General features: G+C 41.3%; 2 protein-coding genes across 3 annotated transcripts; one reads left to right on the forward strand and one right to left on the reverse strand.

Annotated features, from left to right (window-relative positions):
- Window positions 1-9,791: 9,791 nt before the first annotated feature.
- On the forward strand, window positions 9,792-86,370 carry IGFBP7 (insulin like growth factor binding protein 7; the record flags this gene model as incomplete). The annotated part of the gene is made up of 5 exons (XM_084233005.1): window positions 9,792-10,427; window positions 75,178-75,287; window positions 82,821-82,937; window positions 85,050-85,176; window positions 86,351-86,370. The coding sequence occupies exons 1-5, from the start codon at window positions 9,953-9,955 to the stop codon at window positions 86,368-86,370; spliced, it is 849 nt and encodes a 282-aa protein (XP_084089131.1). The 5' UTR covers window positions 9,792-9,952.
- Window positions 86,371-86,603: 233 nt separating this feature from the next.
- On the reverse strand, window positions 86,604-121,430 carry POLR2B (RNA polymerase II subunit B; the record flags this gene model as incomplete). 2 transcript variants are annotated; one of them, XM_084233298.1, is made up of 25 exons in its annotated part: window positions 86,604-86,782; window positions 87,833-88,028; window positions 90,804-90,964; window positions 91,485-91,598; window positions 92,903-93,010; window positions 93,232-93,321; window positions 93,402-93,652; window positions 94,970-95,064; window positions 96,622-96,718; window positions 99,506-99,674; window positions 100,006-100,204; window positions 101,674-101,828; window positions 103,478-103,589; window positions 103,692-103,831; window positions 104,083-104,226; window positions 106,256-106,442; window positions 107,116-107,235; window positions 107,383-107,579; window positions 109,793-109,957; window positions 111,560-111,718; window positions 112,045-112,264; window positions 112,386-112,498; window positions 114,630-114,780; window positions 117,494-117,566; window positions 121,412-121,430. In XM_084233298.1, 25 exons carry the CDS (start codon window positions 121,428-121,430, stop codon window positions 86,693-86,695), a joined length of 3,525 nt encoding a protein of 1,174 aa, XP_084089424.1. In that variant the 3' UTR covers window positions 86,604-86,692. The 2 variants fall into 2 exon arrangements, with proteins under 2 accessions (XP_084089424.1, XP_084089425.1); XM_084233299.1 differs by lacking the exons at window positions 114,630-114,780; window positions 121,412-121,430 and having other exon boundaries at window positions 117,494-117,511.
- Window positions 121,431-121,812: the final 382 nt, after the last annotated feature.

Below are 121,812 nucleotides of genomic sequence, written 5' to 3' on the forward strand. Positions count from 1 at the left end.
CATTCCTGACATACCTTGTGATGCATAACCTTCCCAGTGTGATCCAGCTTTGTGCTCTTGTTTGATTTGAAGGGCTAAAGGGTTGGGCTCCTGTTCCTAACTGGCCGGGCCATTTTGACCTAGTTTAGGTGACAAAATGGCGACCGAGTAGGCTGCCTAGGAGTAGCAGACCCACATCCCATTCCCCAAATCAACTTTCCTGCAATAAGAAAAATTGCTGCATAACCTCCCATATTTCTGAAGACCTTGACTTTCAAACCAATCACCTTGGCATTCATGGGCTTCTAAAACCCAAGGTTAAGTAGGAGAACAAACATTTCACTTTGGGGAAAACCTAAATATGTCACTTCTCTATAAGGCATAGGAATATACTCAAATGACCTGAGAGAATTCCATTCAACAAGAATCGAAAAGAAAAGGATCTAAAATTTTTCCATTATTCCCTCTGCTCTGGCACATCATTTCTCTTTAAAAGCAAGCATTTTTATTAAGCGGTAATAACTATGAGAAGACCTTAATGAGGGGGGTGTCTTGGCATTAAGGGGTTTGGAGTTGAGGCTTGACAGCCATAGAGTGTGACAATGCTGGAATTAGCTTGCTTTTCAACTTAGAGGCTGACACACCAGCCAGGTAGCTCCACTGAAAGAGTGGATGAACAAAACTGCATGGTATTGGAACAAGAACAGACATACAGACCAATGGAATCGAATAGAAAATCCAGAAATAAACCCACAGATTTATGGTCAACTCATCTTTGACAAAGGAGCAAAAACTATGCATTGGAGCAAAGAAAGTTTGTTCAATAAATGGTGCTGGGAAAACTGGGTCGCTACATGCAAAAGAATGAAGCTTGACCACTACCTCACACCATACACAAAAATCAACTCAAAATGGATTAAAGAACTAGACATAAGACCTGAAACCATAAAATACATAGAAGGAAATATAGGCGAAACACTACGGGATTTGCACATCAAAGACATCTTTACAGACACATCACCCAAAGCAGTGATAGTGAAGGCAAAGATAAACAGCTGGGACTACATCAAATTAAAGAGCTTCTGCACAGCAAAAGAGACAATAACAAAAACAAAGAGAAACCCCACCGACTGGGAGAACATTTTTGCACCCAACACTAATGATAAAGGACTGATCACAAAAATCTGCAAAGAGCTGATGAGACTCAGCAACAACAAAGAAAATTATCCAGTCAAAAAATGGGCAGAAGAGCTAAAAAGAAACTTCTCTGAAGAGGAAATGCAAATGGCCAACAGACATATGAAAAAATGTTCAACATCACTTGTAATCAGGGAAATGCAAATCAAAACTACCATGAGATACCATCTCACACCAGTGAGAATGGCACATATTAAAAAAACTAGCAACAACAAATGTTGGCGAAGGTGTGGAGAAAAAGGAACTCTTCTGCACTGTTGGTGGGAGTGCAAACTGGTCCAACCACTATGGAGAGCTGTGTGGAGATTTCTGGACCTACTAAACATGGAGCTTCCATATGATCCAGCAATTCCACTCCTAGGTATTTACCCAAAGGACACAGAAACATCAATTCCAAAGAACACCTGCACCCCTATGTTTATAGCAGCACTGTTTACAATAGCTAAGCTTTGGAAACAGCCCAAATGCCCAAAAATAGATGACTGGATCAAGAAGATGTGGTACATATACACCATGGAATATTACTCAGCATTCAAAAAAGATAAACACATGCAATTTGCAGCAACATGGATGGCGCTGGAAGGGATCATGCTCAGCGAAATAAGCCAGAAAGAAAAAGAAAAATACCGGATGGTCTCACTCATAGCAGGAATCTAGAAAACTTAAATAAGGGACCAGGAAAATGAATATAAGAAAGTGAAAATCAAAATCAACAAAAAACTATGAACCAGAGACACTTTTTGGGGGGTGGGGGGCGGGAGGGGAGGGATTGGGGTCAGAATGGGGCGTTTGCAATTGTATGGGGGAATATAAAAATAAAATTTATTATTTAAAAAAAAAAAAGAAAGAGTGGATGAAGCAACAGTCATGTCATTGTGTTATCAGCTTTATAAAAAGTGAATCTTGGGCATCAGTAAAGAATGTTTTTATTCTAATCCCTTAACAAGCTTTAAAAAAAAACAACACAGCATCACTAAAGGAAAACGAATTACTCAACATCTTAACGTCCTTGGTGATCATCTGTTCAGAAGGAATCAATGCCCTCAGGATAAACATGCTACAAGCTTTCAGGCACAGAACCCTTCCTAGGCACAAAGTTTTATTCACAGTTTGTCACTGAACCACTATTTCCCCAAAAATGGTTTAATCACCCTGGTTTGATGTTTTCCCAGGTCACTTACAACGATGAGGAGATATATTTTGTTTTTTATTTTGTCATTTTGTCAAGGTGAATTATGGAATCGGGCAACTGGGAGATTAATATGGGGCACCGCATCATTTACCACCAAATGATCATATCATTTCCCCCATAACAAAAAAGGAGCCTAATTATGGAATAACCCTAAGAGATTTCTGGCTATTGTTGTCTCAAAAAGCAAATGCTCTCTGATTTATTTTATAGGGGAATGTAAATGTAAAAGTACATGTTAATTCAAAGTTAAAGTGTATAATAATGAATTTTAAGTTAGGAAATGAAAATCCTAGAGGTTTAACAGCCTCGTGTGATATGTATGGCACAGTGAGAACTAACGTTTAAGTCTAAATCTCTTTTGCATATATATTTGGAAATTGGTTATTATTCAGTGACCTTCTAAAATCTTAAAAGATTGTCAAATAACAAAGCAGAGTACAAGAGAGACCTTCCTCCTTGATGATCTAACTCTGTGTCCCTGACAATCAGGGCTGGTAGCATGGTCCAGCATGGCCAGTTTTAAATGACCTCTAAAAAGTCCTTCAAGTTCTATATCTCTAATATTGAATTTTATAGGCTATTATGCTCTTTCAATTATAACATTAGCTATTTCCCTGCATACCAGAGCTCTTTTAAGAGATCAGATACAGTGAATGCTGATAAGAAATCAGTTTCTGTCCTTTTATGAAACAATTGAGGGATTTCACATAGAGAGAGAACAAACATCAAGGGCTTACTCTAAGTCACAGGCCCTGCAAAGTCTCCACAACAATGTGATGTGATCACTAGGGAACCTGCTTTTCCCTTTCTAGAACCACTCAGAAAAGACAGACCTGATTTTGTAAAGAATCAGCACTTCCAAAATCGAGTTCACCCTCTTCTCCCAACATAAACCTACTTTAGTAACAGTTTTTACTCAGCTGCCCACGTAAGAAATTTCAAGGTTTCTCTTGAATTCCTCTCACTGTCAGTTACTTTTCAAGGTTTTTATAGCCTACCTCTTAAAAATCTCTCACCCATCCCTTCTTTTCTATTTAAAGTGATCACATGTCCCTGTTGTCTGGGGCAACCTTGATTTATTCTTGTTGTCCCAGTGTAATTATGAAAAGTGCTTCCTTTTGCTCACAAAAGTGTCTTGGATGGATGGATGGATGGATGGACGGATGGACGAATGGAAAGACATCAAATGATAGATCCATTCCCTTCATTTCCTTTGCCACAGCTTATATCAAGTCCTCATTGACCTGCCTGGACGGTAGTAGTAGTTGGCAGCAGAGGCTAGCAGCTATGCAACTAATCTTCCCTTCTGTCCATTTACTTTTTAAAAAATTTTTGTGGAGTGGGGAGGGAGAGGGATCAAAACAGGGGAGGGAAGAGCACAAAGGACTATGGTCATGGTGCACGGGTGAATGGTGGTGGGAATTCTATGGGGACTACACCTGAGAGGAGAAAGCATACATTGTACAAAAATGAACAATGATATAAAATATATAACAATAAATAAATTATATAAAAATTTTAAAAAATTAATGGAGTGACTATTCCACACCAAATTCAATGTTGGCACCAGATTAGGCTTCTCTGTAAAACTGTGTGGTTTGAACACTGCACAAAGGCACCCAGCCCAGGAAGCAAGTGAGGCTAAATAAAATTCAGCCCTCTCTTCACCTTGGGCTTCCTCCTCCCAGGAAGAAGGGGTGCCTTTTCTTGACACAAAGGGCCTGTCTGCCAAGACCTAAACCCTCTGTGCTGTATCTGCCCATTGGGGATACTTTAAACTAATCCCCATAAAGGCACTGCCTAGGCTAAGGGTAAGCCCAGCATTCTTGCTTCAAGTCCATCCCTATTCAAAGTCATTCGCTGCTTCTGTATTCCCTTCCAACTTTGCAAACCTGATTTTGGCCCTCTCCCTGCATCTGTCAACAGCTCCCTGCCACCCAAAAGATCCCATCCAAATCCTGGGCATGGTGTGCAAAGCCCTTGGTCATTGGCATCTGTCCTCTCTTCAGATCCATTTCTCCCCTTACACACCTTGCTCCCACTATGCTGTGTTTTTTTTTGGGGGGGCGGGAGGATTTAGGTTGCTAGGCCATATCAAAATGACTTTTGCTGGCTTTCATTTCTTTTCATGTGCTATTTATCTAGACTACAGCAGTTAGCCACACCCCACCCATTACCTGATAATGCACTGACTGATGATGATGAAGGAGAAGGGAAAGGAGAGAAACATGACAAGATGAAAAAGATGATAATTACCACAACAGACTATCAAACAGAACTTTTCCCTTGCCTGGAAACGGCACTAGGATGCACAACCCAAAACTACAAGTGCTATGTATCCCTATTCTAGCAAAAATTCACCAAAAGGCAGTTCTCCTGCCCACCTCTGACCGCATAGGTGGTTCGCTTTCTTTTCCTAATAAACCTGTCCTTTTAAAATGTGAGGAAAAAAAAAAAAGTCACCAGGAACTAGTGCAGAATGGCTCCCACCACAAACCACCCTGTGGGCCACTAATCCCCATCTATATAAATAGGCTGGGGCTTAGTGGAGGAAGTAGGGGTTTTCTCCTTTCTTCCTTGCTTGTCTCTCTCCCTCACACCCAAAAAAGCAAGAGAAGGAGGAGAAGGCAACAGATTCATGATGTCTGCTATAAAGGGAGATGAACATTCCATTCCCAGATTAGACACCTGGGGGAAGGCAGGGCAGGGGACCATGGATGAAGGCCTCCTGCATGGCACCACAGATGCCACTGAAATTTGATGACCTGAGAAGAAACGCCTCACTAAAAGGGTACTGGCCAGGTACAGGGACCCATCAGCAAAGGGTTTGAGATGAGCCATGGTTGGCTGGGATGAATGTTAAGCTGAAGGAGGAAAGAAGAGAAGAAGCTGGAGGTCAAATTCCCACTGTGTCGTTGCCTTCAGCCTAAAACCACCAGGAACACACATGTAGTCAAATAAGTGTGGTTTATTACTCATCAGAGCAAGAGAGAATGGACTCCATATGGAACTGTGGGGTGGGGCATCTCAGTAAGAGAGTATCCGAAAAAAATTATTATGAGAGTTGAGCTTCTATTGAGTAATTTGGAGACAAAGTCTAAGGAAGCAGAGGCTCGCTATGGATTGCAACAATTAAATGACTGATTATCTCAAAAAATCTTATCTATAGGGAAGGCAGACCAGGCAGGATAAAGCTATAATTGACAAAGTAGCAGTCTTATCTAGGAAGGAAGGTGGTACTTGGTATTTTGTGGGTGAAACCTTGTTTCAAGTGGAGAAATAATCATTCCCTTTACACCTTCCAGGGAAAACAATCCTGCCTGTACCCGAACTTCTCACCTCTGTCTGGATCTGTAACAAAATTTATTTCTGTTGGTTAAGCCACCCAGTCAGTGGTATTTTGCTATGGCTACCCTAGCAAACTAATACAGACAAGAGACTGAATTAATAACAAAACACTTCCCATGAAGAAAAAACCAGACCCAGATAGATTCACTGGTAAAGTCTATCAGACACTTTTAAAAGAATTAAAGCCAATTCTTCAGAAACTCCATGAGGCTGCTGTTACCCTGATGCCAAAACCAAATTAAGACATCACAAGAAAGGAAAACTACAAATATTTCCTATAAATATAGATGCAAAAATCCTCTGCAAAACATTAGCAAATCAAATCCAGAAACATCCATCATGCCCAAGGCTTATAAACCATGACATAGTGATATTTATCCCACAAATACAAGTTTGGTTTAACATTCTAAAATCAATTAATCTAATAACCATATCAACAGAATAAAGTACTTTTTTTTTTTTTTTTTACAAAATAGTGTTCTTGTTTTCATGGTGCTAATATGCCTCTAAGTGTACTATTAATGATTATCTCAATAAATGCAAAGAAGGCATTTGACAACATACGAAACCTCTTCATGATTAAAAATCACTCAACTAACTGGGAATAGAAAGGACTTTCCTGAGCCTCCTAAGACCATGTATAAAAAATCCAGCTAATGGCAAACTTACCAGAAAAAAACTGGAAGCTTTTCCGTTAAGATCAGGAACAAGATAAAGATGTTCACTGTCACTTCTAGTCTTATTACACTGGAGGTCCTGACTTGGGAGATATGCAAGAAAAACAAAGGACATCCTAGTTACACCAGAAGTCAAATTCTCTCTATTTGCAGATGACATAATCCTGCCTCCACATTTAGACCCCATCTCACTAGAACTGAAGCTGAATAGGTGACACTATCTTCTTTCTTTTTTTTTTTTAAGATTTATTTGTTTATGCATACAAGAGCTAGGGTGCAGGCCAGAGATGCACAGGGTGAGAGGATCCACCAGAAACAGAGCGGGGAACAGAACAGGCAGACTGACAATATACACTGCTAAGGGGAGCAGCAGGTGAGCCAGGAGAGGTCTGCTTCACCATGTGGGTTTCTCTCTGGTCAGCCGGGGTTCAAACTCATGCTGCAGAGGCTGCAGACTGCCTCATAGTGTGGTGCCCAACCCCCTATGCCACCAGGGAGGCCCGAACTATCTTCTTTCTTAGGATGGAGTTGTCTTGTGGGTCTGCTACTCCTAGGCAGCCTATTTGGCCGCCATTTTGTCACCTAAACAAGTTCAAAATGGCCTGGCCAGTTAGGAACAGGAGCCCAACCCTTCAGCCCTTCAAATCAAACAAGAGCACAAAGCTGGATCACACTGGAAAGGTTATGCATCATGAGGTATGGCCGGAACGCCTGGGGGGCTGAGGACTGATGCATACCATGTACCTCACGAGATATGTCTGGAACACCTGGGGGGCTGAGGACCGATGCATAACACTACTCCCGACTTATACATCACGAGGTATGACTGGGAACGCCCAGGGTGCCGAGGACCGATGTATGACAAGGGACCCCAGAAGCTGATCAGGGGACCACCTTGTTGATAAGATTAGAACCATGGCTGGGGATTAGGGTGTGTCATCAAGTAGATAAGAAGTGGCTGGAGGGCAGACTCACAATCCCTAATCTTCTATACCCTTCCCCTTTCTTTAATCTCCTTCCCCTTACAACCAATGCTGTATGTCAATAAAAGGGCCAGGATCTTGCTCTTCAGCAGCATCCTGCATTATGTAGCCTGCTCCATGACTCCCGTTTCTTTATCAGTGTGGTGTTGCCTGATGCAACAGTCTGTTTATCCTAAGACTCCTTTTTCTTGCCTTTTCTCCTTCCTCTGAATAACCACATCTTTTCTTATTTTCAAGTCCTCCTGATTGCCTGAGAACTCTGTTAGCAATTCTACCTGCTGGGTAGTGATGGCCTCCTAAAGAGACACTCAGTCCCACATGCTTGTGTTCTTACTGCTGACTCTAATGCAGGGTTTTAAGAACTGTGGGGTGCAGTTCTTAGTGGGGTAGTGGGTGTTAGTCCCACCCACCTATCTTCACCCTCAACACACACACACACACACACATTTCAAAACCTGAGGACTGCCTCCTGCTGCAGAGCCCACCCTGCCAGTTGACCTAATAAGTGCCCTTAGTGTCTCTCTTCTGAGTCACTTCCTATCACCCTCCAGCCTTCACAGGTAAACTACTTGCACTGGAATCCATGTCTGAGGGTCAGTTCTGGGGACCTTCTTTCAAAAATCTAATATTTAAGGGAAACTAATATTATGATAGATAGTCCTAATAGATTGTAAAATCAATTTAGTGAATCTAAAAATCAATAAAATTGAAATAAAACTTATTCATTTTTAAAATAATTGTCATGTCAACATATGACTTTTTAAAAAAAAAATAAGGGCTACTTTTCTAGAATATCCTAAGGAGAGGCCGAAAAACAGGACAGGACCATGTTTTCTGGGTGGTTGGGTGTGAGGGGAGTGGGGGCGGGGGGTGATTAGATTTTTATTCCCTCAATTTTGTGATTTTTTTAATTCTTTTTAAGATTTATTTATTCATACAAGAACTGAGGTAAGGCCAGAGGCATGGGGGGTGAGAGGATTCACCAGAGACAGAGTGGGTGACAGAACAAGCAGACTGACTGAAGTACACTGCTGAGGGGAGCAGCAGGCGAGTCAGGAGAGGTCTGCTGCACCATGTGGGTTGCTTCCTCCTCAGGGATCAAACTCTTGCTGCAGTGGCTGCCGATAGCTTCATAGGTTGCGTCTTAACCCTTTGTGCCACCAGGGAGGCCTGTGGTTAATTTTTTAAAACGTTTACAATCTCACTTCTGATGAGAATGACATCTATAGCATTAGGAATTGCACTTTGAGTTTGCGATGATAAATCCTGAATGTATTACAAGCAAAAAACTAAAATGGGGCACACAGAAAGAGGCACAAGGCAATGGTGTATGTTCAACAGAACATGGAAAGAACTTAAATGTCTGGATAGGAAAGGTTTCAACAGTCAATATTCTTGGAAAACGAGGCTTTGGGATTGCTTGCAGGACACTTGACAGATTGAGGAGGAAATGTCAATCATTTATATCACAAACCTCATGGAAATAGCTGGTGACAGTTGGGGGTGCTCAAGGTGACTCAGTGGCACCCCCACCTGTGTGCTGTTGGGGGAAGAGGGTTGATGGAGGTGCGCCACAATGTAGAATGAACGTGAAACATTCACAGCCCTCACCTGGATTGCACGCTAACTTTAAACTAGCCTTGACATAAGCAAGCACAGGGGGGCAGGTAGTGACAAGGTTCCAAAAAAAGGGCTGGTTGGTTGGTAACGATTTGTCCTTTCGGCCTGGCACTCAAGGGCTACCTCCCCAGGCCTGTGAACAACGGGGCACAAAATCCCCTTGTGAGGTTTTAAAAACATACTGTTCTTGGGGCCTCCCTGGTGGCGCAAGGGGTTAAGCACCTCACTATAAAGCAATCCTCAGCCTCTGCAGCACAAGTTTGATGCCTGGCCGGCCAGGAAGCAACCCACAGGGCTCAGCAGACCTCTCCTGTGTCGCCTGCTGCTCCCCTCAGCAGAGTATTTCAGTCAGTCGGCCTGTTCTGCTCCCCACTCTGTCTCTGGTGAATCCTCTCACCCCCTGCATCTCTGGCCTGTGCCCAGCTCTTGTATGCACAAACAAATAAATCCTTAAAAAAAAAAGTACTGTTCTTGAAAAGAACTTTCCAGACTTCAAAGTAATCAGCATTCGGGGCTCCCGGGCCCGTGGAGAATATAACAAACACTGGGACTCAACGTCGTTGAGTATCGCCGTCTGCACGAGAAATAGTATCGCCGTCTGCAGGGGGTGAGCGAGCGAGCCGACCCCACTGCGGGCGATCTCCGCGGACTTGGGGTGCAGCCGGCGCGGGGAAGCCCTGAGTGTGAGCCCCGGGGTGCGCTCTGCGCCAAGGCCGAGCCCAGCCGTCCGGAGACCGAGCGGCCGCGGGCCCGCGAGGCCGCCCCACCCCGCGCTGCCAGCAGGAGCGCCCTCGGGCCCCCGCGAAGCCGTCCCGGGAGGGGCGGCGCCGGCGAGGCGGCCGCGCTCTCGCCGCCCCGGGGTGTGGTTGCCGGGCCGGGTGGGGCGGGGAGCCGGGTTTAAGGCGCACGCCGGCGGGGCCCGGCGCACTCGCGCGCCGCAGCCACCGCTCCCCGCCATGGAGCGCTCCCCGCTGCGCGCCCTGCTCCTCGGCGCCGCCGGCCTGCTGCTCCTGCTGCTGCCCCTCTCCTCTTCCTTCTCTTCCGACGCCTGCGGCCGCTGCGAGCCGGCCGCCTGCCCGCCCCTGCCCCCGCTGGGCTGCCCGCTGGGCGAGACCCGCGACGCGTGCGGCTGCTGCCCGGTGTGCGCCCGCGGCGAGGGCGAGCCGTGCGGGGGCGGCGGCGCCGGCAGAGGGCACTGCGCGCCGGGCATGGAGTGCGTGAAGAGCCGCAAGAGGCGGAAGGGTAAAGCCGGGGCAGCAGCCGGCGGCCCGGGCGTGAGCGGCGTGTGCGTGTGCAAGAGCCGCTACCCGGTGTGCGGCAGCGACGGGACCACCTACCCCAGCGGGTGCCAGCTGCGCGCCGCCAGCCTGCGGGCCGAGAGCCGCGGCGAGAAGGCCATCACCCAGGTCAGCAAGGGCACCTGCGAGCAAGGTGGGCATGAGCGCGTCCCTGCCGACCCCGCCCAGCGCGGCGCGCGGAGCGCGTAGCGAGGACCCGGCGCGGTCGGACCCGACGGGGCGCCCGCGGCTCGCGCGCCCGGGGCTGGCCCCCCGGACTCCCTCGTGGACTGGCCAAGAAACCCGCGGGAGGGGAGAATTTGGCGGCCGCCGGGACACGGAGAGGGATGGGTGATGCCTCCCTTCTGTCTTTTTGGGGGAGGGTGGTTTTATTTTTAATTTGGCGCAGTGGCCAAAGAGTGACAGGGGAGTGTGTATGTAGAGTATGTTTTCCCGCTCAATCTCCTGACTCCCCAAAACAACCCCACTTGGTGCTAACAGCTGGCAAGCTGCCCTCACTTTTGGAAGCCCGAAGATGTCATTTTCTCGTCATTCTTTCTTCTCTGGGGATAGGATTAGGGGTGGAGGCTAGAGAGTTGGGTAAAAGAGCTGAGCTGTAAAGTACAAAGTAAGGACTTTGGGAAAGAAGTTATTTGTTGCACGTCTAATTGGCTAGATTGAAATAATTTTTAAATGGATTTCATGGTTTCTTAATAGTAAGGAAAATGACTCACTGGAAATTGGAGATTCTCAGACAATCCAACTAGCTAATTTTTTTGTGGACAAAAATAAAATGCAAACACTTTGAAGAGTGTTTTTATGATGTAGTTTATATTGTGAACCAATTTGTTTTTCTTTCTTTTTTTTTTTTTTTTGTTTTTTGTGTAATTTGTCCCCAGGATGTACTGTTCAGCAGGATGCCTTTGAGATTATGTTTGCTCCTTTATTTTATTCCAAACTTGTCCAAGCTTGCCATAAATGAAAGGGAAAATAGAGTCTGGACTTGCAAAAAAAAAAAAAAAGAAAACAGACTTTTTTAACTCTAATGACTGAAGTAACATTTTCCATAGGTAGTAGTTTCAAAGGAAAGTTAGATTCCAACCTTGGCAGTTCCTGTCCTGGTCCCAGCCAATGAAGGAAGGAGAGAGAGTCAATTCTCCTGAAATGATAGAAGCAGTTGCCACTTTAATGTTCTCTGAACTTTCCAAATAATTCTTTCCTTAGAGTTTTTCCCAGAACTACATATACTAATATGTCAATAATTTTCAGAGTTCACTATCAAAAGACCTTACTGTTAACTGTTTATATTATCATCACCTTAAACTTAGAACATCACAGCTCAGAAAAATCCACATACTTTTCCAACACAAACAGTCATTTGTTTCTTTGGATCTAATTTCTCATTTTGTCAAGAAAAGAAAAATGTGCATAGTTTAAGAATTCATTCCAAATATTGAGATTTTTCTTATAAACATTCCAAGGGGAATTTTTCCCCACAGTCTTTCCAAATCACTGGTATTTCTTTGCCTTATCAGAGCAGAAGCTTGGCTTGGTGATTATTGAGGGGTTGTTGTCATTTTTTAGCCTGTAGCTAGTTTTCCTCCTTTTCTCTCTTGCTGCTTATATCTCTAAACACACATCCCATGCAGTTATAAAATGTTGAGATTGAGTGTCATAAAGAATTATGTTGCGTTGGGCAACACCACACTGACAAACAGGAGTGGTGGAGCAGGCTACATATGCAGGATGCTGCTGAAGAGCAAGATCCTGGCCCTTTTATTGACACATGTAATTGGTTTTAAGGAGATTAGGGAGATTAAGGAAAGGGGAAGGGTGTAGAAGATTAGGGATTGTGAGTCTGCCCTCCAGGCACTTCTAATCTACTTGATGCTACACCCTAATCCCCAGCCATGGTTCTAATCTTATCAACAGGCTCTCCACTGATCAGCTTCTGGGGTCCCTTGTCATACATCGGTCCTCGGCCCCCCAGGCATTCCCGGTCACACTTCGTGATGTATAAGTCGGGAGTATATGTTATGCATTGGTCCTTAGCCCCCTGGGCATTCCGGACATACCTCCTGATGCACATGTTATGCATCGGTCCTCAGCCCTCCGGGCATTCTGGACATAACTTGTGATGCATAACCTTCCCAGTGTGATCCAGCTTTGTGCTCTTGTTTGATCTGAAGGGCTTAAGGGTTTGGGCTCCTGTTCCTAACTGGCCGGGCCACTTTGACCTTGTTTAGGTTACAAAATGGCAGCCGAATAGGCTGCCTAGGAGTAGCAGACCCACAGAATTAGTCATAACCTCATTTTTCTGTACACCCAGGAACTCAACCTTTCTCTAGACTCCAAACTCCTGCGGTTATGGACCTACCTTTCTAATCTTTGGGGAATGTTAGGAGGAATAGCATCTGAAACTAGAAAGCTTAACATTAATTAGCCTTTTCTCCCAACCTAAATTTAGAGATACTGAGAGAGAGCAGAAAAGAAGGTGAGGTCCACCAGAATACTTTTCCACAGCAGGCTGAAATCAGATCTCCTAGTAGGTTCTCCTGACTCCTGGATGTCTTGATAATCACAGAAGAAACCCCACAGGCTGCCATTGACTTGTGTGCTGTTTAGTAATAAGACTGCAAGGAATAAAAAATTCATTTTCTAACTTCCTCCAGCCATCTCTCTCCTCTCAGAAAAAAAAGCTTGAGTTATGCTTTTATGCTTGCTGGGGCATTTTGGGGGGGGGGGTGCTATTGGAATCATCCTTGGTCTTACTTAACAAACATTTATTGAGCATCTAGCATTTGTGAACATTGTACCAAGTGCTTCCCAGCCAGGGATACCCAAATAGATCTATTCTTGCTGATTAGAAATGTCCTTATAAGTTGCAAACTCATCTCCTAGAACACCTTCCCTGTGCCCTAGAGATACTCCCAATCTTCCCTTTTAGTGAGGCCATTACTTTCCCATCTTCTGGGGAGAGAGCTTGATTTTCTTGTTTTTTGTACCTCTGATAGGAGACAAATTCATCTTGCAATTTTGTCTGAAAGGTAATGAGCTTATATCTGTGATGATGAATTTAGTATCATTAGATCTTACTGAAGCCTCTGAAGACAAGAGTAACTGGAAGGGGAGGATTTGATAATTCCATTTAATAAAAAGTTAATATAGAGAAGCTAAGATGTATAATAAAGTCTCACATTTGGAAAAGAACATAGTATTCCTTTATTCCAGTTCTTGGCTGTACCTTGTGTTATGAGCCTCCAAACCTGAGCTCCTTGGCAATCCCATGTCCACCACCTTGTCTTTTCCAGTACCATCTGTGGAACCAAGCATAAGTATTCTTAGCCATTGCTTTGTGTAACTGCCATGTTAGAATTTTAGGTTTTGCTGGGAAAAGACTGCATTCCAGAGATAGTTTGGACCCTCACTCCACCCTTACTCTCCGGTCACCAGTGAGGGTGAACTTGCTGTAATTGGAGCTGCAGGTTGGAGCTGCATCTCGGCCTGGCCAGTCAGCTTAGAATGATAGCCGGGCAAAGTTGGAGAACGCATCCTTGTAGCCAATGAGTAACTGCCAGCATAATTTAACCTTATTAAAAGACCCCTGCTTCCTTTGTTTGGGGCTCTCGGTATCTGCCACTGCGTTGGTAGGTGCCGTGAACCCGGACTCGAGTCTGAAATAAATTCCCTTTTGTGTTTGCATCAGCTGTCTTTGGATTCTTGGAGGCTATGCTCGCCGAGTCTGCTGACCTTGGGCACAACACCATCCTTTCTCCCTCAGAATTATTTTTTACTAGTGAGACCCAGAATTCCTTCTTCACTCTTAAGAGTTTCCCTTCTCGGGGAAAAAGATAAATACCGGATGATCTAATTTACATGTGGAATATAGGGAAACCAAACAAAAGGTCAAGAAAAAGTCAAAACTAGCAAGCTGACCATCGAGCTGAGGCATACAGCAAAAGAAGGGGGAGGGGGGAGAGCAAAACAAGGAGGGAAGAACACAGGGAAATGTGGTGATGGTTCATGGGTGATATGGTGGCAGGAGAACTATGGGGCAACAACAATGTAAGAAAAAAATTTAATTATTTAATAAAAAAGAAAAAAAAAAGAAAAAGTTTCCCTTCTTAGTACCCTTAGGGACAAATTCAAACTACCTAGAAAGACTTACACAAGACAACTAACTCATCACAGTAGCCATCCTGTTAGTTTTGTCTCTTCTTTCCATCCCACTTTGCAGTCCAGCCACGATAATTGCTCTTTGCTAGTGTTTGCAGTCACAACCTCACCCTCACTCAGCTTCTCACCTTTGAACTCAGCATTCAAAGATCAGCTGTGTCACTTTCTCTGTGGAATTCCTCGGCTCTCTGAGCCTCCCCACTCCATCCCCCAAAATGATGTCCTTCTTTGTCTGTGTCTGCTTTCAGCCACTTTATTATCAAATACGTGTTGCACTTTAATTGTGTATATGTAGGTAAGACACATTCTAGCAGAATGGTTAAGAAGCTGAGCTCTCAAACCAGACTCACCTGTAATGTAAGGATTGTAACCATACCTGTTTCATAAAGTTATCATGAAGATTCAGTTTTGCGAAGATTATCATAGAAAGCACTCAGTAATTATTCATTGTCCTCATTCAACTTGGAAGTAAAGTCCATGATGGAAGGGAAATGTTGCTCCCTAATCTCTCCCTGAGAGCCTAGATCAGTACTTGGAACTAGTAGATGCTTTAAATATGTGTTGCCTGAACAAATGAATGAATTTGCCAAGTACTCTTCTATTCCCAGGACAAATAGCCTTGAATAAGATAGACAAGGTCCCTCTCTCAAGGAATTTACTGTAAGCTTTAGATTTGACTTTAGTAGTATGTGCTGTAAAGAATGTAAACAAGGAGGGATAGATGAGTAGTAGTAAGAGGAGTGGGCCTAGCCATGCAAAAGACCCCTGTGAGGATTTCAGCAAAGACAGTAGAACTCTGAGTGAGAACAAGCTTTTGCTAGTTGGTATAGCGTCACCCCACTGTCTCCGAAGGACTCTTGGGATGTCCACCTTCCCCACTGGCTGGGACCATCCTGCAAGATGGACTCCATCATGTAATTCTTTGTAAACACAGTGGCTAGCTAATAGTTGGGCTCTTCATAATTATCTGTTGATTAAACAAAGGAATTCTCTTAACAAATTCTACTGCCTGCCTTCCCATTTGGAAATGCAGGCAGTGGACTCTCTGCCTCTCTTTTCCCCTTTCTTCTTGCATCTTCTGCCTTTCTGAAGTCCAAGCCAAGGAATCCACCTGACTCCTCATTCCATCAGATCTCTGATACTCTGAGCTCTAACATTAAGTGGTCACTTTTCCCTCTATCTCCCAGCATTTCCACATCCCCTTGCTGGTTAGAAACTGATTCAGAGCAACAGAAATGACCTAAATGGAAAAATCTCCAGTAATGATTTTAATTTTCAGAAGTTCATTTTCTCTGATGGATTTAAAAAATTTGAGATCATTTTAGGCTCCTTTTCATGTTGATAACATATCTTTAAAACACCCATGTTCTATTACTGTCCTTCAGTGAATTTATGAACTTATGTTATTATGATTTATAAAAAGAAAATATATATTCTATCTTCCTGTTTCTGACACATAACTTATTTTTTTTCACATAACTTATTTTAATTGCTTGGAATTTCCTAAGTGTTGAGAATTATCAAGATGTTTTTGATTCTGTTAATGGGGTCACAATTGGAAAGTTCTTACATCTTAGCCCACTAAATATGGCGGTTGCTTTGCCAGCAGAGTCAACCACAGAATTAATGGGTTGGAACTTTCAGACTGAATCCCTGACTTTAGGGGAGGGGTTCGGGCTGGGGATTGAGTTCAGAAACTGATGATTTTATCAGTTCTGCCTGTGTAACAAAGCCTCTATAAAAAGAAGGGTTTGAGGGACTTCTAAGTTGGTGAAGAATGGAGATTGGCACACTCAGAAACCCATGGAAGCTTCCTGCCAGTTTCCCACCTTGATCGGAGTATTTCTTCCATCTGAGGTTTCCTGAGTTATATTCTGTTAGAGTAAACTGGCAATCTAGTAAGTCACATATTTCTCTGAGTTCTGTAATCTGCTCTAGCAAATTATTTAAACCCAAGGAGGGTGTCATTGGAACTTCCAACCTACCACCAGTCGGTCAGAAGCAGAGGTGACAACCTGGCGGAAGGGGGTGGGGGAACCTGAACCTTTAACCTGTGAGTTCCAGTGCAGTCTCCAAGGAAATAGTGTCATGATTAAGTTCACACCCACTTGGTATCAGAGAACTGATTGATGGTGGGGGGGGATAAAAAAACCACTGTGATTGGTGTCAGAATCATAGAACTTCATTAAAAGTTGATGAAATTGCTAATGGTCTGGTTTATCTTGTTGGAATGCAAATCAGTACAATACTTGATCAATCTAGCAGAGTCATACCACAAAAATGGTGAAGGAGCCCAAAGGATGGGTATCTTAAGCCCAGATTTGTGGAGAAAAGGCCAGGAGTGACTTTTTAGAAATGTGCGTAAACCTAACAATCAAGAGCCAAAATGAGAGACAATCAGGTGTTTATTTAGGATCATAGAATTGCAATTCCAGATGCACAGATTTAGGTAGAATCTAAAATGTGCCCTAAAATGTGATAAAAAGTCAAGGGGTTTCATGGGGGACAAAACAGAAAAATGAGGTAAGTGGCTAAAGAAAAGAGTTAATTAGTACCAACAAGCTTAAACTATTCTTGGCTGTATATATTTGGTTACTGATTCTGTTCTTTGGCCCAAAGTCCATAATCATTGTCCTCATAATCCACATGACTTCTCAAACAATTGTTTGCTTGATGAGTTCTTGAAACAATTGCTTTGTAGCCCAGTCCATAGGTCTCTGGCCCAGTTCAAACACCAGAGATGAGACAATTTCTCTGTCATGGCTGCCTGAATCCATTTTAAAAACATATTTACAGATGTCACCTTTTCACAGGTGATAGACTGAGACAAGGATGAGAAGGAATTGGAGGGAAGGAGCAAGAATGGAGGTTGGAATGGCGTTAAAAAGGAAATGAGAAGGAATTACACAATGTTCCTTGGGGTTCCAGGCAGAGAGGGAGAACAGAGAAACAGCTGGACACTTAGCAAAGCCCAGTAATGAAGGGCCCCATGGCCCATTACAGAGCTTAGACACTAGCACAAGAACAGTGGGTGCCACTGAGTAATCTAATGAATTTGTGCTTTTGCTACATCTCTGTTGACTCCCCTTAGGGGAATGAATTGAAACAGAGCAAGACTTCTGGCAGAGTCTCCCATTAGGAAGCTATTACAACAATCCATGTAAGACACGCCGAGACTCCTCCTTGGCAAGCCTTTACTTTTTCTCTCAGATCTTAGAAGCATTGTCAAAGCTGGGCCCCTAAGCTGTCCTGACAAACTGTTACTTAGGAGTGAAAAGCCCCTACTATGCTTTCTCTTACTAAATGACGTCTCAGACACAAAGGGACCTTCATCATGTGCTCATTGGCCAGCCCTGCTCCCACATTACAACCACTTGCTCGTTTCTGGAAGCTGTTTCCCGTTACAGTTCCCATCCCTCCTTCCACTTTCAGATCAGAAACAGAAAAAGTCACAACCCAAAGAGTCTACCCCAGCCAAATAGGAATGCTTTAAATTTTTTTCTGATCTCAGTTGCCCTTCTAGAGTACAGAAACTTCTAGAAAGTTGAGTGAATTGCTGGTTCTTTCTTATCACTTTAGCCAGTTTCCGACACTTCTTTTAGGCAATATTTGAAAACCTAAAGAAGCTTTAGAAAAGAAAATAGGCAACCTTGAAGAAGGGACTTAGAGGACTTAAAATTCCTTTACAGGAGAATAAGCCAAAGAACAAGTTAATGTTTCTTCATAGTTTAGGAATTAGTCATTCAATGGAAGGTGCCTGGCCTCCTGTTCTACGGCTTTTCAGAAGACAGAATTTAAAGATGCCGGCAATTAAATAACCACAAGGAATATTTAGATGACACACAAGGTAAGAACTTGCCAATAAAAACAATTCAATACAGTAACATGCCCATGTGGGCGTCTTGAAGATTCTCTTTTGGATAGCTGAAAGATGACCTGTGAGGAGGGGAAAGGATGTTATAACTTTTAAGAGTTTTGCATTTTCCACCTATGAGATGAAATGATTTAGCTGAGGAGACTTTGTGGTCATCCTTAAGTGATTCCCATTCTGTCCCTAAGAGAGTGCCCTCGGGATTTACTGTACACTTGCCTTCTAGAAGAAACTGCCTTATAAGGCTCTCTTTGGGGTAGTTCAGTGACAAATACCCTTGACTTGAGTCCAAGGTCAACTGGCCTTCCCGAATTCTAAATTCCTCCCACAGTGAATAAGATTATAGTGCTTCCTTTACCTTAAGCTCCCCAGCAAATGATCTCACATCATCTGTGTTTTTAACTGTTAAGACAAATAACATCTTGTTTTTAGCAACTGTTAAAAAAGGGAACCCTGAATTATTGTCAAAAGAACTTTCAAGCCAGAAAATAATGTAAGTATAAACTTCATTGTGATTAAAGAGCTTTGAGTTAGAAGGAGACTTAGGAATGTATAAATTAATGGATCCGCTTATTTTAGGCACTTTTAAAGATTTACAGTGATTCCTTTACTCTTTATGATAAGGGTAGGTGGGACTAAAATGCCCCAAAAAACTTTTCCCAATCTATTCTATATGGAATTCCGAGGGGAGTCAGCACCCCCAGCACCCACACGCCTCCAAGAGAAAGTGAGGATAAGAAGAAAACCAGTGTTGATAATGTAAAGAAAAAAAACATTCATTTTTTACTTATAATTGATGTATTACATTGTTGAATTCTACTTTATCCTGAATTAGATTAATCACAAAATAATCTGGCTCCTTTGAAAAAGCTAATTTTATTGAATTGATTTTAACACTACAGAGAAAAACAGAATGAGGTTAATGAGAAACAGCTGGAGCTAACAATGAACCAATGAACACCCCCCCCTTCCCCCACACCCCCCTCAGTGTCTCTACCAAGCAGTGGGTCACCAGAGAAAGAAGCCATCCAGCTGACAAAAAAGGAAGGTCTCAGAAGAAAGCCAGGGTTGCTGAAGAAGTTTTGTGCCTGAAAAGAAAGAATGGTTCAGACCAGGTGAAACAGACCTAGTGACCCAGTGTTGACAAAGCCCCATTCATTGGTGTGAAGTTACAAACTTACATAAGAGTGGTAACAGGGCCAAAATGCAGCCCTACGAGTGCCAAGTGGAGGTTACCACTATGAAAAGGGAGCACCCGCAAAATTTCAGAATAACCTATAACAGATGAAGGCACCATTCACTCCACCCGCTTCACAAACTATTGCAAAGAACAAGTTATAAAAGCAACACGAAAGCACTGTATAAACTGTGCTGTACCAAGTAACTATAAAGAATTATTACTGACAAGACTGTAAACTTTTCCAGACAAGAATCCTACATGGGGCCTTGCAGCTCTCACTATGTTTGGGCAGTGTCCTACAGTACTTGACAGTTTACTGAGAACTTCTGTGGATGTTTCCTCATTTGCTACTCAGGAAATCTTGGAAGATAATGGAGATTATTATCCAAATTTCCAAATAAGGAAACTGAAGGGCAGCTCTCACACAGCCAGAAACTGACAGTTCTAGCATGTAATCCGGGTATTCTGCACAGCCTTGCTCTTCAAAAGGCGGTATATATACCAGCAGCAGCGGCTCGCTACAGTCGCTCTTCTGCAATCTAAAATTACTCCAAACTAAGCAAGTTTAAAACAAAAGGGGATCCGCAAAACTCACAAGTGTGAAAAAGTTTTCAGAATATCTTAATAAACTATTTTACTTCTGTTTTCTTTTTGATGGATTAACAAGGAGGATAGATGATACATTGATATTAAATAGTGCTAAACATGTAGAGGGGGTCAATTTGATCATGGCGAAGGTACTAGAATTGTGGCGGTGGTATATACATTTATCAAGGCATACTGGCATTTATGTAGTATTACAAACTAATGGTACATCAATTTTTTTTTTTAAGTTCTGAAAGAGCTCTTTCAAATAGCATACAATAAAAATTCTATATAACAAAGTTTAGGTCAAAATTTAACTAGCTTGGGCCTCCCCGGTGGCGCAGCGGTTGAGCGCTGGGTTGTGAAGCTGCCCGCAGCCTCTGCAGCGCCCGGTTCGATCCCCGGCTGCTCCCCGGCCTCCGGAGGAGGGTCCCACATGGCGCGCAGACCTCTCCTGCCGCCCACTGCTCCCCTCAGCAGTGTGTACTTCGGTTCTTCTGCCTGCTCTGCTCCCGGCTCTGGCTCTGGTGAATTCTCTCACCCTCCCGCGCTTCTGACTGTACCCAGTGCATATATTAACAAAACAAACAAACAAATAAATAAAACATAAAAAAAAAAAAGAATTTAACTTGCTTTTTGTGTTACGGATGCACCTTATAATAAAGATCATCTTATATTCAGTAAAAAAAATGGTATATCTTAAATGAATGAATGAATTTGTCCTTGAGGGGGTTTTTTATTTAATATTTTTTTGTTGAGGGAACATTGGTCTATTTTGTTGTTTATGTTTTAGAAGTATAGTCCCCCCTCCACAGCCAACTTTCAGGTATTATTAAAATAATGCTCCCGGGCCTCCCTGGTGGCACAAGGGGTTAAGACACAACCTATGAAGCTCACCACAGCCACTATGAGTTCTAGCCCCAACCAGGGAGCTACCCACATGGTGCAGCAGACCTCTCCTGGCTCACCCGCTGCTCCCCTCAGCAGTGTATTTCAGACAATCCACCTGTTCTGCTCCCCTCTCTGTCTCTGGTGAATCCTCTCACCCCCCGTGTCTCTGGCCTGTACCCCAGTTCTTGTATGTATAAACAAATAAATCTTTAAAAAAGTAAAATAATACTCCCAGCACCAAAGTACCCACAATCTACCACCTAGTCCATTGGGCTCTCCACACTGAATCCGCACCCCTGCCCACCTGTCTCCCCCTGCCACTCTGGTTATCTCAATGCTATCGTCCCCTTTCAAGGGTCAGTTTTTTAGTCTGACTTTATCTGACCCTTTGTTTGGTTTCTCTATATTCTACACATAGGTACACATACATATACACATCTGATATTTGTCTTTCTCCTTCTGACTAATTTTGCCTAACATAATCTCCAGTTCTATCCACATTGCACAAATGGCAAGAGCTTATCTTTTTTGATAGCTGAGTACTATTCCATTGTGTATATAAGCAGGGGCTTTTTACAGGTCCCCAAGACCAGTCTACAGTCACCCCCTTCACGGTCAGATGACAAATCTGAGATCCAGTCTATTCAACTGCAACCAAGAGGCTCTTGAAGGATCAGACAGCTGACATGAAAATTTTCCCAAGCAGGGCTTCCTGGAGTTTAATGTTTGTGTGTGTTTTGGACATTTGCCAGTCTGTCCTGGTTGCCCCGAGTAGGACAGAGAAGAATCACTAAGCCAACTGTTAGCGTGCTCCAGTGCTCACTTTCTCCTGAAGTTTTTGCCAGTTGCTGACTCTGAGCCTCACCCCCCAACACCACCACATCTCAGCCATCAATTTTTCCAGCTGAGACAATAATATTTACCCCACAACTAAGCTGTGGGTCATGGTAGGGCTACTCTCGAGGGAATTTGCGTTTCAGGGGATTGAAGCATATTTTTTTTGTCAGCCAGGTGACAACTTGCAGAAGGAATATTCATGTAGGAGTTTGAGAACTCAATTAGGCATAATCCATTTCAACTTTGAAAGGAAAAATAAAAGAGCACTTTAATAATTTAACAGGCAGAAATGCAGCTGACTCCAGTCACCCCCGTTCTTTCATGTTGTTTTTCTTGAAGAAAGGACGTCTCCAGTGTTTTTGGAGGCTCGTCTTTTTCTCTGAGCGAGAAAGGCTCAAAGGCATTTCATTTACATCACGGCAGATTAGCAGGCCAGCGGTCAAGTGGTTGAATTGGGAAAGCTTCAGATCCAACATCTGTTCTGCTCTCTTCTGGCCTGACCCCAAGCAAGGGGAAAAAAATTATCAAGAAATAGATCTCCTGGAACATTCAGAAGGTTTTGAAAGAGACCACACAGAAATGAGGCTTTTGGAATGTCTCAGGGCTGCCTGAGTCTGCAGGAGGAAAAAGCTTGCTTCCTTCTCCATGGGAGCTTTCAGTACTTTCTGCTCAGAGAACAGAAATCTAAAAGGGAACTCCAATAGCAGCTGCAGCAATTACACTGCAACCTTGGCTTCCAAAGGACCCCCTCAGGAAGCTAAAGAGTGTGTGATAGAGAACGAAATAACTTAGCAGCAGTGCCAGGTCTGAGTCACAGGAGGAGTTCTGTGCATCGAGGCCATGATTAGAGATCTCAGCCCAGCTGGGCAGGGTGGACTGGGGCAGAGATCAAGATGGTGCCTGATTTTTGACAGGCAAGGGCTGCAGGGCTGGACACCCCTCTCTGCTCAGGTGTATCTCAGATCAGAGCTGCAGGGCAGGAAGGAGAAGCTGGGCCAGCTTGGCTCCTTCTGCACCACACAAGCCTTTGATTCTCTAGAAGATAGAGGGAGAAGCTGGGCTGGGGCAGGCCTGCTAGGGACCCAGTCATGATGTGGAAAAGTTAGTGACTCCCTCTCGCATTCCTGCCTCCAGATGCGCTCTCAACTGAGTCTTCACCCACTCTGCTGGCTCTATATCGCATGCCTCCCCTTTTTCCTGACCAAGTACAAAGAAATGCAGTTTTCTCCCTCCAACCCCTCAGCCTTTCTGAGTTACAGAAAGTAACTAAGTGATGGGCTCTGCCCAATCCTCTCCCATGACTGCATCCCCCGACTCATGTGCCTCCTCTGGCATTCCCCCGGAAGAGATGGAGTAAGCAAAAACTTAGCTCGCCACCTGTGAAAGGCAGCCAGCTCAGCCCGCGTCATCCAGAGATGGTTGACTCTTCTTTTATTTTTTTTCTCCTTCAGATTAAGATTTTTCAGAGATGATCCTAACTCACTCCTTGAATCAGCTCCAAACCTTTGGGCCTACCCAGGTCGAGTCCAGGTGTAAGGGAGACAGCCACATCCCCGAAGTGACCATGGGCTTGCCAGACTGGGTCTCCAAGGCCAACCCCAGGCTTGAGCCTACCAATTGTTAACTCTTGTCACTGTACTGGGTCACCGCAGTCAGCATTTGGCAGGTGTATGTGAAGAAAGAGAGCAGGATATGAACTTCAGAGTGAGCCCACGTAGGTCAAACCCACCTCTGCCACTTTACTTCTCTGACTGATTTGCTTTCTTACCTGAAAAACAATTATAATAATAATGTCTACCATTTAAGATTGGTGGAAAGTTGGGGCCTCCGTGGTGGCGCAAGGGGTTAAGCACCTCACTGTGAAGCAATCCGCAGCCACTACAGCATGGGTTCAATCCCCGGCCGGCCAGGGAGCATCCCACATGGCGACGCAGACCTCTCCTGACTCCCCTCAGCAGTGTACTTCGGTCAAACTGCCCGTTCTGTTCCCCACTATGTTTCTGATGGATCCTCTCACCCCCTGCATTTCTGGCCTGTACCCCAGCTCTTGTATACATAAATAAGTAAATCTTTAAAAAAAAAATGGTGGAAAGTTAAGTGAGATAATACAAGAAAAGCAGTGGTACCTGGCACATAGAAAGTTTTCTTCTATTGCTGTTTCAGTTTTCATTGTCTTTGCGCTATAAACCCTGGAATCAGTTAGTTTATAAGTGCCTTGACTGTGACATGTTGATATCTCACTTCAGCCAATCCAATCGTAATACTGCATCCTATATCTCCAGGGTAGATCTGAAGCCTGTGTTTGGATCCAGGCAAACAAAATAGCAAGATAATATTCTTATAAACAAATCTCTGGAAGCATTCATCTAGCTGTTGTTCTTGCTCTTCAGGGAAGCCAGAATAGGGTGTCCTGCTGCATCTCCAAGATCTTAGAGTCCAAATACAGACAGTCAGATGGGAACCACCCAGCATTTTGGCAGCAAATATACTTTGCTTTGTTGCATGGAATATTTCCACAAATTTATTAATTACTAACCTGTTTCTTCCTTGCATGCATAGGAAATACATTTGTTTTTTGTTGTTTGGTTCATTTAATAAGAACTGCCAACTCTCCATGTACTGTGCTATCACCTTCTAAAGCAGTGGTTCTTGACCTTAGCTGGACATCAGAATCACCTGGGGAGCTCTACAAAATTCTAATGCTTGAATTCCGCTCCAAGATTCTGATTTAATTGGTTTGCTTTTGACCCCGGCAGCTGGACTTTTAAAGCCTGCCCAGATGATTTTTATGTCCAGCCCAGATTCAGATCCATTGTTTTAAAAAGACTTTCAGTGATGGGAGGGCGGGACCTCATTTCCTTGGGACACTGGGCCAATTTTCACTCAGCTTATTCAGCATGTAGTGTTCTGCAGAAGGACTTTTTGGAATCTCTAGTATACCAAAGGAAATTGAAACCCTGGAAAACATAATGACCTCATACAGTCCAAGTAGGATGGTATTTGGTTATTTCTTATCTACTTGGCAATTTCAGTACTGTTATCCAGATCAAACAGAATGGAAATATTTCACATTATTGGTATTAAATGTTTGATATCACAGTACATTAAAGAAAGTGTTCACCTAAAACCACACAACCCATCTTTCAATGATTTCACCAGAAAAGGAACCCTCTTACACTCTTGGTAAGAATGTAAACTGGTTCAGCACCTATGGAAAAGAGTATGGAATTTTCTCAAAAGACTAAAAATAGACCTACCATGCAACTCAGCAATTCCACTCTTAAGTATCTACCCAAAGAATCAAAAACACTAATTCATAATGAAACTTGCACTCCCATGTTTATTGCAGCACTATTTACAATACCAAGCCATAGAAACAAACTAAGTGCCCAAAAATAGATGAATAGATTGAGTAGATATGGGATGTATATGCAATGGAATATTACTCAGCAATCAAAAAAGATAAATTCTTGCCAATTGCAGCAAAGTGGTTAGAGTTGGAGGAGATTATACTGATAAAAATAAGCCAGGAAGAGAAAGACAAATTCCAGATTATGTCACTTGTATGTGTAACATAGAGAAACCAAACAAAGAATCAGATAAGTCAAACTAAAAAACTAACCCTTGAAAGCTGACAATAGAACTGAAGCAAGTGGGAAGAGAACACAATACATCATGGTGGTAACTACAGGTGCTTTGGTGGTAGATGTGCTACAATAACTGCATCTGAAGGGAGGATCCTATACTTCCAAAATACTAATGACAATATAAACCAATGCTACTTCAATTTTAAAAATGGGGAGAAAAATAATTATTTCACTACAACATAATTCCACAAGTCTAGTGTTTTTTACCTCTCCTGTCTCACCTGCTGCCCACCTCAGCAGTGTATTTCAGTCAGTCTGCCTGTTCTGCTCCCCACTCTGTCTCTGGTGAATCCTCTCACCCCCCACACCTCCTGCCTGCACCCCAGTTCTTGTATGCATATAAAAAAATAATTCCTTAACATTAAAAAGATACATCATAGCTTTCTTGTGCTTATGAACACTAGATAGCATTCTGCATTACATTTGGGGATCATTTTAAGCAGGAAAATCACCAAAAGCACAAAAATGAAAAAAAAAAAAGTGGCACTAAATAGACTGCAAAAGATATTCTTGTTTATAATATGAGAGCAGAAACAAGAAGAGAGACCTTGCTCGACCTCACCTGGGAGACCAAATGCGTGACCAAATTATTCACCGCTCTGTGCATGTCTGCAAACACTTCGATTTGGGGGTTACCAAGCAATTTTAGCACAAATGCAGAGTAAGTGAATAATGAGAATCAATGGTATTGGAAATGGGCAGGAGTTCACTGATAAACATAAAGGAACTACCAAGGTTTGAGAGAGGGCCCATGTGTAGATTATACAACTTTTATTGCCCCAAAGCATATACCATAGTTCTGAGCACAGAGCAAGTGCTTAGTGAATTGTAGATTTGTCGAAATTAATACAATTATGAACTCTCCTTGTGTTGACTGTCCCTTGACAAACCTGTTTTTGCCCTGTACCCACCTGCAAGCAGCACTCCTATTACACAGGGCATAGATTTACTGTTTTCAAGGGGCTGGCAAGAAAGCCCCTCCTGTTTCTCTCTCCAGCCTTTCCTGCATAGGCCCTATTTTCACACAGAGCCAGGCTCACAGGGGCCACCCTTCACTTTGTGTGCAGCTGAGCCTCTTATCACTCCCTCAGTTATTTCTCCTGGTTGGGCTCCTCCTAATCCTGGCTCCTCCAAGATCACCCATCTTTTAGCTCAGGAAACAGAGGTTACCTTGGATCCTCACTGTCATTACAAATGGAAAATTTAACGATTCCCTGTCATTCATGTCAAGTGAATGCTTTTTGCAAAGCGTGCTGTGCCGGGTGCCATAATAAGGAAATTTGCAGTGATGAGAAAGAGAATGCCCTTTCTCTAAGGATCCTAGAAACCTGTGTTCCATCTGTGGTTTTTAAAGTGTGGGAAGGCAGAAGAGACAGACCAAAATGAAGGCATCCCAATAAGTAAATAAAAATGCACAGGAGCAAAACCACACCTACACACCTCAACTCTTTTATTTCTGATAGTTGCAAGTATATCTTATTTGTGTAATTTCTACTGAAAGAAAAAGAAATGAAAGGAAAAGAAATGACCTATACATATATTATAATTTAATTCAGATTACATGAGCTTATAAATAATGTGCTATGACTAGATATGTAGTATATAAATGAACTAGTTATTACTTTGCCAAAATGACATTCTGGAATAGAAACAAGTGAATTTCATTTTTGTTTGCTCAGAATTGAGTTAAGGAGAGAATATTGATCCCAAAGAATCTTTAAAGATTTTGTTTAGATAACCTGGTAAACACTAAAAAAAAACATGCAGTAAGTGCTCTTTGTTCTAGCCAATTCCCTGGCAAATGTATAAAACCAATATTTTCAATAGATGCAATGACCCCCGGAGGCTATACTTTGCAGTTATGATCTGTTGTCAGTTGTTTAGCTTCTTGGACAAACCAAGAAGCTGGGTTTTAGATTCTAGAGTTACATATCCTTGTTAATTAATTTAACTTTAGTTACTGTGCCATTTCTATGTGTTCTGGGAATTTAATTTCATTTTTAATAAAAATCTTTTGGTTAGTAAAGAGAAAAGCATAAATGTTATGGAAAATTTGTTGAATTCATTAAAATCAAATGATTTTATCCTTTCCATATTTCATTATCTCATTCCAGCTTTTTTCCTAGGGATATAATCCATGACTAGTTTGATAGGATAGTACTACCAATATATGTTTTACATTTTGTTTTTCATTTATAATTATTTTCCATGTATCTAAAATATTTTATAAATGTCGCTTATAATGCTGCGTAGTCACTTGAAGGAGCTTTCATTTAGTCTACTTTTCCTTTGTCATAATCTTTCAATTCATGTCTTTGTACCTAGAGATCTTCATGATGCACTATTGTTTTAGATTAGAAGCCAAATTGGCATTATTAATTCAAAGGTATGAACTTTGAAAAAGCTATTGACATTGGTGATTCCAGTTTGAAAAGTAGCCTCTTCTAAATAATTTAGACATATTTTTCCTAAAAACAAAAGGCCCAAAGCAAAGAATTCCAACATGCAGCAGAAATTACTTTTTACTTTCAAATTTGGACTATACTTTTGACTGTCCCTATTCAGTGCCACTTGTCTATGAAATGTATAATGACTGGTCAAAAGACCAAGAGCTCTGCCAGTCATCTACTTTGCATACAAGCTGGTTGGGCACCAGGAGTTTCTAATTCAAATCTTCTGGAACTCTTCCAACAAGAGCAGAAAGTCTGTTTGCTACAATGCTTTTCCTTTGCTAATGTCTAATTTGGCTAATCAAACATTTCTTTGTTTCTTAAATTTTATTGACAAATATTTGAAAATAATAGGGAGATGGAAGGAATATGCCTTTGTTCATCATCAAATTGGGGCTCTTAGAAAAGCCTGTACCTCTTACTAGAGTAGCTGGAAAATGTCTATATTTGTGATAGTCACCTGCATGAGATGTCTCCAGTAAAAACTTTGTGAAATTGGAAGTTTTAGCTTCAGTAATTTTTCATAAAAGGAAAAAAATGGCCTGTATAATGTTATTTGACTTTAGTCAAATACACATATAATTGATTCTCCCCATCTTCTTGAAAGCCCCATGCATATACAGAGACCATAGCACCACCACATGCTTCATCTCAGGCACTCGCCACCGCTCAGTGACAGCCTCTGGCCCGCCCCACGTACTGAAATAGGAAAAGAATCTACTTAAAGCATTTTACTGCCAGTGCCCTTGAAGCTCTCCTTGGGTCCTTGAGAGATTGGCAAAGCCTGTTTCTCTTTCCCTCAAATCCTTTAATCTGCAGCACATTCAGCAACAATAGTCCTTTGTAAGGAAGTTGTTTCCACTAACCCAGTAACTAAACAAGGCTGGCTATATTTATAAAATGGAGAAGCTGCATGTGATTGTTTTGGCAGAATTCTTCCCATACTTGACTGGGAGATAGGAATACTAACAACACCTTAAATCAACATAACAAGAACATCTTAGAAGATTCTCCCATACTGTTTTAGAAAATGCCAGATTCGGCTGCCTGTCTCTACCAAAAAGCCAACAAGCAGAGAGAGGAATTAAATACATAAGCGCTTTTATTTCAATAACTGGCCAGAGATCTGGGAATAGTGGTATAACACGCTGAAGAAGTCATACTGCCCTCTCATCTCAAGCTGGTATTTTTATAATGAGTTCAACAAAGACAGTCATAAGCAAACAGCTCATCACAGTTGATGATTCTGGTATTCGATATGTTTAGCCCCCAGAACTTACTATCAGCTTCTGGGTCACCTTGACCCTAGTACCATCCAGTGGTGTCACTATCAGGCACTCCTTCAGGCCTCATTGGGGCAGGATTCTCAGTTTAAAGAAAATTTTAAAGAAGACAGATCATTATCCATAAGTGTGTGCATGCAGCCTGTACTCTGTGTGTGTATGTGCACACAAGAGTGCAGATTCTTATACTAAGTGTGCCGCCTTCCCTTCCTCCATTGCCCCCATCAGTATGTGCATATGTATATCACCTCTTTAATCTTCACAAGAATCCTGTGGTGTATGTATTATCCCCACATAAATTTGGCAACCAAGATTCAGTGTGTACCAATGCCCAACCAGAGCCTTAATTGATGGGAATATAGCTGGAGCAAGGATTTTGGGTGAGCTGGTGTGTACATGTGTACCCACTTTTTTTTTAAGATTTATTTATTTATTTATACAAGCACTGGGTACAGTCAGAAGCGCGGGAGGGTGGGAGAATCCACCAGAGCCAGAGCGGAGAGTAGAACAGGCAGAAGGACCGAAGTACACTGCTGAGGGGAGCAGCGGGCGGCAGGAGAAGTCTGCGCACCATGTGGGACCCTCGCCGGATGGGGATCAAACCTGTACTGCAGAGGCTGCCAGCAGCTTGGCAATCCAGCGCTCAACCACTGCGCCACCAGGGAGGCCCTATGTGTGCCCACTTTTAAAGTCACAGGAAGCTAACTTTGAGTCTCAGAGCCTGGTCAACATAAGAAATGCTTCATTCTAGTTCTTAATTTCAGGGTTTAGTTTCCATTCCTAAAAGTGTATCTTTGTTGTGTCACAAACTCCTTGGAAGTTTCCTGTGTGTAATCTGAAACTGACCTCCCCTAAGGGCAGGGAGAGATTGAAGGAAAAGGCAGACCACTGCAGATTGGTAGGTGGCAATGTTAGTAAACAAGGGAACTTACTTACAAAGCTTGTCTTGAGATTTCTACACCCACCTCCCCATTCCCACCACCCCACCAAATCTTAAAAGTTTACAGAAGCCTTAACTGGGTACAGTCACATGTACTGTCCATACAGTCTCAACACTACCTTACCATCTCAAGGCGATCCTTGGGCAGTTTCTGGAAACACACATTCCAAGGGGATGGGGTGAGGTTCCTGCAGTTACCTGGATCTAGCTCAAGGTCAACGTGTGGTCACATTCCCTTATGCTCTCCCCAAACAGTCTTCTTCATTAAATTTCCTGCATTATTAATATGCTACATTACCAGAGTCTGCAGTTACTCTGAGTATTTCCAATGTGTGGAAATGCCTGTGCTTGTTAAACCATGTATGTGGTGTTTTTTGTTTGTTTGTTTGTTTCTTTTTAAAAATTTTTCTATTTATTCATATAAGAGCTGGGGTGCAGGCCAGAAGTGGGGGGTGAGGGAGTGAAAGGATTCACCAAAATAAAATGGAGAGAAAAACAGGCAGATGTACTGAAATACACTGCTGAGGGGAGCAGTGGGTGAGACAGGAGAGGTCTGCTACGCCGTGTGGGTAACTCCCTGGCTGGGGATCAAACTGTGCTGCAGCGGCTGCAGATAGCTTCATAGTACTGAGACTTAACCCCTTGTACCATGAGGGAGGCTCTAAACCATGTATGTGTTTTTGAAGAAAACGCGCCAGAGAATCTAAGGCTGTTGTTTTAGTAAATTAAAGTCACTTAAATTCCAAGTTTGGCATGGCAATTGCCTAATGTAGCATAATAAAATGATTCCTAATTACGCATGATCGACTTAGCTGATACAGGTAGTCCAGTTCCCAAAGTGTCCACTGCCTGGATCTGTTAGGTTTGCTGAATGAAATAACCAATGTGTCTTCCAATTTTCTGACAAAGTGTGAAATAAGTTAGAAAAAGTAGTCAGATAAGTCACTGCTTTCACATGTTTTCTGAAACATGTGAAGAGCATAAGTCACTGAAGAGCATAAGAACTTTGTGGAGAAAAAAATTAACTTTTCAATCAATTTGAATAAAATTGAGTCCTGGGGAGATTTCACTGTTGCTTTTGTGTGTGTGCGCACACACTCATGGGCATGTGCTTCATCTCTGTGGAATGAGACTGTGACCCACTGAGAAGTCCTTAAAGCCAAGAGGGCATTGAACTAGAAGACCTAGTTTCAGATGCTGCCAAAGAAGGCAGGAAATAGTATTTTTCTCACAGAAGCGTGACATTTATCTCAGACTCAAGAAAATCTTAGGCAAAGAAGTGAAAAAACATTTCTCAGCACTTTGCTGAACCAGTCATGTAATTTAATTTTTGTGTAGATTGTATTATATTTTAGTTTGTAAGTACTTTTCGGTGTGGAAGGCTGTCCCTGATGTGAAGTGCCTTTCCGTACTAGGTCCTCCAATAAATAGGGGACTTGTTAGATTTGGGGAAAAAGAGATTCAGTTGCCAAAAATGACAGCAGTTGATCAATCAGTAATTCCTGTGTTCAGCTGCAAGTAATAGAGAACCTGGCTTTGGTTTAATAAACCCAAAGGGGGGTGTATTTGCTTGCAGAACAAGGAGTCCAGATACAGACAGTTGCTGGTGTGGGTTTAACTGCTCCACAGTGCATCAAGATCCGGGTTCTTTCTCCTTCTACTTTGTCATGCTTTGCCTGTTGGATTTTGTCTTTCTGTTGAATGGTTGCAAGGAGGCTGCTGCACCTCTTATCACTGAGACCTAGTTCAAGGCAGTTCAAAGGGACAAGAAAGCTGGGACAGTGCCAGTCATATGCTCCATGGTGTCAGGTGAGCAAAAGCTTCACAGAGCTCTCCTGTAAGCAGATGCCCACCTGATGCCATTGAGCAGCTCTGGGTCACTTCATATCCCTGGCAGAAAGAAAGAGTGAGAAAAAGGAGCTTGAGTCCTCCTATCTCCAGTATCTCCTCAAATAACTTTGTTTTGTTCAACGTAATTTCATCATGACATTGATGAGAAAAAAGAAACCTCTGCTGACACTGAAATCAGTAACTGGAGGACCTGAGTTCATTATACATCATTTCACTTAAAGTCATTGTAGGGTAAGGAAAAATGTCAGGCTTTTCTGCCCTCCCGCCGTCAGGATAGATGATGGATCCTTGCGGTCCTGAATGCATGCCTGATGGCGCCGGCACCTGAAGTAGGGTGTGGGCATAGGTAGGTGGGATTCACCTGGGCTACGACTGGGCCTTTAAGGGCGGCGTCATGGGGACGCCAGCAGAAGCCAAGAACGAATGGAAGCCGAGAGAGGAAGAGAAGCAGAGAGAACGCCAGAGAGCCCAGATAGAGTGAGGATTTGCTGGGGGCTGGGAGACCTGCCAGCCTCCCGGCCCCCCAGCACCCCTGCCTGCCATGTGCCTGGTAAATCTAAATGAAAGACCTGCAAAAGCCACCGAGGACTCTCTAGGACTCCTTCTTTACCCGGTCTGCTGGATCAGAAAACCTGCACTGTGTCCATTCCTGACCCTACAGTCAGGGTTTCCAAGAACCTGTCCATGACATTAAAGTGAGGCCCTGTCTCTGCCATAGCTGGGCAGCAGTTTCTCTTTAGTTTTACAGTCCTGAAAAAATCACTGAAGACAAAGTTGAAAGATGACTGGAAGTTTGGCATTTTAGAATCACAAGACCCCATCAGACTCACTGAATGGTAATCAATCACTTTTGAAAATCAGACAATAAAACAGACCGTAACTGGACAAAAAATGAAAATTTTGTTGCAGACTGTCATTCCCTAAACTCAGGGGGAAAGCACCAGAGTTCTTCACACATTCAGTTTTGAAAGAAATGACCTCTTACTACCTAACACTTTCCTTAGCAGAAATGAGTGCTGACAGATTTGAGAGTTCCTGCCTGATTTGCTTTAATGTGTGGAGAGGGATGATTTGAAATTAACTCAAACAAGAAAAGGATTTTTTTATGTTTGTATGCAGATAAGTGGTGTAAAAATGCTTAGAAAACAAACATACTTTGCTTTTCATAAATTATATAAATTTCAATGTTTCCTCACATCTGAATTCAGTGAACTCTGATTATTGTGATTTTTTGTGCTTATTTAAACCATACATATTACAGAGATTACAGTTTAGGAGAGCATGGTGTTCAAATCCTCCACTCCCCCCACTTACAAGATCTTGGGTAAATTACTATAGGGTAAGGTAAAAAGTATCAGGCTTTACTGCCCGCCTGCCATTAGGATAGATGAGGGAACCCTGCGGTCCTGAATGCATGCCTGATGGCGGGCACCTGGAGTGGGTACACCTGGGCTGAGAGACTGAGTTTATAAGGGCGGCGGCGCGGGAACGCCAGAGGAAGCCAGAACGAACGGAAGCCGAGAGAAGAAGAGAAGCGTAGAGAACACCAGAGAGCCCAGATAGAGTGAGGATTTGCTGGGAACTGGGAGGACTGCCAGCCTCCCGGCCCCCCAGCACCCCTGCCTGCCATATGCCTGGTAAATCTAAATAAAAAACCTGCAAAACCCCTGAGGGCTCCTCCTTTACCCCGTCTGCTGGATCAGGAAACCTGCTCCGGGTCATTCCTGCCTCTACAGTTACATAACTTCTCTGAACCTCGTTTGTTGTCATCTATGACGTGGGGCCAATGTTGCCTGTTCTGCCGGGTTGGTGATAGTGCTAACTCCATGGGAGGCTCCAGCCGGGGTCCGGCATGCCACAGGGCTCACAGTGTAGTGGAAGTGTTCATGCTTCTGACACAGACCCCAGATGCTACATCATATACTTTTACCTTTACTCTCCTTCTTTCTGCAAGGATGCCTGGAGTTGTGATCAAGAACAGAGGCAGACACTGAGTGGCAGGAGATTTATTTTCTGAGATTCTTTGTCAGCAAGGGTTTCTTTTTTCTCATCAGTGTCATGATGAAATTACGTTGAATGATTTGCGGGTCTGCTGTACTGGAGATGGGTGGACTCAGCCTGCTTTTTCTCACTCTTACTTTCTGCCAGGGATAGTGAAGTGACCCAGAGCTGCACCTCTTTGTTCCAGGTGTTGTAAAAGAAAAATACTAAGGAGAATCAGAAGCCTAACTATATATTGACAAAAGGTGTGACTGGTAGCTCATTACTTAATCTCCCAGGCCTTTCAATTCTTTGGTTGTAAAATGGAGCTGGCAGGGCCTGTATTAAAGGATTAGGGCTAAGATTATGGGAAAGAAATGAGGTAATGGGTTTGAAAGCCCTTTTGTAACTATAAAACCCTTTATGATACAAGATTTTATTCCCTTTGATAGCCCTGATTATTATAGCAACAACTCTCAAAGATGCCCAATTAGTTAACTACCTTGTGTACATCTGTGTCAAATGTTTGCTTTTTTAATAGGCCACCCATGTACATGTGGTCAGCCCTGCCCATCAAATCACTACCAGCAAGTAGGACCCAGGGACTATTTCTGTTCTAATGCCAGCCTGAACCAAGCATAATTAGTAAGGAAATATGCCACAACAAATTCATGCATGGCAAAATATAAAATGCTTTAAAACCAGCATCCACTTGAGGTAGTGTGTCCCTCTCCTGACCTTCATTAGTTGGGTAATCAAAAGTTGGCAGTATTCTGCCATCTAGAAACTCCTGTTGCATATTGACCTGGAAAGGTATTAGTCCTGGTAACGATGGCAACTTTTATGTTAACCATCAATCACTTTAATGAGTACAAGAAAGCATCCTTTCACCCTGCCAAAAAAATACAGAATTAAGAATGACTAGTCCATGGGTTAAATATATGAGTGTTTTCTCGTGGCAGGTGTGTCACCGGTGGGTGAGATGCAGGCTCCCCTGCTCCAGGAGGTACAGTTTAATAACTGGGCCTCGGCAGTGGCAGAGGCAGAAAGCATTGGTTTCCTGAAGCCAATTCCCTCAAGACACAGAGCCACTAGAAGGTGGTCGCCAGGGAGCAGGGAGGGTAAGGGAAGAAGAGGGAAAGGGAGGATTTTAGTGGGTGAAGAGTTTCACTTCTGTGAAAAGAGTTCTGGAGATCAGATACACAACATGAATATACTTTAAATGCATCAAACTCTGCTCTTCAAAGAGTGAAAATGGTAAATTTTATGTTATTTGTATTTTACCACAATTTTTAAATATTAAAAAATAAGAGTCATAAGATGCTTTAAAACCAAAACTCCATGGACAACTTTTACCACTGAAAAGCTGACACACTATCCCCTCAAATTCCAAAATACAAGTGGGTTGAAACAAACTAGCTACCCCGCAAGGCCTGAATGATGCTGGCAACTTGGCAGAAGGAAGCAAAGCAAAGTGTAAAATGTAAAAGTGCAGGATTGTAAAATTTTACCTAGTAAACAATTTAGGACAGTAATGTCTTCTTAAACATGTTCTTTAATTCTTGAGATTAGTTGTCTGCACATTGTTTCATGATTGCATTGTCAAATTATGAAAATTAAAAGTGCAATATGTGAAGACTCTAAATGATGATGTATCTTGTTTCTCACAAGTAAGTGCTCTGTCTTTACTCTCTTACTAGGGTTCTAGAGGTCAGTCTTAAAATGCTGTTTGGTGTGATGGGCATAAAATAAATTTTGTAAAGGAGAAAAAAAATTGTAAATATATGGTAAAGAGTAAATATATTTAAAAAATAAAAACTCATAGACGGATAAGTAACCCAATAGAAAATTAGCAGAAGTTACAAGGAATTAAATGAAGAGCAGTTGTAACTGGCCAACAAACGTGGAGAGTTGCTCAACCTCACAAGTAGTCCCAAAATGTACTTAGAACAAAAGTCACATACAATACTTTCCCTTTCAGTTGGCCTAATTTTTAAAATTTCCTAACTCCCACTGCTGGGAAGTGTGTGAGGAAATGAGCACCCACATACACTATTATCCAGTCCAAGACTTCCTAACAACGCCTTTAAAAGTACTCTAGGAGTATCTATTAAAATTAAACCACCTCGTACCCTTTGACCAAGAAATCATAATTCTGGGACTCTATAGTACAGGTACAAAAGCACTAATACATAAGAACATATTATAAGAATAGTATATCATAGTTTATATTTAGAAAAAAATTAAAACAGCCTGAGTGATCTTAAAAAGTTACATCCATGATATGGATTTTGCTGCATCTGAAAACAATGAATTTGACTTAAGCACATTGACCTAATAAGATCCAGATATGCTGTATTTATTATTTCCTGACAAAAGGCAATATCTAGTGTCATAGGTATGAAAAATAAAATGAAAAATGTATCAACTCATTAAGTTTATGGGGTGGAGAAGGATTATCATGACTTTAAAGTAGATAATTTATTGCTTCTTCATATACTGTGTATTTGAACCATTATAATGAGTATGTAGTTTTTTACATCATATAGAAAAATAATTTAACTTATTCCATGATGTTTTGGAGGGTGGAATTGTCATCAGTAGTGAAAATTGCAGGAAAGCTGATTTGGTTTATCTAAGAAAGAACTTTATAACTATAACAGTGATTCAACAATTGATTTAGGAACTTTGAGGGTCTCTGAAAGTATTCAGAGAACCATATATTGCTGGAAAGAAGAACTGTATCTAGTATGAAGGTTGGACAAGATGACTAAGATTTCTTCCAACTCCAACAGTTTTTATAATAGCTTAATAATATTACATGATGAGACTTGTAATAATCTTATTAGACATTCTAATTGAAACATAGTTGAAATCCAACATTATATTAGTTTCGGGTGTATAGTATGAGTTTATATTTGTATGTATTGTGAAGTGATCACCCTAAGTCTGGAAAACATCCATCAATCACACGTTGATAATTTTTTCTTGTAATGAGAACTTTCAAATATCTACTATAGTATTACCAATTATATTCCTCATACTGTATGTTCTATCCCAATGACTTATTGTAACAGCAGGTTTTTACCTCTTGATCCCTTTCACCCATTTCTTCTATCCTCCAATCCTCCATCCCCCCCCTCATCTTTGGCAATCTGCATCACTCAATAATGTTTCAGTCATTGACAGGCTGCATATAAAATAGTGATCCTGGGGCCTCCCTGGTGGCACAGGGGTTACAGACAGGGCTATCAGGCTATCACCAGCCACTGCAGCCTGAGTTTGATTCCTGGCCATCGAGGTGACCCACATGGCCCAGCAGACCTCTCCTATCTTATCCATCTGCTCCCCTCAGCAGTGTGTTTCAGTGGATCTGCCTGTTCTGCCACCCACTCTGTCTCCGGTGAATCCTCTCACCCCCCTTACCTCTGGCCTGTACCCCAGTTCTTATATGCATAAATAAATAAATCTTAAAAAAAAATAGTGATCCCAATAGGCTATACTCTACAGCCTAAGTATGAGGTAGGCTATAGGTTTGTGTAATTACACCTCATTATGTTCACACAAGAACAAAATCACCTAGCGATGTGTTTCTCAGTTTTATATTTTTTTAACACATACGGTTGTTTTAATACTATATCTTTATAGCATTGTTATCACCACCCCCACCACTGTAACATGCTAAAACCTGCTAAAATTGTGGTGGCATTTCCTTTTCCTTCTTTCAATTACCAAAATTTTAATTAGATTTAAAGCATAAACTCATGGATCTAGAATAATTATCAAATGATATTTCAATTTACCATTAACCATCCTCTGTCCACATCCCTATATCTTCCCAGTGTAAGATATTTCAAACAAGACAGCTCCAAAGACACCATCAAAGGAGATTTCCTAGACCATAATTTGGGATCCACACTGGTCTAGAAAGGAAAATTCCAGGCTATTCTTTGCAAACTCGGGTATATTCTCAGCAGTCTTTCCTGTTGTGACTAATATCCTTTGGACTGAAACTTATGCCTATTTCCTCTACTCCAGATATTAGAGACAAAGACTCAAATGATTCTTGAACTCAAAAGAACACCTTAGATGATCGTTTCAACCATCCCATTTTAGAGATAAAAAAAACTGAGGACCAAGTAGACTGTGTAACTTGCCTTTGCTGAGAATTGGTACCAAAACCCATTTATCGAGACCAGCGCACTACTGCCTAAATCATAACTCTTTCTCTCTCAGGCACACAACAACATCACTTAGTTGATTCAACATACAGTGCCTTTCTTTCACCCATTAATTCAAGGTCCATTGCATGCATGCTACTTGCAAAGCAACCATCAAAGGCCCAGAAAGCCAAAATTATCTACCTTCTTACTCCAAAGGGGGAATATTTCAGGGTCAGAATAAAACTCTGAATGTCCCCTAATTTTGTTTTGAGCACCTAGAATTTCTGCTTTTCCCTCTCCGGTTCTAGACTCCAGACGGAGACTTGGTTTTGAAATCAAGGCCCCACAGGTCTAGGAACCAAGAGAATTTTTTTTCATACCTGACCAACACTGAAACCCTGGCATCATGAGGAAGCTCAGGTTCTTTGCTCAATTTCTCCTAATGTCTGGGCTAAGTGAAATCCCTGGGTAATAGTGGATGCTTCCAGAACCAAATAGCTGCTCCACAAGGTCCACACATTTGTCCTAGCCTGCCAGGAGGGTCATACCACACGCCAAGAAGGATATGACTAATAATGTGACTTCAGAGACTCTGCAAGTCCAGACAACTTCTGATAAACATTTAAACAGAAATCAGGAATGTTTTCCTTTCTGAGGGGAAACGATACCGTGTATGGTGTGAGTGGGAGGGGGGAGAAGGGAATAAACTAAACATCAGCTTCCTCCTTTCATAATTCTTTTTTTTTTTTAAATTCAGTGTGTGCTTTTTAAAAAGATTTATTTATTTATTTATTTATTTATTTATTTATTTATACAAGAACCGGGGTACAGGCCAGATGTGCGGGAGGGTGAGAGGACCCACCAGAGACAGAGCGGGGAACAGAACAGGCAGACTGACGAAATATACTGCTGAGGGGAGCACTGGGCAAGACAGAGAGGTCTGCTGCACCATGTGGGATTCTTGTTGGCTGGCTGGGATCGAATCCACGCTGCAGAGGCTGCGGACAGCTTCACAGTGCAGCACTCAACCACCTGCGCCACGAGGAGAGGCCCTCCTTTCATAATTCTTAAACATTTTAGCAACATTTATTTTTTACAATATGGCTGTATCATTTTTCTTTTTCTTTTTGTATTTTTTTGTTTTGTTTTTGTTTTTTTAAATTTTATTTTATTTTATATATATTTTAACATCATTCTTTTTGTACAATGCATGCTTTCTCCTCTCAGGTGTAGTCCCCGTAAAATTCCCACCACCAATTCCCCGGTGCACCATTACCATAGTCCCTCGTGTAAGAACACCTCCCCTCCCCTGTTTTGATCTCTCTCCCTCTCCCTCCCCTGCAGTGTCTCTGATTAATAGTTGCCTGTTATTTTCGTTCTTTAATTTATTATGATTATTTTTTCCTGGTCCCTTCTTTGGTTCCCCTACATTCCTCCTATAAGTGAAACCATGTGATATTTTTATTTTTCCTTCTGGCTTATTTCACTGAGCATGATCCCTTCCAACTCCATCCATGTTGCTGCAAATGGCATGAGTTTATCTGTTTTGATTGCTGAATAGTATTCCATTGTGTATATAAACCACATCTTCTTGATCCAGTCATCTATTTTTGGGCATTTGAGTTGTTTCCATAACTTACCTATTATAAACAGTGCTGCAGTAAACATAGGGGTACAGATATCCTTTTGAATTAATGTTTTTGTGTCCTTTGGGTAGATACCTAGGAGTGAAATTGCTGGGTCATATGGAAGCTCCATTTGTAGTTGTGTGAGGAACCTCCACAAAGCTTTCCATAGTAGGTGGACCAGTTTGCACTCCCACCAGCAGTGCAGGAGAGTTCCTTTTTCTCCACATCCTCGCCAACATTTGTTTTTTCCTGTTTTTTTTTAATATGTGCCATTCTTACTGGTGTAAGGTGGTATCTCCTTGTGGTTTTGATTTGCATTTCCTTGATTACAAGTTATGCTGAGTATTTTTTCATATACCTGTTGGCCATTTGCAATTTCCTCTTTGGAGAAGTGTCTTTTTTCGCTCTTCTGCCCATTTTATGACTGGATTATTTATTTTTGTTGAGTTGCATCAGCCCTTTGTAGATCTTTGTGATCAGGCCCTTATTAGTAGTATTGTGTGCAAAAATTTCTCCCAGTCAGTAGGGTGTCTCTTTGTTTTGGTTAATGTCTCTTTGCTGTACAGAAGTTTTTTAATTTGATGTAGTCCCAGCTATTCACTTTTTCCTTGACTTTCTTTGCTTTGGGGGATGTGTCTTTAACGATGTTACTGAGATGTATGTCATATAGTGTTTTGCCTATATTTTCTTCCATATATTGTACTGTTTCAGGTCTTATGTCCAAGTCTTTTATCCATTTTGAGTTGATATTGGTGCATGGTGTGAGGTTGTAGTCTAGCTTCATTTTTTGCATGTAGCAGTCCAGTCTTCCCAGCACCATTTATTGAACAAACTGTCCCTGTTCCATTGCATATTCTTTGCATCTTTGTTAAAGATTAGTTGTACATAAATATGTGGGTTTATTTCTGCATTTTCTATTCAATTCCATTGGTCAGCAGCAGTCATTTTAATAACCTGTCAGACTTTCATACTCGGACCCCTTAGCTAGGTGCAGTCATAGGAGCAAGATCTGTCTATAAAGAATGGGTAATTCCAAAGTGATTACCGAGCAAATTTTTTCAAAGATTTATGTATTCATGCATACAAGAACTGGGGTACAGGCCAGATGTGCAGGAGGGTAAGAGAATTCACCAGAGACAGAGCCAGGAACAGAACAGGTAGGCTGACTGAAATACACTGTTGAGGGGAGCAGTGGGTGAGGCAGGAGAGGTCTGCCATGCCATGTGGGATTCTTGCCCAGCCAGCTGGGATCGAACCCGCACTGCAGAGGCTGCGGACAGCTTCACAGCGCTGTGCTCAACCGCCTGAGCCACCAGGGGAGACCCTACCAAGCAAATTCAAAATTAAACTGGAGTTTGAAGTCAGTCTCCCAGGTTCTCTCTCTGAGGCCAGGAATGCTCCAAAAAGTATCTACTCAAGACTCACTTTAAGTACCCCAGTTGGGATCCTCACTTCCCATACTGACAAAAGAAGGAAGCTCTGTTAAGGAAATGGGTGTGACTTCCGGAGGGGAGGAAAGGTGAGGTGGACCAGATGGCATCTCAGCATTCTCAGCCACCCAAGGACTTACAGGAACCTTAGTCCAGGGCAGCAGGAGAGATTCAAAACAAACAGCCAACAAAGGTATTCCCTTAGCAAGGAAAGGAAAGCAGCAAAGTTTTATGATCCAAAGCAATTTTTTTAATAGTACTTATTAGTAGGGTCTTAGAGCACTTTCCTTCCCATTGGCTATTTGCTTGATCCCCTTATAGCTTCGGAACCCTTGTGAGTGGATAGGATGTGGACAAGATTGGTGTTCTCCCTGGTGAATTTCATTTTTTAAAGGAAAACTTTTTTTTTTTTGAGTAGAAAAACTGGGGTATAGGCGAGAGGTGCATGGGGGTGAGAGGATTGACCATAGACAGAGTAGGGAGCAGAACAGGCGGTTCTACTGAAATACACTGCTGAGGGGAGCTGTGGGCAAGACAGGAGAGGTCTGCTGCGCCAAGTGGGTCAGCTTCCTGGCCTGGGATCGAAATCAGGCCATGTTGGTTTTAGCACTGAAACTTAACCCCTAGACCATCAGGGAGCACCCCCCCCCCGATGGATTTTTATTTTTTTTAATTAATATTTTATTTCATATAATTCTTACATCATTTTTCATTTTTGCACAATGTATGCATCATCATTTTGGTTATATTCCCCATACAATTGTATCCCCCCTTATTTTGACTCTAGTGCTTCCTCTTCCCTTCCCTCCCCGCCTCCCTCTCCGTAGTGTGTCTCTGGTTTATAGTTGCTTGTTGATTTTGATTTTTACTTTGTATTAATTAGTCTTTGTCCTGGTCCCTTATTTAGGTTTTCTAAATTCCTGCTATGAGTGAGACCATCTGGTATTTTTCTTTTTCTTTCTGGCTTATTTTGCTGAGCATGATCCCTTCTAGCTCCATCCATGTTGCTGCAAACTGCATGAATTTATCTTTTTTGATTGCTGAGTAATACTCTATTATGTATATGTACCACATTTTCTTGATCCAGTCATCTGTTTTTGGGCATTTGGGTTGTTTCCATAGCTTAGCTATTGTAGATTGTGCTGCCATAAACATAGGGATGCAGGTGCCCTTTGGAATTGATGTTTCTGTGTCCTCTGGGTAAATACCTAGGAGTGGAATTGCTGGATCATATGGAAACTCTATCTTTAGTAGATCAAGAAATCTCCACACAGGGCCTCCCCGGTGGCACAGTGGATGAGCTTTGGGTTGCGAAGCTGCCCGCGGCCTCTGCGGCGCCGGTTGGATCCCTGGCTGCTCCCCGGCCACCAGAGGAGGGTCCCACATGGCGCGCAGACCTCTCCTGCTGCCCGCTGCTCCCCTCAGCAGTGTACTTTGGTCCTTCTGCGTGCTCTGCTCCCCGCTCTGGCTCTGGTGAATTCTCTCACCCTCCCGCGCTTCTGACTGTACCCAGTGCTTGTATAAATAAATAAAAATAAATCTTAAAAAAAAAAAAAAATACATGATCTTTAAAAAAAAAAAAAAAAAAAAAATCTCCACACAGCTCTCCTTAGTGGTTGGACCAGTTTGCACTCCCACCAGCAGTGCAGGAAAGTTCCTTTTTCTCCACAACCTTGCCAACATTTGTTGTTGTTAGTTTTGTTTTGTTTTTTTTTTTTTAGTTTTTTTTTAATATGTGCCATTCTCACTGGTCTAAGATGGTATCTCATTGTAGTTTTGATTTGCATTTCCGTGATTTCAAGTGATTAAAAAGTAGCAATAATTGTCACTCAACAAGCTCCCTCTACATTAGGTGGTTGGAGAAGGCAGGGTGGAGGAGGTCAGTTTAGAAGAAAAGATTTTGATAGTAACTTCAGTAAAAACCCTTTATGTATCTGAAATAACAATACATTTTTAATATGTCATTCTCACTAATTTCAGCCCTTACCCCTTTAGCCAGGAACACTCAGGACCAATGCAAATATTAATAGAATGCAGTGATATCAATTCCTCTCCCTTGGAATTTAAGTAGGTGGGGACATTCAACTCACTTTGAAATCCTAAATATTCCCGTACTTGGTTTTAGATACTTCTTTGCTTTTCTATCTGAGATAAAGTACTATATTTCTATTTTTTTATTGAAGTACCATTGGTTTACAACACTATACAGGCTTCATCCTTATCCAGCATCTGGATATACTACATTATGTTTTTCACCAAAAGTCTAGTCTCCATCCTTCACCATACAGTTGACCCTTTTACCCAATTTGTCCACCCCCTTCCTTTCTGGTAACCACCATTTGTTCTTATAATCTAAGAGTTTTCGCTTTGTGGTGTTTGCTTGTTAGTTTTGTTTCTTTATTGTCCCCACATAATTGAAATCATATGGTGTTTGTCTTTCCCCATCTGACTAAAAGTATTTTATTTTCAAAAACTAGTCTTCAGAAAGCACTTTGACGCACTTGTTGGTTCTTTCATTAATGCAGTCATTCATTCCTTCATTCATTCCTGCCATGTTCTCCGCTTGACTCTGTAGGGGTGGAAAGGGCCATCAAAGTACCCCCTCATGCAAAAACTGGGAATCATGGTCAGGATGAAAATTGTGAAGCATCCCGGCTCTGCTACTGATAAACTCGGTTGCTCTGCAAATTTTTTAGCCTCTCAGAGTTCCTGAATTCTCTTCTGTGGAATGGATTCTTACGAGGATTAAGTGAGCTGATACACCCCAGAGCCTGCCCTGTGCCCAGCAGATAATAAGTTCAGTAGATGGTGGAGGCTGAATTAATGATGGTGGTAAGGGCTCTGGTAATTTTTACTATTAACAATTAGCATGAATGAGACCAGTAGCATAAGAAAAACGGGGCAAAGCACTGTTAGATAACAGCCGGGGAGCGACTGCTGAACAGGAATTGTCTATCTGGGGAGATTTCACATGGAATTTGACTTGCTAGATTTCTTTCCCTTGAGCTCTATTTTTTTTTTTTTTTTTAAATCACATCTTAGTGGAGAAATTGGGAAATTCTTTCCCTTTGCATTTCATTTTCTATTACATTCCTGAAGACTGAAGCTTTGGTACAGAATTCAACTGAAGGCTGCATCCCAGCATTTGCACTGACCTTGGATTGCCAGGGTAATTATTCTGTCAATTATTTGACTTTTTAAAGTGTGCTTACCTTGAAGAACCTCTGCCAAAGGAGGACCATGTTAATGTGTAACACTGAGATAAGCAAGGCACTGCTCTTTTTCTCCCCCATGGCTGTTCAACTGGAAAACTAAAATGGTTCTATTTGCATCTCTCGAGCAGTGTTGAAAGATGGGGGGGGGGGGGACTTTTACTAATGAAGTGCAGCAGGATGTGAATTTTAACAACACAAAATGCAATTTGATTTCATTTTTCTCACAAGATTAAAAGGAAATTACAAGATAATGTAATGCTTTGCTTGAAAAAGTGATGGTATTTAGCACAAAGACAGCAAAGAGTATACTCTGAATTGAGCCATGTAGATTCTTGCTTCTCTTGTAGATGGAATGAATGACAACCACTTGATAGGCCTTAAGGTCATTTTTCTCCCCCGAAATAGAAGACATTAATCGTGGGTGCTGGACATCTGGGGCAATAACAAATAAACAACCATGCAGGTGACAGAGAATGGAGCCAGGAGGAATTGGGGATCCCAGGGGCAGGGGCCAGCTCTGCCCACGTGGCCATTCCTGGGTCATCAAGTGTCAGGGTGGAGCTAGTCCTCTCAAGTCCTAACAGCTTTGTTGGAAACTCTCCATTATTGGAGAAATCTCCTAGTAATTATCCAAGTGCATTTCTGAAATGCCTGACAGTACTCTGGACAGTGGCGATGGTAGTGAGCCAGCCCTCCTGGTCTGCACTACAAGCAAAGATCAAAGGAATGGAACAGAGCCCTTTTTTAAAAACCCTAAACCCACAAGTGAATGTGAAATGCGTATTTCTATCATTAGCCCATCAAGGGTAAGGGGTTTTTGTGGTGAGAGAGAGAAATCCACAATTAGGAATGAAAATCCTCGAATTTAAAACTAGTAAACACTCAGAAGAGGAAACTGAATGCAAACGCTTGACCTTTCTCTACTTTTCCATCATCTGCAACAAGTAGTGTATTTTGTATGCTGGTCCACTGATATTTGAGGCAAAAATTTAGGTTATGTATAATTAATATGAAACAGTAACTGTAATTAGGAGCTGGATTCTAGAACCAAATTGCCTAGTTTTGAATCCCAGCCCTACCATTTTTGAGCACTGTTGCTTTGGACTCAGCTTTGTGTGCTTCAGTTCCCTCCTCTGTAAGATAGGAACAGCCCCACAACAACAGGGTTGTTGAGAGGATTAATTACACATCTGGATACCCACTATGAGCAGTCAATGAATAGGTGTTGCTGTTTGTTAATGACCACTGATGGGTAAGTGGTGGGCAGGAGAGGGGCTGAAGTAAAATGAGGGGAAGGAGTAACTTGGAATAGGACCATAGACTATTGTAGTTGAGGAACTATGAAAGCTACTTAGTCCAGCCTCCTTCTTAACTAGGGAAACAAATCCTATTACATTTTAAAATAATTACCTTGATATCGTAAATAACAACAGCTGTCTGTTTATTGAGTGCTCACTGTGTGCCGCACATCTCAGGATGTGCATGCAGCCAAGCATCCCATGAGGCCCAAGTACTATTACTACCCCATTTTACAGATGAGAAAACTGAGGCTCAAAATGTTAATTTACCCAAGATCACTTAGATTAGAACCTAGGTCTGTCTCAACTATGTCCAATTACACAGAAATGTCTAATAGCACAAGACTATCTTACCTCTTTGCATTCCATTTTTTTATTACATCTCTGAAGACTGAAATTTTGGTACAGGATTCAACTGAAGGCTCCATACCAGCATTTTTACAAGTCTTGTAGTGCCTGGAGTGCTGTCAATTACTAGACTTTTTTTTTTTTTAAATTTAAGTGCTTACCTTCAAGAATGTCTGCAAACTGAGAACTAATTTATTGTGTTCCGTGATTTCATGGAAGCAAATATTTAATATCCATGGATACATGCCTACTCTGCTTTTCCATAGAAATCCAGAACACTGTATTTTGCAAAATAATTTTATTGATCTTGAATTAATCATTGTCCAATGCTAGTGAGGTTAGCTATGTAAGAAATGATAAAATTCAGTAATAAAGGAATTTCCTTTGGAATCAATCTATCATTGAAATGATTTTGATTGAAATTATGAATAAAATGAAGAATTCATCCCTGATACTCTAAGCCACCCCTCATATAAATACTGCTGCATTTTAAGGAAATCTGTTTAATCTTAGACATCTTTAATGGTTGACAAGCACTTTGGAACACTGTTATCTTGACCTTAAATATGTATTGCATCTTTGATCTTAATGCTTTCTGGGGAGTAACTAAAATCAAGGCTTCTCATTCCCTAGCATGGCATCCATTCAGATGTTAGACAATTTTTAACAGTTTCATTCCCATCCCAGGCCTCTCTTTTTTAAGTTAAAAACCCTTATGACCTTCTATGTTGGTTTCCAGACCCCACATATCCTTGAGTGAGTTGGTCCCATTTTATTGCTTTTTTAAGATTTATTTATTTATGCATCCTAGCACTGGGTACAGGCCAGAGTTGTGGGATCTGAGAGGATTCACCAGAGACAGAGCGGAGAACAGAACAAGCAGACTGACTGCTGAGGGGAGCATCGGGTAAGACAGGAGAGGTTTGTCGTGCCATGTGGGTAGCTCCCAGGCCAGGGATCAAACTTGTCGGATAAGCTTCACAGTGCTGTGCTTAACCCTTGTGCCACCAGGGAGGCCCGTGGTCCTATTTTAACCTCTTAGAGTGGACCATGCCTATTACAGAGGCATCTCCATAAAAGGGGGAAGTACCACATCCCCTAGCCCCATTTCTGTGCAGCCAGCCACCTTGGACTAGCTACTGGGAACTTGGGGGCAGAGCTGAACCACCTGTTGAAGTAGCTCAAAGAGACAGGAGAGAGACATGTGGAGAAATGCTGGCTGGCTTCTCAGCTTTGGACTTCACCAGAGGTTTGAGGAATGTGGAAGGAGACACATAGGTAAGAGACACAGAAGGCTGGCTGCAGGGCTGATACAATCTGAGAAGAACACACTAGAACCCCACACTCACATGAATGAGACAAAGACCTCTAGCCTCTTAGTGTCCCTAATGACATGATGGGCTCCGTGGTTAAATGATGAAGGCATAGTGACAAGTGGGAGGCGAGAAAGAGCTTCCTAAAATGGTTTCAGAGTAATGGAAGGGAGAGGCTTTGTGTCATTGGCTATTGTTTGGGTTTCAAGTCGGGAATTCCTGATTACATTAGTCCTAACAAAGAGATGCTTGAGAGTCAAGATTTTTATAGACTGTGCCTAAATTCTCAGACAGGAAGTTCTAAAAATGAAGAGATGTTACTTTTTTAGTATTAGTCCTAAATTTAGGGACACTAGTAGCTCTGTGTAGGGTAAATGGTTTTTCAGGCTTTTCTGCCCTCCCACCATTAGGATTCCCCTGCCTGATGGGGCATCTGCAGTTGTTATATTGTTGCAAACTGCCTTGTGATAACTTCTGTGGGCCATTGGAGGAGAACAGAGAGATAGTCACCAAGAGAAGCAGAAGCAGGAGAGAGAGGCAGGAGAGAGAAGCAGAGAAAGAAGCCAGAGAAGCTCACAGTGAAGACTTGCCAGGGGCTTGGAGGCCTTCCGGCCTCCTGGCCCCCCGGGCACCCCTGCCTGCCCTCTACCTGGTTGCTGCAATGCATGTAAAGCTCAATAAAAGCCTGAGAAAGCCACCGAGGGCTCCAGGACTCCTTTACCCATCTGCCGGATCAGAAAACCTGCTCAGTGGCCATCCTGCCACTAAACTATGTTTATCATAGAGCCTTTCTACAAAGAAAAATGCATAGATGGGGAGGTATTTAAGTCAACTATTGAGGTATACAGCTGGTTCTTTTAGGACCTAATTCCTATAATGCTCTACCTTATGTTCACCCTTTATGGCAGATGTAAAATTATTGGGCTTTGTCTACTTGTGAAATCCTTTTTAACTTTTTTTAAAAAAGATTATGAATACAAGAACTGGGTACAGGCCATAGATGCAGGGGGTAAGAGGATTCACCAGACAGTGGGGAGCAGAACAGGCAGATCCACTGAAATACACTGCTGAGGGGAGCAGTGGGTGAGACAGGAGAGGTCTGCTGCACCACGTGGATACCTCCCTGGTGGGGATTTGAACTAGTGCTGCAGTGGCTGCTGATAGCTTCATAGTGCTGGGTCTTAACCCCCTGCATCATCAGGGAGGCCCCCAAATTCTTCTTAACTTTGTAGCTCGCACTTTGAACAGTGTTGTAGGGTAAGCTATTTTCAGGCTTTTCTGTCCTCCTGCCATTAGGATGGCATGCCTGATGTTGGGTACCTGCCTTTTGTTACATTGTTGTAGGTTGTATTGTTTACTTCTATGGGCCATGGCTGCAGTATTGATACATTCTTAGAGAAGCAGAGGCAGGAGAGAGAACAGGCGAGGAAAGGAGAACACCAGAGAGCCCAGATGGAAGACTTGCTGGGGTCTTGGAGGCCTTCTGGCCCCCTGGCACTCCTGCCTGCCATATACCTGGTTGCTGCACTACATGTAAAAGCTCAATAAAAGCCCAAGAGGGCCTCCCTGGTGGAGCAGCGGGTTGAGGACAGCGCTGTGGAGCTGTCCACAGCCTCTGCAGTGCAGGTTCAATTCCCGGCCAGCCAGGGAGAAACCCACATGGCACAGCAGACCTCTTGTGTCTTCCCGCTGCTCCCCTCAGCAGTGCTTTTGGTCCATCAGCCTGTTCTGCACCCTGCTCTGTCTCTGATGAATTCTCTCACACCTCCGCGCCTCTGCCTGTACCCCAGTTCTTGCATAAATAAATAAATCTTTAAAAAAAAAAAAAAAAAGCCTGAGAAAGCCACTGAGGGCTCCAGGACTCTCCTTTACCCGTCTGGTCTGCTCCAATCATAGAAACCCTGTTCTCAGTCCTTCCTGCCCTGAAAAGTGTCTAACTCTTCTTTGTCTTAAAGGCATTTGTTTTGGGGGTTTTTTTTTTTTTGTTTAATGTTTTTGCCTCACTGAATCTTAGTGTGCTTTTTATGGCCCTCTTGCAGAAATCCCATTAGGAAAGCACTTTAATATATTACTTGGCAACCAGACATCTGACGGTGTTCTAGTTCATTAGTTAGGAAACCTCCCACACTCAGAGAAATGGACATTCCTCTGTTAATTCTCAAGCTTTGATCACTTCTGCAGGACCAGGATTAACTTTAATGCATTTTGGGGATAGCATGAGGTACTCTAAATGTGGCAAAATAAAAATAACACTGATGAAAACAACCAAACATTCTTTAAAGAGAACTTCAGTTAGTATTATTCTCTGGTGTCTCCTGAGTCCTTTGAAGACAGAGCTTATTTTAGGAAAGTGGGTGTACTTTGTGAGCAAGAGGTTGGTTAGGCAGCCACCAACCAGATCACAGATCATACTGAAAGGATCCTAATGAGGAGAGACTTTTCAGAGCCATATTCATTTTACCATGAATAAATGGATTCAAGTCTTATTCGTGGGCTTTTAATTCTCAATTTTGAATTTGCAAACTATCCAATTCCTTCAAAGCTATGGTGCGCAGAGAAGGCTCTGAGTAATAGGATTCCTTATTTTTAAAGTCAGATGCCCTTCAGCAAAGCACTGGGCTTTGCAATGTGATCAGTCAAGGGTCCAATGGGCATGGATTTCCCCATCTGACAGTTTCTTGTTGAGCTCCAACCAGTGTTTCTCTCTCTCCTATGAAACATGCCTCTACCCCAGGGCTCCGAGTGACTTCAAAGTAGATAATGCTGTATTGTTTCAACATAGACTATAGCAAATGAAAAACAATTTAAGTTCCTGAAGCATGACAGTACTTGGGTGCTGGTGACTTTTCTCTTAGGCGCTTCATTCTTTTAATTGAAAGACTTAAAAGAAGCAAGCTGAGAAGGTGTTTAAAAAGAAGTCTGTTGTTTAGAACCGAAAGCCCGGGCACTAAAAAGGAAGAGCTTTCCTCCAACTTCAAGAGGTAAAGGAAAAGAAGTGTGGAGCTCTGGCTAGAGAGACGATAAGCCTTGAAGAAAGTCCAGAGAGTGTCTCATGCAATGAGGAGAGAAAGATGAGTCGTGCCTGTGCTGCTTGCAAACTTGCAGGATGAGAAATAGAACTCAGGCGCCAATTATGACTCACTTAACACCTTCGGAAGCAGATAGAAGACAGGAAGGGTAGAAACTATAAAATGGTTTTGTTCTGCATGAGAGATGTTTTTTCCAAAGGGGATAGTGAGGCAGGTGGCTTAGAGACTCACACGCTCAGAGCACCACAGCCCATGGCCACTGTGAGCTGTGGGCCTTGGGCTAGTTACTAAGTCCTTCCCCCCACACCCACCAGATTACTCACTTCCATGCAAAAGGGGTCACCGTGGCTTCTTGTCAACCTATAGGATGGTACAGATGGGTAAGTACTTTAGGAAGTTCTCCACAATGATCAGTGACAGTGAGTGAAGTTGGAGGTGGTAATGTCTAATGTGGGCTTATTCATAGCCTGGCCAGTTACTGTGTAACTATTTTGGAAGCTACCCAAAAGGCCATCCCAGTCTTCTGATCCAGAGATTCTACTAAAATCAGGCCATTCTGGGACATTCCTTGTAACCACCTCCCTTCTCCCAGCCAGGATTCCCAATCTTCAGAGAAAAGCTATTCAAGTCAAGTCCTTCTAAAGAAAACCAAAGTTTTCAAAGCTAGTGTGGAACCACCTTCCCAAATACCATGTTATCCTCCTGTCAAATTTGCCACAACAGGAAGGAGGCTGTGTAGACAGTCCTGTTAGGGTGCTGGCCGAGTCCAGCCCCCTCTCCTGAGCTGAGCTCTGGGCTGATAGAGGACTCCACTCACTCAGTGACCATCCAGGGAAAAACAGAGCCCATCCCACTTTGTGTTGTTGGAACTCACCTGTATCAACCATTTAGGGTTGCTTGACTAAGCCTAGATGATCCAGAACCAGGTACATTGTCAAATAAAAGCAAGTATTCTTTGTCAGACAGACAAAGGAAGGAAGTAGACTTGCTGGATGTCAAAGTCTCAAACAGGACTTATACTGACTGAGCCTTTTCTCCTTATCCACACAGAGCTGTCCTGAGTGGATGTGATGTGTACTCAAATGACAGAACAGTACTCAACTAGAAGAGACTTGCTAAAAACTCTAGCAAGAGGGACATTCTTTGTAAATTCCAAGCTAGTGTTTCCTACCCCAAACACATGAAAAAAGGTGCTTTTGTTGTAGAGCATCCCCGATACAAAACGGGGTGCCTGACTGTGAGTCCTCACCCGCACGCTTAAAAGGACTTATCAATGCTTTACTGCAGGCACACGTGAAAGGTTAATAAAAGGTTTATTTACAAGGGAAGGGGAAATGAGGAAATGTACAGCTCAGGGAGAAAAGTGGGAGACAAAGTTTTAAAGGAGTCCTACCCGATCCGCCGATCTGGAATCCCAAATGGTGGCTCTGAGAGCTGGCCGCAAGCCAGGAGCTGTGAAGCCAGGAGGCGAGCAATAGCGAGCCAGCGCCCAAGGCCCATGTGTTTGGTTTTTATACCCAACCTGGCTGCTTAACTCCACCCTCAGGTCCCAGCCACCCTCCCTTTGGTGGTGATGGGATTTGTCTTTCCCAATGTCCTGATGGCTTTAGTCTGGAGTGGGGGTGGAGTCCACAAAGCCTGTATGGGATTAGCTCAGGACATCCTTTCCCCCTAACACTTTCAGTAGGACTGAGAGTTTCCCATCGATGAGCATCACTTTTGGCAAAAATAGACTCATGCCCTCATACCTTACCTTGCACCGATTCACACTTCCTGCAGCCAAGTTTCTCCACTATGTGCACGTGGCCAGGTGTGTTCAGAGCAGATATAGGATGTAGTAAGATGAACATTTGTGGAGACAGCCCATCTGCCGATAAATTGACCTTTTTAATCAGTAATTTTATTGCAGTGAATCATCTAATAATTGAAAGGTGTGTGTTGTACCATTCAACATTAATCCATAAGAGTGATCACATTTGCTTTCTGGGATTCATCGATCTTAATCACATAGGAAAATGTACTGAATTCCACTCCCCACACCCGGTCAAGGTCGGTACTCATTATCCTTCCCTCCAATTTGTGAGCTGCTTGAGTTGCCTGAGACAGCCAGCAGAGAAAACAAAGGTGCTCTAAGGGTCTGGCTTTGCATTTTGCATGTTTTGATTTGAAAAAGATTATGGTCTAGGTGAGGCGCAAGCCTGCAGTAAGAGATTGAGAACCTGTCATCACTATAAATGTGACCTGGGGCACCCACTTCATTTAACTCAAGCGCTCTGCAAAGGAGGGATTTGAGACAGACTTCATCCTTTCACAAACTAATCTTTTTAAATGGTTTGCACTTTTTTCTGTCTCCAAAGGGATTTGTTAAATGTGATGTTCAGCGCAAGACATGCTTTTTTCAATTTGTTAGCCATAATGGAAATGCACAGATAAACAGAATCTGTGTTAATATAATAAGACAATCAGACTTTTTTTCAGGGTTAGGGAAGAGGGCAGGAGAGAAGAAACAAAAATAGAACAAGCTCTAGCAAACATGAAATAAGGTTTTTGGGGTTTGTTTTTCATTTTTATTTAAAAGACTCCGCTTTATAACTTTAGTTTTTTAATAACTTTATACAGTGAGACCATATGATCAACATTTTCAGGGAAAATGTCTCCCTCTAGGAGAACTTCTATTTATAGAAGAAAGAAAGACTCATCTAAGAGTCCTGAAGGAAACCTGAAAAGAACCCCAGGTCTGAGGGCCTCCCCGGTGGCGCAGCGGTTGAGCGCTGGGTTGCGAAGCTACCTGCGGCCTCTGCAGCGCCGGTTCGATCCCCGGCTGCTCCCCGGCCACCGGAGGAGGGTCCCACATGGCGCGCAGACCTCTCCTGCCGCCCGCTGCTCCCCTCAGCAGTGTACTTCGGTCCTTCTGCCTGCTCTGCTCCCTGCTCTGGCTCTGGTGAATTCTCTCACCCTCCCGCGCTTCTGACTGTACCCAGTGCATGTATAAACCAAACAAACAAACAAACAAACAAATAATAAATAAATAAGACATGCCTCTAGAAAATTTAAAAAAAAAAAAAAAAAAGAACCCCAGGTCTGAAAGGCTCCTACAGAAGGGCCTGCCATTTGTGTATTGTTGGGGAGCCATAAACAACCTGGAGAGAGAGAGATCACAGTAGCTGGAAGGCCTGTGGTTCCAACCTATTTGCTGCCTATAGTCTTCCCTTTTGGGCCATCCAGCTGCACAGATGGGCATCCAGGCTGCCACACCAATTTGAGTTTCCTTCCTGGGCAAGTCAGTGTGTCCCGGTGGTAACATTCTGTGTTGAAACAATATCATGTTGGGAGTGAGGTCTCCTTCATGCCGACTCCAGTGGGCACACGGAGAAGGTCCAAGAGCAGTGGGCCTGGTGCTGGGGCTGCCCACCTCAGACCCTCCTTAGTGTGTGGACTATAAAGTGAGGAGGGAAAGAGGAGCTCAGAACCAGTCTCTAGGGTTGGTCAAAAAGCCTTCCTGAGAGCATTGCGTTTTCTCTCATGTCCTTCAGAAGGCACCTGCACCCAAAAAGAATTAGCTGTTAATGGAGGCCTCCCTGATGGCCTAGGGGTTGTCTCAGCGCTATTACCTTGAGGCCTGAGTTTGATCCCCAGCCTCCCCCTGCAGCTCCCCTCAGCAGTGTGTTTCAGTAGATCCACCTGTTTTGCTCCCCACTCTGTCTCTGGTGAATTCTTTTTCTGCTCCCCCCTGCCCCCGTACTTCTGGCCTACACCCCAGTTCTTTTATGCAAAAAAAAATTTTTTTAAATTAAATTCTAATGTAAAAAATAGCAAGTTGATGAATGACTAATGAGAAAACATGTTCCAGCTGTCAGTGCAGTGTGAGAGCATACACGTATGTTCTAGACATAGTTTGTTCCTTTGTCCTTGTCCTTATATCCAAAATTTCCATTCATTTCTCTGCATGCCTCCCGCTGACCCCGGTCTGGTGTACTCCATGGCAGGGATAATTTCGTATGTGCTCCGTGAAAATTCAACCCTGCATGTGGCATTACCCCTCTTTGAATATTTTCTTTCCTTCTTCTTGTGGCAATTGAAAAAACAGAAATGTGCCATCTATGTGGTTTTCATTTTCTACCCCAGTCATATATAAATGAATAGAGAGTATTTCAGTCACCTCTGTTTTTCACTCTGATGTATGTTCGCGCTTCTTATCTGCACATTGCTCATTGCTTATCCAAGCCTTGGCTCCTGTTTTTCCCTGTCTCCTTGAGTACTGTGTCTACACTTCTATGCTGCAGGGAAAAGTAGATAGTAAACTGATGAGGTCAGTCCTTTGACTGGAGTTTATCTTTCCAAATGCCCACTATTTTGTTTTAAGTCCATTTCTTCTGAAGCCTCAACATTATCTCCAGACCATGAATCCCAAACTTACAGGAATTACAAACCTTGTTCTTGTTCTTCTGTTTGGTTTGCATGACAGCCTACCTCCTCTGCCTTCCTACCCATGCTCCAAGATGATGAGAGCAACATTTTTGTTTTTTAATGTAAAAATTAGTGAAAATATTTTTAGTTTTAAAGGGATTTTGAGACAGTATGATATTCAGTATGATATTCAGTGGTGTATTAGAGAAGTTCTAGAGTGTTGCAAAGACGGAATCACTGCTGTCAATAAGGGATAAGGTCATTATAATTTCATTCTGTGTGTGTGTTGTGTGTGTGTTGTGTGTGTGTTACAAAACACAACATGAAACCTACCCTCTTAACAAATATTTAAGTGCACAGAATAGTATTAAGTACATGCATATTGTTGGAGATGATAATTAATTAAGGGACAATTCCAGTTAATAGTAGAGAAAGTTCAAACCTGTTATATTAATTTTTTATTGCTACATAATAAATTAATCTGTAACTTAGAAGCATAAAATAGCAGTGAATATTTATTCCATCATATAGTTTCTGAGGGTCAGAAATCTGGGACTGGTTTATCTAGATAATTCTGGCTTCGGGTGTCTCATGAGATTATACTTAAGATGTTTGTGGGGACAGCAGACATCTGTGGGCTTGACTGGATTACATGATCTGCTTCCTAACTGGCTCCCTCTCTGGCCACTGACATGAGGACTTAGTACCTTACCCCTGGACCTCTCTCTCATGCTGCTTGTGTACCCTAACATGGCAACTCTCTTCCCCCAGAGGAAGTGAGGGAAGTAAGAAGGAAGCTGCAATGCGTTTAATGACAGAGTCTCAGAAGTTACACCTCTACCACAGTCTGGCCATTAGAAGGGAGTCACTAGACCAGTCTGCACTCAAGGAGAGCAGATTTAGGATCCCCCTAAAAAAGGGGACACCCATGCAGCAGATGGGGTAAATAGGACCTGGAGAGATACTCCACTGATGCCTAGGGACTGAGAGAAAGAGAATGTGGGTGCAAACTCCATCTCTGGTTGGCTGGGGAACTTGCATGGGATAGAGGAAGCCAAGGGACCAACTGGCCAGACAAACCAGAGAAGTGATACCAGAAAGTGCAGTGACTCTTACTTCAGTGACTCACACTCTAGGCAGCCCTGGAGTTTGGCACTCCTGCAGGGAGGAAGTTCATTTACTAATCTGGCTTTCAGTTGCTATTGCTGAAATTGAAGAGAGCCATCAACACCTCTTCTCCACTAGAGATACTCCTCCAGCTCACGAGAAAGTGACTGAGAACTCAGACTCCACATTGCCACGGCGTGGGAGGAGAGCTGTCATGGTGGGGCTGTTTGCCTGTGGATTGTCCCCTTTGGGCATCCATCGGTATTTTCAGAACTCCATGTCTTAAGAGTGAGCCTGTCTCTTCTTAGATTCCAGGAATGACTCCTGTGTTTTCTCCAAAGTCCATTTCCCTTCTGTTTACTTCCTAAATTGTCCTCCTAACCTCCATACTCTGAGTTTATTTATCTTGATGGATGAATCATAGTCTCGGACTCATCTCTTTGGCTCCAGTTCTTGTTTCAAAGAACACGGGAAGATAGTTTTTGCTGATGCGTGTGTTTAGGGAAGATATTTTTTCTTTGTCTTTCTATCTCAAACACAGCCAGTGGGCCAGCCAGCACCTGCCATCTTACAAGCCTTCAAGCGTGGGCTGAGGTAGTACATGCGATATTCCCAGATTCCAAAGAGGCCACAGTTTCCCAAATGCAGGGCTCAAAGGAATTGGGGAAATTACTTTCCTGGAGCCAGCCTTATCTTACTTGTCCATGTTCCTCTCATGCAATTTGGAAATATTCCCACAGCTAAACTGCAAGCTGACCATCTGCGTGGCAATGTGGTCATGGTTGCTGAGCCATGGCTTCGCTAGTGCCTTCTAATCTCTCAGCTTCGTACTGTTTAAGTGGTGGCCAACGGATTAAGAACAGATAATGTTCTTAATAAAGTGCAAGGAGAAGAATTCATGTGGTTCTAGCTCCTTTTCTGCCAGCAACAAGGACTACACTAAGGGAAGTGTTTACATACTGTAAAATGAGGATTTGGACCAAATTAATCTAAGGGTCCTCCTATAAAGTTGGTTGACTAATCGGTCGTTCATGAATGTGAAAGTATTACTAGGGAAGGGCTTATTTCTCACAAGAGGAGAACCTCAACATCTCTCTTCACCCACTCTTCTTAGCTTTTCCTCTACTTGAGAAATCAGCAGGCCTTCATTCATGCTGGGAAACTTTTCTTTTGACCTTTAATATGAAGGCTTTGAACATCTTTGTATCCACTGTTACTTATGATCTGCTTTTTGCTTCTTTGAAATCCAAATATCCTATTTGGAAGCGGTGCAGTACAACATACTACACAATATACAATATACTGTTATTGTTTGTCAACACAGATGTAAAACTTTTACAGTTTTTAATAGTCCCAAACTTCAGTTTCTGCCACCTAAATTCTGACCAATAATCCCCAAATTTCAAATGTTACAAACTGACTGATAAGGCAGCATTTTGTTGTAGAGTCGGTCTTTAGCTTTTGTCTTTGGGGTCTTACCTAAATTTTTTAATGCGATTTCTACTTGCTTACAGATATTTTTAACCTATGATATGTGTTAATGTAAATGTAAAAGTACAGAATCAGCAACTCTGATCATTGTACTGGTTTAGTTGAGTAGCAAAGTCAGGAGCACAGGGGCACACATTGACCTATTTGTGCCTACGAACAATTGAGCACCAATTTTTAAGTAGCCACAGTTAATCAAAAGCTCTGCACTTTTAACCCTTGTCAAATGCTAAAACATGCACTTGTACAAATTCTGGCGTGAAAGTATTTCTAACTAGCTAGGTCTTTTCAAGCCGCTACAAAGAAAGACATTTTCTCAACCGATTACTAGACTTTTACTCTTTAAACCTTGAAATAGAATGCAAATTCTAGGGCTTCTCCTGGTGGCGCAGTGGTTGAGAGCTGGGCTGCGGTGCTGCCTGCAGCCTCTGCAGCGCCAGTTTGCTCCCCGGCCGCCGGCAAGGGTCCCACAAAAAAAAAAAAAAAAAAAGAAAAGAAAAGGAAATTCTAAACTAGGCATATTTATATATTTACAGTGGCATTGATTTACTCAACTATTCAGCAGTTTGTGGATCATCCACTCTATACTGGGCATTGGGACACAGCAAAGAACTGCCTCTGAAACATCGCAGGCCAGAAAATGAATGGGGAGCTATGACCTCTATTTATGATTCTAGCAACTGTGTGACTCTTTCCTCAGGATACAAATATTTTTATTCTTTTGGTTTTCTTTTTATCATGATAACTTGTAGGCAGAGCTAAATTCCTTGGCTTGACATTGAAAACTTATGCAAATCTCCAGTTCTCAAGATTTCTTTTTCTTTTCTCAAAATATCTCATCTCCCAACAAAACAAACAGAACACCTCAGCCTTATAGGTTTGTGTCAAGAGGAACCAAGGTAGATACGTATTCTGGCCAACTATCCCCAATCTACGCGGCTTTGCACAAATATTTCACCTTGCTAAACACCAATTTATCTGTAAAATGGCTAACCTAGCTTACAAGATTATTGGAAAAGTAAAAATAATGTAATGAATATAAAAACTCTTTGTGGGATGTTAAACCCAATACCAATATCAAGAATTAGTTTTACTGAATTTGACACAACAAGTGACATTGCACCTCCTTGCATGAGCTGCTCTCCCCACTTGGAATTTCCTTGCCTACCCCTGTCCACCCTCTTGAGCTTTTAAAAGCCCTTTTCCTCTCCCATTATTTTGGTTCTGATCAACTCAGTCAGAATATTTTTTATATTTATAGTTCTATTATAGGACCAGTCATATTCTGTGTTATAATTGCATGTATACTTGTCTCCTTACACTGTCTGGACTGTAAATACACATCACATAGGTTCAACCCTATCATCTTTCCATCCTCATGTCATCTAGCACAGCAATTAAGTTTATAAGGGAACTGAATAAATTAATCCATTCTGTGTTTTCACCTGCATAACACCATACAAAGCTGAAATTTTAGTTAGTATTATTGTGGGCCTTAACTTTTATACTATTTACCATAGGGATTTCCCTTAAAGAATAAATTCAACTAGGCAATAGAAGTTAGCATTCTAAATGCAGGAATGGATATTAAAGTTAATGATGACTGGATGACATTTTTTTATATGCCCTAGTAATTAGGAATTGGACCTTTGACCAGCCCAGTTTTATATCTGATGATCGGTATGTTCCAGAGAGATCTGTTTTTTAATCATCTTCCAAGTATGTTGCACGGCACTGTGGAAAGCTATCCAGTACTGATATTATGGAATTGTTACTCCACATTATTACATAAGTTAAAATGCTGCTAGTTCATTTAAAAATAATTATTCAGAAACTGTAATTGAGATTACTCTCTTCCCTCATTTCCAGAGATCATGACCCTCAGTTTTCACAGGAGCTAAGTTCCATGGAAAGCTGGGTAGAAGTTTGGAAACAGGTTGCATGATTAGTTGGTTATATTTTTCCCCCGGGTCTTGTTCATATTTTCTATGTTTGAATCTACTTTGAGTTCTTGTCTTCAAGTATCAGTTTAACTGGTTTACAGACTGGGAGACCTTAATCCTCTCCCATAAATTCTTCCCCTTGCTCACAGCAAAACAAGCATCATCCCTCTTGTGAACAAACATCATCTTTGAAGCCCCCGGCTTCCTAAAAAGGGCACACATTTCCCTAAAGAGATTCCCAGAGACTGTATCCAACAGGCATAGACAGCACCTTCCACATCAATTTCAGGAAGATTGAGGACATTTTCTTCTCCAAGTCTCTAAAGAATGAGTTTCCTACTTTTATGTATGGCTGCTCTGAAGAGGTGCCAAATCCAAAATCCCAGCTGCTGTGAGGACATTGTTTTCCTTTACTTAGACAAAGGAATAAAGTCTCCCAGGCTGGAGTTCATGATGACTGCCCCAGAAGGAGCTCTGAGGAGAGACGGGATGGCTCTTTCAGGACCCCAGGCTTTCTCCCTGCCTCTCCCTCGTAGGATGCTTTGATAAGTGCTCCTGGTCCTTGCAAAGATACATCCTCACCTTTAAAACCCAACCTTCTAGTGAAACCAGGGAAACCCCTTTCCTTGTTTCTTCCTGTATTTTAAACGGAATTAGCAGATCAAGGAAAACAAAAGAAAAGCAAAATTCAAAAAAAGCATCACTGATTACAGGAAAAATAGCCACTGCCTAAAAATAAAATGCCTAAGTAAAGACATCTGGTCATATAAATTCAAGTAAGAGCAGCCCCAGGCCCCCAGGGTCCCTTCTCTAGGATAACTACTCCCCAGTGATTTTGCATAGCTTGCCTTGACCTGCTTCCCATCTCTCAGAGGTCACACCCCACAAGATGGACTCCAGGTTTTCCCCCACCCAATGAAAGCAAGCATGATTTGCCTCACTAAATGATAAATACAAAGTCCTTATTCAATGTCCCCTACTTCCCACTGGAAATACCCTCCTACCCCATAATCAGGGGCAGATCCACCTCTCTGATGTTCAGAGTGATGGCGGTGGGCTCTTCTGAGCCTCAGTTGAATAGTGTAGTTCTCCCAAGCACAGATGTTCCTCTGCACCCACATCTAGAACTTTCTATGATGTGAATGTCCTCTTTGAGCTCAGAAAGAATGTCTTGCTTGTAGTTGTAGTGGAGCACAGAGTATGTGCACAGTGATTCACAAGCAAGTAAACAGTAGCCAAAACACAAACACAAGAAGAGTTAGACAGTCAGGTACAAGGAGTTTTCATTCCTGCTTGAGCCTGGGGATGGCCCCAGGCTCAGGGAAAATGGGAGAAGAAACATGAGATCCTTCTAGGAAGATGAGAGGAAATCTGAGAACACTCAGCAAAGCAGAGAGAAACAAAGGATGAGATGGGGGTAAATAATAGGGAGCTTTCAAGTCAAGGACATCACAAAGAAGTACAGAAAATAACCCAAGGGCACAAGGGGAAGAAGCAAAAACACTGAGAAAGAACAGGGGAAGCTGTTATGTGAGGCTGATTAATGTCTGGGGTTGTCGGCCAAGGAGGCAACTGTAACCATGAGAATTCCTCGTGAAAACAGGCTCAAGAGCAAAACATCACCAAGTAAAAATGCCAGATGCACACAGTGCGCCCGAAGCTCTGAAGGGGGCGTTTCCTCACACAGACCCCCTGTGTTTTATCTGCTCCTGTACCCTGAAAAGCAACTTCAATGTGTCTTAACTTAGGGATGATCTGACATGAAATGAGCAAAAGGAAAGGGTCCCCATTTGGTGGGATTATAAGTAGGACCCACAGACTGAAGCAGCAGAGCCCATTTGGGGCACTACCATTAAGGGTAAGAATTAGGGAGGAGAGGGAGGGACGGGGGGGGGCAGCACATCTATCAGCTGCTTTATTTTAGGAAAATGGGGTGGGGGGGAAGTAAGGAGGGGAGGCACAGAACTGCTGAGATCCAGAGATCAGGCAACTCAAAGCTTCCAACCCAGGAAAGAAGTCAGACACTGCCCTGTGGCCTCCCACAGGGTGAACACAATTACAGTAAGAATAGGGCTTTGGTGGTGGTGGTGGTGGTAGTTGTTATTGAGACAGGGCAAACTAGGGTTATTAGGCAGTTTTAGGGACAGTGCAGGAGGGGACCTCTGAAGAATTTAGGGAGGCTTCAGAGATAAGGACAACCAAGGAAGGGTAACCAATTCCACTGGGAAAAACAAACATCCTAGGACCACAGACAATCTTGTTAAGGATGTTCCTGGTTTTCTTCAGGTGATAAAGATAAGGTGTGGAGATGCTCTCCCGGAAGACTAGGCCATAAAGATAAAGATGCAACAAATGGGGAAAGACAGACCTGCTAGATAAGGGATGTGAAGATCCCCTACTCAGTAGCAAATTAAGTGAGACAGCTGAGAACTGACCAATCACAAAGAGACTGGTGGAGCTTTAGAATAATCAGGGAAAGAAAGTATATATTCCCTTGAGACACGACTCCACTTTGGCTTCCTTGCCCCTCCCAGGCCTGGTTCCCTGGTCTGGGAGTCCCACTTTATTTCTGTTCTTTTTCTCCTCAATAAACTTTTTCTTTTTCTAAACAAACTGCCTCTTTTTGCTTGCTTGCCTGAGCGTCTGCTGCGGCTTCGTGAGACACCAACCCGTGGGGGGGTCTAGGGGCTGGGGCTCAGCGCTGCCCTGCAGCCTGGGATCCGTTCCTGGCTGGGAGACTAGGCCTGACAATTCCGGTATCATTATCAGGGTTCTACAGCCTTTACCCAGAGTCAGCTCCCCAGCTCTTCTCTCTTCTCCTGAAATACTTGCACCTCCAGAATGTCACCTGGCCTCTCCCTGAAAAGACTTGGTACTATGTCTTTAAATCTGCCCTCTCCTCCTCTCTGACTTTCACCTTCTTGCCTTCCTCAGCATCTGGGTATCTGCTCTCTGAAGCCTTGTTTAAAAATTACAAGTACCAGTGCCAGACCCCCAGGCCCAGCCCAGTTAGAAACTGGGAGTGCAGCCCAGACCTGCAAACTAGTTAAATGTTCCCAGGGCAGCGTGTTTGCGTAGGACTGGGCCCCACTGCCAGACAGATTTCTTCTCAGAGGCTGGTTCCTAGGTAGCTGGAGCTGTGCCTGTTGGCTCTGTGCTTCGGGTGCCTTTTCTTTTTCCAGACAAGCTTCTTCAAGATCTAACTGGATAACTTTCAGAGACTAAGCAGATCTATTCTTTTGATAACTCCTTGTCTCAAAGGCTGACCCAGTACTTGCACTGTTAACTCCAGGCCTGTCAGCCTGGCCAGGGGAATATGTTGGGATTCCTACCAAGCAAATCTCTTCCTTAAGCAGTGAGTGGAGATGAGGGCGTGTCCAGTTCACAGGCTGCTGAAAAACTTTAGAAATTCTGAAGACTCCAGGTGGGAAGCTCCCCAGGTGGGTACTGACCGGTCCAGTAGACCATGAGCAGCAGAAGCTGCCACATGGTAGATACTCCCAGGGCCTCCTGGGACTTCACACCTTAGCCTTCTTCAGCTTTCCAGAATGTTCTAGATGAGAGGTTTAGCAAGCCCAGCCTTCCAAAATTTGAAGGTCATGGGGGAGTCTCTCACATCCTTCCCCCAGAGGGCAGGATACAAGGCCATCTATTATTGCCAGGCTTCAGGCTTTGTTATCAGGCCCAGGGCTATGAAGGAAACTAAGCTTTGAGCATGGGTGAGCCTCCCAAAGGCATCCCCTTACAGCTTGGTTCAGGAAACACTTCCTCACGCCTGTCCAAGCCAGACTGTGGTATGTGAGTAGAGGATGGAGGTGGGCAGAGAGGCTGAGATGCAGCATCCTGGGGGGAATCCAGGTTTCTAGGAATCTGAGAATAGGCGGCACTAAGTAACCTCCTGTGGAAAGTCCCCACCCCCACCCCATTCCATGCTGAGGGAATAGGAAAATTTTAACACGTTGGATTTAAAGTGAGTCATAGTCCCGATGGGACAGGCCCATGAGATGTGGATTAAAAAGTATTTCCAAAGCTACCTTAATATAAATAGTCACATAACTAGGGCGTTTCCCTTCTTAAAGTACTCAACATAAAGTCAGTCTTTGCATATGCTCAAACCAAGTAAAAGTCTGACACCACTAATTTAACTTGTGTGGGCATCAGTCAGTCTCGTGTTATGATGGTAGTTAAGGGGTTCCACTAAATAAGTGAATTCAACCCTTGGTCTTGTGGTCAGTACAGCCCAGGTTAGCTCATCCACCATGCACTACCATATTACACATCTGAACTTGACTTGAAATTCATCCTGGATTTGCTTTACTTAAGACAGGGTTCCTGGGGCCACCCTGCTGGTGCAAGGGGTTAAGTCTCAGCACTATGTAGCTGACCTCAGCCACGGCAACATGAGTTTGATCCCCAGCCAGGATGCTAACCCACATGGCGCAGCAGACCTCTCCTGTCTTGCCCACTGCTCCCCTCTGCAATGTATTTCAGTAGGTCTGCCTGTTCTGCTCTGGTGAATCCTCTCACCCTCCTCCCCTCGCACCTCTGGCCTACACCCCAGTTCTTGTATGGATAAATAAATAAAATCTTAAAAAAAAATCTGAAAGGACAGGGTTCCTCCAAGGATGACCCCAGACAACAAGTACTAGAATCACCTATGGATGCCCTAATCATTCTTGTGCTAGACCCCTACAAGGGAGAGGAGTGAAAAGAGATTTGTTTTCAAGCAACCAATTGCAAGAAGCAACTTTATATCTAAGATCCATGGTCTATGCAATTTATGGTGATAATTCTGAGACTTAGCAATATATGATACTTAAATAACTTGTTGTGTCACATAACTGCAAAGTGGTAAAACAATTTTTTGTTCCAAAGTCTGTCCTCCAAACTCACTCTAGAGTCTGAATCACTTGTTGGAGATATGTTCTGAGAAATGTGTCACTGGGTGATTTCATAGTTATGTGAATATCATAGAATGTAACTACATAAGCCTAGATGACAGAACCTACGACACTCCTAGGCTAGGTAGGTACAGGTACAGACATAGGGACAGGTTTAGGTGTAGGTACATGTACAGGTACAGCCCATTGGCACCACTGTCATACATGCACGGTTCATACCCTCATTGACTGAAACATTGTTAAGCAATGCATGAGTATAGTCTGTTGTTTCCCCAGCGCCTTCTTCTCAGTCTAAAATGTGTTCCGCCTTCCCCATCCCACCCTGATAGGTTATATATGAAGAAGGGGAAGCAATTCCTTCTTACTTTTGCCCTCATCAATGTTTGGTAAAGCCCCATCATTATAAACTTTTGGATCTTCATTAACAACAATGCATAACTTCCTAAAAAGTAGCTACTGTAGCCAGATGACTTGACCCTAAACTAAAATGCTAAAATCTGGCCTATGCTGCTAAGATTTAGTACTTTCTTCTCCTGCCCTTGCTGTCCTCAGCTGATACCCTTAAGACTGTGCTAAAATGCCTTCAAGGGTCAGCTATTACATTGCCCCACCTCCGGAAGTTCCCTTAATGAGTTGCCTTGGCAGATGGCTCTGCTCTTTAATTAGCTGTACAGTTACTGCTTCCCCTTAGTTAATATTAGGAAGTTTCCACATGTTTTTTCCCCTTCCCCCTCTTGGCCATAGCATCTTCCTACTATTCTTTTCCCATTTTGTACTTTTGTTTGGTGCTTTTCCCTTCAACGTGTTATCAGAATCCAATCTGGTAATTTTTGCCAAGTTGTCTGAATGCTTTATCTCCATATGTGGTATCTCACCTCTTTCTCAAACCTCCCCTTTTTGGTATGAATTCTCATACTTTGTAGGAACGATTCCAGGGCCCAATATCATTAAGAGATGAGATGAATATGGTTAGCAAATCTGCCATTACTTGGAGAAGTCTTTATACTCAGCTGTTGCACCCATATTAAAAAGGACTCAGGAATAGAGTAAAATGTGAATAATACAACCCAATATGATACAGAAATCCTGTTTTTGATATGAAGATAATTGATGAGCCTTTCCCCTCAGCAGAACTACCCCTCTCATTGCGACTTGCTTGACTAATATATATCCTAAGTAATTTGCATCCCTTGATCATATACTAATTGGTTGATGAGTGGGCAGTAGCCAAGAAACATTGTTCAAGGCTAGAGAAAGTGAAAGATGAAAGAAAATCATGATGAATAATCTGCCAACTGATAGATTAGAGATTAGATTAAAATCACCTTGGAAGGTATCTTGGAAATGTGTACTTGGTATATTCCCAAGGCAGTGGCCATCTTTGTTCTGTTTGGCTAAATCATGTTATTTTTTGCTGACTATGCTGCTGCCTGTTACCCACTGCGTATAATTTGGACTCTTTTTACAATGAACATGAAAAATGTGATTTCAGAGTTCCTGGCTTAGGACACTGGCATCTTCAATTAGCCCAGCTGGGGAAAACATTAGAGAACAATGATGCACTAATCTGTGTGGCACCAACTCTAAGCCCAATAGGATTTTAGAGAAGAAGTAGGAGAGCTGAAAAATATCAAAAGGGAGATGATACTTTAGCTTTAGAACATCAAATAAGGGCACAGCTAACAGATGAGTAAGGGAAAGCATGCTAAGTAGGCAAGTACATCAGCAGAAGCAAAACTTCTGGAAGTGGTAATAAGCATGAAATGGTGGGTAAGCATGATTTGGATAGACGTAAAAAAGAAGAGTGGATTTGCAAGGTAAATAGAAATATTAATAAGAAAAAATGGAGGCAATGAAGCACGAAAAATGATTGAATATGATAACAAAATTGAACAAAAATTGACTTTTAGAAAGAATTTTACTTTGAACCATTTGCCAGGCTCAACTTTAAAACACAACTTCTCACATCTATTGTACAGATATTTTAGACTTAGACAATCTTGGTAACAACTGATATCTTTTTAAATTCTATTTTATTCATCAGTGGGAAAATGAGGTTTGTTATGAGTTGCAGACCTTGCACTGGGGTAGGTGAGGTGCTGCACTGAACTGATTTGAGGGACATGAGAATTCCTGAGATAGGCAATGGAACCTCAGAACTTCATGGGTGTCAAAGATGCTATATGACTGTGCTTTAGGACAGACACATCAAATTTAAGCCCAAGAAAAAAACCCTTAGACCTGCCCTGGTGTCTTCCTTTATAAAAATAGATATGTCTTGTCCAAGGTCTCTTAGCTGTGACAGAGACATCCCAAGCAGAGCCAAGTGTCTGCTCCCAAGAGTGACTTGCTTTTGGTTTTGGGCTTTTTTTTTTTTTTTTAATTTATTCGTGCATCCAAGATCCGGGGTGTAGGCCAGAAGTGTGGGGGTAAAAGGATTCACCAGAGACAGAGTGGGAAGCAGAACAGGCAGATCTACTGAAATACACTGCTGAGGGGAGCAACAGGCGAGACAAGAGAGGTCTGCTACGCCATGTGGGTCAGCTCCCTGGCTGGGAATCAAACTCATGCAGAAGTGGCTGGTGATAGCTTGATAGTGCTGAGACTTTAACCCCTGCACCACCAGGAAGGCCAATGGTTTTTTAAGAGTAACATGATAAGAACATCTCAAGTCATGTCTGAGGAACATTTTATGTTAAGAGACTAGGAAGTAGGTTGCATACTTCATTTACATTATCCATGTGCTTTTTATACAATAAATTGAACTCTATTAGAACTTTATGTAAAGTCAGCCTGAATGAACTGCTAGTCAAAATAAAATTAATTCCATTTTAAGGTCTTCTCGTGACTTTTGTGTACTTTATAAGAACTGCCCTTATGCCTCTCGAGAACCAACTTGAAACATCCCAAATTTAAATTCATCCATCCATAATGTATCTTTTTCCATATTTTGAGTGATATGTCAGCTATTTCTAGGTTCTAACCAAATATTACTAAACTAGGGCCTCCCTGGTAGCGCAGCAGCTTGAGCACAGTGCTGTGAAGCTGTCCTCAGCCTCTGCAGCACAGGTTCAGTTCCCGGCCAGCCAGGTTGATTCCTACATGGGACGACAGACCTCTCCTGCCTCGCCCACTGCTCCCCTCAGCAGTGTGTTTCGGTCCGTCTGCCTGTTCTGCTCCCCGCCCTATCTCTGGTGAATCCTCTCACCCTCCTGCGCCTCTGACCTGTATCCCAGTTCTTGTATAAAAATAAATAAATCTTTAAAAAAAAATCAAATATTGGGCCTCCCCGTTGGCGCAGAGGTTGAGCGCTGGGTTGCGAAGCTGCCCGCAGCCTCTGCAGCGCCGGTTCGATCCCTGGCTGCTCCCCGGCCACTGGAGGAGGGTCCCATATGGCGCGCAGACCTCTCCTGCCGCCTGCTGCTCCCCTCAGCAGTGTACTTCGGTCCTTCTGCCTGCTCTGCTCCCCACTCTGGCTCTGGTGAATTCTCTCACCCTCCCGCGCTTCTGACTGTACCCAGTGCTTGTATAAACAAAACAAACAAACAAACATAAATAAATAAAAACATGCCTCTATAAAAAAAAAATCAAATATTACTAATCTAGTCTGGTAGTCTCTGGGCCATTGTGTAGTCCCTTAATTAAAGGGGACTAAGGAGGCCAATGTAGACTGAGATTCTGCAGGAGATTTTATTTTATTTTTATTTTGTGGGACCCTTGCCGGTGGCTGGGGATCGAACTGGTGCTGCAGGGCTGCGGGCAGCCTTGCAACCCAGCACTCAACCGCTGCACCACCAGGGGAGGCCCTCTGCAGGAGATTTTTAATAACTACTTCTGGGTACTAGTATGGTGGTACTGATTTTTTTCCATTGAATTTTAGTTTTTATCAAAACTTCAAACTTTCTTTTTCTTTGTTCCAATTTCATTTAGGATCTGGCTATCTTTGTTAATATTTTTTCTTTTCCCCACCTCCCTCCCTTCATTCTTTTTCTTTCCCTTCAAGAAGTGGTTAAAAAGAGACCATCTACGATTACTATACAAGTTATTAAAAAAATAATAATAATAAGGGAGGGCCTCCTTGGTGGCATAAGGTGTTAAGATGTAACCTACAAAGCTGTCTGCAGCCACTGCAGCACGAGTTCTATCCCCGGCCAGGGAGCTACCCACATGGAGCAGCAGACCTCTCCTCGCTCACCTGCTGCTCCCCTCAGCAGTGTATTTCAGTCAATCTGCCTGTTCCCACTCTGTCTCTGGTGAATCCTCTCACATACTCCCACACACCTCTGGCCTATACACCAGTTCTTACATGCATAAATAAATCTTTAAAAATATAAGGGAGTGAGAAAATGGACTTAGAGAGCTGAGACAGATCAAAAAACACTGAATGAAAATGTATTGAGTTAGAAAGAGAAGAGAAGAGAAGAGAAGAGAAGAAAAAGAAGTTAGGAAGAAAAAGAAGAAAATTAAGTGGTCTGGTTTGGGGATAGTTATGTGAGAAAGATACTGGGGGGATTGAGATGGGGAAAGCCCTTGGGTAGACTTTCCTCACACCAGCCGCAAGGGGGGCACTCTGGACAACTTGGTTGCTGCAGGTGGTGTAGGAGAGGAGGGAGTCATGAGCAGGCAGATATGCTATGTACAGGATGTTTGCTAGACAGATGTTTGAGCAATCTGAAGCCCTTAATAGAACAAAGGCAAGAATAAATAAATAACCTATCCTGGTGTTTATCCCCAAACATTTAAATATTCTGTGACTTGTTTTAAATGAAATCCAAACACTGTGCTTGATTTAGATGGCAATATTGTTACCCTTGGCCAGGCCTTGAGAACTGATTTTGAGCTTTCTTTCTGAAAACGATCTCAGAGGGATCTAAAATTGCTTTACCCTTAAAAATAGAAATAAATTCTGGATCTGCTTTGGCCTTCTTGGAAAAGCGGCAGAGTGGAAAGAGTTAGAATTTATTAAGTAGAGTCATTTTTCTGAGTGCTCTCATGAGACAGAACAGAGTCTCTAAAAGTTTAGGCATATACATGAAAGTTGACATGATTGCTTATCAATGGACTCTGTGGGAAGATGGTTCTTTAGTGTGGGATGGGGGAGTGCAGCATTGTTGGGTCTGCCATTTTATTAGCCCAAAATAATCTTACCATCTTCTTGCTTCCACACAAGATTGTCCACTTGGTCTCTCTAGGATCATCATTCAGTCCCTCCCTTGCTCTTTCTTACTATATATCACTGATCTTTTTTTAAAAAAGATTTATTTATTTATGCATACAAGAACGGGGGTATAAGCCAGAGACATGGGGGGGAGGAGAGGATTCACCAGAGACAGTGGGGAACAGAACAGGCAGACCGACTGAAATACACTGCTGAGGGGAGCAGTGGGTGAGACAGGAGAGGTCTGCCGCGCCATGTGGGTTAGCTCCCTGGCCGGGAATTGAGCTCGTGCTGCAGTGGCTGCAGACAGCCTCAAAGGTTGCATCCCAACCCCTTGTGCCACCAGGGAGGCCCTCACTGCTCATTTTTCCATAATGCTGTCATGCTCTGCCTTTATCAAGAATTTCTCCATTCAGTAGCAATCCCACTGCCCACCTGTTACTATGCAGGTGCCTCTTTTCACCAATTCTGTCCCTCTGCAGTGCAGCAGCTTTCCTGCCTGCCTGTGACCTGTCAAGGCCGCCTGCCTGCAACCATGCAGGCCTCTTTCAGCAAACCCGTCCCTTCTAGGGAAGCTCTTCTTGCCCGCTTGTGTCTATGCAAGTGTCTTTAACTGTTTTACCCCTTCCCTAATAAACCTGCCCTTTAAATACAAAAAAAAAAAAAAAAAAGAATTTCTCCATTCCCTCTTCTGAATGTCCAGACCCGTCATGACCAGCCAATACGTAGGAAGGAGGTGACCTAGTGGATATGGGCACTGAAAAAAGGTAGGAAGACTACAAAACGAAAAGGTTCTTTCAACACAGCAAGTTAGGTTAAAGTTAGCCTGCCTGCACCTTCTCCAGGAGGTCAGGTGACTACTTGAATATTAGTCTAATCCTTTATTGATCTGACTGTCAAAACCTACAGGCCATTCTAAAGATTAACACTTGTTTAGATACTGTTTATTAAACTTTTAATTATGTTACTGAATTCAACATTTACTCAAGGACATTTTAAATAATCAAGGGTTCTCATAAATGTGTTACAGCTGTCTTAGTGAGCCTTCCTCTGTCTTTCCACCCCATCAACTCAACAGATGTCAGGAGTAACACAGTTTTTTGTGGTATGGAAATCTTATAGAATTCTCGGGATAGCCTGGTAGCAGAAATTAAATCACTTATGTCTTGAATGATCCAAAATTTTTTTTTAAAGATTCATTTATTATGCATACAAGAGCTGGGGTACAGGCCAGAGGTGTGGGGGCAGGGGACAGTGAGAGGATTCACCGGAGACAGAGCGGGGAACAGAACAGGCAGATCGACCAAAATACACTGCTGAGTGGAGCAGCAGGCAAGACAGAAGTCTGCTGCACCATCTAGGTTGCTCCCTGGCTGGCCAGGGATCGAACTCGGCGTGCAGAGGCTGCATCTTAACCCTTGTGCCACCAAGGAAGCCCGGAATGATACAAATACTGACTCAGTCATTCACTTAAGATTTTATAAGGGTTGGAAGAGAAAGAGCAACCCACAGCATGATGTGTCCCAATACTGAATTCCCTGGGAAGACTCTGGAGCAAAGTATTCCTGAATTCAGAAGTTTTTAAACTTGACTATGGAGAGAGTTGGAAGGACATGGACATAATGAGACTTCCCTCTATTCAGTGCTGCCTTTTAATACAATTAATTTCTCAATCAATGCATGGTTATTGATGCAAGGTTAGACACATAGACCAATGGAACAGAATAGAGAATCCAAAAATAGGTTCACAAATACATGGTCAGTGAACTTACCAGAAAGGCCCCATCTCAAGTCAGTAAGGGAATCATCTTTTCAATAAATAGTGCCAAAGCAATTGTATGTGCTTTGGGAGTAAAAGGGAGGAACTTTGATCTCTACTCCACAACACGCACAAAAATTGATTCAAGATGGACTGAAAACCTAGATGTGAAAGGTAAAACCATAAAACTTGTAGAAATAAACAGGAGATGTGTATGACCTTGGGTGAAGCAAACATTTCTTTAGCAGGACACAAAAAGCACTAATCCTAAAAGAAAATATTGATAAGTTGGACTATGTATTCCACAGAAAGAATCCATAGCATGTCTTCAAGGTCTGACAATGCATTTGGACTCTTCCCCTGATGAAGATGGAGGACCTACCACCTCTTCTCACTAGAGGGAGATGGATACAAGTAAAAATAAATGGATTGAGGTGGTTTGTTGTTGTTTTCACAAGACGCAGGCCCTCGCACCTTCCCATAGAAATGCCTTCCACGCCTTGTGTGGTTTGATCCGTGAAGGCAACTTTGTTCCCGGCCCCTCCACATCTCTGAACACTGGTGTATTCTTCTCAGAACAATCCCTTGAGGTCCCCTGAGCTTTGAGGTCAACTCACCAAGTCCTCATGTGGGAGGGAGGACAGAGCCACACAGGGGCTCCATAGAGGTGAGAGAAAGTAATTCAAAGTCCAGAGCCTCCCTGGGGGTTCAAGGGGTTAAGATCCAACCTATGAAGCTGTCTGTAGCTGCTGCAGCACGAGTTAAATCTCCAGCCAGGGAACTACCCATATGGAGCAGCAGGCCTCTCCTGACTTGCACACTGCTCACCTCAGCAGTGTATATCAGTCAGTCTGCCTGTTCTGTTCCCCACTCTGTCTCTGATGAATCCTCTCACCCCCACACCTCTGGCCTGTACCCCAGTTCTTGTATGCATAAATAAATAAATCTTTAAAAAAAAAAAAAAAAGTCCAGTCAGAGCTGGTTCTGTGGTGTCCAAGCCCTTGGAGCCCTGGAGCTGTAGGGAAAGCCTGGGATACAGTAAGGGCCTGGCCAGCCCTGGTGGGATCCTGTGCTGGTCCAACTGCACTAGGAAGCATCCGAGACAGAGGAGAAACACATATAAACACAGCCCAGCTCTCCTGACCACGTCCACATTTGTGACAGAAAAGCCAGGATCCCACACTAAGATAGAGGCTTCCTCTTCAGACCTATGGTTTAGAGGAAAGGAAGCATGGAATATATTTAGAGCTTTCAAAACTTTGATTGTTTTGCACATTCTTACAAGGGACAAAATAAAAATACCCCAAGGGATTAAACAAAATCAACTTCTAGTACTTTAGATGAGTGGGAAAAATCTTACATGCTGGGGTCATTTCCTTTCCATTTCAAGAAATTAATAGTGTGCTGGAAATAGCCTGTTGCAAGAGGGGAGACTTCATGTCCCTTGAATGCTGATTATGCCAGAAAACTTTCCAAGCCTAGAGGGAAGGTTGTCCCGTTCCCAGGACTCTGATGCAAGATGACCCTGCCTTTAGACACTTTATTTGACTGAAAGCCCCAAGGCTGTATAGAGCTGAAATTCAGAGGAAAAAGTTAACTCATTCATTCAACAAATGCCACAGCGCTTCAAGAAAGGGCCAGGTTGTGTGTGGGCACAGGGGACTGTCATCGGGGTCCAGGCTCTGGGCCCATCTGTGGATTGATTGTTCCTCATCTCTCTGAAGGACCTGAAACAAGGCATTCAGAATCAGTAGAAGCGAATTACTAATTACCACCCAGTGAACAGTAGGCGTGCACACCTCCTCTGCTGCACACATGGGGCGCAGATCCCTCAGCAGAAAGGAGCAGGGAGGGCCTCCCCTGGTGGCGCAGGCGGTTGAGTGCCACGCTGTGAAGCTGTCCACAGCCTCTGCAGTACAGGTTCGATTCCCAGCCGGCTGGCAAGGGTCCCACATGGCCATGCAGACCTCTCCTGTCTTGCCCGCTGCTCCCTCAGCAGTGTATTTCGTCAGTCTGCCTGTTCTGTTCCCTGCTCTGTCTCTGGTGAGTCCTCTCACCCTCCCGTGGATCTGGCCTATACCCTGGTTCTTGTATAAATAAATAAATAAATCTTAAAAAAAAAAAAAAAAAAAAAGAAAGGAGCAGGGAGCAGGCACAGCAGGCACAGCTCTTTCAGGATCTGTTGGCTTCGATAATGTTGCAATTCAGAACTGAACCAGAATTGATCCAGTGGGTTTACTTGCATCAGCTCTGCATAAAGTACAAAGGGTTAACGTCCTGACATTTTTCTGCCACATTTATTTAGGCGCTGGTGCCCCTCCAGTGACCAGAGCAGGAATCAGCACTTCCTCTGTAAGGGCCAAGAATAAGTATTGTAGGCCATAGAGTCTTGACGGAAACTGCTCCACACTGGCTATGACTGTGTTCCAACAAAATTCTATTTTATGGTCACCAAGAATGTTAATTTCTTATCATTTTCATGTCATGAAACATCCTTCTTTTAATTTATTAGTCAACCATTTAGAAACACAAAGAGTTTGCAAGAAAAGCAAAAATAAATGACAGGCCGGATTTGATTCATGGACCACAGTTTGCAGACCTCAGAACCTCTGCAGTAACAAAAAGGATTTATGCCACTGATGTTGGCTCTGAGTAAGGACCTTCTGATTAAAGGGAAAATGATAGAGGGGACCTGGGATGTTCCAGAATTGGAGGGGGGGGGTGCTAATTGGGGCTCTAGCTGAGTGTTCCCATACCTGGGAACTAGTCAAGCAATGCCAGGTCCCACTTGCTAATGCCACCTGCCAGGAACCTGCACACAGACAACCCTGGGGAAGAGCCATCTCCTCAGGGGCCCTGGGCACACGCAAGAGACCTGCTTCTCTTTTACCCACTGACTCCGAAATTGCGCAGGCAAGAGACACTCCATCTTCTTTTTGGACACCCAGGTCACTTCTGTTCAGATGTGTCTCCTCCACTCTCATCAGGCAGACAGCAGTCCATGTTCTTCCCTTTGATGGAAGTTATCATTCCTGCCATGTCATCACTGACTTGTCAGTCTTCCATCCTAAGCCTTTTGAGGAAGGGCTGCTTTTCCAGGGGCTCAGCACACATTCAAATATCTTAGTTCTTTTTCTTTCATTACCCAAGCAGTGGTTAGTTGTTGCCCACACCCTCAACCCCCAGTAAAAATACCGGTATCCAAAAAAGCATTAGACATTTGGGATAATGATTCACTATATTGGGAGGAACAAAGGAAGGAAGCAGCCCCCCCTGGTGGTGCAAAGGGTTAATAAGCACAGCATTATGAAGCTATTGGCAGCCTCTGCAGCATGAGTTCGATCCCCAGTCAGGGAGGTGACCCACATGGCACAGCAGACCTCGCCTGTCTCACCACTGGTACCCTCAGCAGTGTATTTCAGTAGATCTGCCTGTTCTGCTCCCCACTCTGTCTCTGGTGAATCCTCTCACCCCCCACACTTGTGGCCTGTACCCCAGTTCTTGTATGCATAAATAAATAAATCTTTAAAAAAAAAGAAGTAAGGAAGCACAGTGGACTGTGGTAGTGGGTGATTTGGTGGAGGGTGCACTATGGTGGCGATACCTGAGCAAGGGGATCCTACTGTTAACTCCATTTTAAAAATAAATAATAACAATAAATTCAGGGTTAATTGAAAAATAAAATGAATTTTTTAAAACCTCATCATATTAATTTATTAATTGGAAAGCACCAGATAATGCAGAGCAACTGGTAAATTTATTCTCATTTAAACATGATTTGAAGGCAAAGAAAATTTTGTAAATACTTGTTCCTACTTGTTTTTGTTTGTTTCTCTGGACATATGCATTCCCAAAGCCTCACTCAAATTTATGCTGGCAGCAGGGGAGGCCAGTCTGGTCTTAAAAATACAATCCAAATACTCCAGAAGAGACAGCTTCATAAACATAATCAAGTATTTACTCCCACCATGCTAAGGTTAAAGACTGTTTTTAAAAGATGGATTTGGTTTGTGCCTCTCTTTGTAGGTCCTTCCATCGTGACACCCCCCAAGGACATCTGGAATGTCACGGGTGCCCAGGTGTACTTGAGCTGTGAGGTCATCGGAATCCCCACCCCTGTCCTCATCTGGAACAAGGTCAGTGACACAGATTTCAGATTTCAGGAGGGTGTCCTTACTGACAAGTTCCTCTTGCACTGCACAGAAATGGAAATAACCTCAACTCCTCGGTCTGCTCCACTGCCTGCCTGCTGGTCTTCAAAGGCAGTGTCTTATAGCAATCTTCCCTACACTGCCCTGATCTATGGAACGATTTTACTGACCTTCAAAATAGTCCCTGCCTGTTTTTGTTAGCAGTGCCTGAGCAGGGAGCTTTAGGATCTGGAAAACTTTAACGCTGAACACCCAAGCCCATCCTCTGAATGTGTGCACCTGTGTGCGTGTAGATGTCTGTGCAATAAATAAAAGTGTGTATGTCCCCACAGAGACAGTACTGCATGGCCATTAAGAATGTGAGTTCCTTAATCACGTGGGCTGAGTTCTCGCTAAGCCAGGGTTCTAGATAGGTCTTCGTTGTGGGAGCCGCCCTGTGCATTGTAAGATGTTTTGCAGCATCCCCAGCCTCTGCCTACCCACTAGATGCTAGTAGAACCCTGCCTTCTCCCCTATTGTGGTGACAGACAGTCAGATATATGTCCAGGCATCGCTAAATGTCCCCTGGGGAAAATTATCACACTAGATTAAGAGCTGGTGCTCTGGACTTCAGGTTTTCCCTCTATAAGATGCAGTAACCTGTGATTCTTAGAAAGATTACCTAAAGTTACACTGGCAAAATCCTGGACTTGTCAGATATATAGTTTGCACTCAGTAGATGTCTTTTCTTAGAAATGTTCCCCTTCCAGGAGCATAGCCCAGATAATTGTCTGCACATTAAAGAGCAGCACATTCTCAGCAAATCTATAGATCCTTTGCCTGATCAAGTAATACTCCAATCATACTATACAGTATTTTACATTATTGCCTTTTTCATATATTTTGGCTTATTTAAACCTCACAACAATGCCGTGGAGTAAATATCCTCAAATTCTTGCTAACAATAAGGAAATTTAGCTGAAGTAAAAAGGCATAGCCAGACCCCCTTTTTAACAGGTTTACTCCAGCAAGCTCAGAGATGCATGGTGTGTCTCGATTCTTTTGTATGCCTGGTGCCTGACCAGAGGAGCATCTTCTGGAACTCTAGGTGGGATTCTGGCCCCTGTAGTTAACACTCTCTTGATGCAAGATGTAGAAACCCACTTCAAACTAGATTAGGCCAAATGAAAAGGGTGGTTCCAGCCTCAGGGGCAGCTGGCTGTGGCTACACAGGTGGTCAGGATTCTCACTCTTGACTCCTGGCTCTCAAGGCCATAGTCCCCCTTTTTCCTACTACCTCAGAAAGTTTCCTCCATATGATGGCAATATTGTCATTAGCAGCTCCCAGCTTCAATCACTATCACTGCTTAAGAGCCCCAGAGGAAAGAGGCTTCCACGCCCAACCTCACTGTAAAGCTGCCACTGCTGGAGGCTGACTCAGCTTGTCCCACAGGCCATTTGGTGGGAGTGAAGTCTGGGTGATTCTAGAAAATGCCTTAGGTATTGGAGGTAGACACAGTCTGTCCCTCCCCCCAATCCCAGTACTACAGCCGTCCTTCACTTCTGCTAAAGGGAGCAAAGAGGGCCTCCCTGGTGGCGCAAGCAGTTAAATCATAGCACTATGAAGCTATCCGCAGCCACTGCAGCACGAGTCCAATCCCTGTCCCCACTCTATCTCTGGTGAATCCTCTCACACGACACCTCTGGCCTGTACCCCAATTCTTGTATGCATAAATAAATAAATCTTTTAAAATAAATAAATAAAGGGAGCAAAGAGATTTCACCTTCACATGTGAATATTGTAAAGAGAATCAGGGAGCAGTGAAGCGGTGGGTGTTCCTCTTGGCCTTTACCCCAAAGCTGCTGGGGCTCTTCATTGCTTTTTTGGATGCTACTGGTTTGTTGAGGAAGATGGAGAGACAGAGAAAGAACTTTTCCAAAGACTATTGCATTTCCTCTGTTGCATTTCTCCAGAGACTACAAAGAAGCAGAGAGTCCTGCGACATGTGACCTTATTGACAAATCTTGAAAGAGAATAATTTCTTCAGTCATTGTTCTACCCCATTCCCGCTAAAGTGCATGCAGCAGGGGAATAACTCTGCCTCGGGACATTTTCTGCTAAACTTTTAGGATCATATGAGCCAGATCCATGAGTTTCCCTAAGGGTTTGTCAGCTAGAGGTTGAAGACATGGGAAAGGAGAGAGGAGAGTGGGAGAAACAGAAAAATAATTTTCTACAGATCTTCCAGAAACAAGCAAAACCCAAGCTGCCAGGTTCTGCTGATTTTCCTCTGCTTTCAGGAAGTAATTTGCCATATGCATGACCTAAGGCAGTGTGTTTCAAACTGGGGACCCGTGACCATCTGTGAGTCCTGAATATAATGTAGGAGATCACAACGGGCATTTTCTTTAAAAAAAAAAAAAAAAAAAGAACAAAAAATATCTCAAGGCATCACACTTAGTAGGGATATCCCTTTGTAAAACTTTCATATATTCCAGGTTGCAATTCAGAATGTATTTTTTTTTTTAAAGATTTTTTACTGTGGGACTTTGAAAGTCTTTGACCTAAATAATTAAACGCGGACATTTGTTTTCTCCCCACTCTCCTTAGAACCAGACTGGTAAGACTGCATACAGACTTACATTTCAGATTGTTTCAGACTGAAATGGGCTGGCCTGGTGGAGTCCTCACCGTGCACTCAGAACAAGACCCAAGGGCAGGCACCTGTAGAAAGGTTAATAAAAGTTTTATCTATAAGGGAAATGAAAAGAGGGGGATTTAGGAGAGTGAAAAGGAAATATAGAGAAATTAATTGATGAATATGTCCTACCTGTAATGCTGCCTGAACTGGGAGCCCAGCTGCATGCTAAAGGCCCTCCAGGCCCACATGTTCACTTTTATACCAAGCATGGCTGCTTAACCCCACCCTTATTCCCAGCAATCCCCTTTTCAGGAAGTCAAGTCAGAGCCATGGCATGATGGCATTTGTAGTCCTGGACACCTGGGAGCTCTGGCATGGAGGTGGGAGTGGAGTCTATAAAACATCAATGGCTGGAGTTCATTCAGTATATACTGTTCTGGAACAAGATCACATGATGTTCAAATTCAATTTAAACACAGAATTGCTTTTTGGGCATGTAAATGGGTACTAGAATCCTCTCGGTAAAATGAGTTGCACAGAAGGTAACATGTCTTTCTTGGGTAGAGTCTTAGCAGCTGCAGAACAGGACAAGTCTCTCCGAGCCAAGTCAGGTAACAATAGTTCTTCTTTTGAACGGCAGCTTGAAAAGTGGTCACTGCTTTCCTTACTGGTAGCTATCGAGCTAATGTAAACAAGTCCCAGACCTTTTCAGCAAAGACCCCAAAAGCAATATGTTGGAGTGGGGAAATGAACTGGAATAGTCATGTTTACCTTTACCTGGCAAGTCAAAGACGACAGGTAAAACACTTGGGATTCCTCCCAAGCCCTTGGATGTTTCCAAGACTGAGGAGAATGCCCTTTAATTCTGTTCCTGCCTGAACATTTTTTCAGATTTAAACTCTATGCCCTCTAAGAATATCCTTTTTCTAATTTTTTTTTTTAAGATTTATTTTTATTTATACAAGCACTGGGTACAGTCAGAAGCGCGGGAGGGTGAGAGAATTCACCAGAGCCAGAGCGGGGAGCAGAGCAGGCAGAAGGACCGAAGTACACTGCTGAGGGGAGCAGCGGGCGGCAGGAGAGGTCTGCGCGTCATGTGGGACCCTCCTCCGGTGGCCGGGGAGTAGCCGGGGATCGAACCGGTGCTGCAGAGGCTGCGGGCAGCTTCGCAACCCAGTGGTCAACTGCTGCGCCACTGGGGAGGACCTCTAATTTTAATTTTGAAAATTTTTAAATTTTTATAATGGTAACAAGGAAAAACTAACAGAAGGTCTATAAAAAAAGATGCATAATCTTCCCTTTCCTCCTGTTCTCTGAGATAACCTAGTGAACTGCTCTGGATTGTGTCTTTCGTCCCTGATTCATGCCCAAATGTTTACTCACACTCTCCCCAGCATGCAGGGTGGAATAGGAATAGAGTGTACATATTACTCTGAAACTCATATTCTCAGTAAGTGTTTAATGGACATCCCTCCAGGTCTGCTTCTCTATAACTATGTAACTTCCCAAGTGTGAATGGACCATCATTTTTAAACCATTCCAGTATTGTTTCAGTTCTTTCCAATTTTTTGTCACTTTAAATATCTTGAGCAGGGCCTCCCCTGGTGGCGCAGCGATTGAGCGCTGGGCTGCAAAGCTGCCTGCAGCCTCTGCAGCGCCTGTTCGATCCCCGGCCACCAGCGAGGGTCCCACATGGCCCACAGACCTTTCCTGCTGCGCCCGCTGCTCCCCTCAGCAGTGTATTTCCTCGGTCTGCCTGTTCTGTTCCCCACTCTGGCTCTGGTGAATTCTCTCACCCTCCCATGCTTCTGACTGTACCCAGTGCTTGTATAAATAAATAAATAAAATCTTTAAAAATATATATATATATACTTAGCACAAAATTTACTTATAAAAAAATATCTTGAGCATACATATCCTATATAAGTGTTTGCTCTCCCTACCTGCCCCCATTGTATAAATTCCCCAAAACATTACATGACTAAGTCAAAGATTTTAGTCTTAATTGACACTGTCAGATTACTTTCTTGTGTGGGGGTGGGGAGGGCTTGGGGGGGTTCCCTGGTTTAGAACACAAAATCTGGAGGAAATTATCATTGGGAGAAACAATAAGATCTGAGCTTTGTCTGACAGTCTGAGAAACTGGGAATTGAAGTGGCAATAAATAAAACTGCCTGGACAAAAAATAATTGGGGATGTTATAGACAGGAACTATGTTGAAGCCTAAAGTATAACTGAGTGTTTTAAGAGACCACACAGAATATATTTTCCTTCACCCCAACCCCTTCTTCCAGTGTAATCAGAAACAAAATTTTCATTTTTATTTAAGCCCCAAGTCTGGTCAACAAGCCCTTTTTCTTTCTTTTTTTTTTAAGTATAACTTTCACCAAAAAGGCACAACAAATAATAGTTTTGCTGCACAAATGTCCTTTGAAGCTCTTCCCTGAAGTTCCATGAACCCTGCAATGTATTATCCTGTAGAAATCAGATTACTCTATCCTGTTGCTCTAGTCATCGGCACTTTTCTTTGTACTTGCTCACTTGCAGTAGAATAATTCAGGAAGGTTTTGTTGCAACTAAAATGCAACCAGAGAAAACAGATATGGCTTCCTGCATCTTCCTCTGCTTCTCCCTGTCGTTGACGCTTTAGGATGAGCAGTGACTACCTGCCAGTTTTTCCTGCCCTGCAGATTTCTAAGGTTGACTTTGTGGCACTTTCAATTCATTTTGCGCCTTTAGAATTGTTTTAGCAGCCACTTTTTTCATCTTGCATTTTTTTTAAACTAAATACACATGTTTACTAACTCCCCTACATAAGAAGGTTCTTGCCATACAAAGATTTGCCATGTGAAAATTCTTGGCACTTCTATTGGTTCTCTACATAGTATATCATATTTAACATTTTATAATATGTTAAAGCATGAGTTTGGTTAACTGTAAATATTCACTTTCCAATCAAATACTTGACAAGAAAAGTTCCTCTGTATTGGGGGGGTGTCAGATTAACTGGCACAGAAAGCCCTTTACTGAGAGCCCCAGGACCTGAGTATCAGCTGCTCAGTTGCTAAGTTTCAGAAAATACCCTTAAAGCATTCTAAAAGCCAATAAGAAAAGCCAGAGATACATTACTTTAACGTTGAATCAAATTACTATTTAGACCATTATTAAAACTCACCTTTAAGAGAATTTCAAAATTTGCACTAGCATAAAGTTTCCCCAGTTGCTTGGGAAACTGAAGGAAGAAGATGCTTATTGAGTGTATGTTTTGTCTTTGTAGCAGTCATATGAAGAAAACGCTCAGATACTTGGTTTTCTCTCAGTAATAGTGGCAATGTGAGAAATCGTAGAGGTGGCGGGGGGGGGGGGGGAAGCAAACTAGCAAAAACCAGCATTCCAAGTCAGTAATGCTAGCTATTTATCATAGACCAGGAGTGGCCTAGATCCCATGTGGTTTGGAAAGTCCCAGCCCTGGGAGCATGAAGCAGAGAAAATAAAGGGGGGCTTGAAGTTAAGACAAGAGCTTAATTCTAAAGAAGTAGTAGAAGAGGGATCTCATGTGGGAGAAGCAACACAGATGTAGAGGGTCAAAAAACATGTATGTACTATGATCTGATCTTTTTAACTTGACATTTGCTTCATTATAATAGAAAATGAGAAGGAATTTGAGATTGTAAATCCTTTTTTTTATAATTACAAAGAAAGAGTATCAATAAACATCCACTTAGCTCTTAAAGGAGGCCTGGAAGCAAGAAGTAACATTACTTTGTGAGAACTTTTTTTTTTTAACTGCTAATTATCACAAGGCTTAAAATACCTGCACTCTATGCAGCAATTCCATTTATAGAAATTTATTTTGAATGTATATGTATAGAGTGGGTGCAAGTAAATTTTACTCTATTAATTTGTCTGTTTTCTAAAATCAATAATAATGTCAATAGTTTCTTTTGAAATCGGAGAAAAATTAAGAACAGTAATTCACAACTGACCTCCAAACAAGGAAACTGAATCTCTTCTTAACCAGTCCTTTGAGTTTCATACTGGCATGCACACAGATAGGTGCCAAGTTTGCCTTTTTTTTTTAAAGATTTATTTACTCATGCATATAAGAACTGGGGTGCATGCCAGAGGTGTGGCATACACTCTGTCTCACTAGAGACAGAGTGGGGAGCAGAACAGGCAGATCGACTGAAATACACTGCTGAGGGGAGCAGTGGGCGAGACAGAAGAGGTCTGCTGCACCATGTGGGTCACCTCCCTGGCCGGGGTATCAAACTCGTGCTGCAGTGGCTGCTGATAGCTTCATAGTGCTAAGACTTAACCTCTTGCCCCACCAAGGAGGCCCCAAGTTTGTCTTTGCCATCATTTTGGAACACAGTTCTTTAGCAAATCATCTGATGAAACCCTAGCCTCCACAACAAAGTGATGGTATTGGATTTGGTCTCAACCTATTTTCCATTAATGAGGCTGTTTCAGGAAGAACGCTTGATAAAGTCACAAACGCTAGGTAAAGTCACAAACATCAAACCTAGCACTGGATGACGCCATTCGTCAGAGTCAAACCTGGCATGACCAGCAAGAAAAAACCTAGTGCCTGGAGCAGCATTTACAAGGGTGTGAGGGAATGATTATAGCCAGTGCAGAAAGTATGATGTGTATTCCCTAAGCATACAGGAAAATACAATAACTGAAAATATGTATGCTTAGAGGGAAACTGACAGGAAAAAATAAGAATCTGTACTTTGGTATGAAGTATTCTGAAAAGAACAACATGGAAATTGCTAGGTTTCATCCAGTGATGAAGTCTGATGTCAGTCCTATGTAACTCTATCAATGTCGCCACTTCCACCATGATGATTCGGTGCAGAGAACTCAAGACTTGCTCCTTGTGTTTTTGCAGGTAAAAAGAGGTCACTATGGAGTTCAGAGGACAGAACTCTTGCCTGGTGACCGGGACAACCTGGCCATTCAGACTCGGGGGGGCCCAGAAAAGCACGAAGTAACTGGCTGGGTCCTGGTAAGTAGCAAGAGCTGACAAGGGTTTCATTAAGATTAGACACACTGACTGGTGGAGGGGCCCAGTGCCCTACCTGGCTGAGAGTACTTGATCTCCCACATCTCTTTGATAACACCCCGCCCTGGGGCCCGCTGCTCCCTCAGAGGGAACTGAAAAAAAAAAGAGAGAGAGGGAGAGAAGGTAAAGTTCATTTGGATGTTTTGGAAATACACAAAGAATAAATAAGAACATTTCTTTTTTATTTTAATAATTAAGAACATTTCTTTTCCCCTGAGTTCAAAGAAAAATTCTCAGTCATTTCATGAATTATTTTAATTGATATTTTGCTTTACTGTTAATATTCATGACCAGTACCTAGATCATATGCCCTCCCAAGGTCTCCCTCAAATTCCTGTGTGTCCTGTCCAGCTTTTAACCTACACAAATGTGCTTAGAAGTTGCCCATGACAATGCTTTGACTGGCATAATTTTCTTTTAGTTTCTTGTTGTCTTACTGTCTTTGATTACCGCTAATGTTGAACATTCTTTCCCGTTGTGTTCTTATATTTCCATACTGCAAATAGGCTGTTAGTATAGCTAGTGCAGGCAGGCAATAAGGCAAAGTAGGCTAGGAGAGTCCTGGAGCCCTCAGTGGCTTTTTCAGGCTTTTTTTTTTTTTAATTTATTTTTTTACATAATTGTTCATTTTTAAAAAATATTTGCTTCCCCCACCCCCTCAGGTGTAGTCCCCATAGAGTTTCCTTCCCCAAAATGCACCTGTGCACCATCACCTCAGTCCCCTGTGCAACTCCCTCCCTCCCTCTCATCCCTCTCCCTCCTCCTCCCCTGCAGGATGTCTCTGGTTTATAATTGTCTGTTTTGTTGTGTTTTGTATTGTTATTTTTTTACACTGATGTCTTTTTCAGGCTTTTAATGATCTTTCCATACCAATTGCAGTGAGGCAGCCAGGTGCAAGGCAGGCAGGGGGACAGGAAGGGGGCGCTCTGGGCTCACCTCCCAGCCCTGGAGCAATCTTTACTCTTTCTTTGGGCTCTCTCCTGTGTTCCCTCATGGTCTCCTCCTCTCTCGTAGCCATTCTCCAACACACTCCGCTTTAGGGTCCTTGTCCTTGCAGACTATCGCCTCCTCCAAACGAGGTCTTGTCCTGCATGTCCCGGACCTTGTCCACCTCCTGTGCTCCTGCAGTGTCTTCAGCTCTTCCCGCAGCTCCTGGACTCTGGTCACCACCTGTGCCACCTCCAGTGTTATCCTGGACTCCATTTGCAGAGGGGCTCAACCCCTGCCCTGCCTCCAAGCAGGCACCATGTCCATCCAATGCCTACCCGCTGGGTGCAGAGGCCTCTCCACCTGCACCAGGGGCTCGGGAGGTGCCCACAAAAGGGAGGCGGGCCACCAAGCACTATACACTCGTGGCCGGCCACCCCTCAGTCCCTCCCATGGTCTTCTGAGGGCTCCATACCTGTCTGTATCGAATCAGCCTGTCAACCAATGCTAACTGTAGTAGCAAGCCCACGCAGGACAGGCTATGGGGCCAAGGGGCCAGGAGGCTGGCAGGCCTCCCAGCCCCGGTCGAATCTTTACTCTGGGTATTCTCTGGCGTTCTCTCAGTCTCTTCCTCTTGTAGCTGGGGCTCCGCTCTTTCCACGGCACTCCATCCTCTGCCACACCACCCTTATATGCTCAGTCTCTCGGCCCAGGTGTGCCCACTTTCCCATGCCCATACCATGATCCAGGTGTCCACCATCAGGCATGCGTACCCCAATCCCATGCTCCCAAACCCCTTCTACGTTCAAGGCCGCAGGTGATAACCACAGAGGCCAACTGCTCAAAAGCCTGGGCAATCTTCATTTACCCTACAGTATACTTTAAAAAAAATTAAATTTGTATTAAATCTAAAAAACAAAAAAATTCCATGGCAGTTCTGAAGATAATTCTCCCAGCAGATAAACATGGTAACTGAATGTCTCCCAGCAGATAAATAGGACTTGGGCTACTTCTAGCAATATCTTTACTGTGAACCCCCTGGCCATCTTAGGAAACTTCTGAAATAATGATCTAATTAAATAAAGCCAGTTGGTCGTTGAGGATCTCAAGATCTTTTTTCTCACGCAGGTGTCTCCTCTCAGTAAGGAAGATGCTGGAGAATACGAGTGTCACGCATCCAATTCCCAAGGCCAGGCTTCAGCATCAGCAAAAATTACAGTGGTTGATGCCTTGCATGAAATACCAGTGAAAAAAGGTAGGTAAAAAAAATCTTACATCCAGGGCTTCCCCTGGTGGCGCAGCGGTTGAGCACTGGGCAGCGAGGCTGCCCACAGCCTCTGCAGCGCTGGTTCGATCCCCGGCAAAAAAAGAAAAAAAAAAAAAAATCTTACATCCATTTAAAACAAACTAGTGCTTTTGTTTAATAAAGAACAGAACCAAGTATGAAATTATCAGACAAAGCTCTTAATGAAATTCTGTAATGTTAGGAATCCACGCAGGCATTGAGCATGCCCATCAAAATGTAGAGCACATAGCTCTAAAAGAACATCCAGATAGTTGATGGAATGCTATTATGACTTTCACTTTCTCTTACGTAGTCAAAACTCAAATTGACTAAAATGGTTTCTAGTCCCCATAACTTTCTATCTATATGGCATTTTTCCTTGGTATTGTGACTTTTGTATTAAATCTCCATTTAAAGGAAATACTGTAGGCTAATCTGGTTGGTCCTTCACTTTGAGTTTTTATAAGAAAAAGCTAGAGAGTATATTGGCACGTACCCAACCTGTTCCACCTCCATGCACTTCACTGTCAAAAATCTTCCTCCTAACCACCTATCCCGGGGGTGTCAGAGCAAAGCTACTTTACATTTATATAGTTCTAGTAGAGTGATGTCTGAATTGGCTTTCACTTAAGATTAAAATAAGAACAAAATTCATTGGTCAGCATTTGTGAAACCATTTCACTGTGTGGATCACTCAGCTATGGTATGAAAGGAAGAAATACCAAGTAAAGATGCATTTGGTCAGATTCTCTTGAGCCAAGATGTGTAAGCCAGGCAGTGAAACAAACAGAGCAAAAGCTGAGAGTTAAGTCCTGTGTTTGAATCTCAGGTCTGCCACTAATTATTGAAGGAGAGCTGGAGGACAGACAAGTTTCCTTAGCCTCTCTGTGAAATGTGCTTTTCCAGTTTTATCATCAGGTCCATCTCTTATATTGAAACAAAAATTGCAAACAGCTCTTTCCACATCTAAAATCAGGTGTAACTCTCATTCCAAAGAGCAGTCCACACTCTCATTTAAACAGTGCTCTGTTCCTATATTATAGTATCTTCATTTACTTGGAAACACAAAACTACCTAAATGTTAGAATGTCAGCATACATTCATATATGTAACTAGTTTTTACCGTTTTCTTTTTTTTCAACAGGTGAAGTTGCCAAGCTATAAACCTACAGAGGGTATCAGTCTGCACAGCGTAGCCATGGATAACTACGACCCCTTTTCTTACCTAATAACTCTTTTCTTCTCACCCAGTCCTCTAACGCTTTAGTTATAGTAACTGGTTTTACACAGAAATGCAAAATAAAGATAACACATCAAATCTATCTACAAAAATTTATTATCTATTTACAGAAGGAGGCATGCATATCATTAAACAAAACAAATAAAATGCTTTTTCTTGCAATGCAGTACATATTTGTCATTTATTTCTTAAAGGCTGTATCACAGAAACAAAACACAAGACATTTACAAGTATCTTTTAAAAGAACTAAACGCTCATCATTCGAGGGGCAATGCTCATAGACATCAGTTCCTGAAACAACAGTTTGCACGCATAAGGCATTCGAACCAGAGAAATCTAGAAAGGAAAAAAAAAAAAAAAAAATTAGCAAAGCTCTATTGAAGTGACCCCCACTTCTCTATCCCAGAAAAAAATAAAGAATTGTAGTGTAGATGCTGAATAAATGAGTAAGTTAACCACACTCACGTTTACAGTATTTCTTTCTCCTAACAGGCTTCAGAGTTTAACCTTTTTTGCCATAGTTTATCTTTACCCTCCTCAATTAAAAGGTTTAAGAAAAACTCCTTTAAAGTTCCTTTGTACAAGGTATTACAATTACAAACATATTGGGGCAATGACCACAGTAAAACTTAACCCAGTTTTTACAAAAATCAAGTTACCTTTTTTCTCATTTACAACTAGGATACTTGGGGCCTCCCTGGTGGCACAAGGGGTTAAGATGCAACCTATGAAGCAGCCACTACAGCATGAGTTCGATCCCTGGCCAGGGAGCTACCTTACAAGGCGCAGCAGACCTCTCCTGACTCGCCTGCTGCTCCCTTCAGCAGTGTATTTCAGTAGATCTGCCTGTTCTGTTCCCCATTCTGTCTGTGGTGAATCCTCTCACCCCCCACACCACTGGCCTCTACCCCAGTTCTTATATGCATAAATAAATAAATCTTTAGGGCCTCCCCGGTGGCGCAGCGGTTGAGCGCTGGATTGTGAAGCTGCCTGCAGCCTCTGCAGCGCCAGTTTGATCTCCGGCCACCGGGTGAGGGTCCCACATGGCGCGCAGACCTCTCCTGCCGCCCGCTGCTCCCCTCAGCAGTGTATTTTGTCAGTCAGTCTGTTCTGCTCTGGCTCTGGTGAATTCTCGCACCCTCCCGCGCTTCTGACTGTACCCAGTGCTTGTATAAATACATAAATAAATCTGTTTAAAAAAAAAAACTATTAAAAAATAAATCTTTTAAAAAAATTTTAAAAATGAAACTAGGATTCTTTTCAGAGGCATCCTATCAAAAATTGGAAAATAGCAATGTGTCCCACTATACTAAGTCTGTGGGGATGATGAGACCAACATGGTTATGTCCTAGACAAGCCTCCATTGCCAATAAGGTCTGTACATACCTGTGTTTTATTACGACAGCCCCTGCATTCATATGTATGGGTCCTGGTGTTAGCAATGGCCATTATTCCACAAAGATTGCAAACGTGAACCTGATATGGATCTGATGCCTCAAACAACCTTTCCCTTAAAAACTGAGCTGCTCCATGGGCTATCTGACAATCTCGTTCCATTTCTCCAAAACGCAGGCCACCATCACTGTTAAGGAAAAAACAACAGACTATTTTGTATTTATTTTCTATTAAAACCAGCATGACTAATGGCAAAGGTATAGAATGGTAATAGTAAGGAGACCTAGACTCTTATTTTTATGCCCCAGCATTCTCTCAACATGGTAGGGAACAGACACGTTTACCCACTATTTGGTATATGTCTGAAGGTCCCCAAATGGAGTAAATACATTAGATTCTCAAGCACGGGCTACAGTTTCCCTCATTAACAAGTAGAGTCTCATCATACTATCATTTAGCTTACGAGAATTCAACTCCACACTAAAAAACGAATAAGTCAATCTCCACAAAGCAGTTCCTAAATGAACGAACCTGAAATGACAAAAGCATGTTGGCAAAAGTCCTGGAAAGAACAGGTGTGTGAATACAGCCTTTCCCATCACATAAGTGGAATGAATACATTGTTCAGATGGTCAGACAAGTGGGTGGTGTTGACTTCATCAACAACTACTTAATATACAAAGCATATCAAATTAAATAAATTACATTTATAATATTACAAATCATTTGCCAACTTTGGAGGCTGCTAAACCACCAACTCTTCATCTTGAAAATTAGTAAATGAAGGGAAAGAAGTATCTATCTGCCCTTTGATATAAGAACTATGTGACTAGGTAACCAAATGAAGAAAGTTTCTTTCTACAGTATTTCAGCTAATAAATAAAAAACTGATAGGACTTTAGCTAATGATCATTAGCAGCTGCTGAAATCATAAAAAGAGACAAGATACTGGAAATAAATAAAACTGCTTATTAAATACCACTGCACAAGAGCTCACATCCCAAATCTCATTAAGCCTCTAGATCTAATCCGCAATTTACAAGAAAAATAGGAATGCACAGCACAGGAATGCAAGCAGCAAACCAGACTGAGAAACCCTCCAGGACAAACAAACCAGTTTCTTCAAAAATAAACTGCAAGGGATAAAAGTTGGAGATAAAAGAGAAAAAAACTTAAACCTATTAATCAAGTGCAAAACATGGACCTTAAATATACCCAGACTAAAACCAACAAATCCTTTTTTAAAAATTAGGCAATCATCAAGGAAGTCTGAGCACTGGATTATTTAATTAAAGAGATACTGTGTGTGTGTAGGGGGAATGTTTGCTTTTTAACATTCTAATCTTTGAAAGCACAGGTTCTCAGAGTGTGGTCTGTGGGCCTCATGGGAATGACAACTACTTTTATGATAATACTAAACACATTTGTGTCTGTCACTGTGTTGACATTTGTACTAATCGTACAAAGTAACAGTAAAACTTCAGTACCTTGAGCACAAAACCAAGACAGTGAAAGCAAACTTAACTAGTAGTTCCATTCTCTGAGTAGCGGGGTAGTGCAGTCAGTTTTACTTCACAATGTCCTTAATGGTTAGTTTTATTAACAACCCCAGTACATGTCTCTTTACTATCCTATGACAAGTTCTCATACAGCATTTCTGATGTTTACACACTGAGGATGACTGTCTTGAAGAATAGCACTTGCACCATTCTGAGCTATTATCATGGAGTATGTTTACTTGAAACTACAGCAGATGCCAATTATGTAAATTCACAAAAATTAACACCAACTACATTCATTCAGACTTAGATTTTAGCAGGTATTTTTTCTGAAAATGAACAAAGTGAGCCTTTCACTTCAAAGAAAGTAATTTTATCTGTTGAAAAATTGAAAATCTGAGCTTTCAAGCAAAATTGAGAATTTTAGAAAACCTTTATCAACTACTATGAGCTTGATAGCATCCCAAAAAGATTTTTCTCACAACATGGATGATAATATTCACAAATGTGATTTTTTATTTTTTTGGTATAATGAAATGTGTTAGCACTTGAAAATCTACATAACTCAGTGAATCAGTATTTCCCAAAGGACCAAATGTGATGCTACAAAATTATTCATGTGTAAAAGATATAAAGTATAAGATAGCCAACAGATTTTTAACATAAGTATTAAAGATTCACTGATATGGCTTCAAGTTCTACATTAAAACTAATCTTCTAAGAATTTATAATATCATTTTGCTGTATTAACTAAAAAGAATCCATAAACACCTGAAAAAGCTATTAAAATATTCTTCCTATTCTAAAAATAAATCTTTGTGAGATTGTATTTTCCTCACATACTTAAATTAAAAAAAAAAAAAAAAGACTGTGATGGAATCAGCACAGAAGTAGATGAAGCAGTAGGTCCTCAAGTAATGTTGTTTTGCTTAAAATCACATAGGACCCAATTAAAGAGGCCGGGTTAGGAATTACTAAAAGAAGAATTCAGTCTAATATGACAGCTCATTTAAGAGATTAGCAAAGGTAAATCAATATGACTAAACTTATTTGGAAAATATGCTTAGTTATCATTAAAAATGTTACATTAATGAGTAATGGAGTTATTCATGTTACCTTTCAATAAATTAACAAATATTTTAATTATTACTCAGTTCTAATTTCTAACATGGATAACAACCATCATAAACAAAAGCTCTTTGGAGTCCTGAAATCAGAAAATTTGAGAATCACTTTTTTATAAATACATGCTGAAATATTTACAGAGGAATTTGTGTTATCACTAAATGATCAGAGGTTGCTGGGGATGGAAGTGACAGGATTAGCTATCTGTTAATGATAATTACTAAAGTGGGGTGACAGGCACATGGAGGTTCATTATATCATTATTTCTTTTTATGTTTGACATTGTTTATTTAAAAAGGCTCATTAATCATAACAATGCAATGATGAAGCTCTCTTACCGAGATCTGCCCTCCATGGGCTGTCTATTAAGGATCTGAATAGGTCCCCTAGCACGAGAATGAATCTTATCATCCACCATATGCTTCAAACGCTGGTAATAAGTAGGACCAATAAAAATTTGTGATGTGATTTTGCGACCAGTGAAACCATTGTACAGGACCTGAAACAGACAGATTTTGAAGCACAGTTTTAAAATATTCCACAAGTTTAAAAAAAACACGTGCATATACAGTATGGTTCTATTTATATAACAATCAAAATATACAAAACTAATCTATACTGTTAGAAGGCAAGAGGCAGTTACCTTGGGTGGGGATGGGAAGGTAGTGACTGAAAGGGGACACTTAGAGGGGGCATCTGGGCATAAAAGGAAAGGTCATTTTCTTTGGGGGATCTCAGTGCCAGTCAAGCGAGTATGTTCAGTTTGTGAAAACTGATCAAGCTATATATTTCTGATCTGTGCACACATTTGATGTATGTCTTATACTTACTGCAAGGTTTGATTTTTTAAGAATAAAATTAAACACCATAATCATAATCTATTTAACAGTAGGAAAATAAGTATTGTACTAGCTTTTTAAAATGTCCTAGCTTCAAAGCTCAGAGAAATCATCATTTGAAAGAAACACATAATAAGAACACACATAATATATATATTACTGATGAAAGAGCAAGTATACCTCATTTCCTCTGAGATGGTAGCCATAATCAGACAAAAGATTAGAAATCTTCTGCACATTAACAGCATCATTAAATGGAGTGGCATCACCAATTTCACCCTTATTAGCTGATACCTTAAAAAGAAAATAGGCTTTAAAAAGCTACTTTTCACCTCCTCTCAAAACTCTGTAACCATAAAAATATATTCAATAAAATAAAAATCCTTTCTACAAAGATTTTGAACTTAAAAATCTGTTATGGAAAACTGTAATATTACAAGATTTGTTTTATAAACACATTACACAAAATATAACTTATCCCCCTAAAACCCCCTCAATTTAAGTCTTCAAATAGGAAGCTATCCATGGGACCAAATACAAAAAGAATGAGACTTCCAAATACTTCCAAGGGCGCAAGGAAAAAAACACTTTTGTGTCCTAAAATCTAAATCTGCACTTTCTACCGTGACATAATTCGTAAAAACAGAAAATCTCCAGGGCCTTCCTGGTGGTGCAGTGGGTTGAGCGCAGCACTGGGAATCTGTCCGCAGCCTCTGCAGCACGGGTTCAATTCCCGGCTGGCCAGGGAGATTCCCACATGTCGTGGCAGACCTCTCCTTTCGCGCCTGCTGCTCCCCTCAGCAGTGTATTTCGGTCCATCTGCCTGTTCAGCTCCCTGCTGTCTCTGGTGAATCCTCTCACCCTCCCACACCTCTGGCCTGTACCCAGCTCTAGTATAAAAATAAATAAATCTTTAAAAAAAAAAAATCCTCCATTTAAAAAAATATATAGAAAATCTCCACTAAAAGATGTGTGCATGATAATAAATAATATAACTATAAAGTTGTACACAGGGAACTAGCTACCAATGAATTAAATATTCATCTATAGAAAAGAATCAGTCAGGGCCTCCCCAGTGGCGCAGTGGTTGAGCGCTGGGTTGCGAAGCTGCCCACAGCCTCTGCAGCGCCGGCTCCATCCCCGGCTGCTCCCAGGCCAACGGAGGAGGGTCCCACATGGTGCGCAGACCTCTCCTGCCGCCCGCTGCTCCCCTCAGCAGTGTACTTTGGTCCTTCTGCCTGCTCTGCTCCCCGCTCTGGCTCTGGTGAATTCTCTCACCCTCCCGCGCTTCTGACTGTACCCAGTGCTTGTATAAATAAATAAATAAATCTTAAAAAAAAAAAAAAAAAAGAATCAGTCAAAAGGATTACCCCATATGTATGTAGAGGTTGGATGTAGTAAATTTTACAAAAATTCTAATTTAGCCATAATTTTGCATACTTTCGCAAAAAAAGGGGGAGGTGGGCATAATCACAACCAATTTAAGAGCAAGAAAGTAAGTATTGTACTAGCTTTTCTAAAGTGCCCTGGCTCAAAGCTGAGAGAAATCACCTATCATCATTTGAAAAACACACCAGTTTGGAAGAAGCATCTCTTACCTTCCCTTGAAGACATTCAATCAAGTGACCAATAGTCATACGAGAGGGGATGGCATGGGGATTTATGATGATGTCAGGGGTGATACCTTCACAGGTGAAAGGCATATCCTAAAAAACATTTTTTAAAGAGAAGTTTAAATCTCTTAGATATGGAATTAGAACTTACCCCACCACCATCCACGTGCATTTTTTGAAGCCCTAAGTTCTATTAAACGTACTTAATATTACAAAACCAAACATTGCCACCTTTGGGCTCTTAAGCAAATTTTGATTTAATAAAATGTTCAACAAAACTTGGATTAGAGGTAAAGCAGGTAACAGACACTTACCTCTTGTCTATACTGAATACCACAAGTACCCTTCTGACCATGCCGACTGGCAAATTTGTCTCCAATCTGTGGAATTCTAACGGAGCGTACCTGAATTCATAGAAAAATCAGTTAGTTAAATCAAACTGGTTTACTTTCTATAAATATTGACAAGACAAAGCAATACTCACCCTTATTTTACAAAATTTATATCCTTCCTGGTTAAGAGTTACCATGACCTGATCCACAATGCCCGTCTCACTAGTTCTGAGAAAAGTACTACAATCTCTCTTGGTATAGCGTCTATTAGTGCTTTCCAATTCATCTTCATTTTCAGGCAAAGTGACCGTTTTGCCTATAATAACATCATCTCCTGATACACGAACTCCAGGAGCTATCAAACCATCATCATCCAACTTGTCATAAATAGCATGCCTCATACCTGCAAGGACAGACATGCGATTTTCAGAAAAAATCCTAGCACACACAAAAGTATTTCAAATGTCACATAATCCACAACAAAGATTAAAAACCAAATACATGAATCAGTTCCAAATCAGAGAGGAGTTCACAGGTATCTCCAATCCCATGAACCATGTGTAGTAGTAATGTCTTTATTCCAAACTTTACAAATAATTCTAAAGTCTGTAAAAAAGTATAATGGACTTATCACTGGAAAATCAAGTCTCCATTTGCTAGGGGACTTTGGATTAGTGTTTTGCCATCTTCTGATCACTGTATTACATGAGAGAGAATATACATGGCCTCTGTACCTCTGTACACATCCCCCCATAGAGCTTTTTAATTTCTTCTTATATAATCTTAACTCCACTGACATCAATTCACTACTACATACAGCCATCCATGGGAAATGAAATGATAGAAAAATACCTAAACAAGCAAAATACATTTATTATCAGAAATCAAGACCATAGTAGAGATAACCTATTCCCTTGGAACATCCCATGCATTCCACTGTAAATACAGGTTTTAAGTATCTGTGAAAAGAAAAGCAACTAAAAAATGAATGTCCATTTTCTAGAAGAAACAAAAATATGCTCAGAATCCTCTTGTTTATTTGTTAAATGCATACAAATACTGTGGCTGGATGAATATTATGATAACACTACAATGTGAAGACAGAAGGAAGTTCCTATTAAAAGGCATAAAAACTAGGACCCGAGATAGTGCAAGTTAGACAAGGCTGAGGTGTGTCCCTCTCTGGTTTTCTAAATACCCTCCTCAGTGCAGGTGTTACACCAGGATGTAAGGGCTATAGAAGGCCCACTCTTCAGTACAAAGATTTTTAGCAATACATATTTTCTTAACTATGGGCTCAGAGAATGACATAAAAACATACTGCCATGTGGCTAAAAACAGGGGGAGGAGGAGGGAGTGGAATAAAACCCAGAAAATTAATTAGGAAAACCAAGGTTTAAATCCTATCATTTGGCCTCACTGGTGGAACAAGGGGTTAAGATGCAACTGATGAAGCTATCCACAGCCACTGCAGCACGAGCTCGATCCCCAGCCAGGGAGCTACCCACATGGCGCAGCAGACCTCTCCTGACTTGCCCGCTGCTCCCCTGAGCAGTGTATTTCAGTCAATCTGCCTGTTCTGCTCCCCAGTCTGTCTCTGGTGAATCCTCTCACCCCCCGCACCTCTAGGCTGTACCCAATTCTTGCATGCATAAATAAATAAATCTTTAAAAGTAAACAAATAAATAAATCCTATCATTTAAATGACTGTATCACTTACCCTGGCATGTTGCACGTGTAGGCTTCTCAAAAACTTCTTCTTGATCAAATCCCTTCTTAGACTCCTGTTCTTTGTATGACCGATAGAAAACAGATCTAAAAAAACATGATTCTAAAGGTAACTTTTATATTCCTTTAGTACTAGCAGTTAGAACATACCAGTAATTTTTACTTAACTGATATCTGGGACAAGAGTTAACTATATTAAGGGTCAATGTTAATTTCTAATACTACCACACAGGCCACACACGCAGTTTTTGACCCAAAACCTTAATGTACGATGCAGGAAGGACCGGAGGTCACTTTCTAACCTGCTGCTCAAAACAACTATTTTCTCAGAGACCCAGTATCTGCTTGAGTATCTCTAGTGAGAAGTTAGTGGTATGGGGCCTCCCCGGTGGTGCAGCGGTTGAGCGCTGGGTTGCGAAGCTGCCCGCAGCCTCTGCAGCACCGGTTCGATCCCCGGCTGCTCCCCGGCCACCAGAGGAGGGTCCCACATGGCGCGCAGACCTCTCCTGCCGCCCGCTGCTCCCCTCAGCAGTGTACTTCGGTCCTTCTGCCTGCTCTGCTCCCCACTCTGGCTCTGGTGAATTCTCTCACCCTCCCGTGCTTCTGACTGTACCCAGTGCTTGTATAAATAAATAAATAAATCTTTAAAAAAAAAAAAAAAAAGAAGTTAGTGGTATGAAGATATAATGTCCACCTTTGGTCCTAGTGCTATCTCTGAAACAACACGGGGGGGGGGAAGCCCCTCCTATCTTCTAAATTTCCAGATTTTTAACCAATATTCATATGCCATGGGTTTTGGGATCCATGTTTATGCATGAAACAATCAAACTGAAGCATAACAGAAAAAAAGAATAAAAGCACATTTTAATTTAAACAGATTATAAGCTAATTTTCATATCTTCTTTAGCTGTCTCTACATTATCTAAATGTAAACATGTATGTGCTTACAAAAAAATAAAAAAGGCTTCAAAGTATTAGTATATGAAAATCCTGAGACAAAAGCAGCAGTGTCTTCAATTAGTTGTTTGTCACCTCGACCAGGCCTCCTGCTCTCTGGCGTAGGGAACTGGCTTCACACACTAAACCCTATGCAATGATTATGCATATTCGTTTCCATGAAATTTGTTTTCTACATTTCCAGCAGGGATGGGAAGGAAGTGAACTAGATGAGGTGAATAGATTATGGATTGTGATAGCTCTTGCAACTTTCCTGGTATGTTGCCACCCATGATATATAGAAATAACATAATATATGTTATTTCAGTTAAAATAGATTTGTTAATCCAGGTAGCACCTTGGTTTGATTAATGTGTTTTGTTTATTTTGTTTTTTGTACCCCGGCTTTTGTATGCATAAATAAATAAATCTTTAAAATAAATTAAAAAAAAAAAAAAAACCCTATGCAAGCATCCATACAGCATATGAGCCTGCCAGACAGCCACAAAGCTACACAAATGGAGGCAAAAGATTACATATCATTACAGAAAAATTTCTGCCAGATCAAAATTTCTTTCAGCCTAACTTTCAAAATCACCAAAAGTTTTGGACACATACAAGTCAAAACTACTATTAAATAACTTATTTCTGATTAATGTATTCACATTTCCACTATATGTGTTTAGACAAATTTTGTAAATAGCTGACCTGAAAAAGCCTCTGTCTACAGCTGAACGGTTCATGATAACAGAGTCTTCTTGGTTATATCCAGTGTATGATGCAATGGCCACAATTGAGTTGATACCTACAAAGAGTGCATTAAAGAGCAAGTATTAAAGCACCAACTGGAAAAACAAAGAAAAATTGCCCCTTTCTTTTAATTCAGTTTTATTTAACCGCATATGCCACATATCACCATGGAAACTGTTAAAAGTCAACTCCTCCCAGGATAGTAATCTGTGAGGCAAACTACAGTAAGCAAATCCTACAGACTAGAACCCATCCCCAAAGTAACCGTTTTAATAATAAATGGTTATAAAGTGTTTTCCCAAACCAAGTTTCACAATTTTCACAGCACAAAATGTGGCAAAACCTGACAGACACCATCTTCACATAATTAAAATTACAATCACTAATAATGGGTTAAACAGACAGTCTGGACCTCCTGATGATACACTGAAAATACCACGCCTCTTCTATACTAATCCTGCCAAAAATTCAAAACCTGAGAAAAACAGTCAAACCAAAATGAGGAACCATTTACAAAGTAATTTTTGCCTGGACTCTTCAAAAATGGCCATAATGAGAAATGAGAAGACTGAGGAATGATGCCAAATTAAGAGATAAGAGATAAGCAACTAAAAGCAATTCACAATCCTAGACTAGATCCTAGGCCCTTTCAGAACATTGTTAGGACAACTGGAACCATTTGTAATGGGCACCACTAACCTGATGTGCATTGTGTTAACCTCATTCTGATAGTTGTCTTATGAAGAATGTACTTATTTTTAGAAAATATACACTAAAGAATTACAGAGCGATGTGACTTCATGTTTGCAACTTATGCTCAAATGGTTCCAGAAAAGAGAGAATAGTGAAACAAATGTGGTAAATGTAAATTAGGAAATCTGGATGAGGGGATGTAGGAATCCTTAAACTAGTCTTACAACTTTTCTCTAAGTGAAATTATCTCAAAATGAAGGTGGTTTTTTTTTTTTTTTTATGATTTGTTTATTTATTTATTTACACAAGTACCAGGTACAGTCAGAAGCGAGGGAGGGTGAGAGAATTCACCAGAGCCAGAGTGGGGAGCAGAATAGGCAGACTGACGAAGAAGTACACTGCTGAGGGGAGCAGCGGGCGGCAGGAGAGGTCTGCACGCTGTGTGGGACCCTCACCAGCAGCCGGGGATGGAACCGGCGCTGCAGAGGCTGCGGGCAGCTTCGTAGCCCAGCACTCAACCGCTGCGCCACCAGGGGAGGCCCAAGGTTGTTTTTTTTAAGGATGAAGCAGTACTAGAACTGAAAGGTAATAAGCAGCCCCTTCCAGCCTTGCCCTCACCACTTTCTATCAGTCCGAAAGGAAGCAACACTTCATTTCAAATCCAAATCCTTGTGTTTTTTTTCTTCTCTCCCTATAAAGCTGTATTATCTAAACGTTACAGAAAACACGGCAATGTAAGTATATCCCAAAAATATGAGCACATTGTAGACAACCTAAGAGCTTCAGGTTTTCTAAACAAGAGTATCCCCTTGTGGAGGACTCTGAAAATAAATAATTCTAGCCTGTAAGAATTTGCTATCAAAATGTTAGATCCCATATTATGGTTAATATTTTAAAACCCCTACTTAGAAGGCAAACTTTACAAATAATAAATATTACCCACAGTCAAAACTAAGATTTTGCTAATTTAGTAAGAAAATAATTGTGCCAAAGAACTATACTGTCTCCTTTAAGATTCAACATCTTGAGATCCTTCAGACTTGTCTACAAAAACTGTATAGTCTCCTTGAAAATGTCTTCCTATAAACTCCTAATTGTCCAAATCTCTCTTATTTCTTTTCCTAGTGCCTAAAATTTTCTCTAGCTTTATTTTCCTTCTGAATTTTCCCTCAGCAATTTCATAGTAATTTATAATTATTAACAGAGCAAATATTTCACACTGCTAAACTTAACCTCCCCTCAACTTACATTTGCAACTCACATTAGGAAATAATTTATTACATGCAGCAACTGAAAATCAACACATCCAAAATTGATCTTATCAACGTGTATCTAAATCTCTTCCCTTCTCCAATGTATGCCCAATATTATTAACAGTAGCCCTCTCTCCTCAATTACACAAGCCACACACAACATTTCCATCACATTTTCTTCCCTCTCTTCATCATTCCAGAATCCAAGTAATCATCAAGCTCTATCAAAATTACTCAAAACGGTGCCTCACACTTTGTCATTTCTTCAGGACCTCGCCATTCCTCTCTTAGACCACTGCAAAAATCTCTAAATTATCTCCCTGTTAAATACCGTATGACTCTAATATTAGGACCCTTATACAACCACCAGAATGATATTCTTAAAATACATTTCTAATTATATTACTTCCTTGCTCAAAAGGTTAGATGGGTCTTCATTTTTAAATAAAATTCAACCTGCTTTCTCCAAACCATGACACCACACACTTCACTCCCATGTATTTAAACTCTAGCCATACCACACTTACAGGACTGCTGTTTCCAGATCTCATGTCTGCATGCATGTAGGCCACTACACGAACCATTTCTCAAACTCAAAAACCATTTCATCAACTTTACTCTATCTAAAATGCTACCTCCTTCAAGAAACTATCTCTAGACTTCCAACAAGAATCAATCATTTCTTTCAGTCTGTGCCTCCACAGGATTCTGTGCCTCCATCATTACACTTTCTACATAGCTACCTCTTCTTTTAATTCTACTCAGATTTTCCACCATCTTATAAATTCTGTGAGAATAGAGATTGTGTCATAAGCATTTTAAAACCCTTCCAAGTACCCAGAAAAGTGCTTAAGCATGGCAAGATCTTAAAAACTGTAAAACAAAACTGAACATACCTGCTGGCAGCTCTCTAAATCGTAGATATTCCATAGAACGTGTTGTCACAAGTGGTTTTTGAGGATAATAGAGAACATGGGCCAATGTATCCATACGAACATGGAAATTGGTGATATAAACTCCCATAGCCTGCTTACCCATAGCAGACTGGTAGGTGTTTCTAGGGGACTAATGGGAGAAACAAAAAGCAGAATCGATGATAATTTAATTACTTCTAAAGCAATAGACTCTTTAGGGCACTACATAAATCAGAAATATTTATGGGGTAAAATTAGTAAAGTTCCTGTTTTTTCCTGAAAGGTAAGTCATAATCATCTGGAACAATCAGTTATAGTTTGTAACAATAAAACACAAGAATAAGCCTATTAAATGCTGATTCTGTAGGAATATATAACTTTTTCATTACAAGGCTTTTCCTTAGGAAGACATGACAGACTAATCTTTTTTATTCCATTTCCCACTCTTCCTCACAAACCAGAAGTTAAAAGCTGCTACCAACCTGGTTATGATCAGGAAAGGGAATAATAGATGCACAGACACCAAGAATCATTGATGGATGAATCTCACAGTGTGTGTATGTGGAACAGTAAGCTACTTCTTTCTCTTGTAAATCATCTGGAGTCATTGCAAGCATGACTGTTTCTTCTTCCAGAGTATCAATATATTCTACTACTCCACTGGCCACCAGATCCTGCCAACTGAAAAAGAATAATTTACTTAATTCCTTATTTCCTGAAATATTTTAACTAACAAGACCGCCTACTTAATAAAGAATATTCCTGAAAGAGGAGGGGAGGGAAGGGAGGCAGATGGGGTATTGGCACAGTGTTTTTAGTGGAGGCAGAATGGAACATGTGCGCATAAGGAAGAACAAGAATGTAACCCAAAATATAAAAAAATTTAAAATAATTAAAATGATAATGCCAGAAATAAAAAATATTCCGATATGTACTGATAGAAAAAGGTATATTACTGTTAACAATGAAAAAAAAAAGCAAATTATTGGACAATACATATAAGGACAATACATATAAGGTAGGGCTCCATAACTATCTTTAGGTTGTTTTACTTGCTTTATTTTTTTTTTTTTAAGATTTATTTATTTATACAAGCACTGGGTACAGTCAGAAGCACGGGAGGGTAAGAGAATTCACCAGAGCCAGAGCAGGGAGCTGAACAGGCAGAAGGACCGAAGTACACTGCTAAGGGGAGCAGCAGGTGGCAGGAGAGGTCTGTGCTCCATGTGGGACCCTCGCCTGGCGGCCGGGGATCAAACCGGTGCTGCAGAGGCTGCAGGCAGCTTCGCAGCCCAGCGCTCAACCGCTGTGCTACCGGGGAGGCCCTGTTTTACTTGCTTTAAAGAAAGTGTACTTGTGGGAGCAAAGAGTATATAAATACATAAAATAAAGTCTAGAAGAATATAAACCCAACAATTAGCAGTATTATGCTTTAAGAGAATATGAATTAAAGGCTTTTAATGTATTTTTATAATTCATAGTATTTGAATTTTTTACAGTAAAATATGTCACTAAAAACCATTTGTAAAGCAAGTTCTTTTTATTAAATTTCTAATTTATTATTACATTGCTCAAATTATGTTATATATAATGCATTATTTGTACTGTATAGGTTATTTCTCATTATTAGATTTTATTATCATGTCTTAAATGAAAACTTACAAGTCTCCAGCTTAATAACGAAAGTTAAGAAAAGGGCCTCCCTGGTGGCGCAGGGGTTAAGACACAGCACTATGAAGCTACCCAAAACCACTGCAGCACGAGTTCAATCCCGACCAGGGAGGTGACCCACATGGCGAAGCAGACCTTTCCTGACTTACCCGCTGCTCCCCTCAGCAGTGTATTTCTGTCAACCTGCCTGTTTTGTTCCCTACTCTGTCTCTGGTGAAGCCTCACCCCCGACACCTCTGGCTTGGACCCCAGTTCTTGTATGCATAAAATAAATAAATCTTTAAAAAAAAGAAAAGAAAAACAAATTTATTTTGGGGGTGATGATAAATGTTCTGGCATTAAATAGTGGTGATGATACACAATCTCATGAGTATACTAAAAACCACTGAACTGTGAAACTTAAAATAGGTAATTTTATAGCACATCAAATACATCCGAATTTTTTTAATGCACACACTTTTCTCACTACATATTCTTACCTGTAGTTGTTATATTCTCTCTCTTTCAATTGGTCAATATGTCTCTTCTTCAAAAGCAGCTTTTGTTTTTCCACAATCAGAAGTGGTCTACAAATACGGCCTGCATCTGTATAGATCCGAATCTCCCGTTCTCGAATATCTCTGATCATGGAAACCTAAATATAAAAAGACAAAACAATCTAATGAACTTTTACTTTCTCTATATCCCCAAGGCTTAGCTAAAAATACAGTATTTCTTTTTTTTTTTTAATTTATTCATGCATACAAGAACCGGGGTACAGGCCAGACACGTAGGAGGGTGAGAGGATTCACCAGAGACAGAGCGGGGAGCAGAACAGGCAGACAAGGAGAGGTCTGCCACGCCATGTGGGATTCTCCCCAGCCGGCCGGGATCAAACCCGCGCTGCAGAGGCTGCGGACAGCTTCATAGCGCTGCGCTCAACTGCCTGCACCACCAAGGGAGGCCCCAAAATACAACATTTCTTAATAAGTTTCTGCAGCAAAAAGTTATTGAGTAAAATGAACAAATATAAGTTTATCATTGTTCAATATACTAAAAACTAAGGTATAATTTAATTTTTATAAAGGAAAAAAACCCAAGCTTGGTAATTAAAGGGGCTCAAAATAATCTGATAATGTCATGCAAGTTAATGTAAAGAAAAAATTTGGGGATTTACAACAAACACTAGTATATAACAGTATCTTATTTTGTTTCTTTGATAATTACACATATTTCACTCTGTAACTTCTCAATAACAGCCCTTTACTACTTTGTTTTGACCATACTTTTCCAGTAATAAGCTAGATATTTCACATTCTCCTGTCAGACAAATAAATGGCTTATAGTCTAGCTGTTCAATTCAGCAGTCACTAGCCACATGTCACTATGGAGCACATGAAATGTGGCCATTCTGAACTCAGATGTACTACCAGATTTCAAAGAGAATGTCACAAACACAAGGTATGGATCTGGGGGAATCAAAGGCCTGCACCATATCATTCAATAAAAACATACTAAAAGCAAAAAGCCCAAAGTTCCTAACAACTTTAATAATTAAAATAATAATTTAATAATAAAAATAATCCACCCTGATTCCAAGGCATTTCAATATTCTCTCAAATACAGTAGAATTTATTAGAGGTATCACATTTTAGGAATGAATCTCTGGATTCAGACAAAGGATAAATCACGATGATTATTCCCTTTTTAAAAGCATTGTCAGTTTTATAAAACGATCCTCAAATAATTCCTTTTGAAATAGAGTTCTTAAATTGTATTTAAATTACATGTCAATTTTTTAGAAGCATATATCTAAGCATTAGAGCAAGTAATACCTTATAATTAGCTCAAAATCAAAACATCACCTAGACTTTTGACACAAGCACTTTACAATTCAGGGGAACCAGTTAATGGAAAATAACAATGCAAATATAAGTTTGATTAGTTTTATTCCTCATTTAGAAATCCCAAAGATCCTCCTCTCTGGTGGCGCATGGGGTTAAGTCTCAGCATTATCAAGTGTCAGCAGCCACTGCAGCATGACTTCGATCTCCTGCCAGGGAGCTAAGCCACATGGTGCGGCAGTCCTCTCCTGTCTTGCCTGCTGCTCCCCTCAGCCGTGTATTTCTGTCAATACACCTGTTTTGCTTCCCATTCTGTCTCTGGTGAATCCTCTCACCCGCCCCCCACCCCACACTTCTGGCCTGTAGCCCAGATCTTGTATGCATAAATAAATCCTTTAAAAAAAAAAAAAAGAAAGAAAAGAAGAAAAGAAATCCCAAATATCATTTTAAAGACACTCACTTCAGACACAATGATGTCCATCTGACGCCGCAATTTCCTTAGAGTGTTCATAAGTTGTTCAGGATCTTTATGTATTCCAACCCAGCACCCATTAACAAAAATCTTGGTTGCACTGAAATGCAAAACCAAAAGCATTTTGTAGTTAGTATTTCTATACTAACACCGAACCAGAGATAACAATAATTTTGGATTTTTTTATTACATCTATACACACTCAGCAATAGCTGCAGGAGAAATTTCTTCTAAATTTTCCATACTCCATTCTTCTAAAAATTCCAAAATTGGAGAAGGTTGAGATCCAACTGAAATATAAGCCATCAGAGCTAAATTTTTCACAAGGCCTACAGCATGGCCCTAGAATAGGGGGCAAAAAAAAAAAAAAAAAAAAAAGTATTACATCGATTTAACACATGCCTATCAAAATCCTTTTCCATAAACATTTTTTCTTCAACTTGATTTCAAGATTTCCTTCCTAAGAGCAAAGTTATAAACGGTATCTTAATTCTAAAAAATACTGCATAATAAAAACTTAACTTCCAAAAGTAATTATGCCCTATATAATTTTTGGCAGACTCGTTGTGAACATAACTCTACTGTGAAATTACCTCTGGAGTCTCAGCAGGACACACCATTCCCCACAACGTATTATGCAACTGTCTTGGCTTCGCTAGTTTGCCATCTCTACCAATAGGAGAATTTAAACGACGCAGGTGAGAAAGAGTAGATGCAAAAGTCAGGCGGTTTAATACCTAGAAAACAACAGCAAATTTTTAAAGTTTGGGCAGTTCTACTACTCATACTCACATTTTTGGCAAATATTAGCATGAGGCAGTCATATTTTTACATTAAATATATAAGCTGTGTCAAAATGTGCCTACCCCTCCTTTCTCTATCCCTTCCCTGGATAATCTTGTTCACCCCCATAACTTCAGAGTCTTTGATAGCAGGGATGGCAAATAGGTAACAAAAGTCCTAATACACTGAATAAGTATTTTATTTAAATTCTGACTCCAACCACCAGAACATCAACTCCACAGGGATAGGGATTTTTTTATTTGTTTTTGTTCACTGTGGATCCTAGTGCCTAGAACAGTACTTGGCATACATTAGGCATTCAGTAAGTGTTAAATGTTACCAACTCAAATTTCTTTAAGCATGGCAGACATCACTAATCCATCCTAGTAGTTTTCCCAGGCTAGAACCTCTGAATCCAACATGGAGATCGGATATTTACAGGACAGCAAGCAAGGTAATACTTGTAAGTAAAGGTATTATTCAGAGGGATATAAAGCAAGCAACACAAGCTCGTATCTAATAACAAGTCACAGTGTTCCTCCAGTCCTACAACAATCCAAACCTCCTTCCTTTTCCTAAATCTCCTGTCATGGTTAATGCATCACCCTTTTCTTTATCTCCCAGTCTAGAAGACTCTATTTTTATCTCTCACTTTCACACATCAATAAAACATAACCTGTCAATTCTATTTTCAAATTTTCTCAAAAGTCAACTTCTCCATTCTCAGTATCATAGCCACACACCAGTCTCGTATTTCTTACCTATACTATATTACCTCACAAGTGTCTGTCCTGTCCCTTCCAACCCACCATTCTCGGTTACCATAATTATTAAAACAGATGTGTTCATATCACTTATCCATTTAAAAAAATACTGAAAAGGTTCCAACTGACTGCAGAGGAGCTTGGTATTAAAGCCCTTCTCACGGAAATGCCAAGCAACCTTCCCCTACCAGTCTCCTGATGTTTCTGTAGTTCAGCTATATTGTCAAACAACCTCTCACCAATCTACCTTTGACCATGCTATTACCACAGACTGGAAATTAGTTTCTCCCAGAATTTCTTAGAGTATTTGGGTTTCTAGGAATCGGGAGTTTGAGATTGGTTTCAGAATGCCAAATCTATCAGGTGATAATGGTATGGGCCAGTTTAATATTTTTTTTACAAGTTTTCCCCAATTATTCCAGCTGAGAATAGCTATTGCTGTCACTGTACTTACAATAGGCCAACATAGAGAAATGAGTGTTAAAAGAACAGATGGCCTCAACTTAGGATGTTTCTACTTAATTTTTCAACTTTACAATGGTGCAACAACAATACCCATTTAGTAGAAAACTATACTTTGAATTTTAAGTTTCTATCTTTTCCTAGGTTAATGATAAGTGGTATGATACTCTCCTCCCTGGGCAGCAGCTGTGAGTCACAGCTCTGAGTCCTTCAGGTTATCAAAAGGCTAAACAACCAACTCTCTGCAGTGACTGTGTTGCCAGTGCAAATGTTCTGTGCACATTTATGGTAGGCTGTGCTAAGCTATGATGTTTGGTAATTTAGTTTTATTAAACATATTTTCAACTTACATCATGCTTATCAAGAGGTAAGAAGAGTTAGATCGAGGAAGATCTCTACTATTTGCAACAAACAAAAGGGATGCCTAACCAGTCTCTTGAGTCAGCATCTAATATGGAGCTTTAAAGACTTAAATTTCACAAACACGGGCAATCTCACCCCCCAAGTAGCTACTCTAATTTATTAACTCTCTTAGGCTTCTAAATGCAAACCAAATTTTTAGGTCCCCTTAGTGATGCTAATAGCTAATTTAAGAAAAATTGCATTTCATAATTCAAAATTCCCAGGGATTTTACATGTGACCAAGGGGGTAAAAAGCAAAATAAATTTTCGTTCGGAGAATGAAACAAAATGCTGGTCCCGTAACATTTTCCTATCAAACCTAGTAGTAGGTTTATAGTACAGCCGACACCCTTACCTGAGATACTCCAGCTCTGGCTTGATGAGCTTTCTTTTGATCACCCCAGTTTCCAGTAGCTAAAGAGTATTTTAGACCATCAGATATAATTCTTGTTTTAATTGCCAACTCCAAGTTAAAATCCTTTCCTCGATCAATAAACTTCTGCGCATAGATCCGTACTTCTTTAAGCAAATTCTTAAACATACTGCCAAATAAACAATATTATTTTAAACATATAAAAGTCTGTAACATGCTTTCTCAAAGGGACAATACTGCCAAGAGGGGACAAGAAGCGGTTGGGGTAGAAGGAAAGGGCTGTCATTACTCTCTTAATATATGAAAAACACTAAACTACAATACACTAAAAGCAAAACATATACAAAACACTGTTAATATTATCTTCTTGCATTACACATTTTATTTTTAAAAATAACATTTTACTAATTTATAATTTTCTATATGTTCATTATAGAAAATATGGAAATCATAAAAACATACCAAGAATAAAATAAAAATCATTTACAACCCAAATACTGTAATATAACTACTACTAATATTTGATATATTTCATGCAGTCTTTGAAAATGCGAAAGCAGGATTAATAAAAACTTCAACATCAACACTTAGAAAATCAAGGCAATAATTCAGTTTTCTAAAATACTTTATAAAGTTACCAGAGGAATAACGACTAGGCAATCAAGTAATAGAATGTCCCACAAACTTGAAATTCTCAGACATGAAGAACTAAATCTGGGCAAGTGGTAGAGTACATAGCTAACTTCATATGCAGCCAATACAGATACTGCTCCATGTGGAATGACCAATCTAAAATGAAATCTCCCTACTTTAACAAAAAAATACATTCTATAGTTCCTTACCCTCTAAATAAGAATGCAAGCAGTGGCCCAGCAAGATCCAATCTTTTGTTCCCATAGTGATCTCTGTCATCTAATTCTCTTCTACCCAAAGCTGCTAGAAGCAACCTATGAACCATGTACCTTAAAGAAAAAGAAAGCAAGCATGTGATGTTAGGCTTTTTTTACACTTATATATTTAAACATCATTTTTTGACATTTTTAACTTTAAGAGAAACTTTATCTTAACTATGTCTTGGCAAAGAACTTAAAACATGAAATTTTACATACCCCAAGAAATAAGCTTTTTTGGTCTCACAAAAATCACTGACACCAACATGAGGGAGCATTTCTTTTTGTAAGACTTCTTTTGCATATTTAATTCTTTTCTCTTTGGTAACACCAGGCTTTGCCCCTCTTGAGCCAATAAAATTAAGTGCAACATTCTGTTCTTGAATGACAAAAGCTTCATCCAGAGAAGGTTTAACCTATTAGATAATCTATAAGTTATTTTCAGATTCACAATTTCACCTCAAAATGAATCAACTATCACTTATTTTGCAAAATCCTTATGAATCTAGTCAAACATACAAAATATTTTTAGAAAAACCAAGTTATTACAAAATCTTAGAAAAGACATCTTAGAGAGTCCTGACAAAACCCATTCATCAGCACAGGCAATTATACTTTCTACAAAAATAAAAATAATTGCATTATAAAAAGAAGGATATTTCTTTTTGGTTTTTAAATTTTAATGAACAATGGCAAAATAAAGTTCCTTACAAATATTTATAATCAATTTAGAGACGTTTAATACCAAATTAAAGTTTACTGAGCTACAAATGAATTAACGTACCAGATTATTTTCAGTCTGTTTAAGAGGCTTTTAACCTACAAATAAAACTACTCAGTATTTTGCAAAGCACACTATTATACAGACTTGCATTCCATACCTGCCAATAACAAGCTATGGCCTGTAATGAGCCATGTGATTAGTTTCCTCATCTAAAAAGGAGTTAATAAAATAATCTCTAATTTTCACTCCAATTTTAATTTTCCAGCTCTGAATATGGGGAACGAGAGGTAACATTAGTAGCTTTGGACCCTCAAAAGACACTTTAATCCCACCACATAGACTGAAATGCCTTTCCAGTCTTTGATTTCTGATGTTTATTTAATCACTGACCCACAAGCCAAATTCCAATCATGGCACCAAAGGTCAGAAAAAGACCCTGTAAAGTAGTCAAGGTAAAGACATAGATAACACAGTAAATAAAAGTGCTCTCTTTACAGGAAGTTGTTACTATGAAATTATCTTGTTTAATTCGGGCTAGGAAAAAGGAATAGCTAATGGTATTTTTGCTAGATACAATAATGTACTACAAGAAGAAAAAAATTCAGGCACTTTTGCATAGTGAATGCTTGATGCAGACTTAAAAAAACTGGCCTAAGCACTTCATAAGAGCTTGTGTATCATGTGACTCACGATACACCGTCCCAGGAAGCACACATCAGATCTGTATTTTTCCGGCCAAATAAATGCAAAAACTGAATCTAATCATGAGGAAATATAAAAAAAAAACAAATTGGAAATTCTACAAAGTAGCCTATCCTAACCAAATTCACAACTTTATGAAAGACCGAGGAAAAATTTATTGCAAAGAAGCTAAAGTTACATAAAAACAAAATGCAATGCATGATCCTGACTGGATTCTGAACCAGAGTGGGGGAAAATGGTACTGAAGACATTATCAGGACAACTGGCAAAAACCGGAGTACAATAGTTAATAGTATTGTACCTTTTTAAATATCCTGATTTTCATGACTATACCACGAGTATATATGTGAATGACCTCTTTCTAAGGAAATATGCATTCAAGTATACAAGAGTAAAAGGGCATGATACCTGAAATTTACTTTCAGATGCTACAGAAAAAAAAAATGCATATATACAGATAAATAGAATACTAAAGCAAATGTGTCAAAAGAACAAACCAGTGAATCTGGGCGAAGGATATGCAAAAATTCTTTGCAACTTTTCTGTAAGCTTGAAATTATTTCAAATAAAAAGTCTAAAAGAAAGGAAATACCAACTTCTCATTTTCCCTTTTTACTAAACTGTACCAGGCTGGTATGCTTTTATGATTTTCCTTATGACTGTTTCTTCCTGTTGTCATTGCATCTGGAAGGCTTAGGTTTTCTTATCTATTTTACACAGAATTATTAGGAAGAGGCTAAGGCAGGGCTGAAGCCTTTATCCAGTAAGTGGCACATGGGATTTTTAACAGCTCATTTGCTCATAAGCAGTTTTCTACTAAGTTTTTTTTTTTTTTTTTTTAAATAGAGGCATGTTTTATTTGTTTGTTTGTTTATACATGCACTGGGTACAGTCAGAAGCACGGTAGGGTGAGAGAATTCACCAGAGCCAGAGCAGGGAGCAGAGGCAGAAGGACCGAAGTACACTGCTGAGGGGAGCAGCGGGCGGCAGGAGAGGTCTGTGCGCCATGTGGGACCCTCCTCTTGTGGCCGGGGAGCAGCCGGGGATCGAACCGGTGCGGCAGAGGCTGCGGGCAGCTTCGCAACCCAGCGCTCAACCGCTGCGCCACCAGGGAAGCCCAGTTTTCTACTAAGTTTTAAGATTAGTAACAGTAACTTTAAACCTCTTGTAAAACACTATGAATATATTTTGCTTTCACATTACCATTTCCATCATTTCTGGATCTTCAAAATCATAAATAATATGCTCTAAAATATCTCTGTCAGACACAAAACCTAATGCTCTGAACACAATAATGATGGGAACTTCTTGCTTGATATACGGTAACGTGGCCACAATGCGCTGACCAATAGCACTCTTTTTTGCACCCTAGAAAAATAAAACATTGTTAGAATGAGCACCAGAGATCACATTCATATAAAACCATCCTGAGAACCACTGTATACTGTATTCATTGTATATATGTCAATGGAACCATGGCTGCATACTCTAAGGAACACTATGGCCGCTTTTCAAAATCACTGGAAAAAAGATCTTTAAATGACAGGCTGGTCATTTAAACCTGAGAGAATGATGATTCTCTGCTATCTGCTGCCAAGATCCTCTCAGAATTTCCCAACACTGCATTTGGACTTGACCTTTGGTTGCCAGAGAAGATCAACTCTGATGCCACTCCATCTCCCCTTCCCCAAAAAACAAAACAAAAAAAAAAAAAAACCTCCAGAAGGAAAGAAACAAGAGATTAAAACTAACTCAGAGATGGTCAGTCAGATATCTCCTTGTGTGAAGAATGTTTCAAAATCAATACTCTTCCATCTTTTCCAAATCACTCTCTTATTTTACACATACACAAAAGCAAAAGTTACTAGCCTACACTGGCATGCAAACACTCGGGTTCTCTGTTTTAATCATATTTCTTTACTTCAATATTATACTCACTCCATCTTCTTTTGGTCTCGTAACACATTATCATGGTCCCTCTAACAACAAATTGTTGTCTTTCTACTCCTACTATAGGAATCTTTCCTCAGAAAAATTATCGTATTTTCACGGTGTTTACTAACCACTTCTAAACGATAGCCAAATCTTCATTCTGACCTTTTTCTTATACTCTCATTCCTCATACCAATTGCCACTTGATTGTTTCTACTTAGATATTAAATTATTCCAATCTATGTTTGTTTCATCATAGATCTTTTTCCTAAATAAGCAGAGCATTAAAAATGCTTATAACATGTACCCCCCCCATCTTCCTGTCTGAAAATAAACTATTTCTTCTAAAAAATCAATTCTTAGGTCTTTATTGTACCATTCAAAAACTCAAAATAGAAACCACAGAACCTTAATTAGTAATCATATTCCCATCAAATCCATCACTCAATCTAGATAATTTTCCTTTGCATCTAATTAATTTGCTTTGCCCATTGCTGACACAATAATTTCTCTGTGCATATCTTTGTGTTCCATAATCCAAGTCAATGTGTCTCAACAAAGAATGTATATCCCAGTCATCTTGAAATCTTTTCCAAATACTTATACTTGGGCCCCATTCTACCCCTATTTATAAATAAAAACCATTTGAAGTCTTTAAACTAAGAGAGAGAGAAACTTCCAGTCAACAGCTAATAAAGAACTGTGACCCTCAGTTCAACAGCCCTTGGGGAAACGGGATGCCTTTGACAACCACATGAAGGAATCTTAACATAACTGCAGCCCAAACACCTAGAGTACAGCATGATGAGACAATCAGCCACAGGATCCAGCTAAACCACAACTGTATCGTAAACTCAGAATCTGTAAGCTGATAAACTGTCACTATTTGATTAATTTGTTACACATCAATAAAAAAATAATACAATACCTATCATAATACGCTCCAGAAAAGCTTTACCAATTAAAAATGCATTCTGGTAAATAACAAAGCTAGACAAAATAGAATAAACCCAAACAACATCAAATTCCAGTACACACCTGTCCTCCTCTTGCCAACATGCTAACCCAAATAGTACTGGTGGGTCGGGAAGAATTCTCCAGACATGATCTACACTCTCCGGTGTAGGCATATTTAGAATCCTTTTTGGCAAACACATAGACTGTGTTTGTTGCCATTTTCTCTTGAGCAATAAGAACCTATGTAGACAATAAAAAAAGTTTCAGTTATAAAACCCACAAGGTCCTTGATCATACAGAGTAGCAAAAATATGAATTCTTGAACTTCACAAACTCCATTTTGCCTAACTTCATGAAAATATTTAAGCTCAAACAACTGACCAAATTTCTAGCATCTATTATATACAGCTACATAAAGTTTTCATTCATGTAAGTTCAGCTATTATACCCTAAATAATTCAACTGCTACTGTTAGGTTATTCTGTGTAAGTTTAATTTTTAATTTCAATTTTTACAATCTAAAACTTAATTATTATTTTGTAATTTTTTGAATAATGCTACTATACCTTTTCAGATCCATTAATAATGAAATAGCCACCAGGATCCAAAGGGCATTCATTTAACTCACAAAGATCACGATCTGTTAAGCCATTCAACAGGCAATAAGTTGAACGCAACATAATTGGAATTTTTCCTATGAAAGTTTTCTGATGCTGAGTCTGAAGTTGTTCTTCGCCTTCTTTAATGACTGTTTTTGTTATATCAACATAAAGTGGAGCAGAATACCTTTGAAAATAAAAGTAGATCACAAATAAGCAACAGTAAGGTATCTGCTAAAATCCTCAACTGGTGATCATTACATTTTCTGAACTGTATTTCACTAGCAGTTACTGGAAAAAACTCTTACGTGAGATTTCTTAATCTGGCCTCATTTGGCATCATTGGTGAAGGAGCACCATCTCTTTCCCAGTGGGTTGGCTTAGAGAGGTAAATTTGTTCAAATTTCAGCAAATATCTTGGCTAAAATGAAAAGAAAAAACACGACAAGTAATTTTTTTCCACATATGTTTTACTGATTCTATTTCAATAATCATCAACATTTTGAGTAAAGGCTCTCAAAACTGATGAAATTAATCTAAATTAATGTAAGTCCTCTTCAAAGTCCACATCCATATTTTACAGATGTCAGGCTTTATACTTAATCACTTTAAGGAAGTAGAAAAGATTTACTATTTTACAAATAGCTTAGAGTTTTTATCACAGTTAAAATGGATTTGTATTAACTGTATATAGAGTTTCATGGGGTTAGGGTCAGAAGTATAGAGTTACCAGGAAACAAACAAACAAAAAGATAATTTCAGACAATTAAAACTGTGCAAAATCTAACCAATGGAATATCAGAAAATAAAACCTAACTTTTCAATTAATTAATATTATTATTACCAAGAATTTCCAACTCTGGACAAATACAGCTCAGTCCACAACAACAACAACAAAAAGTTTTCAGATACAGAAGGAATGTGGGTGGATTTCCCTCTAGCCAAATAAATCTCAGAAGACAAAACACTAAAGGTAAATTACTGACACCAAAGTTTGCCAAGCTGGAGTAGGTGAAGAGTAAAGAAAATTGGTGATGATAATGAGGCAGGAAGTCACCCCTCAACTCATTTCCACCATCACCTAGTATAGCACATTATTGTCTTAAAACCAGATTATTATCTGCTTTTATCTTTCTATTCCACGAAAACATGATTTCCAAAGTAACCTTCCTAAAATAATGCTATATGGATATTCTTTGTAGAATATCCATGACATCTAAAGCCTTATCTATCAAAAACAAATCAAGCCAAATCATATACTGATTGTTGGGGTCCCCACCTAACCAACTACACCAAGGACTTCCTTGCTGAAGTACCTAAATAGCTAAATCAGTAAAGTGACTCCCATCTTTCCCTCTAAGGTCTAACACCCCAATTTTAGGATGTCTTCCTTCTGTAGTATTTAAGAGTACTGGCATTTTGAATATGCTGTTATATTAGTATCTCTTGTTTACAAAGTCCATGAAGAGAAAATGCTAGAGTATTAAAAAAAAAAAGGTACTCTATGTTCATTTTTCCAGCACAGTGCTAGAAAAGCCAATAATTTTTGTTAACAGCAACTCTGTACAGTATCTCCAACTAGAATAAGAACAATAAAGCCATTTCTAAGAGTTTAGCCATAGAAAAGAGAAAGTAAACTGGCTAAATGACTTCTTCCTCTGTATTTCCTGGGGCCCTCCCTGCCTCAGTTTGTCTTCCAGTTTTCCCTGTCTTTCAAGGCCCAACATGCCACCTCTCAAAAACAAGGGACAGTCATTATTTACAACTACATACTTCTTTACAATCACTTGTGTAAAACCACAATATAAAAATATACTCTTGCTATGACTTCAACAATGTCAAAAACATATATACAGGTAACAAAGAGTACAGATAATTAGAAAAATGTTAATAGTTATTACGTTTGGGTGTTTCTCCTTTATTATGTCAGTTATAATGTATTTCATACAACAAATAATCGAGAGGAAAAGTCCATGAAAATGAATGAAAAACGTGCGCTTTTCTGAAACAAGATGACTATTTCTGGCTTGCTTTTTTTCAGTAATTCATAATATTTGAGTTCTCTCTTCCCAACTACTAAATACCTACTATCAAAATCCTACAAAAGGGTTTTGGTTTCCTTGCAAAAATGCATTTCTCCATTAGTAAGACTAAATCAAGAGCTGATTGAAGGATTGAAGCTACTATAAGTACACTGCTAAAAACACCTACTTTTTTTTTTAAGTCCGGTAAGGGAAATAATTTTTCTTTTTCTCTTCTTTGCATAGAATAACGGGGATGTAAGCCAGAGATACAGGGGATGGGAGGATTCACCAGAGACAGAGCAGGGAGAAAAACAGGCAGATTTACTAAAATGCACTGCTAAGGGAAGCAGTGGGCAAGACAGGAGAGGTCTACTGTGTCATATGTGGGTTAGCTCCCTGACCAGGGATGGAACTCAGGCCCTAGTGGTGACAGTGCTAAGACTTAATGCCTAGGCCAAGAGGGAGGCCTGAGAAATGATTTATCAAATCAGTACTCTAACTTCAATTTTATTATAATAATCGTCTTACCGGTTCTTCAACTTCCCCGCTAGCATGCTGAGCTTCAGCTTGCAGGTCTATAGGTGGAGCATCTTCCACAATTCTTTGAACCGACATCTGAATAAATTCATCAAAGGAATCCAGCTGTTGTCTGACCAAGCCTTTCTCATCAAAATATGAACTGGGAAAATATTTGAGTCCATTATCAGCTACAACTCGGTAATGTTTTCTAGCATATTTCCCTGTGTTCATTATAATTAAATTCAACAAATATTTGTTAAGTACCAACCACTATACACCCATCACCACAAAAGATACTATGAAGTATCCAAAATAGAGATGACACTAAGAACACTTTCTTTGTAGAACTTAAGAAGTTTGGAGAAACAAGACGTACACTTATGGATAAAATAATTAAAGCACAACACAGGAACTACAAGGAAGTCCTGATTTACAAATGTCCTTTACAGGTCATTTTTTTTTTTAATTCAACTTTATTTATTTTTAAAGATTTATTTATTTATTTATTTATTTATTTATTTATTTATTTATTTATACAAGCGCTGGGTAGAGTCAGAAGCGTGGGAGGGTGAGAGAATTCACCAGAGCTGGAGTGGGGAGAAGAACAGACAGACCGATGAAATATACTGCTGAGGGGAGCAGCGGGCGCAGCAGGAGAGGTCTGCACGCCATGTGGGACCCTCGCCGGCAGCCGGGGATCGAACCAGCGCTGCAGAGGCTGCAGGCAGCTTTGCAGCCCAGCACTCAACCACTGCGCCACCAGAGGAGGCCCTAGGTCATTTTCATCTAACCTCTATAAAACACATCTTGAAAAAGTATCAGATTGTACATCTGAGGTGGTGTGAACTGGTGACAATAGTATCATATTCACAATGTTTAAGAAAAAAATCACTTGATGTTAAAAAAGTGAGAAAACAGGGCCTCCCTGGTGGCACAAGGGGTTAAGACACAACCTAAGAAGCTATTCGCAGCCTCTGCAGCACAAGTTCAATCCCCAGCCAGGGAGCTACCCACATGGCACAGCAGACCTCTCCTGACTTGCCAGCTACTCCACTCCGCAGTGTACTTCAGTCAGTCTGCCTGTTCTGTTCCCCACTCTGTCTCTGGTGAATCCTTTCATCCCCACACCTCTTGCCTATACCCCAGTTCTTGCATGCATAAGGTAAATCTTTAAAAAATAAAAAACAAAAAAAAAAGTGAGAAAGCAAAACCTCATCTCACAATAGTTAAAGCACCTCCAGTCAATTAGTGTGAAAATCAAATAACTTATAGTTACGTTAAATATCCCGACTGTTTACAATAGAGTATTTTATCTTTGAGGTTTCTAAAGCATGTGTTGAAAGCAACTCTTTTACATGTAAGATCAAAATACTCTTTGTCCCTAGAAATTGTTGAAAATAGGCATATTCAACAAAATACATACCCAGTTATTATTTCCTAGTAAAATGCTTCTAGGGATATAATACTCAAATATCAAATTTGACACAAATGTCTCAACAGTTTTTATAGCATACCTTTAATAGAAAAAATATATATTTATATCCCCAAAACACAATGACTCTTTAACAAAACAATGTTCAAGAATGTTTCAGTTATACTACAAATAGAACTGGTGGAACATGAATGTATGCGTTCTTTCCAAGGCAGTCAACTAAAAGGATATATATTCTGCATATAGTAGACTCAAAAAGACTTATTATTGGTTACTATAAAGCCACTGTGAGTTCCATCATAAAAAAAGTTGCAACATTTTATATCCTAACATAGCAGGATGTTACTTTATTTCTTATGCTTTTCTTACCTACATGTAAAACTTCTTACTGACCTTAAGGACATTTTAATTATACTTAGAAACTGGGTAGGAATTTAGTTGAAATAAAATCTAATGTAACTTCAATGAAAACTCAAGAATCAAGTTAGTTATGAAACAAAGTCATCATGTGCCTCCTGATATAATGAACTAAGAGAACATCTGAATCAGACAAACCAAACTGAGCAACATTCTAAAAATTGGTCTGCATTCTTCTAAAATGTCCAAATCAAAAAAAGAAAGATGGGGCCTCCCCGGTGGCGCAGCGGTTGAGCGCTGGGTTGCGAAGCTGCCCGCGGCCTCTGCGGCGCCAGTTCAATCCCCGGCTGCTCCCCGGCCACCGGAGGAGGGTCCCACATGGCCCGCAGACCTCTCCTGCTGCCCGCTGCTCCCCTCAGCAGTGTACTTCGGTCATTCTGCCTGCTCTGCTCCCTGCTCTGGCTCTGGTGAATTCTCTCACCCTCCCGCGCTTCTGACTGTACCCAGTGCATGTATAAAACAAACAAACAAACAAACAAATAAATAAAACATGCCTCTTTAAAAAAAAAAAAAAAGATGGAGAACTGTTCTAGATTACAGGAGACAAAAGAATTAATTCACGAAAATCAAATGCATATATGGTCCCAGGATGGATCCAAAATCAGAAAAAGTATTTTTATTTTGCTGTAAACATTAGTGGAACAACTGGAGTAAGGTCTACAGATTAAATAAAATTATGGTATTAACATTAATTTCCTGATTTTGATCACTTACATTTTGACTATGTTAAAGTATATTCTTATGTCTGCAACTTACCCTCCAAAAAAATGTCTAGACACACAGAAAAGATAAAATGTAGTATGAAGTTAACATTAGGAAATCTTGGCGAAGAGTATGCACAAATCCTTGTCTAGACTTACTACTTTTCTGTAAGTCTAAACCTTAAAAGCTAGGTTAATAATACATAAAGCAATAAACTGCATATTCATATGGTCCATCTTATTTTCAATAACAGAATCATCAGAAATTTCCTTACATGTTATAGTGCCTCTTAAGGCTTACTCAGTTTGGTCTAAAAAGTTACCTGATTACAATCCAGCATGCTTCTTGCCATAAATCTGGGGTGATTTCATCATCATCCTCATCATATTGCATATCTGCAAAAAGAAATATTGCACTTATTTTCCATGTTACTAGTTAACATCTTGCTCCTATGAACTGAAGTACAGATTTGATGTTAAGGTCTGCTGAATAACTGCAATCCTTTCACTACACCTTTCTAAAATGTCAGTGAACTAGATCAATGAAATCACACACATAGGAATATGTCTACGTATACACAGGTCTATGTCACATAAGTTTTCTAAAGACATAAAAAAGCCTTATTACAAAGGTTCAGGGTATGTTGTATGAATTTGTAAGGTTTCCATATACTCCAGAAAGTCTATGTAATTCTGGGCCTCCCCGGTGGCGCAGCGGTTGAGCGCTGGGTTGCGAAGCTGCCTGTGGCCTCTGCGGCGCCGGTTCAATCCCCGGCTGCTCCCCGGCCACCGGAGGAGGATCCCACTTGGTGCGCAGACCTCTCCTGCCACCCGCTGCTCCCCTCAGCAGTGTACTTCAGTCCTTCTGCCTGCTCTGCTCCCCACTCTGGCTCTGTTGAATTCTCTCACCCTCCCGTGCTTCTGACTGTACCCAGTGCATGTATAAACAAAAAAACAAACAAATATAATAAATAAATAAATAAAAACATGCCTCTATAAAAAAAAAAAAAGAAAGTCTATGTAATTCTCATTAATATTTAATTAACCAGAACTAGAAGCAAGCTCATCACTAAGCTCTGACCAATCAACTTGTGAGAGATTAAAGTATGGGAATACTGCCAGAAAAAGGGTTCCAAAATCTGGCTACCCTGAAGTAGAATGGTCTATTACAACATTTCATGTACGTACAGACATGACAGGCTGTATTTCCCAAAATGGCCACAACCATCACATATAGATGCCCATCACATCTACTTCACATACTCATTTGTAATATAATCTTGATAGTCCTACCATCAAGATCTAGTGGTCAAAAAAAAAAAAAAGGTTCTGTATAATACTACATGACTTTGAAGTTAGGTCAGGAAAGGCAACACAACTACCACCATGTTTGCTGAAACACTTGCTTCCAGAGACCTTAGGTGCCGTAAGTCCTACAACTCTGAGGTTGTTACACGGTGCAGCCCAAACCATGTGGAGAGGGCACTTGTAGGTACTTCAGTCAGCAATCATAGTGCTTGAGTTTGGTCTTTACCAAAAGAGCTCTGAGGAACCATTTTAAGATTTGAGCAGAGGTATGGCTAGATCAGAGTTTCATTACTGAAAAAATTACTATGGCCACACTGTGCAGAGTACACTGAAACTGCCAAGAAAACTGGAAGCACACAAAACAATCAGGAATCTCGGTTAGTAATCTAGTCAAGAGATGGTGGTGACCTGAACTAGAATTGTGACAGAGAAGATAGAAGTGACTGATGTGACATACTTAGGAAATGACTGAATCCTCAGACATAAGGATGAAAAACAGGAATCAAGAATAAGGCCCAGACTTCTGCCTTCAACAAGAGGGTAATGCCACCCACTGAGCTGGAGGAGGCACTTTCGGAAAGAAGATGGGCAAAAGAAAATAATGAGTTCAGTATGGGCAGTGACAAATTTGAGGAGCTTAGAGACATGCAGGTGAAGTTCTCTGTAGACAGTTAAACAAGACACATAGACTACAAATATTTATTTGGAGGTTATCCACATATAGATGGTAACTGAAGCCATGATGAACGGATGAAATCACCAGAGAAAATGGGAACAGTAAGAGAGAGTGAGAAACATTGTCAGAGATGAATTATGTGAGAGTAGTAAGGTTAAAAATAGCAGTGAGGGGCCTCCCCGGTGGCGCAGCGGTTGAGCGCTGGGTTGCGAAACTGCCTGCGGCCTCTGCAGCGCCGGTTCGATCCCCGGCTGCTCCCCGGCCACCAGAGGAGGGTCCCACATGGCGCGCAGACCTCTCCTGCCACCCGCTGCTCCCCTCAGCAGTGTACTTGGGTCCTTCTGCCTGCTCTGCTCCCCGCTCTGGCTCTGGTGAATTCTCTCACCCTCCCGCACTTCTGACTGTACCCAGTGCTTGTATAAACAAAACAAACAAACAAACCAGCAAACAAATAAATAAAGCATGCCTCTATTAAAAAAAAAAAAAAAAAAAAGCAAAAAAATAGCAGTGAGTATTACTAACAATGTTACACAGGGTTTGGAAAATGTTTAAAAATGTTCATCTGATTTATCAATTGAGAAATCACCAATATTCTTATGAAGTGCCATTTTAGTGTAGTGGCATAAGCAGAACCAGACGCATTGGTTGAGAATTTGCATGATGGTAAACAAAAATAAGGACAACCTTTTCTTTTTCTTTTAATGTTTGCTCATTCACAGAGATAATACTTTATTTTTTTTTATTTTTGCGTAGAATTGGGGTGAAAACCAGAGATGAGGGATGGGGGAGGTGGAGGATTCACCTGAACCCCTCGGCTAACAAAGAGGCCCCAACCTATTCTTTTTGGAAGTCTGACTGTGAATGAAAGGAGAAAGATAAAATATTGGAAGAAAAAAAGGAAACAATAGTTTAACTTATTTTCTGTAGATGAAATCCAATAATATTTCACATATTGAAGAACTCAATAGAAAAAGAAGGTAAGAAAACTGATGAGATTATATCTAATAAGACATCAAATGACACAAATGGGGATGGAATGTAAACTCAGTGCCAGAGTAAACTTGAAAAAAAAGGGTAACTTTCCATTTTTTTCCGCATAGGACTATTATATATTGGTAATACATGAATGTAAATGAGCACGATCACCACGATGGTCATTTGGCAGCACCGAGAAAAATGTTAAACTTGTGCATCATTTGACCTGACAATTCTCTATCTAGGAATTTATCATCCCAGACATACTCGAGTCAGACAAACTATTTTGCATAAGATTAGTCATTGTAACACGATTTGTACCTGAAAGAAGCCAAAAATAATCCATGCCATCTTTTAAGAAGTTTACTTAGACTTAAATTGTTAGGGGGAAAAGGATGTCCTAAAGCTAATTCCATACAGGCTTTGTGGACTCCACCCCCACTCCAGGCCAAAGCCAAAGACACTGGGAACTCCAAATCCCATCACCATCAAAGGGAAGGTGGCTGGGACCTGAGGGTGGGGTTAAGCAGCCAGGTTGGTATAAAGCCAGACACATGGGCTTTGGAGAGGTCCCCCATTCTGGCTCTCCGCCAGCTAGCAACCTCCAGCCAGCTCTGAGAGTGTCTTTGGGTTTCCAGGTCGGCGGATCGGGTAGGACGCATTAAAGACTTTATTTCCCTATTTTCTCCCTGAGTTGTACATTTTCCTTATATCCTTTTCCCTTGTAAATAAACCTTTTATTAACCTTTTGCGTATGCCTGTAGTGGAGTATTAATAAGTCCCTTTTAAGGGCGCGGGTGAGGACCCACAGCCAGGCATCCCGTTCAATATCGGGGCTGCCCTATAACAAAAGCAGCATGAAAAAATGTCAAACTAGATGAGTACCCCCCACCACCCCCCAGTATTCTTTGCACCCTATCATTTGCAGAGCCTAGCATAAGGCTGGCGCTCAAAACTGTTCAACTCTTCAATAAATGTACTAACTCTGACCTGAAGGGAAATCTAAAAATGAGATTCAAAGTCAAAACAACAGAATTTGTATTATGGTTGTGATGCTATTTCAAAATGGGGAAGGCAGCATCAGACCCTCCCGGGAGCAGACAACAGAACGCTGACCCGGGACGCCCGCACCCTCCACTCCCCGCAATCCCGGGCGTGGGGCACAACTCTGGGGGCGCTTGTGTGGCGGGCAGGGAGGGAGGCCACACATCTTCCATTCCTCCACGTCCCCACGTGCTCCCCTCAAGCGGGTGGCCGCGGAGTGTTCTAGGCGATCACCTACCCTCGTCCGCGTCATACATATTGGCGAACGGTTTCCGAGCTTCTAGCTTGAAATCAGAGAGAGGCGAGCCGCGTCCACCGCCGCGGGGGCAAGAATCGAAGTAACTTCCGTCTCCGACTTTCCCAGAATGCTCTGCGTCTCACCGCCAGGGCCGCCCCCAAAGACAACCTAGGATCTGCGCCTGCGCAAAAAATAGGCTGAAGTTAGGGGAGAGAATTGCGCACGCGCAAATTGTGGGGTCATGCTAGGCTGATGGGAACGAGGCTCTTACAAAGCGTCGCGTTCAATCATGAAAGTTTTTCTTTCTCCACACAAGAAGGACTTATTAATAAAAGATTTTAACTTGGAGCGTAAATCCCCGGCATTCCACGCTGTTTCTCTGCACATCTCAAGACCAAAAA

This window comes from Talpa europaea (assembly GCF_964194135.1).
Source record: "Talpa europaea genome assembly, chromosome: 5".
Classification (NCBI taxonomy): domain Eukaryota; kingdom Metazoa; phylum Chordata; class Mammalia; order Eulipotyphla; family Talpidae; genus Talpa; species Talpa europaea.